A 144,179-nucleotide genomic window follows, 5' to 3' on the forward strand; every position below is an offset into this window, starting at 1 on the left:
GCAATAACTGTCAAGAACTGGTATCCACTCCCACTCATCTCGTCCTCTCATGAGGTATTGCAGGAGGCAACCATTTTCACTAAGTTGGATTTAAGGAACGCTTATCTTGTTCGCATCAGGGAAGGGTATGAGTGGAAGACGGCCTTCAATACTCCAAGTGGACATTATGAGTTTTTGGTCATGCCTTTAGTTCTTACTAATGCACCTGCTGTATTTCAATGTCTGGTTAATGATGTGTTGTGGGATTTTCTTAATGTCTGTATATTTGTGTATCTAGATGACATTCTCATTTTTTCCAAGTCCAGACAGGATCATGTTGTTCATGTACGGCAGGTATTGCAACGTCTGTTGGACAATCAGCTTTTCGTTTAGGCTGAAAAGTGCAAGTTCCATGTCTCTGAGGTCTCATTCCTGGGATTCATCATCGGCGTCGGGAAAATTTCCATGGACCTAGCCAAGACCTCAGCAGTTACTGCCTGGACCACTCTTGCTTCCCGGAAGGATCTACAATGGTTCCTAGGGTTTGCTAACTTTTATCGAAGATTCATTTGAAACTACAGTTTGGTAGCTGCCCCGCTTACAGCCCTCACCTCCCAGAAGGTCCTCTTCAGGTGGTCCCAAGCTGCAGAGGAGGCTTTTGGGGAGTTGGAGGCCAGATTTGCCTCTGCTCCTATTTTGAATCTTCCAGACACCACTCAGCAGTTCATTGTCGAGGTGGATGCCTCAGATTCCGGAGTGGGAGCGGTGCTTTCTCAGCGGTCAGCCGAGGATCACAAGATCCATCCCTGTGCCTTCTTCTCCGGCAAGATGTTGCCCGCAGAGAGAAATTATGATATCGGTAACCAGGAACTGCTTGCTGTAAAACTGGCACTCGGGGAGTGGAGGCACTGGTTGGAAGGGGCAGAACAGCCATTCATGGTTTGGACTGACCATAAGAATTTGGAGTACATTCAGTCTGCCAAGAGGCTTAAGTCTCGGCAGGCCAGGTGGGCTTTATTTTTCAACCGGTTTAACTTTTGTCTTTCCTACCGACCATGATCTAAGAACATTAAACCTGATGCTCTCTCCCACCAGTTCCAGTCGGAAAATTTCCCAGCCTCGCCCAAAGAAATTCTTCCTGCTACCTGTGTCATTGGTAACGTTACCTGGGAGGTGGAGGACCAGGTAAAGCGTTCCTTGAGGGAACACCCAGCTCCCAGTGCCTGTCCCGACGATCGTTTATTTGTTCCTGTCAGTCTCCGCCCTCAGGTCCTGCAGTGGGGACATGGTTCCAGACTGGCGTGCCACCCAGGAGTTAGGTGCACTATGGCCTTGTTATGGCAGCGGTTTTGGTGGGTGTCCATGGAAGATTATTTATTTAACCTTTATTTAACCAGGCAAGTAATTAAGAACAGGTTCTTATTTACAAATGCAGCCTGAACAAAGAGCAGTGGCTCTTAGAGGTGTGGGGGTGGGGAGGACGGCTAAAATAAACACAAAGATATACATTATACAGAAAATATAGGAAAAATAAATACAATACAAAAGAGAACGAGACCGAGAAAGAGAGAGAGAGAGAGAGACTCAACAAGTGCAGCTGTCAGCTACAATTTCAAACAGGTTATGTTTAAAAGCAGTGAGTGATATGGGGACAGTGAGTTTGAGGGCGTTTTGAAAAGTGTTCCAATCATTAGCTGCAGCAAATCGAAAGGCACTGCGACCAAAGACAGTACGGGCTTTATGGATGGAGAGTTGGATGAGCTTACTTGACCTAAGATTGCGGGCAGGATGGGAGTGGTGTAGAAGGGAGGAGAGGTAGGGAGGTGTTTTTCCAAGTATGGATTTGTAAATGAGGTGAAGCAAGTGGTGGAGCCGTCTGGTGTGGAGGGATGTCCAGTCTACCAGGTCGTACAGGTCACAGTGGTGAGTTCTGAATGGAGCGCCTGTGGCAAAATGGATGGCAGAGTGGTGGAGAGTGTCAAGTTTGCTAAGGCTAGATTGGGAAGCCATCCTATAGATGGTGTCACCATAATCAAATACGGGCAGGATGGTCATTTTCACAAGCATGCGTTTGGCTGTACGGGTGAAGGAGGCCTTGTTCCGGTTGAGGAAGCTCAGGCGAGCTTTGACTTTTGATTGCAGGTGCTTAATGTGGGTGGTGAAGGAGAGGGATGAGTCCAACCAGAGACCTAGGTATTTATAGCTGGTCACAAACTCCGGTTCAGAGCCATCGGCACAGAGGATTCTAGGGGCAGTGGTGGAATCATGTTTCCGGTCAAAAATAATGCATTTCATTTTCTTGGAGTTAAGTGAAAGATGAAGGTCATGAAAGTACTGCTCGACAGAAGTGAGACTGAGTTGGAGTGTGGATGCTGCAGAGTGGAGAGAAGGGCCCTCTGAGTATAAGATGGTATCATCAGCATATAGATGAATCTTGGAATTACCGGCATACTTGGCTACATTGTTGATGTAGATGGAGAACAGCGTTAGGCCCGGGATGGAACCTTGAGGCACCCCTTTCATGATGGGAAGAGGGTCAGACACGGCAGGATGGATATAGGTCTGTAACAGTTGGGATCAGAGCTAGAGCCACCTTTAAAGAGTGGAAAGACCAAAGCAGATTTCCAATCTGAAGGAAAAACATACAGGTCCAGAGACAAGTTGAATAGATACGAGATGGGGGTGGCAATGACAGGAGCAGCAACTTTTAAAAATAAGGGGTCGAGCCCATCAGAGCCAGCTGACTTGTTAGGGTCGAGTTTGGTGAGTTCCTCTAAAACCTCCGAGGTCAGGATGGGACTAAAAGAGAAGGTGCCTGAGCAGGAAGGTGTAGGTGAAAATGAGGGGACAGTAGTGGGAGACTTGGCAGAAGAGACATGGACTGAGTTTACAAAGTGTTGATTGAGAAGTGAAGCCATATGAGACTTATCAGTGACAACAGAGTCACCAAAGGTCATTGTACTAGGAAAATGGGGTGGGGCAAGCTTATTTTCCATGGACTTTACCGTTTTCCAAAATGTCTTGGAATCAGAACCACAGGATGCAAATTTGTCCACATAATGAGTGACTTTCTCTTTGCTGACAGCCTGAGTGCATTTGTTCCTACACTGCCTAAAGGAAAGCCAGTCGACAGGTGACTGGGAGGAACGGGCTTTCCGCCATAAGGTGTTCTTCTGGTGGATTAATGTGGCTAAGTCATGGGAAAACCAGGGGCTGAAGCGATCCTTGATTTGAGATTTTATTTATGAGAGGGGCGTGATTGCTGATGATCTGACTGAAGGTCAACTTAAAGTAGGACCGGGCAGCATCCATAGTTGAAAACGTATTAATTCTATCCCAGTTCACTGCAGCAATGTCATGGAGAAAGGCGTCTCGGTTAAACTTCTTCATGGAGCGTCTGGTTACAGTCACAGGTGGACGTTTAACTGAGGAACCAGAGCGTATGCAGGCAATAGCACAATGATCATTCAGATCTTGACTAAAGATGCCAGATTTATAATTAGAAGGGGCGTTTGTGAGGATCACATCTAACAGTAATGCAGAAGATGGAGATTTCAAATTATGTCTGGTGGGCTCTGAAATAATTTGGAAGAGGTTTAGGGCATCAAATTGTTGCATGACCATATCTGGGGGGTTAGACATGTCCCAATTTAGGTCACACAATAGAATAAACTCAGAGGAGATGTACGGGGCAAGAAGATCTCTGAGTACAACTAGAGAGCATAGTGGGGCAGAGGGTGGTCTATAACAGACAGCAACAGAAAGAGAAAAATTATTTGACAGATTGATTTTTAACACCAGCAGTTCGAGATACTTGGGAACATACTTTGACAATAAAATAGAGTATTGTAGATGCTCCTTCACAAAGAGAGCCACGCCCCCACCCTTGGTAGCTCTGTCCTGGCGAAAGACATTATAACCTGGAATTAATGTGTCAACATCCGCAATGGTCCTTCTAAGCCATGTTTCAGAAACCGCCAAAGCATCAGGATTTGCAGTGTGTACCCAGGATTTTAGCAAATCAAGTTTAGGTAAAAGACTACGGATATTGATGTGTAAAAAGCCCAGGGATTTCCGTTTACAAAAATCACCAAACGACAGTCTAGGAGCAATAGGACTAACATTAACTGTAGCAGGCCCTGGATTTGAATGAACATTGCCAGAAATGGCCAACATGAGAATGATTAGCAAATGACAAAAAGCAGTGCGAAAACATTGAGAGTTATTATCTTTCATTGGGGGCTTGGTTGAGATGAAAGAATTGGAACTACGTAGCTGTTGCAATAGCAGGATAGAATACAATGGAACAAGAGCTGTTACACACCGAGTAGGAAGACCAACAGACATTGCAGTCCAAAGGGATGAGACATCCCTAGGTGGAAAAGTGAAGTCCAATGTACCACGGCCATAGGATGACAATCGAGGTGATAATGTCTCTTGAACAGGAGATTGCCTAGGGGTAGTAAGGGTCCCAATATCCCGGGCATTTAGAAGGAAGAGTAAGATGATGAAAAGAGACATCTTTAAACACCCAGCAGTAAGTGTTGTGGAGCTTTCTGACCGCGGGGGGCTTCAGCCACACGGACCACTTCCCACTCTGTCGGCGCCAACATTTTCTCCTGACGGTTTGCGCGCAGGTCTCACACAAGAAGGACTTTTCGTTCACGGTGGAATCCGGGAAGGCCCTGAGAATGGTATCCGGCGTGGTGAAGGTGTGCACCGCCCTCCGATGTCAAAGAGTTCGTTGCTGCTTGTCCCACCTGTGCTCAGCAAAAGAACTCCCATCTTCCTCCCTCTGGACTTCTCCAGCCACTGCCTCTGCCTCGCCGTCTCTCATCTTTCCAGTGCTCGCAGGGCTTTCAACCTCCGCTTTTTCCAGAGCAGGAACGGGAGGTCGAATTCCATTCAGTCCAGATGTTTATTCGACGATGCCGCCGCACCTGGATGCAGGCCCTGGCCACCTTACTCCATTCATCAGATAGGTACAGGCGGTCCACCAACCGGAGAAGCACCACTGCTCCACTATACACACTGTGTCAATGGGTGTGGTTGTCTACGTGTTGAATCTAGGAAGCTGGCTCCTTGGTTCGTGGAGCCATTCTCTATCTCTAAAATCGTCAACCCAGTGGTCGTTGGTCTGCATCTGCCCTGTTCCATGAGGATACACCCCAAATTTCATGTGTCTAGGATCAAACCAGTGAGGGAGAGCCGATTGCAACCCCCCTTCAAACCCCTCCACCCCCTGGGCTCATCAATGGTGCCCCTGCCTACACGGTCCATTGCCTCCTCAGGTCTCGGCTTCGGGCGGGGGCGTCCAGTACTTGGTTGACTGGGAGGGTTACGCTCCAGAGGAACGTTCTTGGGTCCCGGCTCAGAGCATCCAGCCCTCATCAAGGAGTTCCATCAGGATCATCCCGACCAGCCTGGTGGGACGTCAAGGGATGTCCGTAGACGCGGTGGGGTGGGGGGGGGTTCTGTCACATCTCGGGTCTAATTTTTTTATTTCTGTTAACATCTCATATCATTCCAGATCCTGTCTCATCTTCAATCAGTTCATTCCTTGCACTTGCTGTTACTCTACACACTTGCAGCCACTCCCCAGTCTGTCTCCACACTACAAATGCCAGCTCAGTCTTCTGCTCTCTGCCAGATTGTTTAGTGTTCGCCCTGACTCTCCAGCCATTGATTCCTGCCTGTTGTTCCCATTCCTGTTACTGACCCAGCCTGTTTCCCGGACCCTGCCTTTCGTCGACCCCTCCTTGGATTTGTCTGCCTGGTTTCGGATTGCCTATCTTTGTACGACCTCGTCTGGTTTTTGGACTCTGCCTGTTCGTCTGTCGTTTGGATGTTGGACTGATTACCCGGTACCCCTGACCTCTGCCTGAAATATTAAACCTGTTCTAAGACTGCCCGCTACTCTGTCGTGCTTTTGGGTTCCCCTTGACAGTTGTGTTCAACCCCGTGACACAGTTGTTGATTGTACAAATCAACACCAGTGTTTATTTTCCGTCTGTCAAGGTTCGATCAGTAGGACGGAAACGCCGGACCCCGATATAGCAAAATACTGCATTTTATTCAATATTCTCGCAGTTACAGTGAAAAACATGCTATCTGAAGAGCTCCTATCTGAAGAGACATCTTCCTGACTCACCTCTCTGCTGGAGAGTTCTCTCACACCTGAGCCATACCTGCCAACTTACTACAGAAAATTAGTAAACCAGCTTAATATACTGTAGCTTAGACTTTATTGCAAAGGATGTAATGATAGAGAAACATTATCAACAGAAAAAGAGTGAGCATTATACATGAATTGATTGGCCAATCGAAGATCAAAATAAGCTACAGTAGTCCTTTAAATACACAAAACTAAGTCCCCAACTTATAAATCTAAATAACACAAAGAATACACCAACCATACAATTACTCCATAATGCAACATGATGTCAACATGATATAAAATATGGGCATATGTATGTTTGTGAGTGTGTCCTTGTGTGTATGTGAGAGTTACACTGACATGGCAGCAGGCCTGTGGTAAACTTCCATTACACCGTCCCATCCAAAGAAGAACAGAAGACACCGTGGTTGCATTTCATTTTTAATGGCAGTGTGCAGGCTACATTGCCTGCAAGTTTGTGTGTGCGAACCATTTCACTTTAGCTTGTTTAGCAATGAGGGTCAGTACAGAAGTGGCTCTGCCTCAAAACTGATCCTTATTATAGGATCACTCCTAACCATACTGGACCAAGCAACTGCACCCGGGTCACAGGTAAGTTTCACCACATTTATCTTTTCTGCAGTTGTCTGTTAGCATGAGTGATCAAGTTGTACTTGGCTAATTAGGTAGTACTGCTTTGTTTCGCGTTTGCGTATGCACGCTCCAACACGTGTATGCGTGCTAGACCTACAATATCTAGCTAAAATGCACAAAAGTTGGTCTCACATTTTCTTTAATGCTATTGTCTGTTAGCATGAATGAAGTCAAACTATGTTAGGCTAAGTAGGGAGTTTGTTTTGCGTTTGCGTATTGCGTGTATGTCCACTCGTGTTAGAGTCGATTGTTTGTTCGGCGTCATAGCAACAACTCACATAGGTCTGTCCTCCTTATCCAAAATCTGAACATTGATTTCCTGAAATTAGTGTCACTCTTACTTGGGATAAAGGATGACTGCTGACTCCTGTCCTGACGAACTGCCTCTTGAGCCATACATTTGTTGAGTGGCTACTTGGTTTCCTCTGTGTAGACATATGAGCATTCCTCACTACAACTATACAGCATTTTTTTCTCCAGGCCAGCACATCAAGTGCATCCATTCAGCCACCAGCATCAAGGGATGCGGCGTATCAAACTTACCCAGTGGACACTCATACTGTTGGTGCACAGCGGTCCTTCAGGACTCTTCAGTTCCACTATAGAAGTAAAGCAATGCACAAATCATATTCCATACAATATGTTTTAATAAAATTGGTAAAATAGACTTATTTTATAAATATTGTCTACAGGTGTTCAGGCAACTGTGTCCTGCAAAGATTTTGGTGTTCGAACATCCCTGGCAGACCCCTCCTTTCTTTTTTCATCAACATCTATAAAGAGACCCTCAAAGAGACCTCGTCTGGATCTTGAAGAGGAGCTGCAGGATGATCCATTAGAGGGCAGCTCTACAATGTCAGCTCCAGGTATTTGCATATGAAAGAATCAGTGAAATTTGTCCTGGATTTTGATATTTGATGACGTTTACAACAGTACTTGAATATGCGGCAAAATCAAAATGTATTTGATGTCTAATATGAGGAGTTGAACACATCTTTTTCAGGGCATTCAGCAAAATTTGGGAGTTACACAATGATGGATCTCAAAACAAAGTTTTGGACATCAAGTTGATTCAGGCGAGTGGTTTAAATTCAAATTGTAAAAAGGATCATCAGTGACATTATTTAAATGCACATTTGTTTATTGCTTATGTTGATTACACCTATTCTTTGCTTGTCTTTTTAATTTTTGTTTTACTTTGTGTTAGAGCAATGAGGTTTTTGTGAGTTACCACATGGAGAAAGAGGGTCTGAGTAGGAGTCCGGCATTACTGTAAAACCTTGGTATTAACCTTGACTACATTGTCACGGACTGTCATCTGCAAATTCAGAAGTTCCTCGGGGAGAAAATTATCACCCAGTATTACAATGTGTGGCTCTTTGCAAAAGATATTTGTCCTCATTATTATGTGCATTCACATAGTATGTTCTCCTGAAAGTGCCCAAAGCACTTTGTATTGCACATTACATAAGCGCTATGTTAGAAAATTTGTGTCCTTCCAGTAGCATTTTAAAGCTATGAGCCAGTTAGTGTCATATTTTGAAAAAGGTTATGAGATGCTGCAGTTGACTGATCATTGTATTTACTATCAATATTAACTGTAGGTATTGAAAAGAAATTAGACAAGATCAGTAAGAACAAAGAGTGTCAAAAAATGGATAAGAAGCATAAACCAGCACATATACTGGATTGCATCTACGTCATCCACCGGGCCAAAGAGACATGCCAAATGGGCTTCAATCTTCAAACACGTGCAGGGCAACCACACCCATGATGACCCTCTCTACGAGCACCTGTCTGGTGGTGCCTGCATGAGGACCACCAGACACCAAACAATACTAAATGTCTCAAAGATGGTATTGTACTAATAGACCAAACGCTACTTCATAATCTTCCCTCAGTGACCACAGCTGGTCTAAAAGACAACTGCACCTAGTGATGTGTTCAGAAAATTATCGCAAAAAATGTCAATTCTTTTTATTTTTTTATTTTACTCTTGCCAGGTTGTGTGGGTTGCTGGAGTCTATCCCAGCAGACCATGGCAGAGAGATGGAGGATAGAGTCCAGACATATATCATGGAGCCATACAAAAGAAATTACCAATAACACACATGCTGTATTTTGTATTTTTTTTTATTGTGTCTAGGTACTGTGACTTTCAAACTTTTACGAAGGGTTTTGCCCAATATTAGAACTTCTGTGTGGCAGAAGTGGCAAAACTTCCATGTGGCAAAACTGAGCCCTCACCATTTGGTTTGCACCTAAGAACGTTCTTTTCCCTTTTATTGGAATGCTTTCCAGGTACATTAAGCAAGAGTTACTCCATTAAGAGATGGAGCCTAGTGTTTTATTATGATTATCTGTTAATTTTTATGTACTGTGAACTCTCAGACTCTACCCTGCAACAATATACTTCAATAAAACCGCAGACAGACCACAAGCCAAGACCCAGGAAGGTGTACCCCTCTACAAGGTCCACTTTCCAAAGGCTTTGAAGGGACAATGCAGAGTCAAACCTCACAAGAAAGAGCCAACATTCTGTTAGTGTTACATTATATTAATATTTAAAACAAACATGTTTTGAAATTACACCGGTAATTGTTCACAACAAAACACAGTAAAAAGCAGTGATGTGAGGTGTGGTTCATTGCTGGTGAGGCACTGACTTCATCATAATTAGATTTACAAAAATATGAACCTACAGTGTACCTTATTCACCACCATGCCTCACCTGCCTCCCCTGACCGCACGTCACTGGTAAAAAGTAACCATACAAAATAAATAAATTAGTAGCAAGTACCAGGTTGTATTCTGAACACAATTTTCTAAACAAAGAAACCAATCAAACAATACATAAAAGTAAAGATATATCTTTGTGTTTCATTGAACAGGTTTTGTAGCTGACGTGATGGACCTCATATTTGACAAAGTCTTCGTGGACCCCATGCCATACACAAATGAGATGTTGGCCATTTATGTCCCAGAGAATCTGTCTGCCAAGTTTGAGCGTCTGGACAAGGACGAGGCCATTGCCAGCTATGTGACCAGGTTCAACCGAGGCTCACGCTAAATCCAGCGTAGTGGCCTTCATCATCAGGAAACTCCTGGCACATGAGAAGGACCACACAGGTTGTAATAACAACCCGTATGATGTGTCCTAAGCTCCAGCACCAGCCAACAAAGGTGCGATAGGCCAAATATCTGCAACATCTACAGAAAAAGGACACAAAATAATTTATTTCACAATGTTTTCAATCCTGAGTATTACAACTGTTGTTGATTTCCTGATAGGATGGCCCTGTGTTTTCATTACCGTATTGTTATTGTCTTACTGTTTTTTGGCGTGTTGTTTTATGTAAATAAATGCTTGTATGTTAACAGAAATGGATCGTGAATACCAAAAAAATTTCAACATGTCTATCAATAAGACAAAAATCAAGATGTAGCAAATACAATATAGTAGACTTTGTTGTACTTATATTTTTCATGTGTTACTTATGCCTGCTGAGGCAAAATTAGACATAACTATAGTTTTTATTCTAAGACGTTTTTCAAAGAATGACTTATTGGTGTATTCCTCTCAGACATAAAGGCTCATACTCAGCCCTCTGCACTTGACGGCAGAGGGCTGACTATTTCTAGGGTGTACACGTTGAGGCACAGTGGCTGGAATCCAGGATCAATCAATCAATCAAGTTTAATTTATATCAGAATCAGAGAATCAGAGTCTTTATCTGTCATGCTGACACACATTTTCACATAAGACAGTACGAAATAAGAAATAAGATAAGTTAAGAAAAACAAGAAAAAAAAGGGTTAAAAATGTAGGATAAATAAGAAAGAGAACAGAGAAAAATATAGCGCTTTAATCATGGCAACAGACATTTCAAAGCGCTTTAACAGACAGAAACCCAACTAAACTCTCAAGAGCAAGCATAAGTGACAGTGGCGGGGAAAAACTCCCTCGATGAGTAAGAAACTCTGGGCAGGACTCTTTTGGGCGGCCATCCGCCTTGACTGGTTGGGTGGAAAGGAAATAAAAGGAAGTTAAGAACAGGCTAAGAGAAAGAGAGACAGAGAGAGAGTGGCAGAAAGGTCTGTCAGTGTCAATATGGTTATAGTTAAATGATTGGGGTTGTTGCCTTCAATACATGTTTCCCATTAAGTAGTTGGTAAATGCAAGGCACAATTACAGCTGCGTGGATGACTGTATGGCGGCACGGAGGAAGAAAGGAAGCAGGACCCCAGCCGATGGAGAGATGAGGGGTGGTACTGGTGGGCTTGGAGGAGAAGGTCCACAGCACATGGATAGACAGGGGGTGATACTGGTGGGCTTGGAGGTGTAGGTCCACAGAGGATGTCCCACAGCGAATTGACGGATGAGGGGTGGAACAGTATGTTGACACGTAGGAAGAAAGACAGCAGGACCCCAGCCAATAGTTAGGTGATGGGTGTTACTGGTGGGATAGGAGGAGCAGGTCCACAGCAGATGGTCCACGGCAGATGGACAGATGAGGGGTGGAACAGTATGGTAGCACGGAGGGCTGGCATAGGGCGTGAGGCAGGGGACACTCAGGGCACGACGCCAGTGTACTGTGGAGCCACACACAAAGACATACACACAGGGAACCTGGGGAGAACCCACGCGGACACGGGGAGAGCATGCAAACTCCGCACAACCAGAACCACCATGTTGTGAGGTGACAGCGCTACCCACTGCGCAACTGTGCCACCTGCACAGTGATTATTTAATGATATAATTCAAGGAACATTGACTTTTGGATTCGTTTTTTTTCCAACAATCAATCCTACATCACATTTTTTGACCTTCCTTTCCTTTGCAAGTTCATCAACATTGTGTGGTGTATTCGCAAATACACATAATGGTTTAGCCTGCTCACCTCTCCTGTAGTAGATGGGATCGTCAAGGAGCGGGAACCTGACAGAGAGCTAGTACCAATGAATGGTGAGAGGTGTTCAATAAAGCCTACAGCAGTGCTTCTTAACCTGGGTTCGATCGAACCTTAGGGGCTCAGTGAGTCGGTTTCAAGGGTTCGGAGGTCAAGACAAAACACCCGACACGATGTGTCGGGATGTGTTGGGTGACACGATGTGTCGGATGTTTTTGCCGAACATACACGAATCACTGTGTACATTTGACACATCGTGTCAATTCGTGACGGCACGCCACCCTCAGCCATCACTGGCTGAAGGTGATCACACTACATCGAGTAGCCTACCTGTGCTACAGGGGATTTTGCGCACTCAGTTGATTTATGCCTGTCGTGATGGTACGTCATCTGATTGCTTTCTTTTTATTTTAATTCATAGTAACTACGTTGAGCAAAAAAAGAAAGTGGTCGGACGAATATGTACAACGGGCGGCGATGGCTCAGTGGTTGAGCGGGTCGTCCAGTGATTCATGATCGGCGGTTTGATTCCCGCTCCCGCCGAGTCATTTGTCGTTGTGTCCTTGGGCAAGACACTTTACCCTCCTTGCCTCCAGTGGGGCACTCGCTGGTGTGTCATTGTTCTGGTGTGTGTGATTGTTCCGCTAGCTGCCAATCTGCGTAGGTGCAGATTGGCAGCCACGCCTCTGTCAGTCTGCCCCAGGGCAGCTGTGACTACACACGTAGTCTACCATCACCAAGTATGAATGAGGAGTGAATCAATAATGGATCTAATGTAAAGCGTCTTTGAGTGTTCAGAAAAGCGCTATATAAATCTAATCCATTATTATTATTATTAACGTGAATTTACATGTACTGTATAATTGAACGTGATGGGAGTCAGTGTTTGATGGGAGTCAGTGTTTTCAAGTTGAGCAACTCTAGTCTGGCACTGGCGAAAATAAAGGAACACTTCCTTAAGCTGCGTGGAAAACAAAAGAAACAGACTATGCTGTGAACATTACATCAGAGTAGCACTTGCTAAGGTGAAGCCACACATATCTGAACTGGTCTCTCAATAACAACAGCAGAAGTCACACTGATTTGCAGGTAGGTCATTTCATGTGAGTTCATGCACGGTTTTGTTCTTTGAAAAAGGTGACATTAATGCACAATTCATTAAATACACCGGTAAAACATAGACTTACTGTATGTCTTAAATTAAAGAATTTTTATTTTTTTATTTTACTTAAGAAGGGTTCAGTGAGTGAGTGTATGAAACCAGCAGGGTTCGGTACCTTCAGCAAGGTTAAGAACCATTGGCCTACAGTGACAGTAACCTCATCGTAGCAGAGCCTGTGCTTACTAACATCAAACACATAACATGACACATTGTACTTGAATGCAATGGAATATGAAAATTGCATTAGATTATATCCGGTTTTATTCAGAAAATATATCCAATACAGGAAACGTCAAAGCACTGTTTTCTGGGGTCATCGGCCGATGTGTGGTTGCAGTACAGTCACCCTGCCAAGGAGGGCATCCACATTCTCAATGAATGGGGCGCCAAGTAATGAAAAAGTTTTTGGCACAATTGTCGCAAACCGTTCAAAGCCCCATTGGGCGCCATTCAGACATCATTAACGACGGGCAGGGTCCAAGAAACTGCCAGGTAGTGATGTCTGCTTTTTTCCGGCGATCCAATACACGCCCTGGACTCCGTGGGTGTTCCCATGTGAACCAATGCTCCAGAGCCTGCTTCAAACATGGAAAAACCACGTGACTGATGACGTTTGGCACACAAGTGAGCCGAAACACTAAGCGCCCCATTCACCAGGTGACACACTGTAGTGGTCCAGATCAATGAGTGATCTGCAACACCGGCCGGTCCAGATGTCTTAAAATGGATGAAAAAGCGCGGTGTGCTGCCAATTGTGTCAATATCCCTCTAATTGATCACATTAGCGTTCTGATTGATGACAGTTTGCATTGTTATTGGATGGATCCAACCAGAAAGAGATCTCAATTGTTGGAACATTTTGAACTGGTGCTGCCGAACAAGGTAGATTTTAATTTCCAAGAAACTTCTTTTCAGGCTCTGTTGCTCACACAGTAGAAAATAATTAACCACACACGTTATTTTTAATATGCAGGTGGAGTATCTGCTTTATTCCCAGCACCTGATGTACAGTAACAACATGTCATCATATGATGAGGCGTTACTGAGACAGACTGAGGCCGGTGGTGCTGCTGTAATGATGTCTCGGAATTCTGACTTTTCTCTCACAACAAAGACCTTGTTTTTTTCCAGTGACACCAATCATCCTATGTAACTTACGCACACAAACACATATGTTTATACTATGAAAGAGTTTTTGGCACAATTGTCACAAATGGTTCGAAGCCCCATGGGGCGCCATTCAGACATCACTACTAGCAGGGTCGAAGCAAGGTCAAAGGGTAAGGCAGGATATAATGGCTGGAAGGTCAGGACGAACATTAACAGTCTGGCAGCGTGGTGAGGGCTGAGCTGGGTATATGAAGATTGGTGGCTGATTAGGGCTGCAGGTGAGCGAAGGGAAGGCAGGTGCAGGGAATGAGCTGATTGTAAGTGGGACCGGATCTGGAATGACAGATATGTTAGTAAAGGTAAAACAAACAGGATAATAATTGTCAAGAGACGTGACACATTCATGCTTTTGTGTCAGATTCTTTACTTGTAAATGGATGTTCAAATGTGTAAAGCCAGTTTTACTCTTTCCTGTGAATAAGCCATGCAGCTTGTCCAGTGCATGGTTGGTGTAAATGACATACCGAGTATCATCTTAGGGATAAAGTCTGTAACTGTATTTGATAGAAACCTTAGGACATATCTTTATAGCCTAGCCCATATTTTATTTCTTCCAGTGTACAGTATTTTCCGCACTATAAGGCGCACTGGACTATAAGGCACACCCTCAATAATTTGTTTCTTTTATAATTTATTTCATATATAAGGCGCACACAGTAAAAAATAAAATTTATTTGATAAACTGCAGCGGCTGTAGTTGCGCAATCCGTCCACTAGATAGAGCCGCGTCATGATTGCATTTATGACTTCCTGACTACCTTTGAATGGCCCCTATTGTTATGTCAATAAGCCATTCTGAGCCTCATCAAGACAACCTGATCACTTGATCACTTTGCCCTCTTAGAACGAAGTCAACACGCATATTAAAAAACCTGACATTAAAAACTGGTTAAATTCATTACGAGTGCACTCAGTGTGAACAGAGCGGATTATTTCCTGATCTGAAGTTCGAAGCAGATATTTAAGCTCAGATGTTTGTCTTCATTTATTAATTAAATATTGTTTCGATCGATCGGTAGTCCATTCGGAGGTGAGGTACAGCTATTTGCTGCTGTGTGTCCTAAACAATTTCTTAACTAGTTTTTAATGTCAGGCTGCTAATTTACGACGCTATTTATGACGCTATTTTACTCCTAGAACTGACTTTAACGTTGGTGTCTCACCGCCGTGAATCTCACAGCACGTCACTGCAGACAGAATACACAAGCCTGAATGCGCCCCCCCAGAGCTGTCAACTACATTTGTAAATCAATTGCAGCACACCCGTTGGCACATTTGTCTAGCAGTGACTGCTCTTGAAATTTCAGAAAAGGCTGGAAGTTCAGCTTTGAAGGTCTTTCATTCATCTTTATGCCAGTTTCTCCGTGTGTTTCCGCAGACTAATAGAATGGACTGTCACTAGATTCCAGATGACAGCACAATGGCATTTTTAAGACCAATTAAGTTTCTTCTTTTCCTTTCGGCTTTTCCCTTCAGGGGTCGCCACAGCGAATCAATTTCCTCCATCTAGCCCTGTCCTTTGAATCCTCTTCTCTCACACCAACTACCTTCATGTCTTCCCTCATTACATCCATAAACCTCCTCTTTGGTCTTCCTCTAGGCCTCCTGCCTGGCAGTTCAAAACTCAGCATCCTTCTACCAATATATTCACTGTCTCTCCTCTGGACATGTCCAAACCATCTCAGTCTGGCCTCTCTGACTTTATCTCCAAAACCTCTGATGTACTCATTCCTGATCCTATCCTTCCTGGTCACTCCCAGAGAGAACCTCAGCATCTTCATCTCTGCTACCTCCAGCTCTGCCTCCTGTCTTTTCTTCAGTGACACTGTCTCTAGGCCAAACAACATTGCTGGTCTCACCACAGTTTTGTACACCTTTCCCTTCATTTTAGCTGAAACTCTTCTATCACACATCACACCTGACACTTTCCTCCACCCGTTCCATCCTGCCTGTACACGCTTCTTCACCTCTTTTCCACACTCTCCATTGCTCTGGACTGTTGACCCTAAGTACTTAAAATCCTCCACCTTCTTGATCTCTTCTCCCTCTAACCTCACTATTCCACTTGGGTCCCTCTCATTCACACACATGTACTCTGTCTTACTGCGGCTAACCTTCATTCCTCTCCTTTCCAGGACAAACCTCCACCTCTCTAGCTTCTCCTCCACTTCTTCCCTGCTCTCACTACAGATCACAATGTCATCTGCAAACATCATAGTCCATGGAGATTCCTGTCTAACCTCGTCTGTCAGCCTGTCCATCACCATAGCGAACAAGAAGGGGCTCAGAGCTGATCCCTGATGCAGTCCCACCTCCACCTTGAACTCCTCTGTCTCACCTACAGCACACCTAACCACTGTCTTACAGTCCTCATACATGTCCTGCACTGCTCTAACATACTTCTCTGCCACTCCAGACTTCCTCATACAATACCACAGTTCTTCTCTGGGCACCCTGTCATAAGCTTTCTCCAGATCTACAAAGACACAATGCAGCTCCCTTGGCCTTCTCTGTACTTCTCTGTCAACATCCTCAAAGCAAATACTGCATCTGTAGTACTGTTTTTTGGCATGAAACCATACTGCTGCTCACAAATGTTCACTTCTGCCCTTAGTCTAGCTTCCACTACTCTCTCCCATAACTTCATTGTATGGCTCATCAGTTTTATTCCTCTGTAGTTGCCACAACTCTGCACATCTCCCTTGTTCTTAAAATGGGCACCAGCACACTTTTCCTCCATTCCTCAGGCATCTTATCACTATCTAAGATCTTGTTGAACAACCCAGTCAGAAACTCTACTGCCACCTCTCCTAGACACTTCCAAACCTCTACAGGTATATCATCAGGGCCGACTGCCTTTCCACTCATCATCCTCTTCAATGCCCTCCTCACTTCATCCTGACTAATATTTGCTACTTCCTGGTCCACAACAGTCACCTCTTCTAGTCTTTGTTCTCTCTCATTTTTCACGTTCATCAGCTCTTCAAAGTACTCTTTCCATCTTCCCATCACACTACTGGCACCTGTCAATAGACTTCCATCCCTATCCTTAATCACCCTAACCTGCTGCACGTCCTTCCCATCTCTTTGTCTTGCCAACCTGTATAGATCAGTCTCTCCCTCCTTACTGTCCAACCTAGCATACAAGTCATCATAAGCTTCTTGTTTGGCCTTTGCTACCTCTACCTTCACCTTAAGCTGCATCTCCCTGTACTCCTGTCTACTCTCTTCAGTCCTCTCAGTGTCCCACTTCTTCTTAGCTAACCTCTTTCTCTGTATACACTCCTGTACCTCCTCATTCCACCACCAAGTCTCCTTATCTACTTTCCTTCCAGATGACACACCAAGTACTCTCTTACCTGTCTCCCTGATCACATTAGCTGTAGTTGTCCAGTCATCTGGAAGCACCTCCTGACCACCCAGAGCCTGTCTTAACTCCTTCCTAAAAGTCATGCAACACTCTTCCTTTTTCAGCTTCCACCATTTCGTCTTCTGCTCTGCCTCTGCCCTCTTGATCTTCCTCACCACCAGAGTCATCCTACACACCCACCACCATCCTATGCTGTTTGGCTACACTCTCACCTACCACTACTTTACAGTCACTGATCTCTTTCAGGTTACACCGTCTACACAAGATGTAGTCTACCTGTGTGCTCCTACCGCCACTCTTATAGGTCACTCTATGTTCCTGCCTCTTCTGGAAGAAAGTATTCACTACAGCCATTTCCATCCTTTTTGCAAAGTCAACTACCATCTGTCCTTCTGCATTCCTCTCCTGGATACCAAACCTGCCCATCACATCCTCATCACCTCTGTTTCCTGCACCAACATGTCCATTGAAGTCTGCTCCAATGACAACTCTCTCACTTCTAGGTATGCTCTGCATCACTTCATCAAAGTCCGACCAGAATTTCTCCTTCTCCTCCAGCTCACATCCTACCCGTGGAGCATACCCGCTAACAACATTGAACATCACACTTTCTATTTCTAGCTTCAGACTCATCACTCTATCCAACACTCTTTTTACCTCCAGGACATTCCTAACAAACTCCTCCTTCAAGATAACTCCTACTCCATTTCTCTTCCCATCTATACCATGATAGAACAACTTGAACCCTGTTCCTAAACTTCTAGCCTTGCTACCTTTCCACCTGGTCTCCTTTACACACAGTATGTCTACCTTCCTTCTCTGCATCATATCAACCAACTCTCTACCTTTTCCTGTCATAGTTCCAACATTCAACGTCCCTACTCTCAGTCCTATACTCTTGGTGTTCTTCTTCTCTTTCTTCAAGCGAACGCACTTTCCTCCTCTCCTTCTTCAACCAACAGTAATCCAATTTCCATCGGCGCCCTGTAGGTCAACAGCGCCGATGGCGGTCGTTGTTAACCCGGGCCTCGACCGATCCGGTATGGAAGTCATAGGTTTGATTCGCATCTTTGATTTAGCAAAAGTTTTACGCCGGATGCCCTTCCTGACGCAACCCTCTGTATTTATCCGGGCTTGGGACCGGCACAATAAGACACTGGCTTGTGTCCTCTTGTGGCTACATTATGCTCGCCTACGCCGATGTGCAGCACATATTTAGAGGCAAGAGCAACAGCACTGTGGCCGCAAAGGAGAGGGAGAAGGCATGGGAGGACATCGCTGCTCGAGTAAATGCGTAAGTTTAAATGTAACGCTGTGTAATTATGATAACATTACGATGGGGAACGGCGTGAATTATTGTTCATTAATTTATTTCATTCAGGTGCAGTCCCACGGGGGTGAAGCGCACATGGCAGCAGCTGAAGATGAAACACAAAAACATCCTTCACTGAGGTCAGAATCAGGTTTCCCCTCATTTTCATCATGTCTAATATTGTACAGCAGTGGCCCCTAACTTTTCATGCGCCACGGACCAGTTTCATTTAAGACAAGATTTTCACAGCCCAGCCTTCATTTGCTCGATAATCGTTAATGACGCCAGGACAGCTGTAGTCCAATAATAAATCCCCGCAGTGGTCGAATGTCAAATGCAGACATCAACAGAAAAAATAAACAACATTTCTGTCATAAATTAACTATCAACATATCTGTAAACGAAATTATTCATTTTAGAACAGAAGTCCTTGTTAATAACAAATTATTATATCAAAAACTCGACTCAAGACACTGCGCTGATGAGGTTCATCGGAAATACTGCGAATACTAATCAGTGTGTTCATTGTAGGAGAAATACTGATCGTTTCCACATAAAAAATGTGAACAAGTCAGTCAAATCAAAATAATAATGAAAATATGTGGGACCCCTCGCAGCGAGCCAATCCCATCTAGGCGTAACGGGAGACAAGCACAACTGAAGTGTGTTCCGTACGTCCGTAAACAGTACGGACGTATTTTTGTTCGCGGTCACTGCCGAAAATGTCGCTTCAGGAATTAGGGAGGTGGGACATCGAGGGAGGATGTTAAGTGCGTTTTGGTTGATCTCAGGATATTCTGCCGTGACTTTAGTCCAGAACACTGGCAGAACACTCATTTTTGCTTGGGGACTTAAATTATGGGCTCACGACTGGTAACCTGCCAGGTGACCGAGACCTGTCAAGAGACAGGAGCATTCGTCTGTGCTTCACTCTGCAGAGAAGTCACTTTTCAAGAGAAAAACCCTCTTACACTGATAACCAATAAAAAAGGAAAAGTTAAAACGTTCTGTACCGCACAGTATCTAATGGCCCGCGGTCCGGTACCGGGTCGCGACCCGGTGGTTGGGGTCTGCTGTTGGACAGTAAATATGAGGTGGCTGATTGACTCTGCAATAGTTCTATTGCCAACTTAATGCTGTTGTCACCCACATTAATGTGCCCTCGCCTTCATCGAATTCAGTGACATGAAACGTACTGTAAGTAACAGACTTTACTGCAGCCAATAGAAAGAAGGCGGATGCGAGAAGGACGGGTGGCAGTCCAGCACCCCCACCTCTAACGGAGGCAGAGGACCTGGCGTTGAGCCAAAATGTGGGAAGGCCAACTGCTGAGGGGATCCCCGGAGGGATGTCATCATGTGACCCCACCCTCCAAGACACAAGTAATGTCAGATGGCCCGGGACACATACAATCATGGGGAAGATAAAATTATTATATTTCTGTATAGAACAATATAATAACATAAATGGCTCATGAGAGAACCGTGATCCCGTGTAATTGTAATCTAGCATTACACACTTAACACTAGTCCTTCTCATGCATATACCAATGTTATGTAACGGCTGATATCTAGCCGTTTTCCATGGTTGCCACGATAAGCACCACAGTTGCATAAGTTCTTGCAGCAATAGCTGTAGCACTGTACTCCCCACAGCAGCTTCTAAGCAAGGTGCATCTTCCTTCTGGTTGTGTCACATGATACACGCAGTGTTCACATAAGGGATGAGCAACACAAATACGTATTATCAAGACATTGGATGGTCCAATTATGTAGTCTATGACTGTCACATTAATATTAGTTTGTCTTGCATATCCCCATCTCCTGTAGTCCTAACTGATGCTGCTAGTGCTATGTACCCGGAGGAGCCCCCTCACGCCACAGTGGAGTCCGCACCTGTAAGTATGCATGACTCCAAAAATATCACCAAATGGGATTCCAAACTCTACTGGAAAATATCGTTCATCCAGGATGAAGACGAGGAAACTATGTCTGCCGCCTTCACAAAGGGGGGTTCAGGAAGGCCTTTGGAGGTAACATGTTCTTTTACTCAGAGGCCTCTTCCCATTTTGCAAAGGTCTAGTGATATTTAGAGTGTGACATTTAGCTGCCACTGATGTATTAACATATTCTCTTTTTGAACAGAGAATGGCCGACGAACACCAGGAGGGTCCCTCGACATCCACCACAAGGATCGACACAGTTGAGAAAGATGCCCAGCAAACAGAAGCAGTTCATTCTGTAGAATTCATATGTAACTCCATCTTTTCATGTTCTGATCTATCCACAGCTACCGGTGAAGGAGCTGTACCGGATCTACCTTTTGAAAAAAAAAAAAAAAAAACAGATCTAGAAGCAGAAATCCTGCAACACCAGTTAGAGGTGGGTGATGGCCACTGGTGAATCATATTAACTATTGGCAAGACACAAGAAGTAACATTTGCACTTGTATTTGTAGGAAATAAAGAAGACCAAATGAAATGTGACTAGTGCTTTTATTTAGTACTATGGCGGTAGTGATGGTGATTTAATTAGAAAAATAATTCTCGCAAATGTAGGCGCGCACTGCTCTGCCCTCCTGGACAGCTGGCAGGTGGATTGGGTCATCATCGGGGTCATCAATTTGTGGGGCAGGGTGTTGTTCTCCTCTAATAGTGGCAATATTATGAAGAACAACACATGCCACAATTATATCACAGGCCCTCTCAGGGGTTGTCCTGAGGTGACGCAGGCACTGGAAACGTGCTTTCAGCAGGCCTATGGTCATCTCCACCCGTCCTGCAATGAGCCCGGTTGAAGTTCTGCCTGGGACCTGGTTCAGAGTCAGGATAAGGGGTCAGCAGCCGTGGTTGGCATGGGTATGCCCTGTCCCCCAGCAGGACGCCATCAAACTCTCCTGTAAAGTGGATTAATTACAGCGGATTAAAGGACAGACACAGGTCAAATATTGTGCAGATCTTCAGATTACCTACCACGCTGCATTCTGCCACTCAAGTCAGACTCACGGTATATCCGTGAGTCATGGACTGACCCAGGCCACTTCGCCACCACATTAGTGATGCGGTATTCCGCATCACATATGATCTTGACAGTGCATAAAATGACAGACATTAGTTGACCTATGATACATTGTATAACATTTTGACACTGTGGTGAATGTACACGTACCTGCACATTGATGCCGTGAACAGACTTCCTATTCACATAAGCTCCATCGTCCTGTGAGGGGGCCTTAATGGGAATGTGGGTTCCATCCATACAGCCAATAACATTAGGAAATCCTACAAACAGGTGGAAGTATTTTACCAGGCCTAATGTTGAAGCATGGTGTGATTGCGAAAATACAGTAATCCCTCACGTATTTGCGTGCCAAGATGAGCGGCTGCACCGATTGTTATTATGGTCACTTGATACCGCACACGCATGCTATTGGCCGACAGCCTCCGTGCGTGCGCCGCATTCCAAGACTCGCGGTTCGTCGTGCAAGTTTACTTAATACAAGTGCATTAAACAGTCAATAAGAGTTTGGGAGACTGTAATACAGATATAAGGTTAAATATCAGTATGGGGAGGGTTCATAAACGTTTAAAGTACAGTAAATAATAAATAGGTCGTCGCTATTTCGCGGAACGTCGTTCTTCACAGGTGGCAATTGTCCCTGACGTGAAACGGTACCTCTCGTAAAGGTACGTGTCAGGGAATGACATCACATCTACACGTGGTCTATAGATCCCCTCACGCCGGAGACGTAATTCCCTTCGCAGTAATGCAGCACCTTTGTGGACATGATCATCTTGGAAAGGACACACCATGATTGCGCAAGTTTCCTGTAATAACGCTTTGTCAAATTATATGCAAGGCAAGAGTCCAACCTAATCTGGGAATGAAACAGCGTGATCTTCATAAAGGGGGCGGAGTGGGAGGAGACCCCGCTTTTATGAAGAACACCTGGGGTCCATGTCACGAAGCATGGCTAACGAACCCTGAGTACAACCTGTGGCTCTGGGTTGCTTTACCCTGAACTTGGAAACCTAGGGTTTTCGGTTTCACAAGTGCTTCTCGGGGTTAGTTTTTGTAATCCAGGGTAACTTGACAGACGCGACGCCACTTAAAAAAGCCATCATCAATGGAGCCCAGATTTGATGAGTCACCATGACGACGGACGAGACGCGCTCCGCGTTACTTTACGCAGTTGAAGTGCAGATTGTAATCTACGTGTATGAAGACTTAGAGGACATGTTATGAAAAGAGGAACAGCGTTGCAGCTGTAAGGAAGAGAGATGACTTGAGACTGCTGCTCAGGTCGATGCGTACGTCTAAATGTAGTCCATTGGACTCACGGTACAATTATGGAGGTAAACGGCTTGAATAATAGTTTATTAATCTTAATTAATCTTATTAGGTGCAGTCCAGCAGGGGAGAAGCGCATATGTCAGCACCTGAGAATGAAGTTTAAAACCATCGTTCACACAGGTCAGACTTCTGCATCATCTCGTTAGGGATCCTCCTCTTCCTCATTATAACATAATGACATTGTACAGTGAATAATAAGGGGAATTTTGGCTTTTCAGTTGTTTTATCGCAAACAGAATGCTCCTGTCACACACATAAATGTGCTCTCATCTCTATCGGGTTCTGTTAAATGAAGAAAATGTTTTAAACATTTTCATGTTAGATAATTTAAATAGTAGATCGGTATATGCATGTTATAAAGACAGTTGACAAGAGGAATATTCATACCATATCATCGCGTATACCTATATTGTCTAAGTACTGACACGAAGACCGGACATGTACCGTAGTTCTTTTGGATGTGTTCCTTGACACGGTAATAGGTACAACTGTATCATTTCTCACATCAAAACCATTCACATTGTACTGCTTGTAACTGCTTTTAGGCATTCCAAGTTCAATTCTCTGTGTCTTTTAGTCAACTAATACATAACTGATAAAAAGAAAAAGACGTTAACAGGAAATTGAAGATGAGAAAGGTGGTCAAATATTTTCTGTTACCGATTGTTCCTATTGCTTAACATTCTGGTGCAGTACAGAGTGACATTTAGCCTCCACTGAAGGATCAACACTTTCCCATCTTTTTTTAACAGAGCAAGCTGGACAGTCCGTCACATCCAATGTACAGATAGATGCTCAGTGAACACCAGCGGTTCTTTCTGTGGCATTCATATGCAACTGTATGTTCTGATGTCCTCCTCATGTATTTCCAGCTGTTTGTTAGAGAAGTTTATCCAATTGGCTTTCTATGAAATACAGACAACAGATAAAAAATGGTTTCTTTGGACCTCCAGATTAGGAGGGCAGATCTGAACACACAAATACAAAGTTAGAGGTGGGTGTTGTTCACAAGGGAATCATGTTGAATATTAGAATGTTCACCACTAAAATGATTTAAGACATAACTTGGTATTTGTAAGTAATAAAGATGACCAAATGAAATGTATATTGTATGTTTTTATTGCCCGCTGTGGTGATGGTGAGTTACACAGACTCTGAAATGAGTCTGGCAGATGGAGTCACTGGTCTGTCACCCTGAATAGCTGGCAGGTGGACGGGGTCATCATCGGGGTGTTCAGTTTGTGGGGTAGGGTGCTGTTCTCCTCTGATAGCGGCAATACTACTATGAAGAACAGAACTGCGTCACAGGTCCTCTCAGGAATCATCCTGAGGTGTCATGGACACTGAAAACGGCCTTTCAGCAGAACTATGGTCATCTCCACCCGGGCTCTCGTCCGGCAGTGAACCCATTTGAAGGTCTGTTGGAGGCCTGGGTTAGTAAGGGGTCAGCAGCCTCGGTTGGGCATGGGTAACCCCTGTCCCCAAGAAAACAACCATCAAACTCCTGTGATGGAAAGTAGATTCATTAGAGTGGATTAAACGAGACAAGTGAATTATTGTGCTGATCTTTAGTTAATGCATTAGTCTGTTGCTCAGGTGAGACTCATCATACACCTGTGAGTCAGGAACCGATCAGGACCGCTCCGTCTCCACATCAGTATGCTATGCTTGCTCTGGAGGGTTCTGTTGGGTGTCTGTCTGTTTAAGCTCTTTGAAATGTCTGCTGAAGTGATTAGGCGCTATATAAAGGTGGAAAATGTAGTTTGCAGCATCACATGTGATCCGGACGGATGTTAGTTTATCTATGATGCAGTCTTTAACGTGTAGAAACAGTAGTCAATGTACTTGTACCTGCATATATTTGTTGTGAATGGACATCCTCTTCACATCATCACCTTCATTATGTGAGGGAGCCTTGATGGGAATGTGGGTACCATCCATGGCAGCAAATTACATTGGGACATCCGAACGAAATTAATGTCTGGGACTGCAGCACAATATCATTAAGAGAACAGACTTTCAAATTAATCAGATTTCTACATCATTCACCTGCAATCCTGTGGAACTCCTCCTTGATGATCCTGACGGGTTTCTCTCCAGGGTAATAGAAAAACTGGGGTAAAAGTTTAAAGGCGAGGTGCACTGAGCATCTCCCACATTATATAGGAAAATTACCGTTTGCAAATAAAAAATGACAAACTGAACAGAGCGCTGCTGCAGATGTGACGATGGATGTGTTTGTGTGTGTTTACCGATCAGTATGATCGGTACCGATCATAAAGAGAACTGTCTGGATATGACGGGACATCTGAACGCGATACAAACATATTTAATTCTCTGTGAATGAATGCGGAAAGTCCATCAAGGGGCTCCACGTCAAACGGACATGACATGTTCGCCTCAAAAATACCTCTAAAATATGGAGTTATTTATTAAACCTTACTTCGGTCAGACTCTCCGTCCGACAGAACCAGGAAATGAAGCCGCGCGAGCGGCGGTGAAAGGGCGCGGAGTCAAAAGAAACCCTGGGTTTGTGGAATAAAACCTGCTCCCGACCAGGTTATGTTCAGAGAGTCCTGTTACTGCGGTAACGAACCCAGAGGTTCACTTTACCTCGCTACGTGAAACAAGACAGGGTTACTGCTCTAACTGTGGGTTAAGTTACCCCCCTTTGTGAAACCAAGAACCGTGATTTCAGGGTTAATTTACTCTGGGTTACCACTGCACCTGCTTTGTGACACGGCCCCTCCTCCAGACCAGGCTAGCTTCAGAGTCTGTTACTGTGGTAACAAACCAAGAGGTTTACGTTCTGGCACAGGCTAGGTTTACTCCTCTGACTCTGGGTTAAGTTACCTCCCTTTGTGACACCGCAAGCCCTGGTTTTTAACTTACCCAGGTTTTCCAATAAACCGGCTTTGTGAAACGGACCCCTTGTCTGACTCCTCTTTCAAGGTAGAAGAATTCAGAACAGCAACCGTTAACTCTGATTCGGGATTTTGGTTTTTTGTATATCATATTTATGCAGTCTATAAAAGTTGAATGAAATCCAAACATTGTTAATGTACAATACAAAAAATTCCATTTTACTTGATCAGAAGCTTTTTGTGCGTCTAGGCTAAGTAACATATTGCAATTGGGACTGTTTTCAGTGCATGTTATTATGTTCAGGGTCCTCCTGATATTATTAGCACCTTGTCTTCCTGAAATAAAACCCGTCTGATCCGGTTTAATTAATGATGTCATAATTCCTTTCATTCTTTGTGCCAGTATATTTGTCAATATTTTAACATCATTACACAATAAACTAACAGGTCTACATGCTTCACAGAAAGTAGGATCTTTGTCCTCCTTATATGTTACTGACAGCTTCCGACCAGGTTTGAGGTGGATCTGCCGATACCAACGCATAATTAAAAACTTTTGTCAGAACTGGGATAATTTCTTTTGCTAAACATTTATAGTATTCCCCTGGAAACCCATCTGTGCCAGGAGATTAATTGTTTTTTAGAGTTTTAATAGCTTCAGATATTTCTTGGGATGAAATTGGTTGTATCAGTTCAGATGCCTCTTTTGTTGATAAAGATGGTAATTGTAATTTACGAAAAAAGTCTCGCCTCTTGCTTTCTAGTTGGTCAGTGTCTGTGTCTTCATGTAATCTTTTATAGTATTCTGCGAATTCTTCTGCTATCTCTGTAGGTTTTACCAGTAGTTGTTTAGACACTGGATGACTTATTTTGGATATAATCCGGTTTGATTGGGCCTTTCTAAGATGAAACGCTAGCAGGCGACTTGATCTATTTCCACTTTCATAGTATTTTTGATTTATAAAACGCAATGCACCCTCTGCTATATATGTCAGGATTTCATCCAATTGATGTCTATTTTTTTTTCAACTCAAGTAGAACAGAGTTGTTTGATGTTTGTTTGTGCTGTAATTCCAATTCTTTAATCTTACTTTCCAATATTTTTTGCTTTTCTAAGCGAGCTTTCTTCAATCTAGATGTTATTTCAATTATTTTCCCTCTCATAACTGCTTTCCCTGCCTCCCATAGAGTTGCTGGTGTGATCTCACCATTGTCATTTATTTAAAAATATTCCTTAATAGTCTCTTTTAATTCATTCACCACCTTTTCATCTGACAAAATCGACACATTAAGTCTCCAATATTTAAAGCAGGGCTCATTGTCTAGACTTAAGCTCAATGTGACCGGTGCATGGTCACTTATTGTTATACTGTCAATGTCGTAATACAGAACATTATGCATATGTTTTTTTGAAATACAGAAGAAGTCTATTCTAGAGTAACTACCATGTGGGTTTGAATAAAATGTAAAATCCTTTTCCTTAGGGTTATTGTATGGACCCTATTCCTTAATAACACTGTTTAGTACTCTAGATTTTTTTGTAGTGCCTTGTTCTGAAGGCAGTCTGTCACTGTGGTCTAGGCTCCTCTCTCCATCATCCTCTGTAGTTTGTCCATCTCGTCCTCTTTAATGGGAATCCCCATGTCCTTCAGCATGGGGGCAGCCTCAATTAGTGTAGAGAAAGTTTTAGCTCCTGAGTCAAGGAACACATTCAGCTGTGCGGGGTACAGGGATTGTGCCTTCACGTTTTTCTCTTTTAACTTTTTTATAACATCCCGCACCTGTTTCCATTTTCTTTGGATCTCGTTTGTGAAGTTTTGATTAAAGTAGACCGATTTTCCCTCGTAGGGGATCTTTTTCCTCCATGGCACGTATCCGAGTTGTGTTGGAAGTCCGTCGTGTAGAGGGTGAAGAGAAGGGGGGAGAGTACCGTTCCCTAGAACTCCTTCACTCCATAATCCAGAAACCTGACGATGATTGCTCGCGGTGGAGTGTTTCCCTCCTTCGGCTTAGTGACCAGTGAGCGGTGCGCACTCTCGATGCGGATGTCCATGTCTTCAGTGATGCCCACTGATGAATGGATGAATTCAGTCATGAAGCCGATGGTGTCCTTTTTCTCAGAACCCTCTGGGATGCCATGTATCCTGATGTTATTACGTCTTAGTCTGGATTCTAAGTCGTCACATTTGGCTATCAGCTTTGTATTTTGGTGGAGGATGTAAGTGACCGTGCGCTCCAGCCGCGCAGTCTGGTCCTCTGTTTCTCCTAGTCTCTCTTCCATCTGTCGCGTTTGTTGCTCCAGAGAAGCCGTTCTTTCCAGTATTTCCTTCATACTTGACTGTATTCTTGTCATGGCCTTTTTATTTTCCTTGGCAAATTCGTTATGTTCTTGCCGTAGCCAGCGTATCTCATTCAGTACTACCGAATCTCGTTTGTCGTTGGCCGGCGTCTTATCCGCCGTCGTATTGATAAATCCTTCGCCGGCATTTTCCTTTTTATTTTGCCTTCCTTTCCTTTCCATCTCATTTTCGTGTTTTCTTTAACAATCCCCTGTGCACTTTAGATGCTTTTTGTCATGAATTTAGTTTTCAATAGCTAGTTTTAATTGGTTTTTGTCAGAGCTCCCTTTCTCTGTGCCGTCCACCACATGGCGTCACCCAGAAGTCTTTTTAACACTTTTTACAAGAATTTTTTACAAAAGGTTTATGAATAAAGACTTTAATATTAAATGCAGTATCATTAAACTGGTCATGTTAAAAATGGCAGCTTGTCTTGCACTGCATCCAACTTGACCCCAGGGAGTCATTGACTACACAGAAGGCATTTGATGTATAACCCAGTCCTTTTTAACAAAGAACACCATTGCCTTTTTTCCATCATGTCTGGCGGAATCAGAATACTGTACTTCATTGACCAAAAGTCATTGCCACGTAGGATTAGATGGTCAAAGGACTTTGAAAACACATCACAAAAAAAAGGCAACTCTTTAAACAGAGAGTTGATAAGCTTGTTTGTAGAAAGTTTTCTGCAATTAATAATAATAAAAGCCCTTAAATCAAAGTCAATGAGTTTGCAACATTGTTAAGGTTAGTGTTATATGTAGCATATGAGTAGGCATCCTGTAGCTCAGTGTTACACCACATACATGCAGCATGCATGCTGCCTCAGGTTCAACTCCTGGCATCTGCAGTCCTACTGGGGCACATTATCAGTGTCAACAGTAGGCCGGTCCCAAGCCTGGTTACATGCAGAGGGTTATGAAAAGAACGGCATCTGGCTTAAAAAAAAAAAAAAGAAAACTTTTGCCAAACAAATATGAGTGTTCATCTAACATGAAAGAAGAATGTCATGCTGTCGTGGCCACTAATGGGACAAAAACAAAGGAAGTTTTATATGAGCAAGCATCCATTTCATAGGAATCCATTTTTTTTCTCTTTTAGACACCATGACTGTTGGATTGAAGCTGGGGATGTTGCTGTTGCTACTGCTGTCTTGTTGGCAACTGACATCTTCTAAAGAAGGAAAATCCACAAAGAAGGGCAAGAAAGGGAAGCAAGTTGTCTGTCCATCGTGAGTAAATATGAACTTTTTTTTCTTAAGATACACACTCTCTAAAGATTTTTTTATTGTAAGAATATTATCATCAGTGCTATCATCTTTACGTTAACCCATCATTATACAGATATTATGTGCAAGTGCTTGTACATTGCGCCCCTCGGCCTTTAGGGTCGTTGCGTTCCTGGAACCACATGGAATTGAGGAATCCGGGACCGATCTATTTATCTTATTATTTACAGTATCTGTGTAGGTTCTCAGTCATCCAGGTCATGGTTATCCAAAAGCTGTTTGAGTCGATCCACTGGACATTAAGAACGTTTTTGAAGACGTTTCGTCTCTCATCCAAGAGACCTCTTCAGTTCAGAGAGTGGCTGATCATGTCCCAGTTTATAAACCCTGTGGGGTGTGGTCAGTGCTTTTCACATTCCAACGACCGTTGTTAAAAGCTGTCTGTTTCCTCAACGATTGTAGGTGGGGGTGTCAAGGGGGGTTGTTGAGATGTGAGTTACACCTTTGTATGCTAATGAGGGTCATTAGCATGAGACACATCACCTGGGTCAATCTGCTGAGACAATCTTTTTGGGAGTTTCGAAAGGACATGATTATAAATGGGAGAAAGGTGATGTTGCAGACCACCCCCTCTATTCAGAGATGGCTTCTCCACTTTGACGTGGATGGCCTCTTTCACTCCTCTCTCAAACCATTTATCTTCCCTGTCCAAGATCTGAACATCTGTTGTGAGGCGACAGCGCTACCCACTGTGCCACCGTGGATACTAAATAAATGCATGGCTTTAGGTTAGGATATTAAACTGGTCATTTACTTCTTATCCTATTTTACAGTCAGTTGTCTCCAGAAGACTTGGCCCAAGTTCCAGCCAACTCCACCTCCAACATCTTGAACCGCCTCATGGTCAGTTATGACCCAAGAATAAGACCTAACTTTCAAGGTAATGCTATAAAAACTATAAATGAACTGAGAAATCTTTTGTACTTCTATCATCTTATTATAAATAAGAATACATTTTCCATTAACTGCTGTGAAGCTATCATTGTGTTGTTTAATTTGGGAGACCAAGGAAGACTTATTTTTGTACATGCAGGTTTATTATTAATGCATCTGGCTGGTAACATTTACAAAACCATTTTGGGTAAATGTTAGAATAACGTACATAAGTTATCCCATATTTACTCATTCCTTTATTCTTTGTACTGCATACCATGACCATATAAATGTGTATGTGTGTGTGTGTCTTGCTATGCACTGAGTTATGTTTAGGCAGAGGTCGGAAGGTTGAAGCTAGATCTAAACCTAGACATAGTCCTCCTCTCTAGGACAGTCTGTACAGAGTCTTCTGCATGTGGCACGTATCCGAGTTGTGTTGGAAGTCCGTCGTGTAGAGGGTGAAGAGAAGGGGGGAGAGTACCATGCCCTGCGGGGCCCCTGTGCTGCTGGTCACCACTGATGACAGACAGTTCCCCATACGGACGCACTGGGGTCTGTTAGATAGTCCGTGATCCAGCTCATGAGATAGGGGTCTACAGCCATGTCCTGCAGGAGCTGGGGCTGGATGGTGTTGTAGGTGCTCGAGAAGTCAAAAAAGAGCACCCTCACTGTACAGCTCCCGACATCCAACATCCAAGTAGGAGAGGGCCCGGTGGAGGAGGTACAGGACGGCGTTGTCAGCCCCAACTTGTGGCCGGTAGGTGAAGTGGAGAGGGTTCATTGTGCCCTGCACCTAGGGACTCATGAGCTCCAGGACCAGTTGCTCTAGGGTCTTCATCACGTTCTAGGTGAAAACAACTGGTCGATAGTCGTTGAGCTCTGTGGGGCGTCTCCGCTTGGGTACAGGGACAATGCAGGATGTCTTCCATAGGGACGGAACCCTCTTCAGCCGGAGACCTGGTGTAGGGGTTCACCCAGTTAGGCAGCACATGCCTTGAGGAGTCTTGGGGGGACCTGGTCTGGTCTGGCCGTCTTCCTTGGGCGAAGCCTCCTCAACGCAGACGTCAACTGTTCCACAGTGATGGCCATGTGTGGGGGCGTGGCACGTTGATCACTTTGGCCAGGGGTTCTGGCAGTTGAGGTGGGGAAAAGGTCTGGGTTTGGACTGAGGTAGATGGGTGAGGTGGACGGAGAGGGGGAGGCAGGTGAGCTTGACGGAGAGGGGGAGAAGGAGGCATGTGGAGTCAGGTCAGCTGGGCTGGGGGAACTCTGGGGACAGGGGCATGGAGTGGTGGGGGAGCTGAACCGATTAAAAAAGTTCATCAGCTCGCTCCACATTCCCCTCCACTGTACCGCAGCCCTCTCCATATCCGGTGATGGCCCTCGTGCCACTCCAGACTTCCCGCACCTGGTTGCGCCCAAGCTGGTTCTCCAGCTTCCTTCTATAGTTGTCCTTGCCCTCCCTCAGGCAGAGTCTCACTGCCTGCTGGGCCTCCCTCATCTCCTTCTCATTCCCACTCCTGAACGCCCGCTTCTTCCTGTTCAGGACAGCCTTCACTTCCTTGGTTACCCAGGGTTTGTTGTTTGCGTAACACTTGACTGTCCTGACAGGGACCACGGTGTCCACACAGAAGTTCATGTAATCCGTTAAACACTGGGCCGCCCCGTCGACATCCTCCCCATGTGAGCCCACGATGACATCCCAGTTGGTGGTCTGGAAGCAGTCCCTCAGCGTTTCCTCTGCTTCCGGGGACCACCTCCTGACCTGCAGTGTTGTTGCTGGCAGCCATTTCACCAGCAGGATGTAGGTGGGCTGGAGGCACACGAGGTTGTGGTCAGATTTACCTAGTGGGGGGAGTGGGGTGGCGGTGTATGCCTCCTTGGCATTCGTGCAAAACAGATCAATGGTTCTGTTCTTCCGTGTGGGGCGGTTCACATACTGGGTTAATGTGGGGCGAGATGAGTCCAAGGTGACGTGGTTAAAGTCCCTCGCGATGATGACAAGCGCCTCCGGGTGCCGGGTCCGAAGATCAGAGGTGGTCGTACAGATGGTCTCTCGTGCGGTCTCTGGGTCTGCACGTGGAGGGATGTAGACGGCAAGGACAATGACGTGTGAAAATTCATGCGCCAGGTAGTAGGGCCTGATGCTAACAGCTGTTAGCTCCAGATTCCGGTTGCACAGCGTAGTTTTCACAGTCACATGTCCTGGATGACACTATCTGTTGTTCGTGTAAACGATCAGACCACCTTCCTTCTTCTTGCCGGCGGTGTTCGTTTCCTGGTCTGTTTCGTACGGAGGAAAAGCCGGTCAGTCCGACGTTAGCATCATGAACGAAGTACATCAGCCATGTCTCAGAGAACACCAACAAGCTGATTTCCCTGTAGCGCTGCTCAGTCCTGCACAGCGCAGTCAGTTCGTCCACCTTGTTGAGCAGTGGGTTCACATTCCCCATGATGACCGAGGGAACCGAGGGTCTGACCCGCCGGCGGCTGTTAGCTCTAGCCGCTAGCCTAGCCTGCTTTTGTTTACCTCCCTGGCTCCCTCTGTAACGCCGCTGGATCTCGGTGGGGATGAGATCGCATATCACAGGTTCTCGTCTGACTTTCATGGACAGCATTTGCTCTCTGGAGTACATGAACACAGTACTATCCATTGTGGTTAAATAAATAAAAGTAAAGACTCAGATAAGACAAAGAAAAACGATAAAAAAGAAGACATACAACGGAGCAGACGAAAACCTGCGGCTAGCTCATGCATGCACAGTTCAGAAGTGATAGTTTCAACCCTTAGTCTAGATGCAACAACTCTAAAATCACCTTCAAACTTTTACGAGGAAGATTTGCCCTTTTTAATTCTTGGTCAAATTGCAGAAGGACATGGCGAGCATTATGTTAGTTTAAGTGGCTCAGTACAGTAAGCCATATCATTGAGTCGATTCAGGAGGAAAAAAATGAGAGATTGCCCTCCCATTGGAGGACTCAATGTGACCTTTCCAACCCTTCTAGTCTAAGTAATGCCAATGTGGTGGGGGTTTCGTTTTTCTTAAGGACAGGAGACAGTGTATTAAACACAAGATATTTATTTTGTCAATTCAAATCATGTATAGGTTGAGTAGCAGTACAATAATATCATCCACAGGTTGAGTATGAGTCCAATAATATCATCGATGATATTGACAGACAGACAGGTTCAACAAATATTTATCTAAGCATGATGAGAGCTCTGGAGACGATGAAAAAGTCCTCCGGTGTGTTGTTGCAGAACATTCTGGGTACAGGACAAAACGTCAAGTACCAACTAGAAAATGGATCACATATCTTTTTATACCCTAAAGGTGTGACTAGGGGGAGGTATTAACCTCGGCCCATCTGCTTTCAACCAGTTCTTTACGGGCTTTCAGTTGGTATGTCATGACCTCCAGACGTTACCAAAAATATCAAGTCGACAGTTTCACAAAACTATTTGATGACATAATATAATTAGTCACGCGAACCCTGTGAGGATCTGCTGCAGACATTCTTTGGATGTCCCTGTGCAGAAACATACATTCTAATTTCAGGTATAGCATATGAAATGATCTGGCTAGCTGCTTCTGTCAGTGTCTAACTTCTTCCAAGGATACCCACAGTCATGCAAGCATTTCCAAATATGGTCTAACAGGAATTATTTTCATGCAGCGTCTTCATGACCTCGAGAAATCCCGGGGGCACCTTCACAAGAGCTGAATAATATGACACACACAACACTCCAGATCTTTGGTTCAATTAAATGATATTATTTTGTTATATTATTGTATTACCCGCGACCTGCGTTTGCGGATTAAGCGGGTTAGAAGATGAATGAATGAAAAAATTATTTTATTATTTTATTATATTAAAAACTTTCCACCACATCAGCGATCTCCAAGAGGTCATATTCTCTAATCTTAGTGATCCTGAACTCTCCAAATCTAGTGAGGCTGAAAGGATTGATAGTACAGTGGCAGCATCTTCTAATCAGGGCAATGAAGACAACAGTGATGATGTTGACGCATGCTATTCTGATCATTTCGACATACCTCAAGAGAGAAGTCCCACACCTCCAGCAGAGATTTTGTCCATGATTATTGGGCACGCCCTAAACTAAGACATGTCCATGATTGGTGCTTTCAACAGAGTGTATCCTCTGTTCAGAGAATTAACTAGAAGACACCTTCCCAAGATATATATCAGGAATTCATTATGTGTCTTGGTATGGACACAAACTGTGACCAAGATATCAATGTCATGAAGCTGTATAAGACAGCAGGTCAAAACAGCGGTTTAGCACTAAGAATTAAGGAACTTTTCTCAAACAATAAACAGTGGATGAGAGCTTGGATGAGTCTTTCGCACCTCGCCTTTGGGCTTTACAAGGTGAAAGACTTTTTTTGGAAGTCACAGTGATTATTTACGTTGGATTGTTGCTACAGTTCAAAACTGTAATAACAGTTCCGTGTTTTAAACCATCTGTTTTAAACGTGATTGTTATGAAGTTATTGAAAGATAAGCCAATTGTTGGCTAGTTTGTTTTCAAGCTCAGGAGCTTTAAACTGAGAAGGTTCAAAAATGTTCTTTGTGTGTCAAAGATTAAAAGACATATACAGTATGTTTCTAAATACATGTTCCAATATGGAACACAGCTATCTTGCTCATAGACACACCGATGTATCTATGAGTATGTCAATCTATGAGTATGTCAATTTTTTCAGTATACTTTTTCAGTATACTTCAGTGTTATCGGCACCTCTGTGTTCTTACTTTCTTAGCTGATATCATTCATATTCCTATTCAAAATAAATCAATCATAATTAGAATTTTATCCAGATATTTCATTTACATTACTTAATTAGAATAAGTAATATCAAGTTTATACTGAAGCTTGTTATAGAGTTGCTATAGTAAATTATATCAATCAATCAATCAGTCAATTTTTATTTATTAAGGGCTTAAACCAGTGGTTCTTAATCTGGGTTTGATCGAACCCTAGGGATTCAGTGAGTCGGTCTCAGGGGTTCGGTGGAGACGGAGGTCAAGACAAAACACCCGACACGATGTGTTGGGTGTTTTTGCCGAACATACACAAATCATTGTATACGTCTGACACATCGTGTCAATTCGTGATGACACGTCCCCCTTAGCCATCACTGGCTGCAGATGATCATGCTTCATCGATTAGCCTACCTGTGCTACATGGGATTTTGGGCACTGAGTAGTCGATTTATGCCTGTCATGATGGTACGTCATCTGATTGCTTTCTTAATATTTTAATTCATAGTAACTATGTTGATCAAAAAAAATAAAGTGGTGGGACGAATATGTGCAACGTGAATTTACATGTACTGTATAACGGAATGTGATGGGAGTCAGCGTTCTGCATGATTTGCAATGTCAAGTTGAGCAACTCTAGTCTCGTACTGGCAATAATAAAAGAACACTTCCTTAAGCTGCATGGAAAACAAAAGAAACTTTCCTGTGAAAATGACATAAGTGTAGCACTTGCCAAGGTGAAGCCACACATATCTGGACTGGTTTCTCAATAACAACAGCAGAAGTCACACTGAATTGCAGGTAGGTCATTTCATGTGAGTTCATGCACCGTCTTGGTTTTGTTTTTTGAAAAAGGTGACATTAATGCACAATTCATTAAATACACCAGTAAAACATATACTTATGTCTTAAATTTTAATTTATTTATTTTTTATTAGAAGGGTTCTGTGAGTGAGCATATGAAACCGGCAGGATTTGGTACCTCCAACAAGGTTAAGAGCCACTGGCTTAAACACTTAGGGCTTAATAAACAGACATTTCAAAGCACTGATTTTGTATATAGCAGCAGTAATTATGCGCTTTTGCTCTGCTTGTATTTGTAATCAAACATCATTTAATCTGGAACTACTACGATGTGTAACTGGAACATTTGATCATTCTATAGAGGCAAGTATCCAAAGGATGACAATAAACAGGAAGAAAAGAAAGATGAATGAATATTCATGCATACATGACTTCCTAATTTATTACATTTGTGGGAAGTTATTACAATGTCAGGAAGTGAAGATTTTTACCATCCCACAAATGTAATAAATTCTCACAAACGTAATAATTATTATGTTTGTGGGAAATTAGGTATTACGTTTGTGATAGGTGATGGTATTATGTTTGTGGGAATGTTATTACATTTGTGGGATTATTACATTTAAAACTGCAATTTTTTATTATGTTTGTGGGGTTATTACATTTGTAGTTCTTACGTTTGTGGGTCTAACAAATACCGTAACAGAAAAAGGTTGTTACTCTGTGATATTATACCATATATGGTGTAATATCACCATATATATGTACTGTAAACAGGGACTGCCCAAACTGTCAGGACTCAAACACGACTGGCAAGGGGGACCCAAAAGCACGACAGAGTAGCAGGCGGGTAAAGTCTCAAAAAAGGGTTTAATTATACAGGCTGGGGTCAGGTTCCAAGGAATCAGTCCAGTAGGCAGAGGTATCCAATAAATGACAGGCAAAATGGGAGAGTCCAGAATCAGGCAGGGTCAGGCACGAAGCAATCATCAAACCAGGCAGACAAATCAGGTGAGGAGCAGGCAACAGGGTGGGTCAAGAGAGCAGACGGGATTCATACACGGTCATAAAACAGACAGGATACGTAGGCTGGAGAGTCAGGGTGGACACTAAACAATCTGGCAGAAAACAGAAGGCTGAGCTGGCATTTGAAGCGTAGAGGCAGATTGGGGAGTGGCTGCAGGTGTGTGGAGAGAGGACAAGTGAGTGGAATGAGCTGACTGCAAATGAGGGTAGAATCTGAAATGACAAGATATGTTAGCAAGAAAGAAAACAAAACTATTAGACCCGAGATGTGACACAAACGCAATAAAAATAGAAGGTTCGGCTGGGATGCTCAGAGCGGGGTAGAGATCTGTAACTGAGCCCATCTTAATCAATCAAACTTTATTTATAAAGTGCTTTTTATACAAAGTGAGTAGCCCAAAGTGCTTTACATAAAAACAATATAAAAACAGTTTACACAGGAAAAATCCCCCCCTCATCCCCAACACACACACAGCTAGACTAAAACGTTAAAAGTAGTACTTTAAAGAAAAAAGTAAATAAATAAAGAGAAAAATAAATTTTTAGTTAAAAGCCAAGTTAAAAAGGTGGGTCTTGAGTTTGCTTTTAAAAATTTCCACAGACTCTATTTTCCTCAGGTCCTCAGGCAAACTGTTCCACAAATGTGGGCCATAGTGGTAAAAGGAGGCCTCGCATATGTTTTGGTTAAAACTTTTGGTGTAATCAAAAGGGCAGTGCTTGAAGACCTGACAGATCTAGAGGGTGTGTATGTTAAAAGCAAATCAGATAAATAATTAGGACCAAGACCGTTAAGAGATTTAAAAACCATTAAAAGGATCTTAAAATCGATTCTGAAGCGTACACGTAACCAGTGCAGAGACTTTAAAATTGGTGTAATGTGAGCTCTCTTTCTGGTCCTCGTCAAGAACTCATGCAGCTGAGTTTTGGAGATGTTGTAATGGAGTAGTGCTTTTTTTGGAGAGACCAGAAAGAAGAGCGTTGCAGTAATCAATTTTACAAGTAATAAAAGCATGCATTAGCGTCTCTGTGTTGGTGCGAGATAAAAATGGTCTTACCCTGGCAATGTTCTTTAGATGATGAAATCTACTCTTAACCATACTTTTGATAAGAGCATTAAAATTCAATTTAGAATCTAGAATAACACCAAGGTTTTTTACCTGCTCAGATGACTTAAAAGCCAGGGCTTTGAGTTTTAAATTAAGTTTTACTCGGTGTGCTTCAGGACCAATGAAAAGTACTTCTGTTTTGTCCTGGTGGAGCTGTAAGAAGTTACCTGCCATCCATAACTTAATATTTAAAATGCATTTTAAAAGGGCATCTATTGGCTCAGTGTTATCAGGGGTCACAGCTATGTAAAGCTGTGTGTCATCAGCATAACTATGGAAATTAATGTCATGCCTCCTGATGACATCCCCCAACGGTAACATATAAAAATTAAAAAGAGTTGGACCTAAAATTGAGCCTTGGGGGACACCACACTTCAGTTCATAGCTCTTAGAGGAATAGTCGTCCATGCTTATAAAAAAATTATCTTCCAGTAAGATATGACGTGAAACAATTTAACAGTACCAGAGATGCCAATCAGGGTGTAAAGTCTGTCCATGAGAATTGCGTGGTCAACCGTGTCGAACGCTGCACTGAGGTCAAGCAAAACAGGAAAGTTTCTTTATGTCCATATTGCCCCTTAAATCATTGACAATTTTTGTTAATGCCGTCTCTGTATTGTGTTTGGCCCGAAAACCAGATTAGTATTTTTCAAAAATATTACGAGAGTTTAAAAAATCATTCAGCTGATTAAAAACAAGTTTTTCTAAAATCTTACTTAAAAAATGGCAGATTGGATACAGGTCTGTAATTACTGAGGACTGATGGATCTAAATTTTTCTCTTCGGAGTGGGTTTAACTATTGCAGTTTAGAGAGAGGATGGGAAAAAACCCCTCTGAAGCGAACAATTAATAATGTTGAGCAAATCATGGTCCAATAAGCCATAAACTGATTTAAAGAAGGATGTGGGGATGGGATCTAAAACGCAGGTTATGGGTTTAAGCTGAGAAATAACCTTTATCAACATCTCAGCATCAACCAAGACAAATTTCTCAAGTGTTTCCTCACTTGTAATGAGAGGTTCATTGGTATTACAATCCAAGGTTTGACAGTGGGAGAAGTTTGACCTTATGGTATCAATTTTAGTATTAAAATGGGCTGCATTTTCCTCACAGTAGGATGACATGGTATTTGTGTTATTAAAAACGGGATTGATTAAACAATCAATTGTTGAAAAAATAAGTTTTGGGTCGTCACAGTTGTCACTGATGAGTTTAGAAAAATGTGCTTGTCTTGATTGCTTTATTGTCTTATTATAGAAAATCATCTGTTCATGGTAAATTTGGTAGTCGTTGGTTAATTTGTTTTTCCTCCATCGTCTCTCAGCTATCCTACAGTTTCTCTTTTTTCTCTTCTCTTTTCTTTTTTGACTTCTCCATTTATCCAGGGAGGTGTTGGATTAGAATTTTTTTTTTTTTCAGTTTTAAAGGGGCAACTGAATCAAGAATGGACTTGAGTTTACTGTTAAAACTGTCAACCTAAAAATCACAAGAGGGGGGTAAAATAATCTGCCGGAATGTCTTGTAAAAGGTTGTCCGTTCTCCTCGCGAGTAAAAATAAAAACTGTTGTCTTCTCCTTTTTGTGAGTGTTTTGAATGTTCCAGTGTTTTAACCTTACAGTAAAGACAGTTTGGTTACAAATGACTGTATTCTGTTTTAACATTTATGCAGTGATCGAATTAAATTTATTGGAAGGGTTGTAAATAATGCAAAAACATTATTATAAATTTACAATTCCCAGAAGATGGACAGGCAATAGCAACAACAAAACAGTTGACCAGAAAAAAAGAAATGTTTCACAGATTTAAAATGTTCCAAAGCTCAAAGTAAAGTACCATAACTGTAATCCAGACAGAAAAGTCCCTCAATTCATAAATTTATTTGAATAGGGTTAAAATATACGATAAGATGAAGGGAAATTCTTCCGCTTTGGTATGTCTGCATCGGTGACGTGCGGTGAGGTTCATGGCTGGTGAGGCACCAGAGTCATCATGGTCATGTGATCAGATTTACAAAAATATCAACCTACAGTGTAGCTTATTCACCACTTAATTAGCAACAGTGAGTGGGTTATGTTAAAGTCTCATTGCAGAATTATTTACACATACAAACTGTAACACACAAATAAGCATATTTGATTAAAAAAATGTAACGTTGTTACCTACCTGTTAATATGTCAGGTTTACTTGAAAATGAAGTCCATGCACTGCTCCCTCTGAACAAACACATTAATAACCTGTTTGTAGAAATTGTCCGTATCTTCTTTCAGTTTGTAATATGTAATCCTCCATTTGAATAGGCGAGTGGGAAAAAAATTGCTGCACTTGACTTAATGTAGATCGTAGCCTGCATTCACTTATTCTTCGGATGAGGAGTCCCAAGACGCATCCCTGGGATCACCAGCGTCCCCTATCCATGAGGCCGGGTATTTTTGTAACTCACCAAGTGCCTTTTAACAGCGGTTTCAGGACCGCTCAACTCAAGTAGAACGTTACACACATTCAACTGTTGACAAAAAAACACTGGGCATTACATACATTAGCTAAATTACTGGAATTTAGTTTATAGAGCAAACGTGTTTGAACATTTTAATAGCAACATATAGAGAGGTAGTATTACGGTCTCACTGTATAGCGTGCCAGCCCAGCTATCTGAGCTATTGCGCAATCCATAGTGAGGCATGGCTGGCTGGTGCCTCACCGCAGGTTTCTACTCAGTATTTCAGTGGTAAATGTGAAAATTCATCGATATGGAGTAAAAATAACCTCAAATTGGTTACATTAAACGGAAAATAAGTTTATAATACACATCGCTGGATAAATATTAGTATTTTATTTAATTATTTCATTTTCCATTTTTTTCTTTCATGATGGCAGGTGAGGCAGGGCCTCACCTGCCTCCCCTGACCGCACGTTACTGGTCTGCATCATACTGTCATACAAGGCAGGCGCGGTCTACACTCCATCTCATCACATAGCTCTGCAGTGCTGCTTGCTGTACTACACAAACACACTGTCCCACTCACGGTTGTCACACATGCAGTCATTTTAACACCGATAACCCAAAGGTAAGACTTAAATATAAATTTAGATTAGAAGGTCAATGTCAAAGTAGTATCTTAAGCAGTTTGTCAGTAATGGATTGGTTGTGACTGTTACTACCATGTTTCGCTTCCTATTGTAGAAGAAGCTGCTCCTTTATCCTCTCAAGATTCTCCACTGTGTGCTTGTGTATTTCAGGCATCCCTGTTGAGTCCAGGGTGAACATCTTTATCAACAGCTTTGGGTCAATCCAAGAGACTACAATGGTGACACACACACACACACACACACACACACACACACACACACACACACACACACACACACACACACACACACACACACACACACACACACACACACACACACACACACACACACACAGAGTTTGACTTTAGATTAACACTTAATGTTAAATAACTTTGAATTTAGTACTTTTATAACTTATTATTATTACAGTGTGAAGTATGGATACATAGAATAAATAAGATAATAAATAATAATATAAATAATAATAAATAAGCATCGCATTCATGAATCATTATGAAATAAAACTTTTAAAAATGTAGGATATTTTGAGGTCATATCGCCCAGCCTTAGCCCTAAAGAATGTAAATTTTTACTGTTTTTATAATTTATCTGACAAGGCCTTTCATACTGCTCCTTATATAATTAAGGATGTCAGGAATTAAAGGATCAAACAAGTCTATCGTAGTGCTTGTTTCCACAGCCATGGATGCTGCAATGACTACTTTAACACAGTGTGGCAATGCACATGCTACACTGTCCAATTTAGATGAGGCATACGCTATTGGCTTCATTTTATCTCCATATTGTTGTACCAAAACTGAGGTCATAAAATGACTTTTACAATCTACCATCTGAATAAAAGGTTTACTGTAATCTGGCAAGGCTAGAGTCCAGTGCTAGATACCAGAGTTTGCTTTATTTTACAAAAGGCATCTTCAGCCTCTACTGTCCATTTTAGAGGTGCTATTTTAAGGTCTTCATCATACATCATTTTACTCAAAGTTGAGGTTATTTCCACATAGTTTGGCACCCAATTTCTGCAATAATTTATCAAGCCTAAAAATGACATCATCTGCTTATACTGTGTGGTTTACGCGATTGAAGAATTGTAGTTTTCCTGTCTTCTACAATGGTTCTTCCTCCTGCACTCAGATTATGTCCCAAGTATTTCACCTGTTGTTTACACATCTGTAATTTATTTTTACTCACTTTATGTCCCTCCTCTGCCAAATGTTTCAATAAGGCCACTATATCTCTTTTACATGTTTCTTCGTCTGGTGATGCTTGCAAAACATCATCCACATAAATCAGCATTTGGCTATTTCCTGGAGGTTGTAATTTTGCCATACTGGCACTCATTGTCTGAGAGTAAATGATTAAACTCTCTCAATACCCATGGGGCAGTTGAAATGCAAACCAAAGCTGACTGTTTATCAACAGGTATAGAGAAAAATGCATTACTGATGTCTACAACAGTGAACACTTTGGTATCTGTTCGGAGTGAATTTTAACAAAGTGTAAAGGTCTGGGACGCATGGTGCTCTGACAGCATTATTTACGGCCTGTAAATCTTGAACCATGCGCCATCCTACAGACACTACTTCCTTTTTTTTTTTTTTTTTTACTTGGAAAACTGGAGTATTGTATGGCGAATCATTACATTTCATTATCAAACCTGCAGCTGTTAAATTATTAATAACTGGTTTTATACCTTCATATGCATCCTGTGTCAATGACAGTAAGTCTCTGGTAATAACAACTTTACTGCTGCAGCTGTATTAGACTCTCCATCTGAATAGACATAAGTTACAGTGACTCTTGCTGGTGTGGCTTTAGTTAAACTCTTTTCATAATTCTCATCAGGGCCTGGTGTGACTTTGCACCAGAGTGTGATGTGTAGATCCTTCTCTGACATTTTGTCTTGTGGTTTTGATGCCATCTTTTCTCCCTCTGTCATCAGAGCTGTGGTTCTCATGAGGTTTTTTATTTGGAACATCAAGGAAGTAATAATAAGACAGTTCACCTGTTTCCTGGAGAACAGAAATGTCTCCTTTTTGCAGCTCTGCTTTTCTCTTTACTACAATGTTTCCCTCAAAACTTGGCACTAATGCTAATCCTAGCAATAGCAGACCATCACGGCCTAATAGATTTACTGGACAATCAGGAAACATTAATATGGACATCTGACAGGACTGTCCTTGGGGATCTCTCAACCAAACAGGTTCTAATTGTGGTACAGCGGACATTTTGCCATTAGCAGATCTCACTATCACGCTCTGGTTACTCTGTCTGGAGTCTGGAATAGACTCCTTACATATCATTCTTCGTGCACCAGTGTCACAGAACAAAGTCACAGGTTTTCCATTTACCATTAGCAATGTTTCTGGTTTTACTCCATCCATCAAAAACAAATCTTGTAAGTTTATAAGAACTTCTTTTGTCTCACATTCCACTTTAAAGTCTTCCTCTATTTTTTTTTTCAGTCCACGAATCACATTCTTTTAGTCAATCTTAAACTTCTCTTACCTTATCAGGACAATCTCTAACTATGTGTCCTTCCTTCCCACAACATCAACATCCTGACATGTTCTAGCTCCACCTCTTCCAACTCCTCCTGTTTCTTTTCTTTCACTATTTTCTCTTATCAACATGCTCAAACTTTCTAAATTATTTCTGTGCAATATTCCCAATTATGTAAACCCCTTTTTATGATATGGTGCCAAAATAAAACATTTATAACCACATTTTTACCCCATAATTTGAATTGACTCAATGGGTAATATAAATTTCATACTTATACTTTCAATGGGCTTATCGGTCACACAATGCACACTGACACTGATCTGCCCATACCCATATAATTGGATCTTATCAAACACACACTAAATTTGGGTGACCTTATTTCAGCCAGGTGGCTGGCATAACACTTTCATACTGAGAAGCTCTCCCCTATAGTATACAGAGAATATACTGTATACCAGACACTGAAAGACTCACCACAAAGTTTATATCAATTACTTATATAATTTATACATTCATATGCCCATTTTATTTCAATGGAATATATGTGCTAATTCTTTCCTTTTCTTACTTTGTCTTTATACTTTTTCTTTCGTTATTACTTTTATCTATTTTTCCCCAGTATTTTGTAGCTACCCTTTATTATTATTAATAATATTATTATTATTATTATTATTATTATTATTATTGCTTCATGAAGCGCTGCTATTTTTATGCGTTTAATTGACCTCCAATATATACTATCCTCTATTATCATCTGTCTTAAATTTTAAACCTTTTTAGGATCCTGTTTTTTGATAAGTTTCCAATCTTTACACTGCAGTGTATTTTGGGGTTTTATTTTACTTATTCTTTGCCCCATTTTTAGAACATTTAGTCCAGTCTGTCAACACCTAGGGTGCTCTAAAAACTGGTTTTCTGTCAGTAGGGCAGCAAAACAATTTTCTGTTGTGGTAATTCTCACTTCAACTCTTTCGAGTGGAGAATTCTTGCCTTTGCATCCACGCCAGTCTGCTGCTTACAATCCTACTGTTTTAGTATGAAATAAAATACCTAGTGGTATTTTATTTCCATTCACACTCTCACTCTCTCAAAACGTTTGTTTCACGGAATTTAAGCATCTATTTTGCAGGACTCTGCCATCCTCTATTTTATACGGAATTTGTCGGACTCCGCCGTCCCCCAATTCACATGGAATTTGTCGGACTAGTATTTTCAGGGTTTTTCTTTTCACTTCACAATGATCCTCAGTCATTCACTTATTCTTTAAAGAAACTTTAACTCACCACTGTTGTCTTCCCTCTCTCGAAATACCGTCAACCCGTGGATCCCAGCTGGTGATTTTGAGGCCAGTCCTGGAAAGGATCTAATAGGCAGCTCCTAGGCTAGCCTGCCGTGGCCACGGTCTTTCCGGTGTCCTCGTCACCCGCTGGAATCCTTAGGTATAATGGCATCCGCCTCGAAGGACCAAATTAATGTCAGGTTTAAACAACCTAGAACATTTAAAACACACTCACAAAAAGGAGAAGACAACAGTTTATATTTTTTACTCGCGAGTAGAATAGACAGAGATGTGCTCATTTATGGATCTCCAACCTGTTCTCGAAATGTCTCTGCCGAACTCTCTCCTTTTTCCGCTTGGGGAGTTCCCTGTTTACATTATATTTCTAAGGGATGGGGCAGAGAAACAACAGTAAAACAACACCTGTGAAATGATGCCATTAAAGAGTTAATAATTCTTCTTTTTATGACATCCTAGTGTTTTCGCAAAAATCCAAAAAAAAAATCTCCTTAAAAGAAAACAACCAGGCACATTCCTGACTAGCAGTTCAGAGGTCACGCCCTGCTCAAGGGACCTCTACTATCACTCCAGTGATCCCATTGCTATTGTTGTCTCCCTGAAAAAATAACTCAATACATAGCAAAACACTTACACACAGACATAAACATTTATATGGTCATGGGGTGTAATACAACGAATAAAGGAATATAAAAGAGTAAATATGAGATAACTTATATACATTATTCTAACAAAAGAAAGGTTTGATTTCCCAAGAGATATAAAAGGCTGGGAATGACAGTCGTAAAACAGCAGAATGTAGATGATATGCAGAATCACCGATAGACCTGGTTAATAAGACAATGCAGTGACGTGCTGTGAGTTCATGGCACTGACATCATCATGATCACGTGATCAGATTTACAAAAATATGAACCTAAGTTTATTCACCACTTAATTAGCAACAGGGAGTGGGTTATGTTAAAGTCTCATTGCAGAATTATTTACACATACAAACTGTAACATATAAATAAGCACATTTGATTAAAAAAACGTAATGTTGTTACCTACCTGTTAATATGTAAGGTTTACTTGTAAATGAGGTCCATGCGCCGCTCCCTCTAATCCTTCATTTGAATAGGCGAGCGGAAAAAGAAAAATGCTGCACTTGACTTAATGTAGATCGTAGCCTGCATTCACTTATTCTTCGGCTGAGGAGTCCCAAGACGCATCCCTGGGATCACCAGCGCCCCCTATCCACGAGGCCGGGAATTTTTGTGCCTCACCTAGTGCCTTTTAACAGCGGTTTCAGGACTGCTCAACTCAAGAAAGAAGTTACACACATGCAGCTGTTGCAAAAAAAACCACTACATTATATACATTAGCTAAATTACTGGAATTTAGTTTATAGAGCAAACATGTTTGAACATTTTAGTAGCGACATATAGAGAGATAGCATTACGGTCTCACTGTATAGCATACCAGCACAGCTATCTGAGCTATTGCACAATCCATGGTGAGCACGGCTGGCTGGTGCCTCACCGCAGGGCTCTGTTCCTTATTTCAGCGGTAAATGTGAAAATTCAGCGATTTTGAGTAAAAATAACCTAAAATTGGTGACGTTAAACGGAAAATAAGTTTATAATACACATCGCTGGATAAATATTAGTATTTAATTTATTTATTCCATTTTCCATTTTTTTTCTCCCCTGACCGCATGTCACTGAGACAATGTCTCTCTCTGCAGGATTACAGAGTGAACATATTTCTTCGTCAAAGATGGAATGACCCACGTCTGCGACTTCCTACTGACTTTAAGAGTGAGGCACTGACTGTTGACCCCAACATGTTTCAGTGCTTGTGGAAACCAGACCTTTTCTTTGCCAATGAGAAAAATGCAAACTTCCACGATGTCACACAGGACAACATTCTGCTCTTCATATTCAGAAATGGAGATGTCTTGATCAGTATGAGGTATGCACACCAACATCAATTAGCAAAACCTTAACGTGTGACTTAATTACCCAGCTGTGATCCAAAATGGGAGGTTGTTCTTATGCATATGCTTAGATAAATGTATTTGTCCTTGTTTGAATGAAACAAATTTCTTTCCAATGGTACCGTGTTCACCTTTTCAGGTTCTCAAATTAGGGATCATGTTTCCTGGTCTCTGTCTGATGGAGAACACAGTGATCACCTGTTCAAGACCTTTTTTGATCTTGAAGGATTCACTTTTGTTAGGCTTTTCTGTTTGCTGAATTTTATTTCAACATAAACACATAAAGTAAATAAATGTATACATGAAGTTTCTCTCTGGGTGCTTTCAGATAGTCATTGAGAATTATTCAGAAATATTTCCACCTGTTACGTAATTAATCCCAAACAATGAGTAGTTTTTATTGTTGTGTATTTTAGTCTCACAAGAAATTCAGTTCTTTATAATGGAAAGCAGTGGTCATAGACGGATGTTCATGGCCTGAGGCTGTGCGAGAACTTTGTCACCCGGCATAGCTTCACACCTATGTTTGAAGACGTACTGATTTGTCTCCCTATAAACATTCCTCCAGGCTCCTCCATAGGTGTTAAATTATATCATCTACTCTGAGAAGCTGAAGTTGCTGCAGACTCTGAAGTCCTGCTACTATTAGAGTCAGTGAGAGTGATCACAGGCTCTTCAATGTCCTGCTGCTATTACAAAAAGGGAACTAAACACAGCTGTTGAATGTCCCACTGCTTCTACAGACAGGGAATTAACAATGAAAAGCTATGTCCTTTTGCACTGAACATTGTGTTCATGGTTTTGAGGAAAAAGCATTGTAAAACAAATAAAGGAGAGAATCAATTATTGAGGCCTGGAAAAATATTATTTATTTCAAAGTTTTCAATGTAGGATACAGAGCGTGGGGGATTCAGATTGGGAAAATGAGTGGATGTAGATGGGTTACTCTTAAAGTCAGAACTCCGATTCAAATGGAGCACTGTATCCATGGATATCAGGACTCTTCTTTTTCCTGAAGACTTGTGACCAGAAGGTCTTCTTTTGCTCTTCATCCTTAACAACTCCTGAGAAGATAAAAGTTATAGAGACTAAATGTCTAATAGCATTGTCTAATAGAACAGGATGAGAGGTTACAGTTATGTTAAGCTCAGTACTGGTGTTTATGAAAGGAGAACAATAGAAGCTATATTCACGTCAGTTCAATTCAAAAAAACTTTATTTGACCCCAAGGGGTAATTGAAGGCATAGAACAGCAGTATTACAAGAGCAAGATTGGTGCAAAAAATACAAATGCAGAGTTCAAGAAGAGCAAAAGCATGCTATTTGACACACCTATCTGTGTCTATCGCTTGTGTGTATGTTTGTGTGTGTGTGTGTGTGTGTGTGTGTGAGTGTGTGTGTGTGTGTGTGTGTGTGTGTGTGTGTGTGTGTGTGTGTGTGTTTGAATTAGACACGAGATTGTGTATAGTTTGAAAAATCTTTATATACCCATTAATTTTATCGTTGTATCTGTGTTGCTCATGTCAAACCAGATAGCACATCTTATTGCATCTGATAAAATTATATGTTATTGCTGCATTTGACACAATTGGCCATCAGATTCTAATCAAATTAACTTGAATATTTAATTTACATGAAAAGAGTAAGGGGCAGCATGGTCGCAGAGTGGGTAGCGCTGTTGCTGCACAACAAGGCAGGTCTGGGTTCGAGTCCCATCTGTGCGGAGTTTGCATGTTCTCCCTGTGTCTGCGTGGGTTCTCTCTGGGATCTCCGGCTTCCTCGCACCTCCAAAAACATGCACCCCAGGTTAATTGGCCAGTTCCAAATTGCCCGTAGGAATGAACGTGTGTGTGCGTGTTTATGTGTCTATGTGTAGCGCCACGGTGCACCTAGTGTGGTGTGGAAAAACACACATCTATATATATGGTATATACTATACCTGGCACAACTCATTCAGAGGAAAAAAGACAACATGGAAGATTTTGTGTTCAGGAAAAAGACTTTGCAGCTGGATGGTGGCCGTATATTGGCCATAGAGTTTAGAAGTAGTGGGCTGATCCCCTTCGTTGATCTATACAGCTATGAAACAACGCCTGAAACCCTTCATCTGAGAATCTATGCAACTGAAAAACTGAAGACGTCTATTGAAGAATTTATCGATTACATGTGACTAGCCGACACCGATGGAAGTGTACTACTTGACTGTATGCCTGCGAGTATAGCCTTGAAATCAGATTCGTTGGCACAGCCTCTGGGGGGCACTTTCCTCATTGACTGTTCCATATCTCACTTCTGGTTGTTGGTGAGATATCGTGCCGAATACCATAACGGGGAAAGACCAAAGACTGTGGTGGAGAAAGAGCACTACTATCCAATTCAACTAGCGTTCAAGCTGCTAGACTTCCCCCATCTGCACAGTCTCTTACAGGAAATTGATCAGTTTTTCAGTGGGGAAAGACTGAAGTGAAAACGTCAGTTGTTGGAAAAGCATTTAACAGTCCGATCTGGAGCTGTTCTTAATGATATTTTGTACAAGCGACGTCTAACCCTGCAACCTGCTCTTGAATCAACGTCAACTCACTCAACTAGTCCCTCCTACCAGACCACACCCACAGCCGTAATATATATATATATATATATATATATACACACTGTATGTTTGTATACGTACAAGAACTTGTACGAGAGCGCTGTACTTATGGACTACGTTATGGCTGACTTTTCAGACAACGCTGCCGACCCTCCTAGGGGGCAGTATCACAATGAAGAACTTCCAGACCTTCTGCTGCTCGTTTCTCAAGACTCTTCAGGAGATAGCATCTTGTATAAGCCAATTTTCCATGGTTGTCGAGATGATGATTCCCTCCTTTGCACGGCTTGTGAAACGGAAGAATCGTAGACCTCGACCATCACCTCTGTAGGGTATATAAGTCCTACAGCCGAGGTATCCTGTTCTGGAGAGTCTCTCCACAACGCTGCTGACCTACCCTGTGGGCCTCCACCATACTGTTCATACTGGGGACAGCACGGGAACTTCAGAGACTCAAGCAACGGTAGAGTCTACATTGCAGCCACTCTCAACAACCTCCTGACACCTCCTGATTCACCACAGCCTCAGTCTCAGATGACAGCGAACGCCGTTTTCCTTGATATTGTGAAAGCTTGTGTCGCTAGCGCCGTGAAAGTTGTAGTGCTGAAGCATATTAAGAGAAATTGTTTCGGGTGTCAGACAGATCATCCGAGTCAACACCGGCATGCTTGTCTCTTTCCTACCCAGCCTGGATATTTTTCTGCTAACTTTGAAGAGTTAATGGTGGACTTGCTGACCTGGGAATTTCTTCCTGCTCTCAAGTATACATTGAAGAAAGCCAGGTTGGACATAGTAGAGGCTAGAGCGGAAGGAGCAGCAGAGGCCTTCCTACACGATCTGAAGGCCGAAGCACACATTTTAGAAAAAGTTGAAGAGATCACTGCGGGCTACACAGCTGGAGGAGATGAGGAGAGGAAGGATTTGCTGGTAGAATTCCTCGGCTTCTGGAACTCTTAAATCGGACATTAATCTGCAAGAGGGGTGGAAAATTAAAAAAAAATATGGGTGGTTATTTTTTCAAACCGTCTCCTAAAATAGTTGACAATGCAATTTTGAAGCAGGCGATTGCTAATTGTGTCAATGATGTTTCACTATATCAGACAGACGTGATTGTCAATAGAAAAGCCTTGATCTGTTTTGAACGTGTGTTGGCTGGTGTGAGAGAGATGGCTGTATTAGAGGATTGGAAAAAACTGGTGTATACCTGTTCAAACTTAAATACTGATAGTTTTGAAAACACAATGTGTAAAATTGTGGAATGTGTTTGTATCGGCATTTTTAATCATTCACATTTATATGTGTTGTATGCCTTTATAGTGGATGTTTTATCATTTAAACTGAAAAATTCACACATAGTAGATGTGAACCATGTACTCGACAAGACTTCATTGTTAAAGCTTTGAATGTGACATGATATGTTTTTGAAGTATGATGATACTTTATCGTAATCAATAAAACTTGTGAAAAACACAACGTTCTATTTTCATCCGTTCACTAGCAGACATGACTTCAAGAAAGACAGAGCGTGTATTCAAGAGAATATATTATGACCCACGAAAAGCGGGATCATATGGAGGGATAGAAAGGCTTCAAAAAGCTGTAAAAGAGCAGACTGGTGAAAAAGTTTCAAGTGTCCAAGTCGAGGATTGGCTGTCAAGTCAGGATGCTTACACCTTGCACAAAACAGCTCGAAAAAACTATGCTAGAAACCGTGTGTTTGCACCACACCCTCTGTATCAATTTCAAGCTGATCTTTGTGATATGAGTGCTCTTTCGAAAGACAATGACGGTTTTAAGTTTCTGCTGACTGTAATCGATGTTTTTTCAAAGAAGGCTTATGCGCAGGCCTTGAAAAACAAAACGGCTGGCGAAGTGGCATCGGCTTTTGCCTCAATATTAGATGAGAGCGGTATCCCGAGTAAAATCCAGACTGACGCTGGAAAAGAATTTTTTAATCGCGTCTTCAAAAAACTGATGAAGAAACACAACATCCGACACTTTGCAACCGCCAGTGAGCTCAAAGCATCAGTCGTCGAACGCTTCAACAAAACTTTGAAATCCAAAATGTGGAGGTATTTCACTGCGAAAAACACTCGTTGATACATAGATGTAATTAAGGACTTACTAGATGGATATAACAACTCTTATCACAGCAGTATAAAAATGCAACCGTCTGAAGTGACTCCTAACAAGACGTCATGTGTGTTTTAAAATTTGTATGGTACAGTCGACCTGTCTAAGCATACTGTGTTTAGATTCAAAGAGGGTGACGTTGTGAGGAAATCAAAGTCCCACGGCGTATTTGATAAAATGTATGAGCAATCATTCACCGATGAATATTTTATCGTGAATGAATGTATCCCTAGAGTACCCCCGGTGTACAAATTAAGGGACATAAAAGGTGAAATTTTGAATGGGACATTTTATGAGCCTGAACTGCAAAAAGTGAAAATCACATCCGACACACTATTTAGGATAGAAAAATTTTGGATAAGAAAATCAAAAATGTTCAGAAAGTGGTTTTAGTCCGATGGCGAGGGTGGCCTAGCCAGTTTGACTCGTGGCTGCCGGCTAAAAAGGTCGTAGAGCTTGGGAAGAAGACAAAGAAGAAAGAAACACGGATAAAATAGTGGCTGACTCTTTCTATGTGACACTACCCTCCAACGCCTGTCGTAACATTTTCCCGAACAACAACAGTTTGAATTTCACAATAACTTTATCCCAACCCATAGAATTACAAGGAACTTATGAGGTGGCGCTAGCGGATATAATGTACTGCAACACGTGGAATAATGCTGACACTTCAGAAAACGGTTTTGAGATTATTGACCATTCCGCCACGCACCAACCCCCGCTCTACCTTAAAATTCCTACAGGCCGTTATGAGTCTATTGAACTGATAGTGAAGGAGCTGAATGCTATCTTACAGACCACATCATATGGTCCAGTGGTTTATTACAATTCTATAAAGAAAATAATTTCTATATTAGGGACTGACAGGTTCTCTCTGAAATTTTCACCACGTTTGTCTTACATACTAGGGTTTGAGGAGGGCATATGGGTACGGATTGGTGGAAAAACAAGGGCTAAATATCCTTGTGATATTAATGGAGGACAGTATAATTTTTACGTCTACACGAATATCGTGGAAGCTCAACACACAGGGGACTATGCAGTCCCCCTCCTCAGAATCGTTAAAAAAGAAGGCTCGTACGGGGATGTTATCACATTCTTTCCTACACACCCTCATTACATCACGGTGAACAAACAGCGGATACAGGATATACAGATTGAATTGAAAACCGATTTGAACACTCGGATTTGATTCAGCTACGGCAAGACCATATGCAAGCTACACTTTAGACCTCTATCAAAGTCTTTCATCTGAATTAGAGATAATAAGTAAAAAAAACCCCAAAACAACAACAATGAATTCACAAAGATTTGTGAATTATTATGTGAACAAGACCGGCGCGGGGTCATTAGGCGGCTTTGTTGGAGCTCCAGTTGTTTATGGGAGGGGCCTCGGTGCAGTGCTCAGCAGAGCCTTCAGATTTGTCCTCCCCTTTCTTAAACAAGGAGTTAATATCATTAAACCACACTTGAAATCAGCGGGGATAGCAGCAGACGTGGTCAGGACAGTAACCAACCGTTTAATTAACCGCAATGCCCAGCCACAGGAAGGATCCGGACTCGCGCGAATAGCACGTAGAAAAGGAAAAAGACCTGTATGTGCATTATCAGTCACCATACCGAGAAAAAAGCGTAAAATGCAGGGGAAATTACAGAGAAAGGTTAAAAGTCAGTAGGTCGGGCGAAATATATTTTAAACATGTCTCTGACACACCGTCTCTCGACCGAGTGCACCAAGTCAGAGCTCGACCTCTTTGCTCCACCCATGACTCAGCTGTTCATCGAACAAAACAATTATGTTGAGATTTTCTCTCTCAATTCAATAGCCGATCAAGAAGTGTTGGATTTCCTGATACCTGGAAGTGGAAATTTTTATTTAGACCTCAATTCAACTCTTATCTACCTACAGCTCAAAATCAGCAAAGCAGATGGAACTAATCTAGATGCCGGCGACGTCTGTGGGATAATCCAATACCCACTAAATACTATTTTCTCACAGGTGGATGTGAGTCTGAATGATGTCCTCATCAGCTCGTCCTCAGCCACTCATCCTTACAGAGTGGTTATTGAAACGCTTCTTAATTTTTCACAAGAAACGCTGGAGAGCGAGTTTTCTGCAGGCCTCTGGTATAAAGACACTGGCGTCGACCTCGATTCCATCGGCATGACCGCTGACGCGCCTAACAGAGGGTTAGTCAAGCGTGTGAGCTTTGCCAGGGGATCAAGGACATTTGAGTTGATTGGGCCTTTGCATACCGATATTTTCTTTTCCGAGAGACTCCTGTTAAACAATGTGGATGTGCGATTAAAACTCGTGAAAGCGAAAAGTGCTTTTAAACTGATGTCTGCAGCGGGTGATGAGTTCAAGTTAAACATTTTAGGGGCAAGCCTTTTTGTGAAAACAGTTCAAGTCTCGCCAGATGTCATGCTAGGGCATTCTGCCGCTCTCATGAAATCAAATGCCATTTATCCTATAAGTCGGGTAGTGGTGAAGAATTATAGTATCCCTGCGCAGACTAGTGTATGCTCGCAGGATAATTTATACCTGGGTAGACTTCCAAAATACCTTGTGGTAGGGCTGGTGGACCATCGGGCCTATGTAGGGACAAGCGAGCTGAATCCTTTCAACTTCCAACACGCTGATCTTGAATACCTAGCTTTGAGCGTAAATTCCCGTTTTGTCCCATCTAAGCCCTACCAACTACGTTTTGATACACATCAGACTGTTCGCGAGTTTTACAATCTTTATCTAGGTAATAATAGACACATTAGAGACTCCCCATTATGTATAGACCGAGAGAATTTTGAAAACGGCTACAGTTTATTTCTTTTCAATCTGACAAGAGACGGGGAAATTGACAGTGAAGCTCTTTCATCCTCAGAACACAGCACGTGCCGTTTGGATTTACGCTTTCGAGTCGCCTTACCCGACTATGACTTTGATCGTCTACGCGTGTTATGACAGTGTTGTAGAAATAAACTCTAAGAGACAGGTTCTAATTGACTATTAAAACGGGAAAAAAAAAAGAACAACCTTCAAATAGAATCTATTCTGAGACCTATCCTGGGCGAGTCGTTCGGAGGTGTTTTCCCAAGCGATTTATTACCCTCTAAGATTGGTAAGCGACCATGCTACTTAGTGGCCAACGTGCACCCACAAAATCGGGAAGGTGAACACTAGATTGGGATCGCCGTCTTAAAGAATGGAATATCAAACTTCTTTGACAGCTATGGTCACGAACCAGACTTTCCATTTTATCCCGCAAGTTTTTCATCCTTCTTAAACAAGAATTCACTGGAGATACGGTACAACAAACTACAAGTCCAAGATGACTTTTCAGCAACATGTGGAGCACACGTGATATTCTTTCAATGTCAACGTTTCAAAGGACTTTCTTTCCAAGAAGTAATGAGACTCTATTCAGATCATTTAAAAAAGAACGATGCCTATGTCACAAAGTTTGTTCAGAAATGTGCCAAATGTATGTGTGATGTGAAGACTGCTAAAACGTCTAATCAGAAAGCGTGTATTTTAAAACAATTTAAAGGCTGTTATGAATGTTCAAAATGAATACTCTTTTTTTCACACACGTGTCAATAAAACATTTTATTGATGTAAAAAATACTGTTTTGCATACATTTATTTTTTATCAGACCAAAGTAATATTCAACGACTGAATTCTAACCATTTTGAGGGTATCGGAGTTGACAGTCGCCATTCAGATGCAGTTGGAGTATAAAATTATTTCACGTCGTTTGACAACTTAGAAGCAGGGGTGCTATAATCTATATCTAGAAGAAATGTTGACGTTGATTTTTTCCCACGCTTTCTTTTACTCCTACGTATTTGAGGATGCGACTCACTCAAGGCTCCAACAGGGTCTTCACCCGGGCCTTCAGCCACTCGAAGACGTAATTGTTCACGCGCATGCGTATTTGCAATTGTGGTTAAGGGTACATTTAACCGGAATATAGTTTTTAAGAATTCATCCCACCCACGAGGAATGGTCTGCGCGTGGAAGCGTCTGTTAGATAGAGTCTTCATTAAATCAAAAATATGGGATCCTTTAATGGTCTTATCTTGGACAATGATATCATCCAAAGGGTTCCATCTTAAAAGCTCTGATTTACGAAGCTTCTGAAGGATGTAGGTAGCATTCTTCCGATTGCGGGCTCCAATATTCTGTAAAATATCATTTTCAATGCTATCAGGAGATTTTTCCACCTCAACAACTCTTACGCCACCCTCATCGCGATTTTCACCCCCTCTCTCTGCAGGGTCAGTAGGCAGCTTCAAAACTATTTCGTGGTCTTGACTTGAGCCCTTTTTGAGTAGAGTAAGATATTTTTCAAGTAGCTCATTATAATGTAGACTTTTGCTGTACGCCGTCCCCGGTTGTTTCAAAACTCTTTCCATTTTCTCTTTTAAGTTATGCTCTGCCTTCTCTGCGATGTTTTCTGAACCTGTTTTTCTCCTCGTTAAACTCTCCAGTTGTTGTGGGGAAATCATGTACAATTTATGAAAGGATGACATGATGTGATATGACAATCTCCGTCAATCTCTGTCTATCTCCGACCGGCAATCAGACTGGTCAAGAATGGGACCGCAGCTCCTAATAATGGAAGAAGAAAACCTCCTCTCTGGTTCAGCACCTTGCGCTTACGCTTCACTCCTGTTTTGCTATTAGCAAAAAGCGTGATAAACTTTTTCTCTTTATTCAATCTACTGTATTGATCAGAGGTGAGCGGAACGTTGCCTTTCAACACATTAAGGGCTATTTCACAGAGTGCCAGTATGAGATCGTCTGATCCTTGACATAGAAAGGTTCTTCTCTCTGACGGTTTTTTGACTTTTAAAATAGGCAGATTTCTTTTAATCCGTTTAGACATTTCCCTCGAGTCACTTTTTATACTGGTAAACTACGGGCCACTGGTCAGGTAGTATTCCGCTTCTTAGCCTGTACTCTTCTGGGCAATCGGGTCTTAGATCAACTATTAAATATGAATATGCCGCTTTTTTAGCGTCGTTGAAACTCTGTAGAAAATATTCTCTCTGCCCCGGAAACATTTGCTGTGCTAAAATTCTTATTTGTAATTTATCACGCGGAGATTTGAAGAGGATGATATAATTTGCATTTATACTAATCGTTCGACTGTACTTCCCTTGGTGAAATAAGTTTTGAACTAGGAAAATGACTGATAATTTCCTATGATGTCTATAGGCTGTAAAGGCCCTCATGATTTCATCATGATTCAAACCGATATCCATACAATCATTGATCACGAGCAGGTTATGTTGATTTGATGGAAAAATATTTTCATCCGTCAAAGAATCCGGAATTCCTTCAATAAATTTAATCTTTACATTTTGAGCTAATTCCTCATACATAGGTTGATAAGAGGAGTACGACCAGATGATTCGATCGGGGGGTCTAGACATAGTATGTTCCATATTTTGAAGAAGCTGTTTGACAAAGAATGACTTACCACTCCCGCTTGCTCCTACCACGAGGGCCGTAAATGGGAGTTGGAAGCAAGGGTCAAAAACTATTTCTTCAAACATGCTCAGCGTTCAACGTTTCAGTAAACTAAATACTAAAGTCTTGTTGTAGGCTTTTTTTTTTATCTGTGCAGGTTACAGTAAAGAAAAAACACGAGGAGAACAAAGAAGAAATAGTAGGATTTATTAATATACAAATACATGTGAACCATGCATAATGCACAACATACAATACAAGGTAGAGTATATTACGCAATACATACAATACATATGACTTACTACAGTATAATGCAGAATATAGAATACAAAAAGAAAAAAAAAGAAAGAAAAAGAACTTTACAGAGTTTAGTACAACTCTCTACAGTTTTGTTTTCCCCCCCAGAGTCAGTACACAATCGGTATGTTTTAATATCCAAAAGGTAATGACTTTCCATCAGCAAACAGACGCATCTTGTCAAAAACTACAGCGAAATTGAAGACTTTGTCTTTATTCAAGAGTTCGAAAGATTTCATATCTCTGGTAATTTTTCTGTATCGTGAAGGGATTTTATGCTGTGTGTCAAGCTCTTTAAGATACGTTTCTACCAAATTGGTGAGAGTGTCAAAGTCAATTTTTTTACAATTTTCATAGTTCTGTGTAATCCCCTTAGCCCGTAAAGTTGCCTTACCGCGATCTGTCACGTACGCATAGGATTTGGGGCCGGCAGCACTCCACGATTTAATAAAGTCATCCGGATCTAATTCTGATGTCAAATCTCCTAAATAGTTTCCGAGCGGAGGGTCGTATGGATCGCTAGGAGTGGAAGTGTATACGATTGAATCTGTATCACAATACAAAACCATTTCCTGGAGTAAATCTAACTGCTTATACAATTCGAGTCTAGCGTAAGCAGTTGTGAACGCCGCGATGAAAACATTCACATCCCCAGGTGCTGAGAGACAGTTGGACTTATACCTCCACTGGACCAGAGCTACATTGTCGTTAATGAAATGAAACAGTGAAATTTCATACTTGCTGGAAAAGACGAATTCAAAAAAACGTTCAGGCGTGTTCACCAGACTTGTTGTAAGCTGATTAGATCTATACACACGCTTTCCCCATAGTGAATTTAATAATAATTTTAGCAATTTGTCTTTTAGCAGGGTTGCGCTCAATTTTCTTGGGATCGAGTTTAATTCCTTGGTTCTCTTCATACTCATTTATGTATGCGCGTTGACTTGTGACGTCATCAGCCTTCGGAGGATACCCAGAGGCTTCTTGTTTCTGTTTCAGGAAGGTGTAAATGTATTCTTTAAAGAGTTGGTCAGACTTTTCTTCAAAATGCCACACTTCATATATTTCTGCCAGAATGTAGCCTTTTCTCCGAGCCATCAATATTTCAGCCTACGTCCACACACCTGTTAACGATCTGTCGTCGTCATTGTGTTTACATTCAGAAGTCTGATTGTTCATGAGTCCGCACAAACGGCATAGCGTGAAAATAAGCTTCCCTTTATCGTTTCTGCTAGGAAGTACGGGGAAAAACAGTTTACGTGGAGGATAGACTTTAGCACGGATCAAACCAAAGTAATTTTCCACATCGTCAAAATTGTTTCTAATTATTTTCGGATGTCCAATTGGAAACTTACAGGTAGCCTGCACGTGCGGGTACAATGAGCAGAAGTCAGTATATAAAATCTTTTCACGTTCCCCTGCCACAAGACTCAGCCGAATAGCGGCTGTACGCCCTCCATATAGAGCGTCTCTGGGTTCTAAAGGAATCGACTGTTGAAACTGCTCTAAGAAAGATTTAACACGCTTGTCTGTTTTTTTCTTGAAATCCCAGTCATGTTCCCACATTACGACAACAGAATCAACCTTGTATTCCATTTTTAAACGATCGATTCTTTTCATGGTGTCCGAGTACGTCTCGCTAAAACTTTCGCCTGTGAGTGGAGATTTGTCATGCGGATTAAAACAGATATTGCAACCGTGAAAAAAGCAACCATTGAAGGAATAGACCGTCACCCGTCCATCTACCTGTGCATACCCGTCCACAAAATACCGGCCGATTTTAACCTCACCCCCGTTCAAGGCGTGTCGAATTGAAATCCCCTGTTCCTCAAACTCTAGCCATTGGATTGAAGCATGTGAGAAAGATTTGAATGATGCCCGATAATTATTAGGACACGGAATTGCCACGGAATTGGCTTGCAGGAATAAGGTTTGATAAACAGTCAGGGCTGCAAAAGCAATGGTTACGTTATCAAAGGGATCACATTTTGTTGTTTGGATAAATTCGTTGCGAAATGTCATGGCGCCCTCCGCGAGTATTTGTACATCATTTTCACAATACTCTACTAACTCACGATCGTAGTTAAACTCTTGATCTTTCACACTCTCGTACCATTGAAAGAAACTCTCTCTGTTTAGGATTCATTTCATCAGCCCCATACATCTCAGGGGGTGGGTACCTCCCCCTGTACCCGTTTCTTGAATGATCAGTGAATTTGTGTGGAAAGAAGCCTTTTTTAAGCTGTGTTTTACATCCTAGTGCTTTAGGAAAGTCTCTGAGCGGGATTGGGATGAAAGAAACTGAATCAATAAATTTCAGGTGAAACTCGTTGTCACTAATCAGAATTATTTTACTCCCTTGAGCTATGACGAATGGCGCTATACCCTGTTTAACATAAGTGTTTAAAATTATGTGATGGTCGAAACCTTTCCCATAATGCGAGATGAAGGTTGTGTTTTTGTATTTTTTCTTCCGGTAATGGAGGAGGAACAATAAAGCACAGTCAGGTCCTTTCCAGATGTGTCGCTTCCCATCTGATGTATGAGCCACAACAAGGACTGGAAGATGTGTGCCGGTGGTTTGAGCGGTTTCAAAATAAAAAAAATACCAGTTTTCTTTCATAAATTTTTCCTTTCGGTTTAACGGGTTTCACACGGATAAAACATTTATGATTTTCAAGCACATCTGCAACAGAATCAGAGTTGTGAATAGTCGAGACAACGTGCGATGTTGACTCTTTACCCTGAGGGGGCAGAGCAATTTTAGGCTGCTTACAGATTGGACACAGTCTAACGGCACATTTATGGACGCGTGGGATTTTAATAGAAATGTAGTAGATGATTTTACATCTCGGACATCTTTTAAAAGTTTCACAAATGGAGACTGCTTTTTCAAGTTTCGGATGCCAGCGCGGTTCGAGATGACTGTTGAAACAGTGGATATTTGTACAGTGTCTGTTACAAGCTGTACAGTAGGTTCTCTGAACTGAAGTATCTTTACAATTTGTGCCGCACACTTTACAGCTTCTGACGCATGAATGTCTGTGTCGGTTATCATAACCGGTGTAACAGTGTTTACAAAAGAATTTCACTCCTAGAAACCCTTTAACATTACATATCCCATAATAGTGATTATTGTGCAAGAGCATATAGTAAGTTTATTCACGTGGGGGGGGTTCCTGTTTTAAAGGTAGCCAGGTTTTTTCTAGGGTTATTCTCATTATCACTGGCTTGGTAAAATATAACGATTTTACAATCAAACATCTGCTCAAATTGATCGACATCGCTGAATGTGACATCAGTATGAAGAGTCAGACCGGCTCTGATGTGGATGTCACCCCCCGCGCTCAAGGCTTGTGCATACGTTAACTCGGGATTATTCAACCGGGCTAGATTTACATGTCTGATCAGCGTTCAGAACTACATATAAATGCTTAGCTTTTTTTTAAATAATCTCTGCGGCAAAACACGTGTTGACTCTCCTCCTCTTACCACTACCTCGTGGGGCCCTCACAAAATTAATGATTAATTCTATGGAGCCGTCATATAACACCGACATGTTGCTCTGCACTAATCTATCTAAAAGATCGCGGAATTCTGAAAGCTGACGGACTCCATAGTGCACGCTCAATGTCACGTCGTCCTGAAGACGGTCCGCCCGTAGATTAACTTGGATGAGATCGTGTGGGCGTGCCCCATGTGTCTGAACAATTTGTGAAATCCTGTCCTGGAGACCTTCGCTCACCTTTGTGTAAAACTCATGAAAATTAGGGACCGTAGACGGGGGAGGAAAGCGTAGGACGCTGCGAACCTCGATGTTGTTAAAGGCGGAGTCGGGTTAACACTCTCATCCGCTCTTTCAGCATTCAACTCTGAGATAAACTGAAGGAGATGTTGAGGAATTTCTAACAGATTGCTACTTTCTGATTGTTCCATTCTTTCAGCATTCAACTCTGAGATAAACTGAAGGAGATGTTGAGGAATTTCTAACAGATTGCTACTTTCTGATTGTTCCATTCTTTCAGCATTCAACTCTGAGATAAACTGAAGGAGATGTTGAGGAATTTCTAACAGATTGCTGCTTTCTGATTGTTCCATTTTTAAGAAAAAAAAAAAAGTTATTGCTATTCCAACACAATGTGATGTCAACGATGTGACGAGCGTCTTTGCTCACGGCTGATACGACGACTTGTAGTACTCAGGCGTAAATTGTTTGATTGGGGACAGGTAATATTCAGTCTAAGTTGAGTGAAGATGTTCTCTAGCATGCGTTGCTTTAACAGATGGATATCATTCATGTATTTTCCAAATGCACGTTCAATAACTAACACTGCATTGTTGTAGTACTCTCTTCGGATGTCTTCAACCGCCTGAATTATGTCTAGGTTAGACTCACGTCTATACAACGGTATATATTCACTTTGTTGTGTTTCACTGTTTTCCCCAGTCATATCCTCGTAAACAATGCCGTTATCATAATCACCATACACGCTCGCAGCAGGATCGTCTCCCAATTCAGATCCACTGTCTTCTATTTCATCCTGCTGCAGCCCCCGCTCTGATTCTCCTTCGTCAGACAAAGGTTCATTGTCCTCTATGGCCTTGTTTTCCAAGATCTCCTCTGGTCTTGTGGGGGGCACTGCTACAATTCCTAGAACACACATGCAGAGGTAATCCAGTTAATCATTTGTATTAAATACATTCAATTCATCAATTGGTAAAAAATAAAATAAATTTAAAAAATGAAAGAAACATACAAACATGCGAAAAAAACAAAAAAAACTTACACACTTCTGCTAGTCCAGGGTTGAGTCTGAGGTGATGTCAGGTCTATTATATCATCTAAAAAAAAAAGGGGGACAGATAATAAAGATACATTATATTTATTTTAAAGAGAAAACATGTGCTAGTGCTTACAAAAACACACAAAGAGAAGACTGTCTCAGAACTGTCCCATTTGAGTAATTTAAATATTTAAATATTTAATTTACTAACTATTTCATTGATTTCATATTAAAAACAGTCGTTCTTAGATTTCCTTCATCTTTATCATCTACTACATCACTCACTCAGAGAGGATTACACACACACACACACACACACACACACACACACACACACACACACACATACAGTACATTCTCACACACACCCAAACACCCCCCCCCCACACACACACACACGTACACACACGCACATACACCCATTCCCACTCCCCACAGTGTGACAATAAAGTACTTGTATAACACACACACACAACTAGCCCCAACCACTACCTAACTAATTTATCTTCGCGACGAACAATTACTTGGGAAAACCCCTTCATTCACTAACTTGACCACTTGATTGACTAACTTGACCCTCTCACCTCATGATCACCCCACGACTGACAAAACCTACAGTTTCAACGCAACTTTCTCATTGTACCCCATCATACGAAACGCCCTCCGGGAAAAACCCATTGCATCATTGGAACACCACATGATCAGCACATGATCATCGCATGATCACTACGTGATTGACAAAAGGGAGGGAGGGAGGGATATTCACCGGAAGGGGCGGGACATACACAGGAAGGGGCGGGATATTTTTTTCTGTATTTTAAATTTATGCCACGTCATCCAATAGGGAGGGATAGTCACTGGAAGGGGCAGGATATACACCGGAAGTGGGGGCGGGACATGAACCGGAAGTGGGGGCGGGACATTCGCTGGAAGGGGCGGGACTTGATAGGGTCAAAAGGTCAAAGTCATCAATCAAACGTTAATTTGACAGAAGGTGGGTCAGATATTCTCTCAAAACACTGCACCCATTTCCAATGTTTTGCCAACAGGTGAAACTGATCATTCACTTACTTCACACATGTCTTAAGGATATATAAAAACAAAACAAAACTGGATGACATCCAGTTTTCTGCTATTCAAGTCTGACACAACAGAGGCAATTGTGGTATGCTCTAAACACTACTGTAATGCGTAATTTTCAGGCTGTCCCAGTAAGCTTTCAGCTGATGCTGATACAGATATGACCGGGATTGAATTTAATGCCACTCTATCATATGTCAGGCACCAGCTGTCAGGTTCAAGCAACCTAGAACATTTAAGACGCACTCACAAAAAGGAGAAGACAACAGTTCATATGTTTTTTACTCGCGAGGAGAACGGACAGAGATGTGCTCAGTTACAGATCTCTAACGGGTTTTCAAAATGTCTCTGCTAAACCCTCTCCTTTATTCACTTGAGGCGTTCCCTGTTTACATTATTTTTCTAAGGGATAGAGTGCAGAGAAACAACAGTAAAACAACACCTGTGGAATGATGCCATTAAAGAGTTAATAATTCTTCTTTTTACGACATCCTCTCCTTAAAAGACAACAACCAGGCACGTTCCTAATTAAAAGTTCAGAGGTCACATCCTGCTCAAGGGACCTCTACAATAACTCCAGTGCTGCTGTTGTCTCCCTGAAAAGAAGAACTCAATACATAGCAAGGCACTTACACACAGATATAAACATTTATATGGTCATGGGGTGTAATACAAAGAATAAAGGAATATAAAAGAGTAAATATGAGAGAACTTATATACATTATTCTAAAACAAACACACCGTCAAGAACTCATCGTACACTGCTACCCATCTGAAACACTGCAGCTATACTGCTATAGGTATAGACTTTTGGGAGTGTGTAGTGCTTCTTAATGCACCGAGCTGTATCTTCTTGCCTACTTATTCATGTTTAATGAATACATGTTAATGTGACCTCTGAAATGAAATCATTATAATTTACTATTTTGCAGGTTAGAAGAAAAGATTGGTCTAGCGTATTTTCCATGACAAGGGTCTTCCAGTGAAATGCAGTGATATAGAAATCCCACACCCACAAATCTGCCACTCTCTTTCTCTGTCTCTCTCTCTTTGCCCAGCTTATTTCTTTTTCAAGGCGAGATGACTGCTCTCTCGAGTCTGGCTCCTGCCTGGAGTTTCTCCCTCAATGAGGAAGTTTTTCCCCAACACCATTGCTTATGCTTGCTCTGGAGGGTTCGGTAGGTCTTTGTCTGTTAAAGCGCTTTGAAATGTCTGCCAATGTGATTAAGCGCTATATAAATAAAAGTTGATTGATTGATTGATCAATCAATCAATCAACTTTTATTTATATAGCGCTTAATCATGACAGCAGACATTTCAAAGCGCTTTAACAGACAGAGAAACCCAACTGAACCCTCCAGAGCAAGCATAAGCGACAGTGGCGGGGAAAAACTCCCTCCATGAGGAAGAAACTCCGGGCAGGACCCAGACTCTTTTGGGCGGCCATCCGCCTCGACCGGTTGGGTGGAAAAGAAATCAAAGGAAGACAAGAACAGCATCAGAGAGAGAGAGACAGGGAGAGAGAGACAGAGAGAGAGTGACAGATAGGCCAGATAGAGGCAGTATCAATATGGTTAAGGTTGCTAAAGTCAAGGCACAATTACAGCTGTGTGGATGACTGTATGGCGGCACGGAGGAAGAAAGGAAGCAGGACCCCAGCCGATGGATAGTTGAGGGGTGGTACTGGTGGGCTTGGAGGATAAGGTGCACAGCACATGGAGAGATGGGGGTGATACTGGTGGGTTCGGAGGTGCAGGTCCACAGAGGAAGGTCCACGGCGGCTGGGCGGATGAGGGGTGGAAAAGTAAGATGACACCAAGGAAAAAGGAAGCCGGACCCCAGCCGATAATTAGGTTAGGGGTGGTACTGGTGGGATGGGAAGAGCAGGTCCATAGCAGATGGGTGGATGAGGGGTGAACCTGAGAAAAACCTGGAAGAACATAGAGCACAGAGACTCCAGGGAAGAAGTCAGGGCCATAAATTTTGGGACATCAACACTATTTTCATTTTTTTGGCCCTGTACACCACCACAATGGATGTGAAATGACAAAATACGTGCTTTAAGTGCAGACTTCCAGCTTTAATTTGAGAGTATTTGCATCCAAATCAGGTGAATGGTGTAGGAATTACAACAGTTTTTACATGTGCCTCCCACTTTTTAAGGGACCAACAATAATTGGACAATTGGCTGCTCCGCTGTTCCATGGCCAGGTGTGTTCCATGGCCATAGCTTAGGATGTGATTTTTCACTAGATGATGCATATATATATATATATATATATATATATATATATATATATATATATATATATATATATATATATATATATATATGTGTGTGTGTGTGTGTGTAATACCCAGTATATATGTATATATGTGTGTATATATATAGTGTATTAAAATTTTGCAAGTTGATTGAAATGATAATGAATGATAATGAGGGGCAGCACTTGTCCTCTCTGATAGCGCAGCATTAAATGATATGAAAAGTGCAGGTGTACCTGAATTTTGTGAATTGTTTTAAGAACAGCAGGACTCAAACCAGGTTCCCGGTCCGTGTGAACTTTTCACGTTCTCCCCATGTGTTGGCTCTCTCCGGGTGGCTTCCTCCCACCTGCAAAAACATGCACTTCAGGCAAACTGGCCAGCTCATTTGTCATTTGTCATTTGTCTATGTCTGGCTCTGCGGTGCACTGGTGTTGTGTCCCCCACCTCACGCTCCCAGTGAACTGGGATAAGCTCCAGCACCCTGCAACCTGCGATAGCAGATGAAGCAGGTGCAGAAGATGAATGAATGAATGATTTCGCTTAAGCTGCATGTTTAGGGAGGTGGTAGGAAGCCAGAGAACCTGGAAAGAGCCCACACAGATATATAGGGAGAACATATTAATTCTGCAGAAAAATAAATCTTTTTGCTGTGAGACAACAGCACCACCCACTGCATCACTGTGCTGCCCCGACCTGTATTCATACAAGAAAAATTCATACCATGCTGGAAAATTTCTGAAGAGTAAGAAATATTTAGATTATAAATAATAATATGACCGCAGTGCAATTTCATCACACTCAGCATGTCCCCTTCCTTTTGCCAGTAAGTCAGGCCCCGTCCACATGATAACGGATTTTTCTTAAAAACGCATTGAAAATGATTCGCGTCCACACGACAGCGTTTTTGAAAAAATCTCCGTCCACACGTAAACGCACCAGTGTGTTTTCGAAGACGGCTATAAGCATGCCAAACCATGTGGTGGCAGTATTGAGTCAAATTTTATCCAATAGGAATCCTTCGTGTTTTGTTATCACAACACACGGGCCCATAAATATGATGTCACAGCGGTTTTCGTCGCAGGCAAGATGTCAGCGTTTTTAAGAAGTCCCGGGGATACGCTGTCCACACAACAACGCAGACCCAGCGTTTTTTTAAAAATCCACCTCGGCCAGCGTTTCTAAAAAGTTATGTTTTCGTTCTGGATATCTGCGTTGTCGTGTGGACGGAAGGCATAAACGCAACAAAAAAATTGTGTTTTTAAAAAATCCGTTATTGTGTGGACGGGGCCTCTGATGGGATAGAGACCAGCAACCCCTTTGACCTGCAAAAACAGAAGAAGCAAATGAATGAATGAATGAATGAATGAATGATTGAATTATATTATGTGGAATTTCTAAAACTGTAAAGTAAAATTGTTATAGTATTGTTTTCAAATGACTGAGTTTCGCCTTTTTTTGTCTGTGTGTATTTTTATGTTTAGATTGTCAGTAACATTGTCTTGTCCGCTGGATCTTACGCTCTTCCCAATGGATACACAGCTATGTAAGATGCAGCTGGAGAGTTGTGAGTACACACTAATGCACACACAAGCAGACACAGACACAAACACACACACACACACACACACACACACACACACACACACACACACACACACACACACACACACACACACACACACACACACTTACACACACACACACACACACATACACATGTGCACACACACGTGCAAAAAAGGATTATCATGAGTAGCAAGCAATTGTTGACTGCAAATGAACCATTAAAGAAAACTTGTTAACATTGTCAATTTCGCCTATCTGCTTGTTTCACACAAGGTGTCTCACAGGTAGATATTAGTTATAAATTAAAAGGGACTATAAATTTAGATTATATGCACATGCTCATGTGCACAGAATACATATTTCCTCCATCTGTCCATCCATCCATCCTTCCTCCTTGGAAGACGCAGTACTGGGATTGAGGAGAGGCTCAAAATATTCTTTTGACAAGCCCGAAAATTACCCTCTGTCAAGGTTAGCAGCTCCCCGCCTTCATTCTATACAGTGTTGGTGGTGTATCGCTTTTCCCTCTTGAGGCGCTGGATACTTTGCCAAAATTTTTTTGAAGCCGATCGATATTCATCCTCCATGGCCTCACTGAACTCCTGCCAGACCCGGGTTTTTGCCTCCATGACCACTCAGGCTGCTGTACGTCTCACCTGCCTGTACCTGTCAGCTGCCTCTGGAGTCCCATGATCCAACAAAACTCAATAAGACTCCTTCTTCAACTTGACGGCATCCCTTATTTCTGGCGTCCACCACCACTGCAAGGGGCAACGGAGACCTTGCGACAACAGCTCTTAGCAACCACTTCGACATTGGAGGTGGAGAGCATGGTTTGCTTTGACTCAGTGTCCCAACCTCCTTCTGGTAGAAGCTCTCCCAGAGGTGGGAGTTAGGGACCTCATTGACAGAGGGTTGCACAAGATGTTCCCAACAGAGCCTCAAGACACGTTTCGGCCTGCCGCCTCTGTTTGGGCTTCTGTTCTGCCAGTGGATACAGCTCATCACCAGGTGGTAATTCGTTGACATTTCTACCCCTCTCCTCACCCATGTTTCCAATACACATTGTTGGAAGTCGGATGTCCAATAGCAGAATGCCACTCGTGTTCAGATTGGGGAAGCCATTCATCTCAGTCACCCTTTTCCAGGTCTCACTGTCAATGCTCACATGAGCGTTTAAGTCCCCTCTCAAGGGACTCCAAGAAGACCAAGTATGCCGTACAGTTGTTCGACCCATAGACCAAATTAACAGTTAGGTACCTGTTAGGTGTTAAAATCAGAAGATAGTATTTTCATTTAGCCTCCACGGATTGCATGGTATACATTTCACAAACATTTGTATGAAAAGAACAATTGAGGGCAATTCTAGCTACTCTATTCTGAGCAATTTTAACAGCACTTTTCCGATCAGCTGGCAGAGCACAAGTTGTGATCTACATAAATTATAATAGAAAATTAAAATCATGGAGCATAGAAATGAATTTTCCTCCATCAGTGAGCCAAACATGTAAAATAATGTGTAGTTAATATGAATGTTGTATGTTTCTTTATGCGAGTCTTTCTTTGGGTTGTGTCAACCACTGATCAGTCTTATAAGCTAATGAAGTGCCAGGTGAACATTCTGGTCTATAAGCATGCTGAGGATTAGTAGCTGTTCAAAATGGATGGTATATTCCTATTAAGGTTAAATTGTATTATTTTACTAAGCAAATAGTATACAGTACGTATATCATGATTGTCACCCATATGCAGCAATGAGGGAAAACAGAAAATTGCAGGCACAAAATAATAATAAAAATGTAAAATAATAAAAATAATACACAGTTAATGCAATATTTAATATAATTTTTTTATGTTTTAGTTGGCTATACCACCAGTGATCTTGTGTTCATGTGGCAGTCTGACCCAGTCCAGATGGATGAGATTGCTCTTCCTCAGTTTGACATCAAACAAGAAGACATCAAATATGGAAACTGCACAAAGTACTACCAGGGAACAGGTTAGTAGTCATTGGTAATAACAGTGAATGTATAAATGCAAAACTGCTCAAAAGACTTATGGAACACATACATGTCCAATCATGATGAACAATCTTTTCAAATTGGAAATCTGTACTGATTATAATTGTTTGACAACAAAATGATGTTCACTGGAAACCAAACAACTGAGGACTATATTAAAAATCACACGGATATCTCTTTCAGACCTGGGTCGAGGCAGTACTGAGCTCTTTCACAGTTTGTGGCAGTAGTTAACAGAATCAGTATCAGATGCACATAAACTGTACATAAGGACCCATAGGTGCTCAATTGTATTTAGGTCAGGGGAATGTGAAGGCCAGTCAGCGGCATCAGTTCATCCTCATCTTGGGACGATCTACGCATGTGGCCGAACATGAACCAGGATGAGCCTCGGGCCAAGGAGATGGAGGCTCTTTGCACTCTAGCTCGGCTTTAATGTCAAGCAGCATTACCAGGTCCATAAGATCAAGAAAGCAGCAAAATCTTGGATGTCTTAATTACTCTTCCTAAAACTGAGCAGCAAGTCTTGACATGTCCCCCACATCCTATGCATTTACTGCTCTCCACTGTTTTCAGCTTTTATGTTTACATTACATTAGAGACTATTTTGTGGGGGCTACTCTGTCAATGTCTTTCACAACAACTATGATGCAGTTTCACAGTCATATTTATACTGTGGAATGAATTACTTTCGAGTGTAGAGATTTCTAAGTGCACAGAAGTCCTTTTTCTTTGTCTTTACTTTTTTGTCTGCATGTATTCTCGCAGTTTAGCCCCATAAAAGGAGGTCAACTTTAATGAGATCAATGATTATTTTAGTCTTGCAGCAAAATCTTTTATATATTTTGATGGGTGCAAGTGACCATCACCAGTCCTCTCTGGGAACTAACTTGTCAGTCTTTATTAGAATTTCTTATTGTGAGCCAGAGAGGGAAGTGCTGCACCTTTGTGTGTTAAGGGGGGAAGCAAAAGGAGACAGGGACAGAAAACACAAACAAGGTAATGGATAGACAGGCAGTGCTGTTGGAGTGAAAAAGGTTTGGGCTGTTTTGTTATATCTTAGAAGTGATACCTTAATACCAATGTTATAAAACACCAGATTAGTGGAGGTGCTGACAGTATAGAATAGGCCACCAGAAGAAAACAGTGTAGGAGGAAGATAGAGGGCATAAGATTGTGATGTCTGAAGTGAGACTCATTACGTTCTGACGGGACCCAATGGTTCTCAATAATTGGACTCGACAGGAGCTGGTAAGCCCTGAACCAACATACATGTGTGATGGAAACCAACGCCCAGAAAGGCTACTAGAACCCAACAGGGCCACGCTAGCTGAGAACCCCCAACCCTGTCAGCCAGTAGCATCCAGAAGCCATCACCCGCAGAGCCACCGGGGGCACTGAGAACCACGCAGACCACGACACCCAGAGGAGGCAGCGGCTGCCACCACCATGGCGCACAGGTTCCGTGGGAGAGAAGCCAAGCCGCCCAGCAAGGGTCCTGCCCCTAAATACAGCGATGACTCCGCACCATCCAATCCCCCCCGCACTCCCGAGCCAACCCCCGGGCCAGGCCAGACGGCCCACACATCGCCAAACCCCCACAGCAGCGCCGCAGTGCCACAACCCCGGTCACCATCGGCCCGCGGGAAATCAATGACCAGGACCGACAACCAGCGATCCCCAACCGGCAGCCATCGATAACCATCCATCACCACAAAATACCCACAACCAAGCCGAGCTGCAGGCCCAGGTCAAGCTGTGCGTCCCCAACCATAGGCCCCAGAGGGATGAGCCCCACCAGAAGTGCCATTTCATGTGGAGTCATCACTACCCTCCTTGTTAATATGGTTCTCCGATCCCGACGAGGAAGCATTCTTCCGACCCTTTGCTACTGTGCTAACTTGTGAGGAATGTGATACATTAAAAGTCTTGAGGGAAGCCCAGTGCTGTCCAGACTTCTCCAAACATCGCAGGGCCCCCTCCAAAGTGTGTGTGTGTGTGTGTGTGTGTGTGTCTATGTTGCATTAAAATTGGAGGATGGGGAGACAAGTGAGATGTATATGGGGAGGATTCAGCGCCCTAGAGCACTGCAATCCGCCCCACACCCAAGCCCACTGCCCTCGCCTCCATCCATTCCTAAGGCCTAACTGTGCCCAATATGTGCCCAGAAGTTATTACATATTGTGCAGAGTGAGATATGTGAAGTGAACATTAGGAGGCAATCTGGTGTGGGCCCAGCCCACATAAACAGGGCCGTAACGGGGACCGGCATCACAACTGGCCAACCAGCCTGAGCCCACAACCTGGCCCGGCCATGACCATTTGGGCCCCGGCATGGCCACAGGCATCAGGCGATCATCAAAGCCATTGATGACCACCAATCATGACAAACCGGCAACCGGCCCAAGCCGCCAACCCGCCCCATGACAACAACAACAACCCAGAGATGCACCACCACGGCGGGGAAGGAAGGCAATGCATGTCCCGCCCCACCAGACCCGGCTGCCGGGCCACAGAGGGCCAGCCCCACAGAACTGAGTCCAGCCAGTAGCCCAAAGCCACCACACCACTCAGGGGAAGCAGCCGCGGAACACCTCTCACTCCAAACCCTACTCCTCCTCACCAACCCTCCCCCCCCCGCCCCCCTCCCACGACCAACCACCAAACCAACCCATGGGGCCACACCGCCCACCAGCCAGCCACCCACACCAGGCCGGGCACCCCTGCACCGCATCACATGCCCACCAACCACCGTTAACCGGACATCGCCGGTCAACAGCCAGCAGCCTGTCCACCCCCGACGCACCATTGGTCCACCAGCCAAACCAAAGGCCAAGCGTAGGCCCAACAAAACAGCCCCATGGGTCGACAAATGACAGCAGGCCACCAACAGAGCCCTACCTCCAGCCAGCCGCACCAGCCAGCAGCGTGACAACCCCAGCAGCATCCAGCAGACCACCCAATGGCAACACGGAGAATGAAAGAGTCATAGTCTAAATATATAGTTAAATCTTTTTCCCATTTTGCGGTTGGTAGATGTATCTAGCCAGTTTTTGAGAGTGAACTATATATCTTTGAGAGATTTTCCTTAAGTTTTGGGGACAGCTTTATAATGTACAGTGGTACCTCTACTTACGAAATGAATTGGTTCCGGAAGAAATTACTTATGTAGAAAATTTCGTAAGTAGAGACATTTTTTACATGCAAATGCCCTAATCCGTTCCAAGACCCCAACAATTCTGACATAAATGTTTTATAAAGCATAAAAATGCATCAAAACATGTAACAAATACAATTAGATTATTACACAATAAATGAGAGTTGTGCATAACGTAAAAAACAAAGAATAGAGTAAAGAATAAAAAGGATATCTTCTTTGTTTGGCTTTACAGAAGTTGAATATAAGTTATGGTAATATCTATAGAAGATGTCATTAATTTCTAGAGGTGATTGGGAATACTTAACAGAGGGATTCTGGATTGTTGTTATGAAAGATTTTTCTCTGTTGCTTTGGAGTTGGTTCGCAAGAAATTTGCCTGATTTATTGTTATGCTCAATTGTTATATCTCAGTTGTTTTAAGAATTCTGTTTTCTTTGACAGGATTTTATCAAGATTTAGTTTTGCATTTTGTAGTTCAGACCTTAATTTTTCATTTGTATTTATAGCATAATCCTCAGTTAGATGCTTGAGTTTTTCTTCAATTTCTGTTCGCATTTGTTGTTTTGTTTTTTTTGTATGAAAAGTGTGATATTATTTTACCCCTGATTGCAGCCTTCCCAGTTTCCCAAAGTAAAGAAGGAGAGGAATCAGGAAATTCTTTATATTTTAAAAATTCTACCCATTCTTGCTTTATTATTTTATCAAATTCTGGATCTTTAAGCAGAGAAATGTTGAAGCGCCAAGTCTGTGGAGGTTTATGGTAGTTAACTGTAGCCTGAGGGATATCAGTGCATGGTCACTAACAATGATTGGATGAATTCTAATAGAAGTTTTATGTCCAATAGAATTGTGATGAAAAAGGTCAATTCTTGAAAATGATTGATGCACCACGGAGAAGAAAGTGTATTCCTTTTGGGGGGGGGGGGGGGGGTTAAGTCTCCAAAATGTCGTCTAATCCAAAATCTTTCATATTAATCCTGCAAAACTTTAACTGATTGTAGTCATTTTGCTTGTACTATTGAAATATTAGATCGATCCACTGAGGGATTCAGAACTATGTTGAAGTCCCCCCCAATAATAGCTGTTGAGTTAGCTGATAAATCAGCTAAATGAGAGAAGAATATGACAAAAGGCTGGCTCATCATTATTGGGTGCATATAGATTACCAATTGTGTACAGTTTATCAAAGATTGCTGCCTGAATAATAATGTATCTGCCCTCAGGGTCTGTAACTGTCCTGTTTAAAGTGAAAGGAACTCTTTTACAGATTAGAATAGAGACTCCTCTTTGTTGTTATAACAAGATGAGAAGATGATGTTACAGTTTAGACTGGTGGGAAATTTTTCTTCTGATTGTAGTAAATATTTTCCTGTAGAAGGAAAATATCTGCTTTTAGTTTGGAGACATAGTCCAGGATTTTAATTATTTTTGTCTGTGAGCGAAGGCTGTGTACATTCCAGGATACTAAATTTAACTTAGACAAGAATAGATGTTCTGTCTTCAGATTAATGATGTTAATAACATAATTTCAGTGTGTGTCTGTGTTTTCTGAGCTATGGACATCATGATGTTGAGGTGTCAGGTGTTGAATCCAAGATATGTGTAGAAGATAAACATATACAGCTGATCGAAATGTATATATACATTGAAACAAAGCACAGCACTGCACTTAACTAAGAGTTAAGACATTAAAAAGCATATCATCATAAATAAAAGAGGTGCAAAAGAGGGTGAGAGGGATGAGTGTGTAAGAGGGGGAGGGATGGAGATACATATAGATAGAGACAAATAAAAGGAGAGCGGGGGGTACCTAGAGGTGGGAGAAGTTTGGGGAAGTGCAACATTTATATTTATACCATAATTATTATTGTTATATTAACATATCAGAGCCGTTTATGAATACTTATCTGACTCATCAGGAAAGCCAGGGGGTGGTGGAGGGCTCACGGAACAGCTGGCCATAGATATAGAGTTTATCCACGACCATAGCAGTCCGTTTGCCTTTCTGTCCGTGCTTCTTCATGATGGGATAAAGTACTTTTCGCCTCTCATTAATCTCCTTGGGAAACTGGTCGTTAATTCAAACGGTGTGCCCTTCAGCTCACGACCTTTGCTTTTAACGAGCACTTTCTGCTGAAAGTGCTCGAATTTTGCGATGATGGTGGCGATCTCCTCTCCGGGGTCCGAGCCGATGGACACGGTGGAAAGGGATGATGTTTACAGTTTCCTCTTGGATTTTGAGGTTGTGCTGTGGGGACTATGGGATGCCTGAAAAGATGACATTGTCCCGCATGCTTCTCGTCTGCATGTCCAGGACGGTCTCTTTCAGGGACTTGTTCTCTTTCTGTAAAATACCTCGGTGGACACAGTCGTCAGCATCGAGCGAAGCAGGTTGGCAATCTGCTGGTGGGTAAACTCCAGCCTGGCTCTGAGTTCTTTGATGTCCTCATGGAGGATCCCGAGGGCGTCGAGCTACTTTTAATTAATTCCAGGACGCTGAGCTGGATGCCAAGGTGTCCAAGTTCTGGGTGTCAGTGGAGGAATCCTTCTTTTTCCTCTTGTTGGGATTCTCATGGGAGGTAGCGACACTTGGGCTATTCATGGCGCACCGGTAAAAATAATAGTCGATAAACTTTTCTAAGTCCGCCATTGTGAGTAATTCTACATACAGATTGCTACTTAGATATTAGTTTTACTATCTGAAAGCTGAAAATTCTCTATATAAAACGGCTATTTTTGATAATATTATTCTAGCAGCTGGGGGCCACCATGTTAAATCTTGCTTCGGCGTGATGTCGTTCAGGGTGTCATCACACAATCCTGTGTCTCCTGTCCACTTTCGAATGACAATATCACAGAAGTCTTATTGACATGCGTTGGATCCCCATTACCTTCCTTCCCTTCTGTATTTTAATTTTTTATCTTTACTATCTTAATTTTATTTTGCACTCTGTGATGAATAAAATGAAAAAAGAGACATCACCCTAATATATTCATTCATTCATTCATCGTCTAACCCGCTTAATCCGCAAACGCAGGTCGCGGGGGAGCCGGCGCCTATCCCGGCAGTCTCAGGGCATGAGGCGGGGGACACTCCGGGCACGACGCCAGTGCACCGCAGAGCCACATAGAAACAAACAATCATTCACACACACATACTCACTCCTACGGTCAATTATATGTAAAATATAAAATTGAATAGGTAAAAAATTGTCAAATTTTGTCTCAAAGGCAGAAATGTAACATCTCCAAACAAAGCAAAGACACAAAGTGGAGGAAGACTCTACAATTGACAGTACTTGGGACAATGGTTGGTTCATTGGCTGTAAATGTTCTAATTCCCCATTTCACATTTTCTGTCTTTTCCTAGGACACTATACCTGTGTGGAAGTTATTTTCACTTTGCGCCGGCAGGTTGGTTTCTACATGATGGGAGTTTATGCGCCAACTCTATTAATTGTTGTGTTGTCTTGGCTATCTTTCTGGATCAACCCCGATGCTTCAGCTGCACGGGTACCACTGGGTAAGTACAATGAAAGATTTAATACTTGAGAAACATCTAAACAGTACTTTTTGCACCCATTTTTCACAATGTGAAGCTAAAGATTTAAGACTTTTTACAAACTCAATTTCTCAGACTTAAAGCAGAATCTTGTGAAAAGAGTTATCAAAACTAATGGGAAACCAGAAATTCAAATTGCTTTTAAAACTTGGTGACAGGAAGGAACCCACGACGAGAGCAAAACCATTGAGCAATGCACATCGTATAAAGGGTAATCACGATTCTCTGTGATGGTTTTTTTGTGCTTTGGCTGAGTGCTTTAGCATATTGATACATTTCAAAGACAGTCATGCAATCTTTGTAGAGCTGAAAGTTCTGTAGGCCTCTTCTGATCAAGAAAAGTAGACACTTGTCAAGAAGGTACCGCACAATGAATTCCAGCCAACTGAGGGCAATGATAGTGCAGCAGAAGCACAACACAGCCTTGCTAATTCTGCATTTGGCTGGCTGGAAAAGTAAGAAACACTACTGGAGTCATGCAGGTATCCTGATGGCCCTATGTCTGACAAATACAAAAAATTTGATCACCTGTCACTTTGTGACAAGCACTACATGACGTTTTAATTGAAACAAATCTATTTTCTAATTCTAATATAAAAAGTCATTAGCCAAAATAAGTTGAGATGTCATAAAAAATAATTCTGTTCCCAGTACTCATTTTATCATTCATTTCTTTATTTAAATATTATGCACACATTTGCTTTGATTCTCCCTAGAAGTACAAATAGATTATTAATAGCTTAAACTATAGTACTTACTTATAGTAATTGTCATTATTCACTGATAATTGTGATTGAATTTATTTATTTATTTATTTATTTATTTATTTGGATTGTTTAACATCATTAGATTAAGTCTGTCATGATGAGCTCTTAGAATAATATGTCCTCCTGACAGGTGTGGCATATCCAGTGTTGAATTGATCAACATGAAAAGGACAAAAGTGTGATTTGGACTGGTCAAAGCAAAAGACGTGGGAGTTTATCCAGGGGAAAAAATATTGTTATTATTATTATTATTATTATTATTATTATTATTATATTACAGCTTTTGATGAGTTAAAGTACAGGCATAAAAAAGGGCCTCGAAACTTGTGTTTCTGATTGTGGGCGGGCACACAGGGGTCAACTAACTTATCACTAAGTGACTGGACTGAGCTCAGTCCACTAAGTCTTGGGCTGGGGACCAAGTAGCTGGTTAAATATACAAGTCGGGCAAAAACTTTCATATTCCAAATCACCTCCCGTGCACTGCTGAGGTACCCTTGAGCAAGTCGCCACCCCCTTTATAAGTTGCTCATTGGGGCATCCCACAAGGGAGCTGCCTGCCAGCTACCTCTCACCATCATTTGAATGTCGTACAGGCTACACGCAGCGCTGCTGCAGATGTGAGGATGGATCAGGTCGTGTGTGTGTGCATGCATTAGCGTGTGTGTGCACGTTTTGGGCATGTACAATATCTATACAGCATATATACACACACGTGTGTAATGACTGACAGGAATCGAAAAATAATTTCTCCGACAGCGGACCAATGGATCTTAATTCTTTAATCAACCACCCAACCACACAAGCATTCATTTGCACAGTGAAGTCAATATATTATTTCAAACTGCAATCAGTTACCTGAGATTGTTTTAACGTTAAATTTACACTCAATTTAATTTTAATCAACTGTCGATCCCCGTAGGGAAATTATTAGTCCACTCTAGCACTCACTAGTTATCAGTTGCATATATATATATATATATATATATATATATATATATATATATATATATATATATATATATATATACACACACACAATATATATATATATATATATGTATATTGTCCCTCACTTCATTATATTGTGAAGTGAGGGCCACTGTCAAGGATGAAACATCCAGAATCCAAGAGTGTATCAGAAAGATGGCCCCAAAAGATGAACTGCTCAGTTAATACCTCAGACAGCAGAAATCTGACCAGAGACAGGAGGAAGCGGCGGAGGAGACAACATGGAGGGACAAGCCCCAACACGGTATGTACCACGGTCAGATAGAGGAAGTGGCTGGTATCAAGAAGGCCTACCAAGGGCTGGACAAAACTGGGCTCACAGACAGCACAGAGGCACTGATCGTGGAAGCACAAGAACAGGCCCTAAGTACAAGAGCAATAGAGGCCAATATCTACCACAGTAGGTCTGACCCAGGGTGCAGGCTCTGTAAAGAAGCCACAGAAACAGTACAGCATGTTGTACCAGGGTGTAAGATGCTAGCCGGGTCAGCATACATGGAGAGGTACAACCAAGTAGCTGCGATAGCGTACAGGAACATCTGTACCCAGTATGACTAGAAGTACCCAAATCCAAATGGGACATATCACCAAAGGTGGTTGAGAACAACAAGGCTAACATCCTGTGGGACTTCAGTCTCCAGACTGACAAACAGCTTCTGGCTAACCAACCAGACATAGTGGTGGTGGACAAAGAGCAGAAGACAGCAGTGTCGATAGATGTGGCATTTCCAGCTGACGCAAACATCAGGAAGAAGGAACACGAAAAGTATCAGGGTCAAAAGAACAGCTGGAACAGATGTGGCAGGTCAAGGCTAACATGGTTCCTGTGGTAGTTGGGGCACTCGGGGCAGTGACCCCCAAAGTGGAAGAGTGGCTCCAGCAGTTTCCTGGAACAACATCTGAAGTCTCAGTCCAGAAGAGCGCAGTCCTAGCAACAGCTAAGATACTGCGCAGAACCCTCAGACTCCTAGGCCTCTGGTACAGGACCCGAGCTCAGGGATGACACACAGATACCACACATACACACAAACATATCTATATATATATACTGTATAATAGGGCTGTCACTTTAATTATATTAATTAGAGTAATTAATTACTCTGCAAATTAACGCGCTATAAAAATTAATGCAATTAATGGTGAGTGGCAAGTCAATGCGCAAGCATTTTAAATTTGGCCAATTGAGTGACCCGTAGGCTGCAGTGGTACGTCACTTCATCCCTGCACCACTAGTCAAAAGCAGGGCGACTGACAACAGAGATGGATGCGACACAGGCGAGCGAGGCAAGCCCACTCGAACCTTTGGGAAGAAAGTTTATTTATAAAAAGAACAAAGACGGGACCATCAACAAAAACACAGTGATTCTGCGCTGCCAACCTGCGCTGCAGACGCCTCCGTCAGTCTGCCCCAGGGCAGCTGTGGCTACACACATAGCTTACCATCACCAAGTATGAATGAGGAGTGAATGAATAATGGATCCGATGTAAAGCGTCTTTGATTGTCCAGAAAAGCGCGATATAAATCTAATCCATTATTCTAATTATTATTATTTGTACCTTTTGTAAAAGAGAACTTTCATATCACCGAAGCAGCTCCAAAACATGTCAAGGACAGAGTTGAACGTTAGCTTACCCTTTTAAAGGAAAAGCCTGTTGGCATCTTGCTATTGATGTTGCCTTATTTAGAGGCATGTTATACTATTCATTTTGAATTGCTGTATTGAGTCAGCTTTAGTATTCATTTGATTGAGAGTCTGCTTATATGCCTATTTGAGACTCTGCCTTATTTTATTTCTGAAATTTATTTAATTTAATTGTAATTGGATTGCATTTTTGAGAAAAGCACCTGGCCTAATTGGTTTTCTGATGTCCTTGGCCTTTTTTCTTTTGAATGTCATTTATAAAGCACACTTAACCAATAAAAATGTGGATTTCAAATCTTCTCTTCTTGGTGCATTCTATTGATTAGTCATGCACTACAATTTTGTAATGTCCTTAAATTCAAATTCTTTATTTGGGGGCCTTTAGCAGGTATTAGATCAAAATGTGATTAATTAGATTAGTTAATTACAAATCCTGTAGTTAATTAGATTATTTTTTTAATTACCTGACAGCAATATATATATATATATATATATATATATATATATATATATATATACTGTATATACTGTGTGTGTATATATATATATATATATATATATATATATATATACTGTATATACTGTGTGTATATATATATATATATATATATATATATATATATATATATATATATATATATCCATCCATCCAGCTGTTTTCTTCCACTTAATCTGCTGCAGCGGGTCAAGGGAAACTTGAGCCTATCCCAGCTGGCATAGGGTGTGATTTGGACTGCTAACATTCATCTACATCTTCGCAATGCCCACCCAGCGCAATCCACGATTTACCAACACCATGTTGATTTACTTCACCATGTTGATTCTGGACTACTTTGGGTGCGCTTGGATTATAATACCATGAAGTCTGATATTATTGCCTTATCGTGGAATTTATATATATATATATATATATATATATATATATATATATATATATATATATATATATATATATATATATATATAAATTGGGTACAGGCATGTAACACACACACACACACACAAGGGGCCTGTGGTGCGTCCCCAATGAGCAAATTATAAAGGGTACAGTGTTTTGCTCAAGGGCGCCTTGGCAGTGCTCAGGGGGTGAACTGACACCTCCCATTGTCAGCTCACACTCCGAAATGTTTTTTAGTGGACTGAGATAATGTTGCCCCAGTACCAGAAATTGAACTACTGCCCAATTTTACAGAATCTATCCAGCTGTGTAATAAACATTGCACTAGTTGTCTTGGTGGCTGGACTCTGATGACCATGCATTTGGACATGGAGGCTGGAGTGGAATTAAGCAGGCATTGTTACACATGGTTGGTGATTTTGTTGGGATTTACTGCAACATTTTCTTCATCGAATTTGGAGAGTGTTTCTTATTGTGAAATACATTCCAGTCTCCATTAATATTATTTACTTTGAAAAGGATTACAGTCTTTAACACTTAGAGCCCAACAAGAAATTCACTGTTAGGGGAAACAGTCTAATGCACATGTGTCAAACTTGAGGCCCGGGGGGGCCAAATGTGGCCTGCTACATAATTTTATGTGGCCCACGAGAGCATAAAAGGTTGGTGTCTAAAATAAATAGGTCAAAAGTGTGATTTGACTGAAACTACATTTCCCACAATGCAGTAATTAAGCGCATTTTAACTCTTAACAACAACGTTTTGAAAAAAGTTAATGTCATAACTTGTGTTCAATGTTAGTTTGATGATATATTTCTTAATTTGCTTTGATAGTTTTTGATCCTTGGTTGATGGAGTTGTGGGTTTCATAACCTGACAAATATAACAGACCAACAAACAACCATATATTTTTTGCAACTGTTATGTTTGTAACTTCAATAAGCAATAAAATCAGTTATTTAAAATTAAGGAGTAGTTACATTATCAGTCTCTGTAACTGATAATGTAATGTAAAATACTTGTATTTTACATTATGTTGTAAAATAAATGTAACCACTAATAAATGTACATTTAGTTACATTTAGAAGTTACATCTGGCCCTTTGAGGACAGCTGATGTGGCCCTCGGTGAAAAAGTTTGACATCTCTCTTCTAATGAATCAGGGCCTCTGAGATCAAGGAAATTCCTCCCTGAAAACCTAGTTGTGGTGAGGAGTTGAGGTTGATTTTGAGATTAATTTGCTAAGAGGGCATCTGATAGGGAGAAACAGATCATTCAACAATGACAGCTGGATGAGAGAGAAAGAGAGAGAGAGAGAGAGAGAGAGAGAGAGAGAGAGAGAGAGAGAGAGAGAGAGAGAGAGAGAGAGAGAGAGAGAGAGAGTGTACATTTACACTTTGATAGCCTGCAATTGACTGGCTATTAGGAGAGTGTGACAGGTTAGGTAAATGGATTATGAAGTCCATCCATCAATCAATGTTCTTGTAGTCAAGATGATTGGAATCATCTCGTTCCACTTTGGGGTCAAAGGTGTTGCTGGAGCCTATCCCTGGATAACAAAGTAAGCATAACAAAATGGGAACGTGCTTGTAATATAAAGAGCAGACACATACATACAGTCACATACAGTCTTATTTGGACGATCATTAAGCTTCACTTCTGGTGCAATTTGGCACCAGCATGGAATGTAAGGAAATGTAAATTTCAGCATAATTTGTTTTTGGCTGCATGCAATGTGTTCATTCTTTAGCCAGATTCATTTCTTAATCTCCTGCCATGAGTGCAATATAAATATATTTATCTGCTTTGGCTACAATTTAAACACAATTTCACACATTATTGAACAAATTTACTGTTTTATTAAATCGATTTAAATTTAGACATTCACTTTGTTAAGTCAAGTCAGTTTTATATGTGCACCAGCCGTTCTAAGTTGACCCATTATTCAAAAGACATCCATCACTTCCCCAATTGGCACCAACAATGAGACAGTTATAAAGATAAACTATTTTTAAAAAGACAGGCAGATATAGATTGGTGCAGATGCTAAATGAAGGCATGTTGGCCTCTGCTTTGACCAGATGGAGTGAGAGGATTAGAAAAGTGATGATAGGTTGGTGGAGACAGACTTGGGGAGAAATGAGGAAGATACATAAAGACGAGGGGGATAGATTGGAAAGGGATAAGGAGAGAAAGAGAAATATGAAGAGAGACAACAGCTAACAGCAGCTATTCTAATAATGGAAAGATTACAATTTTTGGTATTTATAACCACTACTACAATAACAACACTGAAAATGATAATGATGATAATGATGATGATGAAGATGATAATGGTTAATATGTTAACATCTGTTTGTTTCTAGGTATTTTATCAGTACTTTCTTTGTCCAGTGAGAGTATGTCCTTGGCATCAGAGCTACCAAAGGTTTCCTACGTAAAGGCCATTGATATTTGGCTCATTGCCTGTTTGCTTTTTGGATTTTCATCATTAGTGGAATACGCTGTGGTGCAGGTCAGTTGTCACAGTTTAACATTCTGTGTACATCTTACATTTTGTGTGTCTACCTTGGGCAAAGAGTCCAATATCACAATGAAAATGATGTCAAGCATTGCTTGTTGAATGAGGAAATCGAGCCTAGTTGTTATTTATAATAATAATAATAATAATTATTATTATTAATATTATTATATTAGTAATGATAATAATTGTAAAATAATAATAATAATTCATTCATCTTCCAGCCACTTTTATTTGTTGTAGCGGGTCGCGGGGAGGTGGAGCCTATCCCAACTTAGCATGGGGCGAGAGGTGAGGGAAAGTCTGGGCACAACGCCAGTACACTGCAGAGCTACACAGAGACAGCCAACCACTCAAGCACACACTCATACCTACGGACACTTTGAAGCAGGGCAATTAAAATGAAGCACATGTTTTTGGAGGTAGGAGGAAGCCGGAGAACCCGGAATCAAAGCCACAAAGACAAGGGGAGAGCATGCAAATTCTGCACAGAGCAGGAAGTGAACCCAGAACCACCTTGCTGTGCGGGGACAACGCTACCAACTGCGCCACCGTGCCACCCATAATAATAATTGTAATAATAATAATTTTACTCGTAAACAAGTACAGTACAGCATGCATTAAAGGTCAGTCAGTCAGTCATTTTGAGATTACCACCTATGTATCCACCGCAGCAGGTCACGGGGAGCCGGAGCCTATCTCGGCGGCATAGGGCGTGAGGCGGGGGACACTCCGGACACGACCCAGTGCACCGCGGAGCCACACAAAGACATACAACCATGCGCACACACACTCATTCCTACGGGCAATTTGGACCGGCCAATCAACCTGAAGTGCATGCTTTTGGAGGTGGGAGGAAGAGAACCCACACAGATACGGGGAGAGCATGCGAACTCCGCACAGAGCGGGACTCGAACCTGGGTCTGCCGTGTTGTGAGGCGGCAGCGCTAACCACAGCTAAATGGTGAAAAGGCGGTGGGACTAAGGCCACAACAAGCAGTGAAACTTTTTCAAATAGCATAGGCAGGTCATTACAGGTCAATAAATGAAATGACAGCAATCACAATATGAATAAGCACTATATTTCTGGTATTGAGGTAATAGGAAACTATATCTGTGAAAAAACAGCATAATGTAATGTACCAATCACAATCGTTGAATCACTAAATTTGGTTTTCCACAATTTTCTAATGAGACAAATATGATACTTTCATTTTCACTCCTCTGAGAGCTGCTACCTTATCATGGTGGGGGAGTTTGAGTGCCTGAATGATCTCAGGAGCTATGTTGTCAGGGGCTTTATGCTCCTGCTTGGGTCTTCCGTGGCAAACAGGTCCTGGGTGATGGGCCAGATGAAGAGCAGTAAAAAAACACCTATGAGGAAAAAAATATGAAGGACTGTGACGTTGCCCAGTATGGCGCAACCCGGGCCCCATCCTGGAGCTAGGCCTGGGATTGGGGCTCGTATGCATGTACAGCATGGGCCCAACCTCCAGTAGACTCACCGCCCGCTGAGAAAACCGTAGGGGGTGGGCGCAGTATCGATTCGGTGGCAGTCATCAGCATGGGGCTTGACGACCCAATCCCCAGACAAAGAATCTACCTCCAGAGACATGGAATGTCACCTCACTGGGGGGAAAGGAGCCAGACCTTGTGAGGGAGGTTTAGAGGTACCGACTACATATAATTGGGCTCACCTCCACCCAGAGCTTTGGCTCTGGAACCCAAACCCTTGAGATGGGCTGGACTCTCCACTTTTCTGGTGTTGCCCAAGGTGAGAGGCGGTGGGCTGGTGTGGAATTGCTTGTAGCCCCACAGCTCAGCCGCCATATGTTTGAGTTCACCCTGGTGAACGAGAAGGTTGGGGACAGGTGTGTCTTCGGGTTGGGGACAGGTGTCTCACTGTCGTTTCGGCCTATGGGCCAAAGGCACTGCAGAATACCCGGCCTTCTTGGAGTCCCTGGGAGGGATACTGAATAGTGCTCCGACTGGGGACGCCATTGTCCTGATTGGGGACTTCAACGCTCACATGTGCAATGACAGTGACAACTGGAAACGGGTGATTGGGATAAACGGCCTCCCCGATCTGAAAATGAGTGGTGTTCTGTTATTGGACTTCTGTGCTCGTCGCAGTTTGTCCATAATGAACACCTTGTTCAACCACAGGGATGTCCTTAAGTGCACATGGCACCAAGACACCCTTGGCTGGAGGTCGATGATCGACTTTGTTGTCGTATCATCCGACCTCCCACCGCAAGTGTTGGACACTCAGGTGAAGAGAGGGGCAGAGCTGTCAACCGATCACCACCTGGTGGTGAGCTGGATCTGCTGGCAGAGCAGAGGGCTCAGCAGGCCCAAACGTGTTATGAGAATCTGTTGGGAACCTCTGGCAGAACCCACTGTCAGTGAGGTCTTCATCTCCCACCTCCCAGAGAGATTCTTCCAGATCCCGCAGGAGAATGGGGACATTGATTCAGAGTGGACCATGTTCTCCACCTCCATTGTCGAACCAGCTGCTTGGAGCTGTGATCACAATGTCTCTGGTGCCTGTCGCGGCAGTAACCCCCAAACCCGGTGGTGGACATTGGAAGTAAGGGATGCCGTCAAGCTGAAGAAGGAGTCTTATCAAATCTTGTTGAATTGCAGGACTCTAGAGGCAGCTGACAGGTACAGGCAGGCCAGGGGTAGTGAAGCTCGAGTAGTCGCAGAGGCAAAAACTTGGGTCTGGGAGGAGTTCGGTGAGGCCATGGAGGAAGACTATCTGTCAGCCTCGAAGACAATCTGGCAAACCATTCGGCACCTCAGGAGGGGAAAGCGGTGCACAGCCAACACTGTTTACAGTAGAGGTGGAGAGCTACTGACCTCGACTGTGGATATTGTTGGGCAGTGGAAAGAATACACAGAGGAAGCAGAGGCCAAGGTCTCAGAGGTGGACTCGTCGAAGCTGAAGTCACTGAGTTGGTTGCCAAAAGCCTCGGTGGCAAAGCACCGGTGATGGATGAGATTCGCCCTGAGTACCTCAAGTCTCTGGATGTGCAGGGACTGTCATGGTTGACACGTCTCTGTAACATCTCATGGCAGTCGGGGACAGTACTTTTGGATTGGCAGACCGGAGCGCTGGTCCCTCTTTTCAATAAGGAGGACAAGGAGGGTGTGTTCCAACTATAGGGGGGTCACACTCCTCAGCATCTCGGGGAAAGTCTATTCCAGGGTACTGGAGAGGAGGATTTGACCTACAGTCGAACCGCGGATTCAGGAGGAACAATACGGTTTTTGTCCTGGTCGTGGAAGACTGGACCAGCTCTACACTCTCCATTGTGGGCTCGATGGTTCATGGGAGTTTGCCCAACCAGTCCACATGTGTTTGGTGGATCTGGAAAAGGCATTTGATGGTTTCGTCCGTGGTATCTTGTGGGGAGTGCCTCAGGAGTATGGGGATCGGCGCCCTTTGCTGAGGGCTGTCGAATCCCTGTATGACTGAAGCCAGAGCTTGGTTCGCATTGCCGGCAGTAAGTCAGACCTTTTCCAGGTGCATGTTGGACTCTGGCAGGGCTGCCCTCTATCACCGGTTCTGTTCATAATATTAATCATAATCCATTCATAATGGACAGAATTTCTAGGTGCAGCCAGGCTTCGGACGGAGTCTGGTTTGGGAACCAAAGGATTTCATCTCTGCTTTTTGCAGACCATGTTGTCCTGTTGGCCTCATTAAACCTGGACCTTCAGTGCACTGGGATGGTTTGCAGCTGAGTGTGACACGGGTGGGATGAGGGTCAGCACCTGTAAATCCGAGGCCATGGTTCTCTACCGGAAAAGGGTGGTGTGCCCTCTTCAGGTCAGTGGAGAGTTTAAGTATCTTGGGGTCTTGTTCACAAGTGAGGGAAGGATGGAACGTGAGATTGAAAGACGGATCGGTGCAACTCGCAGTGATGCGGTTGCTGCATAGGTCTGTCGTGGTGACGAAGGAGCTGAATCACAAGACAAAGCTCTCAATTTACCAGTCAATCTACTCTCCTACTCTCAACTATGGTCATGAGCTTTGTGTCATGACCGAAAGGACAAGATCCCGGATACAAGCGGCTGAAATGGGTCTCTAAGGGTGGCTGGGCGCACCCTTGGAGATAGGGTGAGGAGCTCAGTCACCAGGGAGGGACTCAAAGTACAGTCGCTGCTCCTCCACCTCGAGTGGAGCCAACTGAGGTAGCTTGGGCATCTGTTCCGGATGCCTCTTAGACACCTCCTAGGGAGTTGTTCCAGGCTTGTCCCACTGGGAGGAGACCTCGAGGAAGACCTAGGACATGCTGGAGGAACTATGTCTCTCGGCTGGCCTGGGAACGCCTCAGGCTCCCCCTGGAGGAGCTAGAGGAGGTGTCTGCCGAGAGAGAAGTATGGGCATCCCTGCTGAGACTGTTGCCCCCGTGACCCGGCCCCGGATAAGCGGTTGAAGATGGATGGATGGATGGATGGAAGAATGACTTTCATTACATCATGTTTACAACTACAGCTGATTAAATTGCCAGTATAACCTGGCAAAACTTTAACTGCATCAAAATAATGCAGCGAGATTACCTGTGAAATTTGGTAGAAGATTAACATTACTCCTATTAAAGCATTTCTACACTGGGGATCCTTCATTTTACCTCAAGAAAGTAGTGCCTCCCCAGGATGTACTTCAAGAAATATTTGTTGCCTGAAAAACGTTGTCTGGTGTGCTGGGGGTTTCATTTCTCTCAAGGACAGGAGCCAGTGTGTAAAATACAAAGTATTTATTTGCCAATTCAACAGTAATATCATCAGTAGGTTGAGTATAAGTCCAATAATATCATCCATAGGTTGAGTATGAGTCCAATAATATTATCGATGATACTGACAAACAGACAGGTTCAACAAACAGACAAGTTCAACAAAATACTTATCTAATTATGATGAGAGCTCTGGAGACGATGAACAGTTGAAGTGTTGTTACAGAATATTCTGGGTACAAGAAAAACTCTACAGACGAGAGCTGCAGCGGAGTTCCAGGTACAAAATATGAAAAGAATCACACATCATTTATACTCTAAAGGCATGACTAGAGGGAGGTATTAACCTCGGCTCATCTGCTTTCAACCAGTTCTTTACGGGCTTTCAGTTGGTATGTCATGACCTCCAGACTTTACCAAAAATATCGAGTCGACAGTTTCACAAAACTATTTGATGACATAATATAATCAGTCACGCGAACCCCTTGAGGACATATCTGCTGCAGACATTCTTTGGATGACCCTGTGCAGAAACATACAAAAATATTCTAATTTCAAGTACAGTATATGAAATGATCTGGCCAGCTGCTTCTGTTAGTGTCTAACTTCCTCCAAGGATACCGACAGTCATGCAAGCATTTCCAAATATGGTCAAACAGTAATTATATATTCATGCAGAGTCTTCATGACCTCGAGACATCCTGGGGCCACCTTCACGAGCGCTGACTAATTTGACACACACAACAATCCAGATCTTTGGTTCTTTGAAATGATAGTCATTCATTCATTAATTTTCATGTACCGCTGCTATATCCATCGTAGCGGGTCACGGGGAGCTGGAGCCTATCCCAGCTGGCATAGGGCGTGAGGCGGGGGACACTCCGGGCACGACACCAGTGCACCGCGGAGCCACATACAAAGACATACAAACACGCACACACACACTCACTCCTACGGGCAATTTGGGACCGGCCAATCAACCTGAAGCGCATGCTTTTGGAGGTGGGCGGAAGCCGGAGAGAACCCACGCGGACACGGGGAGAGCATGCGAACTCCGCACAGAGCAGGACTCGAACCCAGACCCACCGTGTTGTGAGGCGACAGCGCTAACCACTGCGCCACTGTGCCGCCTGAAATGATATTATTTTATCATATTATTTTATTGTATTCAAAACTTTCCACCACACTGGCGATCGTGCATCCCTGTCAAAATATGGGCGTGAAAGACGCAAGGATGCCCGCAAACGAGAACACTGATATATTGTAGCCATTATCAGTAAATAATTAAGTGTTGATACACATATACATATGTGTATATGTGAAATAACGCAACCCAATAATTTATTTTGAGCTGCTCAGAAACATTGAAATGTGATTTGGCAAGCTAATCTGATTGTGTAGAATATCTGTGTAGAATATGAGTTCAGGTTCTAGAACATGACCATCCTTACTCCACCCAGGACTTGAGAATCACCAATGTTTTTTATGCGAGCCTCTGCTGCAAATGGACTGTAGGGCCGAGGCGAGATTTCTACACATGGACACTGTTATTCCACTGCCTGAACAGATTAGTTGAATGGATTACATCAACCCCCAGCCACAGGGGACATATGACCTGAGTGGATGCAATTTTAATTTTGATGGAAATATCTCAGTTACAGTCAGCTCACTAAAAACGAGTGAGTACACTTTGTCAGTCAACACAACACAGGACTGGTCAACTAAAGTTTTCTAACAGAGGGATCAATTGTAACAGTCTGTAGTGAAGGTCTAGAAAAGTAATTGTACAAGTAAAATATTATATGATGTGTTTGTTTGAACATTATTCCAATAGATAATAGAAATGAATGTTTGTAAAATAAACTTAACACCAAAATCTCTAATTGTGAGAGGGTGTGTCTCCAGAGCCTTTTTAATGTATTGATTAAGATGTAAAGAAGAAGTAAAGTGATTTGACTGGCATGAATCATGCAGGCAACTTCTTGGCAGATAACATAAACACGTTACCCCAAGTAATAATTCCTCTCTCCTCCTCCACTTCCTTCTTACAAAAAGGAGGCTAAATTCTACATGCTACTGATCAGTCAGGTGTCTTCTTATTATTATCCTCAAGGATGAAATTGAAGGGAACAAAAGTTTAATGTAAACCAATCTGAATTCAAAATGATCATTTGAATTACAAGTGATGATTAACGGTAGTTACTGGAACTATGCGTACATATTTTCATATGATTATGTGTTTATTCTTATTTATTGAACAGTAACATGATATTATATGCTCTTAGCAGTTTTCCAGTGATTTTAGTAGGACAATATTTGTGGCTGACAGACTTTGGGCCTGTTTCATAAAGCAGATTTAGTGGAAACCTGGCTAAGTTAATCCTGAAATCAGGGAAAACCAGGGTTTTCGGTTTCACTAAGGGAGGTAACTTAACCCCGAGTAAGAGGAGTAACCCTGACCGGTTTCATGAAGCGAGGTAAACTGTACCTCTGGATTTGTTACCGCTAAAACAGACTCTCTGAAGATAACCTGGTCATGAGAAGGTTTTATTCTACAAACTCTGCTTGTGCGGCTTAATTTCGTGGTTCTGTCATACGGAGAGTTTGACTGAAGGCCGGTTTCGATAAAAACTCTGTAACTTAGAAGTAGTTTAGGGGCAAACATGGCATCTCTGTTAAACAAGGAGCCCCTTGATGGAGTTTCAGCATTAATTCACAGCAAATATAAATATTAAATATTTCGTATTGCTGTCCGTCATGTATTGATGTCCGTCATATCCAGACAGTTATCTTTATGATCCATACCAGTTCACGTCCCAATCCATCACACACACACACAAATGCACGCACGCGCACACACACACACACACACACACACTAATGTTCTAGTGAACCATTTCTGTTTTCGGTATTTTTTTAAAAAGTGAATTCTATAAAATTCATGAGGAGGATATTAAAATATTGTTCCATGGGAATTCCACAGAATGAACTGCTGGTGTTCACTGAGCGTCAATTTCACTGTGATAATCTCTGCAGTCGGGGCCCATCTGGACTGTCCAGCCATGCTCTGTTAAAAAAGGAGGCTCCATTCCACTCTGTATTGCACCAGAATGTTAAGCAATGGGAAGAAAACAATCAGTAACATAAAATATTAGACCAGCTTTGTTTCCTTCAATTTCTGAGTGATTTATTTTGTTTATCAATTAGTAACTCCTGTGTGTATCATGTGACTAAAACAGAGTGCAGTTATAAGCAGCACGATTCCACAGCTATTGATGTGAGAACTAACTTAGTTTTGGCTATTACTGTATTAACAAAACCATACAAAGGAGCTAGATGCCAGCTCTTGATTTCAGTAATTATATAATGTAGGTATATGCGATGGCATGAATATTCTTCTCAACTGGTTTTGTAACGTGTATATGCCGATTTACTGTTTTATTTACATAACATTAAAACATTTGAATAGATTTCCTTATTTAACAGATGTTGATATAGATGAAAACACATTTATGTGTGTATAGCGTTATATGTGTGATTAAACAACTGAAATGTCGAACGTCCACTATATTTACTGTAAAATATCAAACATAATATTGATGAGGAGGATCCCTAATGCAGAAGTCTGACCTGTGTGAAGATGTTTTTAAACTTCATTCTCAGCTGCTGAAATGTGCACTTCTCCCCAGCTGGACTACACCTACATTAAATAAATTCATAGACTATTACTATTATTCAAGCCGTTTACCAACGTTATTTTGCAGTAATTGCAAGGGGCTACGTTTAAACTTACTCAAGCAGCAGTTTCTTCCCATGTCATCTCCCTCTTGTTTGCAGCTGCAACGCTATTGCTCTTTCTTTGGAAACTGTCCTCAAAGCCTTCTTGTTTTCCTTTCAGCTTTTCCCTTCAGGGGTCGCCACAGCGAATCAATTGTCTCCATCTAACCCCTTTCTTCTGCATCCTCTTCTCACACCATCTACCTTCATGTCCTCTTTCACTACATCCATAAACCTCTTTGGTCTTCCTCTAGGCCTCCTGCCTGGCAGTTCAAAACTCAGCGTCCTTCTACCAATACATTCACTATCTCTCCTCTGGATATGTCCAAACCATCTCAGTCTAGCCTCTCTGACTTTATTTCAAAAACCTCTAACATGTGCTGTCCATCTGATGTACTCATTCCTGATCCTATCCTTCCTGGTCACTCCCAAAGACAACCTCAGCATCTTCATCTCTGCGGCCTCCAGCTCTGCCTCCTGTCTTTTTCTCAGTGACACTGTCTCTAGACCAAATAACATTGCTGGTCTCACCACAGTTTTGTACACCTTTCCTTTCATTTTAGCTGAAACTCTTCTATCACACATCACACCTAACACTTTTCTCCACCCATTCCATCCTGCATATACACACTTCTTCCTCTCTTTTCCACATTCTTCATTGCTCTGGACTGTTGACCCTCCACCTTCTTGAATTTTTCTCCCTGGAACCTCACTCTTCCACTTGGGTCCCTATCATTCACACACATGTACTCTGTCTTACTGTGGTTAACCTTCATTACTCTCCTTTCCAGGACAAACCTCCACCTCTCTAGCTTCTCCTCCACCTGTTCCCTACTCTCACTGCAGATCATAATGTCTTCTGAAATCATTATGGAGTCCATGGAGATTCCTGTCTAACCTAATCTCTCAGCCTGTCCATCACGATAGCGAACAAGACGGGGCTCAGAGCTGATCCCTGACGCAATCCCACCTCCACCTTGAACTCCTCTGTCACACCTACAGCACACCTCACCACTGTTTTACAGTCCTCATGCATGTCATGCACCGCTCTCACATACTTCTCTGCCACTCCAGAGTCCCTCATACAATAACACAGTTCCTCTCTGGGCACCCTGTCATAAGCTTTCTCCAGATCTACAAAAACACAATGCAGCTCCCTTTTCTGTACTTCTATTTCAACATCCTCAAAGAAAACACTACATCTGGAGAAACTATTTTTTGGCATGAAACCATACCGCTGCTCACAAATGCTCACTTCTGCCCTTAGTCTAGCTTCTACTACTCTTTCCCATAACTTCATTGTGTGGCTCCTCCACTTTATTCCTCTGTAGTTGCCACAACTATGCACATCTCCCTTGTTCTTAAAAATGGGCACCAGCACACTTCTCCTCTATTCCTTAAGCATCTTCTCGTGCCTTTCAAGTCTTCATCCTCTTCAATGCTTTCCTCACTTTATCCCGACTAATCTTTCCTATGTCCTGGTCCACAACAGCTACCTCTTCTAGTGTTTTTTTCTCTCATTTTCCTTGTTCATCAACTCTTCAAAGTACTCTTTCCATCTTCCCATCACATTACTGGCACCTGTCAGTACACTTCCATCCCTATCCTTAATCACCCTGACCTGCTGCACGTCCTTCCCATCTCTGTCTCTCTGTCTTAACAACCTGTAAGATCAGTCATACAAGTCATCATAAGCCCCTTGTTTGACCTATGTTATCACTACTTTCCTCTTACGCTGAATCTCCCTGTACTCCTGTCTACTCTCCTAAGTCCTCTCAGTGTCCCACTTCTTCTTAGCTAACCTCTTTCTTTGTATACACTCCTGTACCTCCTCATCCCACCACCAAGTCTCCTTATCTACTTTCCTTCCAGATTACACACTAAGTATTCTCCTACCTGTCTCCCTCATCACATTAGCTGTAGTTGTCCAGTCATCTGGAAGCATCTCCTGACCCCCCAGAGCCTGTCTTATCTCCTTCCTGAAAGTCATGCAACACTCTTCATTTGTTAGCTTCCACCATTTCATCCTCTGCTCTGCCTTTGCCCTCTTGATCTTCCTCACCACCAGAGTCATCCTACACATGCTGTTTGGCTACACTCTCGCCTACCACTACTTTTCAGTTACTGATCTCCTTTAGATTACATCGTCTACACAAGATTTAGTCTACCCATGTGCTCCTACCTCCAATCTTATAGGTCACCCTATGTTCCTGTCTCTTCTGGAAGAAAGTATTCATTATAGCCAATTCCATCCTTTTTGCAAAGTCAACCACCACTTGTCCTTCTGCATTCCTCTCCTGGATACCAAACCTGTCCATCACCTCCTCATCACCTGTTTCCTGCACCAACATGTCCATTGAAGCATACCTAAAAGTGACAACTCTCACTTTTAGGTATGCTCTGCATCACTTCATCAAAGTCCAAACAGAATTTCTCCTACTCTTCTAGCTCACATCCTACCTCTGGAGCGTACTACAACATTTAACATCACACCTTCCATTTCTAGCTTCAGACTTGAAACTCCTCCTTCAAGATAACTCTTACTTCATTTATCTTCCTATCTACACCATGATAGAACAACTTGTAACCTGCTCCTAAACTTTTGACCTTGCTACCTTTCCACCTGGTCTCCTGGACAAGCAGTATGTCTACCATCTTCTGCATCATGTCAAACAACTTTCTACCTTTTCCTGTCATAGTTCCAACATTCAATGTACCTACTCTCAGTCCTATACTCTTGGCGTTCCTCTTTTCTCTCTTTCTATACGAACACACTTTCCTTCTCTCCTTCTTCAACCAACAGTAGTCCATTTTCTATCAGCAACCTGTAGGTGAAAAGCACCAATGGCGGTCATTGTTTGCCCAGGCCTCGACCGATCTGGTATGGAAGTCATGGATTCGATTTGCATATTGATTTGGCAAAAGTTTTACGTCGAATGCCTTTCCTGACACAACCCTCTGTATTTATATTGGGACCAGCACAATAAGATACTGGCATGTGCCCTCTTATTGAGGCAAATCAGAAATCAAGGAAACACAAGACTCAAAAATTCCAAAAAACTAGAGACAGGGGCATCAGTACAAAACAACCTGGCACAGAATTAAAAGATAACCCAGTTTAAGAAGCCTCAGTCAAGCTAATCAGCCTGATCAAGGACAGGTGTTGGGAGGAACAACAGGTGTGGAGACGAGGCTCCGCCCACGAGTTCGGCCTCTCTTTCTGCCACACCCCAGCACAGCAGAGCAACAGGGCGCCATCACCAAACCGTGACATGTAGGCCTTATTCAGACTAGAATCAGAATCAGAATCAGAAAAGGTTTTATTGCCAAGTACAGTAAAAATTACTGTCGAGGAACTTGACGTGGTGTCGGTGCATTGAAAGGCGGAAGAGAATATTAGTGAATGAGGAATAGGAATAGGAATACAAAAACTATTTACAATTCACATTACGGTGAGTTTAGATACTGTATAAAGATGGTGATTGCAGGCGAAGAAAATAAGTCCAAACAGTAAACTGTATTTGCAGAGTGGTGAGGGGCAGATGGTTACCTTGGGGGGGGGGGGCATTGTTCATGAGGCTGACTGCAGTGGGGAAGAAGCTCTTTTTATGGCGTGAGGTCCTGGTCCGGATGGACCGTAGCCTCTTGCCAGAGGGGAGGGTCTGGAAGAGGTTGTGGCCGGGATGAGAGGGGTCAGCAGCAATCCTGGCTGCACGACTGCAGGTCCTTGTATCGGACAGTTCCTGGAGATGTGGGAGGCTGCAACCGATCACCTTCTCCGCAGAATGGATGACACGCTGCAGCTTGGCCTTGTCCCTGGCCGTGGCTGCAGCAAACCACACTGACATGGAGGATGTGAGAATGGACTGAATGGTGGCAGTGTAGAAATTCACCAGCATCTTCACAGGGAGGTCGAACTTCTTCAGCTCAATTCTGTAGGCCGACTCATCCCAATTAGTGATGAGGCCGATGAGGGTGGTGTCGTCAGCAAACTTCAGGAGTTTGACAGACTGGTGACCAGATGTGCAGCAGTTAGTGTGCAGGGAGAAGAGCAGAGGGGAAAGAATGCAGCCTTGAGGGGATCCAGTGCTGATAGTCCGGGTGTGGGAGACATGCTTCCCCAGCCTCACAAACTGCTGTCTGTCTGTCAGGAAGTCCGTGATCCACCTGCACATGGAGTCGGGCAAGTTCAGCTGGGAGAGCTTGTCATGGAGCAGAGCTGGGACAATCGTATTGAAAGCAGAGCTGAAGTCCACAAACAGAATCCTGGCGTAGGATCCTGGGGAGTCCAGGTGCTGGAGGACAAAGTGTAGCGCCATGTTTACAGCATCGTCTACAGAACTGTTGGCTCTGTAGGCGAACTGTAGAGGGTCCAGGAGGTTGCCAGTGATGTCTTTGAGGTGGGTCAGGACAAGGCGCTGAAAGGACTTCATGACCACAGATGTCAGAGCGACGGGTCTGTAGTCGTCAAGTCCTATGATCCTTGCCTTCTTTGGGACTGGGACAATGGCTGAAGTCTTGAAGCACGCTGGTACGTGACAGGTCTCCAGTGAGGTGTTGAAGATCTGAGTGAACACCGGAGTCAGCTGGTTGGTGCAATGCTTCAAGGTGGAGGGAGAGATGGAGTCTGGGCCTGCAGCTTTGCGGTGGTTGAGTCGTTGGAAGAGACTCCTCACCTCTCCTTCTTTGATAAGGAGAGGTGTGGGGAGGGGGGGTGGCGCTGAGGTGTGGGGCTGTGAAGGACCCAATGAGACAGTGGGGGAGGGGATGGGGCTGCTGTCCAGTGGCTGGTCGTAGATAATGATTGGGGGGTCAGGTCTGTCCCATTGTCTTTCAAAACAACAGTAATAGTCGTTAAGGCTGTTGGCCAGACATAGGTCGTTAACAGAGGGGGGGGCTCTAGGCTTGTAATTGGTGATAGCTTTGAGCCCTTTCCAGACAGAAGCAGAGTTGTTAGCTGAGAATTGTTCTTCCATTCTATTACCATATGCAGATTTGGCTCTTTTCACCTCCTTACCAAATCTGTACTTGGCCTCCTTGTATCTGTCTCTGTCCCCAATTCTGAATGCAGCCTCCTTCTCTGACCTGAGCCTTCTGAGTGTGGTTGTGAACCAGGGTTTGTCGTTGTTGTAGCTAACCCTGGTGCGTGTTGGGATGACGCTGTCCTCACAGAAGGTGATGTAGGACGTCACAGTGTCCGTGATAGATAGATAGATAGATAGATAGATAGATAGATAGATAGATAGATAGATAGATAGATAGATAGATAGATAGATAGATATAGTTACTTTAGAAAAATAGATAGTTACTTTATTAAGTAGAAATTGTATATATCCACTACTCAGGCATTACATAACAAATAATACTGGATAAACACCAGGAGAAAAAGAAACACTGACATCACAGGACATACCGCAAGACATACACTACACTAACAGACACATGCAGCACTAACAGGACTTATATACTAAACTATAACTAAAATATAAACACTATAAAATTAAAAAATAAACAGTATAAAATTTAAAAAATATAACAGTATAAAATTAAAATATAAACAGTATAAAATTAAATTAAAATATAAAACAGTATAAAATTAAAAAAATATAAACAGTATAAAATTAAAAAATAAACAGCATAAAATTAAAAAAATATAACGGTATTGAATTAAAATATAAACAGTATAAAATTAAATTAAAATATAAAACAGTAAAAAATTTAAAAAATATAAACAGTATAAAATTAAATTAAATTAAATCCATTCAACCCCGTACTGAACTCGCCACCTCCCCCCCGCTCCTCCTGAGAGAGTCATTGTACCCCCTGATGGCACGGGGCACGAAGGAGGACCTCAGCCTCTCGGTGGAGGCGCTGTGTGACAGCAGTCTGCCGCTGAGGTCCTTCTCTGCTGGGAGAAGGTGGCTGGTGTTGTTCATGATAGACTTAACTTTAGACATGTTCCTGCTCTCCAGAAGCGTATCCACAGAGTCCAGGCTCAGCCCAACCACTGAGCCCGCTCTGCAGATCAGTCTGTTCAGACGGTCCATATCTCTTTTCCTGACCCCCCCACCCCAACACACAATGGCGTATGACAGCACACTGGAGACTACGGACTGATAGAACATGAGAAGGAGCTTAGGACAGATGCTGAAGGAAGCCAGCCTCCTCAGGAAGTACATCCTGCTCTGCCCCTTCTTGTACACACAGTTTGAGTTGAGTGACCAGTCCAGTCTGCTGTCTAGCTGCAGTCCCAGATACTTATAGTTTTCTACCACCTCCACCTCACTGCCCTTGATGATCACTGGCTGTGGAGAGGCAGGTGCCCGCCGGAAATCCAGTACCATCTCCTTTGTCTTGGAGACGTTGAGCTGTAGCTGGTTCTGTTGGCACCACTCCACGAAGTCCGCCACCAATGCCCTGTACCCCCCCTCATCACCCCCCCGGATACATGCCACTATCGCGGTGTCATCGGTGTACTTCTGTATGTGGCATTTATCCGAGTTGTGCTTGAAGTCTGATGTGTAGAGGGTAAAGAGAATAGGGGAGAGAACGGTCCCCTGTGGCGCCCCCGTGCTGCTGGTCACCATAGAAGACAGTCACCCATATGGACGTACTGGGGTCTGTCTGTTAGGTAGTCCGTAATCCAGCTCACGAGGTAGGGGTCAACAGCCATGGAGGTCAGTTTATCCTGCAGGAGCAGGGGCTGGATGGTGTTGAAGGCATTTGAAAAGTCAAAGAAGAGCACTCTGACGGCACAGCCCCCGGCATCCAGGTAGGAGAGTATGCAGTGGAGGAGGTACAAGACAGCGTCGTCAACCCCAACCTTGGCCTGATAGGCGAACTGGAGAGGGTCCATAGCACCTTGCACCTGTGGACGCATGAGCTCCAGGACCAGTCCTCTAGGGTCTTCATTACATGGGAGGTAAGAGCTACCAGTCGGTGGTCGTTGAGCTCAGTAGGGCGTCCTTTCTTGGGTACAGGGACAATGCAGGAGGTCTTCCATAGTGACGGGACCCTCCCCAGCCGCAGACTGAGGTTGAACAATCGTTGCAGGGGGTCCCCTAGTTCCGATAAGGTGTCTTGGGGACACCTTATCTGGTCCAGCCGCCTTATAGGGTCGGAGCCTCCTCAGCGTTGTCGTCACCAGGTCTGCAGTGATGACAGTCTCCGTCGTGGTGGGAGCAGCGGGTTGTGGCGAGGTTGGAAGTCCAGTGGTTGAGGTGGGGCTGTTGAGCTTCGCAGTTCTTGGAGTGGGCTCGGGAGAAGTGGCAGGGGTGGAAGGAGAGGAAGCACAGGAGGAGGGAGCATAAGTGGAGCGGTTTGCAGGACCGAAAGAGGCCTGGGACGAGGAGCAGGGAGTGGTAGGGGAGCTGAACCGATTGAAAAAGCTGTTTAGTTCATTCGCTCGTTCAATATTCCCCTCCACAGTGCTGCGGCCTTTCACGTGTCCAGTGATGGTTCTCATCCCATTCCAGCCCCCCCTGCACCTGGTTGCGCCCCAGCTACTTCTCCAGCTTCCTCCTGAACGCCCGCTTCTGCCTGTTCAGGACAGCCTTGACTTCCTTGGTTACCCATGGTTTGTTGTTGGGGTAACACCTGATTGCTGCAGTCGCGCAGCCAGGATTGCCGCTGACCCCTCTCATCCCGGCCACAACCTCTTCCAGAACCTCCCCTCCAGTAAGAGGCTACGCTCCATCCGGACCAGGACCTCACGCCATAAAAACAGCTTCTTCCCCACTGCAGTCAGCCTCATGAACAATGCCCCCCCCCCCCCCAGGTAACCATCCGCCCCTCACCACTCTGCAAAGACAGTTTACTGTTTTGACTTATTTTCTTCACCCGCAATCACCATCCTTATACAGTATATTAACACACCCTAATGTGAATTGTAAATTGTTTTTGTATTCTTATCCTATTCCTCACTCACTACTGTTCTCTTCCGCCTTTCTATGCACTGACACCGCGTCAAGTTCCTCGACAGTAATTTTTACTGTACTTGGCAATAAAACCTTTTCCGGGTGCCGGGTCCGAAGAGCGGAGGTGGTCCCACAGATGGTCTCTCGTGCAGTCTCAGGGTCCGCCCGTGGAGGGATGTAGACGGCGAGGACAATGACGTGTGGAAATTCACGCGCCAGGTAGTAGGGTCTGATGCTAACAGCTGTTAGCTCCAGATCGCGGTTACACAGTGTTGATTTCACCGTCACATGTCCCGGATGGCACCATCTATCGTTGGTATAAATGATTAATCCACCTTCTTTCTTCTTACCGGCAGTGTTCGTGTCCCGGTCCGCTCGTACGGAGGAGAAGCCGGTTAGTCCACCGTTAGTGTTTGGCACGTCGCCAGTTAGCCACGTCTCAGAGAACACAAACAAGCTGGTCTCCCGGTAGCGCTGTTCAGTCCTGCACAGCGCCGTCAGTTCGTCCAACTTGTTCGGTAGCGAGTTCACGTTTCCCATGATGACGGAGGGGACAGAGGGCCTGACTCGCCTCCGGTTAGCGGCTCTAGCCGTTAGTCTAGCCCTTTCAACGCGACCCGCTCGGCATCCGCGATATCTCCGTCGGAGCTTAGCGGGGATGAGATCGCGTGTTGCTGGGTCTCCTTTGACCCTCATAGACATCAACTCCTCCCTGGAGTACACTAGCATATTACTATACATTATCTAAATTTATGTTTAAAAAAATACACGCAGAAACATAGAAAAAAATGCAAAATTATGCATAACAAACTCGCTCTGAGCAATATCATGATATCATGATATCATGATATCGCAAATATGCTAAGGTAACAAAACTTTATGTTCAGCGTCGTTGTTGTTGTTGCCGTAGTTGCAATTATATGACCTCATTCATTGCACGCACTGAATGACAACTTTGCCCCGACGTTGTTGCTATGGCAACCTGTCAGATCGACTGATAATGTGGCCCAGTCTGAACAGAGCCAGAACGCATTTGGACACTTGCTAAAAACAGTGTGAACAGTCATCCCTAAAAATCAGATATGGAAGGAAAACCGATATGCCTACAGTCTGAACGGCGCCATAGAAGTCAAAGAAGGATTGTGGAGGTGAGGTAACTGTTTGAGGATGTGTCCAAGCAAGGCAGGTGAAATTGCATTCCTGCAGTCTGCCCATTAATGGACAAAGGCTGCATCTCGTGGGATTTAAAACAATGTATCACGTAGGTTCATATGGATATAATGTTTGCAGGCAAAATTGGTAGTGAAAAGGTGTTACAAAATGAGATGAAGTGAGAAGATGCAGATACATATATCTTTGATGTTGTTTTAATGTAGCGGGTGGCTGAGAAGAATGTGAACTGCTCAGATTATGTACATAGCAAAACACATATCAGATCTGTTGCATTCTCTTTAAAGAATGCAGATTTAATGACGTTAGATGACATTTAGTTGATTCTATCTGATTACAATTACTAAACTTAAATGAAAAACAAAATAATACTGAAAAAAACAACTTGAAACTTAAGGGATTTAGAAGGGGGCTGACTGATAGGATCTCAGGAAAGCGATAAAGAATATGATCTGAGTTTGGTGGCTGTGAACTAGAAACATTTTTAAAAAAATAGTATCATGCAATGAAGAAGAAATAATATAAAAAAATAAAATAGTTTAAAACACTGACTACATGTGTATTACTGATAACTCATCTCATATTTTATCGTCAGTTGGTCTAGTATCTATCCAAAAAAACAACCCATTTTCCTCCAGGATTAATTAAGTATAACATATTATCCATCCAATAAATTAATTTATGCTGCTACAGAAGGAATACCTACATAGCTTTTACAAAAAGCTTAATCGTACCAAATACATTTTGACAGGAGATAATAGATATGTTATTTGTTAATTAAATTACATTGCCATGCTTTCTCCTTCCATTTTGTTTAATATGTTTTCCTCTCTCCTACTCTGTAGGTGATTCTTAACAGTCCAACACTGATTGAAGAGGAGAAAGCCAAAATGGCCACAAAAGAAAACATTTTAAAAGAGAAAGAAGAAAAGAAGTCATCAAGTAAAACTAATAATACAGTGAATGGGACAGGTGGAACACCTTTGCATATCAACACTCTACAGGTAAACATAAGTTGGACAAATGGACCTGCACTTCTGTCCCTCCAGCAGTGTTGTCTATGTTGAATGTACATGTCAGAGATGCTATTCTAACCATCTGTGTAATTTTGTGTCAATCCCTCTTTCATGTAGTGCAAACAGCTCTCACTTATTGTTTTGATGTTGACCATTGAAGGTTTATTGTGGTATCTGGCATCAAGAAATTTGCGGCAGATCCTTATATATTATAAATTACTAGGTGGGGCCCACATTAATGAGACATTTTTCCCAGTACATCACAGTTCCTGAATTGAATAGAAATCTGGGGGATATGGAGATATCCATAATACCTTCAACTCATGGTTCCACAAACCATTCCTGAAACAATCTTGCGGTGTTTGAATCTTATCAACGTCAGCAGATAAAAGAGTAAAATCTTGAATATTAAATTGTTATTAAAGGAACTGAAATATGCTGGTTTAAGTTATTTTTAATTAGATCAGTCCCAACTTGTAGATGTTATGATGAATCCCTCAAAATCTTTGATCCTGGAATCTTCCTCATTTTATGTGTGAATGAAAACAAACAACAGAGAACCAATGTACACAACATTAACTCCTTCCTTTTATGAAATTTAATTTAATCAGCAAACCAGAAAAATGTAAAATAATCTTTTGTCAGTGACGACCAACAGTTCATAATACAAAAATCATCAATATTCAATAGGCATTAATAAAGTAATCAATTAAAATGAGCTGTACCTCATATCTCATGATATTGATAGAGCCAGAGATCAATTTGAATTTGAGTGATCAATTCAAAATGTCCTCTTTTCAGAGATGAATCTGAAGCCCCACAGTTTTCCTAATCCTTACAAAATAGCAGGCCATGATCAGTCCATTACAGAAGAATCTATTCTTGCTGTTGAACAATTGCTCTGTGAGCCCAGAATCTCACAAACTCTGACTAAAAACATTCTATTAGAAAATCTTCTTCTTCTCGAGTCACTACGTATCATCAAATGATTCCAGTCCATTGTTGGATGCATTGTCTGGCACTTGGGGTTAGATCAGCTAGGTCCTCTTGGGTGCAAGAAGTCAGAAGGAGTGGGCAGACAAGAAGATGTTGCATGGTCTGATCCTCTCCACATAGACAAGAGATGTCGCCATTATCATTAAACCCCCACTTTGTCAAGTTTGTTTTGCATCGGCCGACAGCAGTTCTCGGGCGGTTACCGCAGGACCAGAGTGGCCATGCTTCACTGGCGCCAGATGGAAGAGATTCGCATGGCCTGGTAGAAGATACTGTGTGTGGGGCTTGGGTAAGGTGTTCTGTCCACAGAGTGACACTCTTCCTTTTTTAGCTTCCACCATTTCGTCCTCTGCTCTGTCTTTTGCCCTCTTCATCTTCCTCACCACCAGAGTCATCCTACACATGCTTTTTGGATTTCTGTCCAGAGCCTCTACAGAGTGCAGGAAGCTTTGCCTTGACTTTAGCCTTTTTGCTGTTGGCTCATGATAGTAGAGTTGGTGGCGATGGTCAGTTTCTTGTTTCAGCTTTTCTTTCTGGGATGCAACTGTCCTCCGAATGCTTGGTGGAGCGAGCCCGCTCAGTAGGTATAGGTCATCAACCTTTGTAGGCTTCAAGCAGCCAGTGACAGTACGGCAAGCTGAGTTTAGCACAGTATCAGCCCTGGTGGCATGGGCTGATCTACACCAGACCGGTGATGCATACTCCGCTGCAGAGAAGCATAGAGCCAATGCTGTTGTACGTACTGTCTTGGCATCAGCACCCCACTTTGTGTTGGTAAGCCTCCTGAGAAAGCTGTTCCTTGATGCCACTTTAGCTTTGGTCTTTGTGATGTGTTCCTTGTAGGTGAGAGACCTGTCAAGTGTTACCCCTAGGTAAACTGGATTTGAGATGTGCTGTAGCCTCTTCCCGTACCATCTGATCTGTAGCTTGCGATTGGCTTCCCTGTTTTTCAGATGAAATGCACAAATTTGTGTTTTGTCCGGGTTGGCCCTTAGGTGGTTGATGGAATAGTAAGGGATGAGCAGGTCCAGTGCATTCGAAAGGGATACTTCAACTGCTTCAAAGGTACTCTTCTGGGAGGCAATACACAAATCATCAGCATAGAGGAAACGTCTTGTGTCTGGTTGGGTTGTTTGATCATTAGTGTAGATGTTGAACAACAGGGGGGCGAGCACACTACCTTGAGGCAGTCCGTTCTTCTGTGTCCTCCATCTACTCCGACTACCATTGAGGTCTACAAAAAATCTGTGATTTGATAGCATATTGCAGATCAGCTGGGTGAGCCTGACATCTGACGTCATCTCATGCAGTTTCCTGGTTAGTATGCGGTGGTTGACTGTGTCATACGCTGCAGATAGATAAAAGAATGCAGCACCTGTGATTTTCTTCTTCTCAAAACCATCCTCAGTGAACTGGGTTAGATTCAGCAATTGGCCTGTGCATGACTGCCCAGGTCTGAAGCCTGCTTGCTCTGGGATAAGTAAGTCATCAACAAAGGGAGCTATGTGATTCATGAGGAGGCATTCAAACAGCTTGTACATGTGGCAGAACAACGATATTGGTCTGTAGCTCTTTGGGATGGCAGGATTTTTGCCAGGTTTCAGTAGGGCAATGACTCTTGATTTTCTCCACATCTTTGGGATCTTGTTGGATGCGACACATTCATTTATCAGACTGAGAAACCATCTGCATGCACCTGATCCGAAGTGCTTGATCTGTTCCACAAGGATAACATCAAGACCCGCAGCTTTGTTGTTCTTCATGGACTTCATTGCAGATTCTAGTTCACCCATGGTGAAAGGCCTTGTGAAGCCTGTAGAGTCTTCTTAAGGCGAATCAGACACTTGAGGAAGTTTGGCCCTATGTGTACGTTGTTGAGGATTACCCCGACTATTGAGCAGGAGTTGGTGGGCAACCTGGTCAGCGGTGACTTGTGGCCTTGGTTGCGACTTGGTGTAGTCGTTTCCCAGGATACGGATATTAGAAAATAAAACTGCGCAATCTGGCCGCTTGTAGCAGATTATTTCCCAAAAAAATGTTTAATAGAACTGACACCCATTTTTCCACTCTTCTCTGCTGCTATGGATATAAGAAAAAATGTACGGCCAAATAGCTTCATTTCATAACAGCCCCGAACATTAAGTCATCTCTGGCGTGAGTAATTGACCTATCCTGAGACATATTTAATTGTCCACCCAGATAAGGGCGTGGTCATCCCCGTGATGGAGTTGGTTCAGGCTATGGTAGCAGTGTATGGTAATGACCTGGCTCAGAGCTACACTTTGAAAGTTCACAAACTGTTGAAGTCAGCTGACATTTGGCTAGTTAGCTCCACTTCAGTCGTGTGTGTGTGTGTGTGTGTGTGTGTGTGTGTGTGTGTGTGTGTGTGTGTGTGTATGTGTGTGTGTGTGTGTGTGTGTGTGTGTGTGTGTGTGTCAGCATAAAGCAGTGTCATAGCAACCACATAACCACTTTCATAGCAGATGAGGCCACTACTAAAATCAGAACTGTTGCCTGTTCTTTTATTAATAAAAGTAGCTTTAGCCCTTACGTGATTTGAGAGCTGCATCTATCCAAAGCGACTACACAGCTCATTAACAAACAGCGTCAGCCTTTATTTACAGCCTAATATATATTCACTGTCACCAGTCAAGGGTTACTTTCAAATGACCTAAACCCTGCATCTGAAACAATCCAAGCAGAAATATAGATGTGAATTTATCACTCCAAAGGGTGGAGGCGGATACAAGCGCCCACATGCATGCGCACACACACACACACACACACACACACACACACACACGCACACACACAGATGTAGAGAGATTTTGATTTTGATTCGTAAAACCATGTTTATTCATAAATGCTAAAATTTGCAAGATAATCGTGTTGACACAAGGTGTGTTGCTGTAGGTGTGACAGAGGAGTTCAAGGTGGAGGTGGGACTGCATCAGGGATCAGCTCTGAGCCCCTTCTTGTTCGCTATGGTGATGGACAGGCTGACAGACGAGGTTAGACAGGAATCTCCATGGACTATGATGTTTGCAGATGACATTGTGATCTGTAGTGAGAGCAGGGAACAGGTGGAGGAGAAGCTAGAGAGGTGGAGGTTTGTCCTGGAAAGGAGAGGAATGAAGGTCAGACTGAAATGGTTTGGACATGTCCAGAGGAGAGATAGTGAATATATTGGTAGAAGGATGCTGAGTTTTGAACTGCCAGGCAGGAGGCCTAGAGGAAGACCAAAGAGGAGGTTTATGGATGTAATGAGGGAAGACATGAAGGTAGTTGGTGTGAGAGAAGAGGATTCAAAGGACAGGGCTAGATGGAGGAAATTGATTCGCTGTGGCGAACCCTGAAGGGAAAAGCCAAAAGGAAAAGAAGAATCGTGTTGACACAAAATCCAAAAGAAATTCACATAAAGAGGATTTTCAATAGTACTTTGCATTTCCTGAACAAAGAAACACATCTAACCTTTTAAAATTTATCAAACTAAAAAAAAGTTTTTATTTTAAAAAAAGACAAAATTTAAAAAACAACTATCCGTTCTCCACAATCATCCCTTTTACAATCATCCTTTTTACTTTTGTCTTTAGTTTCTCCAATCTATAAACCTCTTTGTCTGTAAAAACTGGTTGGTCACTTCTTTCTTGATTCTTTAAATAAAAGCTGACGCTAACCAGAAACATGTTGAGGTCAGGAAAGAAATGTTATACTTTGGCCCTCGAACCTTTTGTGTCTTACAGGAATTTAGAGAAAGATTGATTTGATTTTTAAAATCTCACTTATTCATAAAAGTCAAAATACAAGAGTCCCGTTGATACAAAATCCAAAAGTGTCACAGGGAGCAGGAATAGGACCCAAATGCAGGACACTACTGGAGAGATTATCTTCCATCTCTTAATCAAAATTACATCAAGGTACACAAGAAAAGCAGAGGATCAAAAACAACCTGGCAAAAACAAAAAGAATAAACCGGCTTATAAAGCCCCAGGCTAATCTGCCCAGTCAGGTCCAGGTGTGGAGACAAGCAACAGGTGTGGAGACAAGGCTCCGCCCACAAGTTTGGGCTCTCCTTCTGCCACACACCAGCACAGCAACATCGAACTATGACAAAAAGAGATTCACGCAAACAGGAACTCACATTTCCAAAACAAATTACATGAAATGAATCAGGGTCTTTATTTGTCATGCTGACACACGTTTACATATGACAGTACGAAATATGTCCGAAATATGAAATGAAGGAACATAAGCAAAATATGTGTGAATTAAACCAACCACTGTCTGAACACAAGTTCTTCACTTAATACGGAACATGACACCTTAAACACACCATAGCTTCGTGAAAGTGTCTAAATCATTCATAGTTCTGAAATAGCTAAAACTGATTCTGATTCCTGCTTAACACAAAATCCTCCATTGGAGATCCCCAACCTTTTTTGTTAACGGTGACTTATAGAAAGACTCCCATGAAAGGCTCACATCCACCACCAGACCAAGGTGAACCCTTCATGGTTTGTCAGCCCGATCATTTAAGTTTATCATTATTTAAAATCTTTACCATTAATTTATACACATTTTTCCCATTAGTGCCACTGAGGCTGATTCTGATTCTTCCTTAACACAAAATCCTCCATTGGAGATCCCCAACCTTTTTTGTTAACGGTGACTTATAGAAAGACTCCCATGAAAGGCTCACATCCGCCACCAGACCAAGGTGAACCCTTCATGGTGTGTCAGCCCGATCATTTAAGTTTATCATTATTTAAAATCTTTACCATTAATTTATACACATTTTTCCCATTAGTGCCACTGAGGCTGATTGGGTCTGACACAAAGTCGTTGGAGCAAAGAGACAAATTCTCTACAGGGAAAGGATCAGTATGATTCCAGTTTAGGCCTGTACAATAAAAATCTATCAAAGTCAGTTGCTGTGGGGTGAGTCGGCCCTTCCAGCCCTTAAACAGGCTTCTGATGAGCCTCACTGAGGTCACACCCACATTACAGAATAGAACTCATCAAATTTTTGAGTTTGTTGACAATACTACAGATTCTCTGCAAAAAACCTTAAATTTAATTGCTCCACTAAAAATACGACTATAAAACAAGGGATGCAAGCTCCCTAGTTTAATTCTCATACCCACCAATTAAAGCAGCATTCCCGAAAACTTGGAATGATGCTATACTAAACTAGGTGAACACCGCTCTGCATGGCAATCTGTTTTATGTCAAGGCTTGAACAGGACCGGTGGTCAGAACCCAAAAGCACAACAGTGAAACAGGCGAGTCAAGTCTCAAAACAGGTTTAATTGGACAGGCAGGGTTCTGGTACCAGGGAATCAGTCCAAACAGCAGACAAATCAGACAGACGGCAGGCAAACAGGCAGAGTCCAATAATCAGACGGGTCATACACTAAACGTAATCCAAAAAACCAGGCAGACAAATCTGAGGAGGGGTAGACAGCAGGCAGGATCCAGGAAAACAGGCAGAGTCAAACACTCAATCAGAATAAACGCTGCAAGGTCAGGACGAACACTAACAATCAGCCAAGGTGTGGCCCAGCTGTGTCAGGTGGACATGAGTGGCAGACCAAGTTCTTCCATGTCACGTGGTTAGGAGTACTAATTACGTGATGTGGTGCTGTATCTCATTTTGATCAAAAACTGCTTTGAAGAGTGGCATCAGTGACATAAACCTTATGTAGTTATGTTACAAGCCTATGGCAACCTTTTTTGAGTTCAAAACCAGATCCATGGGTATGTTTTTGTTTTTTATATGTGCAATAAAATACAACTATTCCATTTTTAAATTTGGCTGTGTGTCTAATTTGGCCCAACAAAGTCATTTGAAGAGTGGCACAAGTGACACAAACTGTATATAGTTTTGTAAAAAGCCAATAGCAACTTTTTTTGTGTTCAAAACCAGATCCATGAGCATGTTTTTGTTTTTTTCTGTGCAATAAAATACAATTTTTCTATTTTCGAACAAACAAACTTCCTTAAAGAGTGGCACAAGTGACAGAAACTGTATATAGTTATGTTAGAAGCCTATGGCAACCTTTTTAGAGTTCAAAATCAATTACAGGAGCATGTTTTTGGTTTTTGGTGCAATAAAATACAAATTTTCCATTTTCAAATTTGACTGTACATGACTATTTTGGCCCAATATGTCAACGTAGTACGTTAAACTAAAATAATAACTATCTCTTCATATAGCTGAAGTTGTGCTGATGATAACAATACCAAGTATGGGTACATTAAATCATTTTTAATTTGGTGTATAGAGACAAATATCAAAGATACCAAAAAACGGCCTTTTTCTGTCTCCAAAACATTGCTAAAATCAGGCATATTTTATAACAGAATGAGGAAGAGAAATTAATCCATGCTTTCATCACTTCTAGACTAGACTACTGTAACTCACTTTTTTCAGGCTGCCCCAAAAAGTCACTGACGACATTTCAACTAATCCAGAATACTGACCAGGACTGACCAGGACCAGTACCCGAGACCATATTTCTCCTGTGTTGGCTTCTCTGCACTGGCTTCCTGTTAGAGCTAGGATAGATTTTAAAATACTCCTTGTTTTGTGAAAAACTTTAATAAATAGGTTCGTAGGAGGTGGGTACACAGAAAACTCACTCACACAATGAATCAAACCACTCCTCTAGGGCTATAATGAATGTGTGATTTATTACACGCAGAGAATAGAAATACTAAGACAAACAAACAAACAATAAGTCAAAAGACCTCTATGATGCTAGACTAAATGTGTCGTTTAGTCCCCGCAGCGCATAGCAATGCAAACAAACAATTCTATGAGGCTAGAATAAACTTGTAGTTTAATTCCCCACAGAGCACAGAAACAATTCTATGATGCTAGAATAAACTTGTAGTTTAATTCCCCACAGAGCACAGAAACAATTCTATGATGCTAGAATAAACTGGTAGTTTCATTCCCCACAGAGCATAGTAATAAACAAACAAATATTTGGTTGAGCTAAGGCAATATATGGTGGCATTCCAAATATGCTTCGCCTCTTACCTTGACACAGGGAAGGAGAGCCCACAACCCAGGCAGAGTAGCTTCAACCGGCTGGGCGTCCGTAGGTAACCCGCAGCTGACTCTCTCTGGACTATGAAACTCCTCATCTTTTATACCCTTGAAGAAGAAAGGCCTGCATGCGAGCAGGAATGGCCAGTTCCAGCTCTCAGGCAGCCTTCCCTTTGGTGGTACCCCCCGCTGAGGAATAAACATCACCACCCTCGAGAATGCAGTGTAGGAGGCTTTCACGCACTCGTAAACCATCTTTATCAGGAGACCTTACACCTTTGGAATGCACCAAACCTATCACACCAAAACTAAGAAACCTAAGAAATCTTTATTACACCTTGGAATGCAATTTAGAGGCTTTCATGCACCCATAAAACATCTTACAACTTGACTGAAAACAGGTCTCCATCTCCTCTCCATGGTTCTACTTTGAGACAGGTACTGGGTCTGCTGCATCTGGTTTAATGGGCTGTGACCTGCTGTGACCTCTTTGTCCAAACAAACTAAGATGTGACTTAGCCCAGCAGTTGCATGGAGAGGTTTTGAAGCAAGTTCTCAGTAATGACATGATAAGAGTCAAATCAGGACACACACAATACAAATTTCCATTACAATCCTCCTCACCTACAAAGTCCTTCACGGCCAGGCACCGACCTATCTGAAGGAACTTTGAGTTCCATATAATCCATCTAGAGCATTATGCTCTCAACATACTAGCCTACTGGTGGTTCCTCGAATCTACAAAAGTAGGACGGGGGCTAGAGCCTTTAGCTATAAAGCCCCTCCATCGTGGAAACACATCCCTTCCTCAGTTCAGGAGGCAGACACCCTCTCATTATTGAAGAATACACTTAACATATTTCTTTTTCAAAAATTTTACAATTAAGGCAGCTTAGGTTGCTAAGTTATTTTTCTTATAGTCTACACTGCTGGAGACGCAACATGAAGACTCACTGAGCTCCTCTCTCCTTCTTCTTTTCACTGATCCTGTCTGTTACTCCTCCTCCTCCTCTCCGACCTCTGTCTCAGTCTCCAATCACACCCTACCAACTCAACTTCTTCCCTGGAGTCTCTGTGCTCTATGTCCTTACAGGTTTTCTGAGGTTCGCCTGTCCGCTGTGGACCTTCTCCTCCCATCCCACCAGTATCACCCCTCATCTATCCATCGGCTGGGGCCCTGCTGTCTTTCTCCCTCCGTGCCACCATACAGTCATTCATACAGCTGTAATTGTACCTTGAATTAACCAACTACATGATGGGGAACATGCATTCAAGGCAACAACCCAGGAGTCAGTGAATGCAGCCTGACTTTCCCATCCCCACTTCAGCACCTGCATCAAATCGTGTCACTATAACCTTAATGACACTGACTCCATCTGGCCTACCAGCCACTCTCTCTCTCTTTCTCTTACCCTGTCCTTATCTTCATTTTATTTCTTTACTACTCAACCGGTCAAGGCGGATGGCCGCCCAAAAGAGTTTGGGTCCCTCAATGAGGGAGTTTTTCCCCACCACTGTCTGGGGGGTTCAGTTGGGGTTTTCTATTTGTTAAAGCGCTTTCACATGTCTGCTGCCATGATCAATCAATCAATCAAGGTTGGTTGATTGATTGCTCGTGGTTTCCCTGAGCACGGTCAGCAGGTCCCCACCAATCACCTGCCAGAATTCTTTGTAGAACTCTAGGCCTAGAGACCTACCAGGTTTCACCCCCAGCAGGGCTTCAGACAGCTTTTGCAGGGTGATGTCAGTATCTAGGTGGTGGTTTTGTTACACTGATACCTTGGGCAGACCAGATAGAAAGGATGATAATATTTAGAGAGACAAAGAGAGAGCATGTTTTTATCTTATGTACAGTTACTTATGAGTATGAGTAAAGTGCTATGTTGATATATTCATCCTCCTCATCACTGCAACGTAGTTTAGTGGACGGCTAGAAAGTAGGGACCTGCCAGCAGTTCAATATACTTCACAAATACAATATGTTTTGTTTTACCTTTTTTAGCAAGCAATGTCTTATTGTCTGTGACGATCGTTAGGGACCATAGCGTTTATTATATCCTGTCCTGAATCATCTCTCATCTCCACTGATTTCCCATGCGCTAACACTGTGTGTTTTTCTCCAAAGGGGGGGGGGGGCAGTGGCTCAGTGGTAGAGCGTGTGGTAGAGCGGGTCGTCCAATGTTCTGAGATTGGCAGTTTGATTCCCGCTCCCGCCCAAAAAACACCCAGAGTTGAGCTGACAGTGGGAGGTGTCAGCTCACCTCCTGAGCACTGCCAAGGCGCCCTTGAGCGATGTGCCCTTGAATAAGGCGCCGTCCACCTTACAGGTTGCTCATCTGGGGCGCACCAGGAAGGAGCTGCCCACCACCCTACCTCCCCCTGCATGCATACAGGCCCTCTGTATGTGTTTGTTTGTTGTTCAGGGCCTGTACATACTAACATGTGCATGTGATTGGATTTGATTTGACTAACTAGAGTGTGCTCTTAATTTCCCTTCAGGGATTACAATAATTTATTAAAATCTTAAAAAATCTTGAAAAAAAATCCTCCATGATCGCCGCTGGTCTCACTGTAATTACACAATGAGCCACAAGTTACGTTCAGCAGACTGAGAAAGCAGCTCCATGCTTAGTGCCGAAAAAAAAGTTACATCATAGAAAACAAGAGGGAGAAACAGGAAAAATAAGAGCAAAATACATTGTAATGAAGTTACTGAAATTTAAAAAAGTTCCAGACTGTGGTGATCAGTCAGACACGCATGCGTTCACGTGGTGCATGTAAACAAAACGCCGTGATCCTGAAGGGGGGTGCTGTTGATAGAGACAGAGGCACCACCTTTAACACGTGGTTCTAATTTATTTTAACCATATTCCATCAAAAATGTTGAAGACTCCGGATCAGTTTGGGGCAAGACGTTCCAAATACAGTGTAGTTCGATATCTGGCAGCTGAATGACATGATGAATTAAAAAAGCACAATATGGGACCTTTAAAGAGCTTTTACTATCAGACCACCCATTGGGCAGGAGGTGGCCGATGCTCTGGAAAACCGATTTATCATAGGGGCACATGAAAGACTAACAACCACAAACACATTTAAGATTTTGAGCTATTTTTAAATAGCGTCACACTCATCTGCAAACCATCCTCGTGCATGCTGACGGTCCAGGTTTGATGAGGCCAACAGGACAACATAATCTGCAAAAAGCAGAGATTAAATCCTTTGGTCCCCAAACCAGACTCCCTCCGGATCCTGGCTGCACCTAGAAATTTTGTACATAAAGATAATGAACAGAACCGGTGATAGAGGGCAGTCCTGCCAGAGTCCAACATGCACCTGAAACAGGTCTGACTTACTGCTGGCAATGCAAACCAAGCTCTGGCTTCGGTCATATAGGGACCAGACAGCCCTCAGCAAAGAGCTCAAATCCCATACTCCCGAAACACTCCCCACAAGATACCATGAAAGAAACAATCGAATGCCTTCTCCAGTGTTCCTCGACCGGGACAAAAACCATATTGTTTCTCCTGAATTTGCGGTTCCACTATAAGCCACTCCTCCTCTCCATTACCCTGGAATAGACTTTCCCCGGGAGGTTGAGGAGTGTGATCCCCTTATAGTTGGAACACACCCTCCGGTCCTCCTTTTTGAAAAGAGGGACCACCACAACAGTCTGCCAATCCAAAAGTACTGTCCCCGACTGCCATGAGATGTTACAGAGACGTGTCAACCATGACAGTCCCTGCACATCCAGAGATTTGAGGTACCCAGGGCGAGTCTCATCCACCCTTTGTCACTGAGGGGTTTGGCAACCACCTCGGTGACTTCAGCTTGTGTGATAGACGAGTCCATCTCTGAGGCCTCAGCCTCTGCTTCATCAGTGTAAGACATGGTAGTGTGATTGAGGAGATCCTCGTAGTATTCTTTCCACTGCCCGACAATATCCACAGTTGAGGTCAGCAGTTCTCCACCTCTACTGTAAACAGTTTTGACTTTGCACTGCTTTCCCCTCCTGAGGTGACGAATGGTTTGCCAGAATTTCTTTCAGGCATTTTTGCTGCCGCGACAGTACGAGCTGCAGTACGCCTGGCCTGCCTGTACCTCTAAGCTGCCTCCTTCTTCTTCTTCTTCTTTTCCTTTCGGCTTTTCCCTTCAGGGGTCGCCACAGCGAATCAATTTCCTCCATCTAGCCCTGTCCTTTGAATCCTCTTCTCTGCCTCCGGAGTCCTACAATTCAACAAAATTTGATAGGACTCCTTTAGCTTGACGGCATCCCTTACTTCCAATGTCCCCCACTGAGTTCGGGGGGTTAGCGCCGCAACAGGCACCAGAGACTTTGCGACCAGAGCCGCTTCGAAAATGAAGGTGGAGAACATGGTCCACTCTGACTGAATGTCCCCAGCCTCCTGAGAGATCTGGGAGAAGCTCTCCCAGAGGGTTCTGCCAGATATTCCCAACAAACTCTCAAAACAAGTTTGGGCCTTCCAAGTCCAGCCCTCTGCTCTGCCAGCAGATCCAGCTCACCACCGGGTGGTGATCGGTTGACAACTCTGCCCCTTTCTTCACCCAAGTGTCCAACACATGCGGTCAGATGTCTGATGATACGACAACAAAGTCGATCATCAACCTCCGGCCTAGGGTGTCCTGGTGCCATGTGCACTTATGGACATCCTTGTGGTTGAACAAGGTGTTTGTTATGGACATACTGTGACTAGTACAGAAGTCCAATAACAGAACATCACTCGTGTTCAGATCGGGGAGGCCGTTGATCCCAATCACCCTTTCCAGGTCTCACTGTCATTGTCCACGTGAGCGTTGAGGTCCCCAAGGAGAGCAATGTAGTCCCCAGTCGCAGCACTATTCAGTACCCCTACCAGGGATTCCAAGAAGGCCGGGTATTCCACACTGCCGTTGGCCCGCAGGCCAAAACGACAGTGAGGCACCTGTCCCCAACCTGAAGACATGACCCTCTCATTCACCGGGGTGAACTCCAACATATGACGGCTGAGCTGTGGGGCTACAAGCAAGCCCACACCAGCCCGGCGCCTCTCACCTTGGGCAACACCAGAAAAGTGAAGAGTCCAGCCCCTCTCAAGGGTTTGGGTTCCAGAGCCCAAGCTGTGGAGGTGAGCCCGACTATATCGACTCGGTAACTCTCAACCTCCCTCACAAGGTCTGGCTCCTTTCCCCCCAGCGAGGTGACATTCCATGTCTCTAGAGCTAGACCCTTTTTCTGGGGATTGGGTCATCGAGCCCCATGCTGACGATTGCCACCCAATCCACACTGCACCTGTCCCCTACTGTTTCCTCGGCGGTTGGTGAGTCCACCGGAGGTTGGGCCCACGTCGTCCTTTTGGGCTGAACCTTTCGGGCTGCCCCGTGAGCAGAGGCCCGGCTACCAAGCGCTCGCATACGAGCCCCCAACCCTGGGCCTTGCTCCTGGGTGGCGCACCGGTTGCGCCATACCAGGCGACGTCACAGTCCCTGATATTTTTTTCATCATAGGGGGTTTTTGTACTGCTCTACGTCTGGCCGTCACCCAGGACCTGTTTGCCAAGGAAAACCCTAGCAGGAGCATAAAGCCCCTGACAACATAGCTCCTGGGATCATTCGGTCACTTAAACTCTCCCACCATGATAAGGTGGCAGCTTTTGGAGGAGACAAATAAAACTCAAAAGTGGAAAATCTAGATGGAATTGAATCCCTTCTTTAGTGAGGCAACATCATTATCCAATGCAAGACTACGCTGTTTATCCCTAGAGTCCCATATTGTAGAAATTAGAATGGGAGCAGTAAGTTAACTGGATCTTCTCCTCTAGCTTCATTTAAGGCTAGCTTCTTTAATCATGTGGCTATTGAATAGCTCCTCTTCTCTCCCTTGTCTTCTTTCACATTCATGTCACATTACTTCAGTAACCGGACTGCTTCCTTGGAGTCTTTCTGCCTTCTCATCCCGCAGGTTTCCATAGATTGATCAACTGCTGGGGTGATGGTTGACACCCACCGATGACGACATCATCATCATCATCATTGTCATCGTCGTCGTCGTCGTCGTCATTATCATCATCATCATCACTATTGACAGTACTACTACTACGATTATTATCACATCCATTATTATTCCCCAAAATATTGTTGCTGTTATCACAATGCAAAAATGACAGTTTTTCCTTATAATTGTTACTCTTAATGTGGTTGTAAATCTCTTCATTCATGTTCCTCACACCTCACTCTCTCAGCCAATCTTTCACTCCATCTCTCTCTCTCTTTCTGTCTTTTTTTGATCCAGCAAAATGAAGTGAATGGCAATATTAACCTTAATTCAGTCTCTGTTCTTTTTACCAGGTGGTAGAAACTCGTAAGAAAGTTTGCACATCCAAGTCAGACCTCCGTTCCAGTGACTTCAGCATTGTGGGATCTTTACCTCGAGACTTTGAACTTTCCAACTTTGACTGTTACGGTAAACCTATTGAAGTGACAGGGGGCCACAAGTATCAAAACAAAGCCAACAACAAACCCCCACCACCCAAACCTGTAATACCTGCGGCTGCCAAGCGCATTGACCTTTATGCAAGGGCCCTCTTCCCATTCTCCTTCTTCTTCTTTAATGTTGTCTACTGGTCTGTGTATCTGTGAGAAGCAAAGGAGGAGAATAGGTAAAAAATAATTTGCTTTTCATCTTGTCATGTGTCAACATTCACCAAATTCAAGTGCTTATGTATGTACTGGTAAAAGCAAGGACTTCCAGCATTGCAGAGCAATGTTTGCTAAACTGCAGATACTGCTGGAATATTGGGAAATAGCATTTGTACAACTACAAAACCCCTTTATGTCCAGGCAATGCATGTGTGGCTGTCTATTCAGAATGTTTTATTTTATGGTCTTACTGTAAACTAAACCTTGCTTGTATAGTAGAACTACTATGCTGTCCATTAGAAATCAATGTTTTTACTGGAATGACTGGTAACAGTTTCATTTAAATGTATTAAACTCAAAAATTAATTATAATAACTAAATAAAAAAAAATAAAAATTACAAACACACAATATGTGCATAAAATGAATGCAATGTAGAACAAGTCAATAAAACAATACAAATTCAAATTTTTCCTTTCATCGTTCTTGTGTTAAAATTACTTTCTTATTGAAGGAGAAAAGGATTTATTATGAAACAAAAAATATAGAAATATAGTTTTTTGTAATATCCTAATGTTGTATGCTCTCATAATGAAAATAGTTTGATTGGAGTTGAATAAAAAAAGGTTGATCCATTGCAATGGTAAAGGAAGCTTTCAAAGCTCCACATTCAATTGACCAATCTGGCCAAAGCATCACACTGAATGTCATATGGGGCGGCAGTGGCTCAGTGGTAGAGCGCACAGTAGAGCGCTCTACCAATGTTTCAAGGTCGGCGATTCGATTACCGCTCCCGCCTAAAACAACACCTGGAGATGAGCTGAAAGTGGGAGGTGTCAGCTCACCTCCGAAGCACTGCCGAGGCGCCCGTGAGCAGGGCGCCGTCCCCCTTACAAGTTGCTCAGTTGGGGCACATCACGAAGGAGCTGCCCGCCACTTTACCTCCTCTGCATGCATTCACACACACACACACACACCCCGTGCATGTGTGTGTGTGTGTTCAGGGCCTGTACACACATATATATGCATGATTCAAAACTAACTAGAGTATGCCACTAATTTCCCCGCAGGGATTATAATCACTATATTTTAAAAAAAGTATGTTGAAAGAGAAGAGACTCATTTACAAAACATTCACTGCACATCGGCTGGACAGTAAACATCAACTTATTGCACAACAGAAACTTTTTAAATATGTAATTTTGAAAAACTTAGAACAACATTCTAATAATACATACTAAGTAGTTAAATGGTCTTTAGAATGAAAATAATTTCCTTAATAGAATTCATGGTTAGATGTATAAATACATGTTGATGCAGTTTTGACAATCAAAATCTGACATGATAGATAGACAGATGACAGACAGGCAGGCAGGCAGACAGACAGACATCCAATCTCCTCCCCTCCATTCAACTGCGTGCTGACCTCGCCACCCCCTCCCCCGCTCCTCTATCTATACTTGATGATATGATGGTATGATGATGTACAGTATTTCATTTTTACTTTATGTACTCGAATGATCTCCTTGTGGAAATTAGTGGCACACTGTAGTGTTAGTACTTTTACACATGCATATACTGTATTTATACAGTATTGGTCCGAATATAAGACGACCCTGATTATAAGACGACCCCCTCTTTTTCAAGACTCAAGTTTGAAAAAAGACTTTTTGAACACCAAATTTAATTTTTATACAGAAAATAACTACAGTACATCTGAAACAAATGATTATAACAATATATTTGAGAGAAAAAGCATGTTATTTTTCCTCATTAAAATCATGAAAAAACTGTCTATCACATCATAATATCTGAACATTTAAATATGTAAACTAAAGTGCAATCACATTTGTAAATGAATGGTGAATGGCACCAACCTTGATACCATTCGAGAACCGACCCACTTTTCTCCACATTGTCGCTACGTTTCTCCATTTTCTGTTACCTCTTCTCTTATTTTCTTCTCTTTTCTTTCTTACCGCTATTTTTTATTTTTCTTCTTCGTGCTACCGCTATTTTTATTTTTCTTCTTCGTGACAGCGGTTCGCTTTGGCTTGGGGAATTATGTTCAGCATTCGCTTTAAAGATATGTGGCGCCATCTACCGTTGTGAATGAGTATAATGTCTAGACCCCGAATGTAACACGACCCTCACTTTTTCAGTCTTATTTCAATGCAAAAAACACCGTCTTATATTCGGGCCAACACGGTATATACACAGTGCCTTGCGAAAGTATTGGCCCCCAAAGAACCTTTTGACATTTAGCCACATTTCAGGCTTCAAACTGAAAATATTTTTTCTAGAATCAACAACATGTGAGACACAATCGTGAAGTGGAACCAAATTTATTCAGCATTTCATATTGTGTTTACAAATAAAAAACTGAAAAGTAGGATGTGCTAAAGTATTGGCCCCCTGAGAACAGGGGGCCAATACTCAGGTAACTCCAGAAGTTCCCTGGTGACTTTTGAGTGATCCAGTGTTGACCTAAATAACTAACAATGACAAACAGAGTTCACCTGTGTGTCATTTGGTCTCAGTTTAAATGCACTTGCTCTGTGATGGTCTCAGAGGTCTGTGAAATGAACACTGGAGAACAAACAGCATCTTGAAAACCAAAGAACACACCAGGCAGGTCCGGGATAAAGTTGTGGGGAAGTTCAAAGCAGGAATGGGATACAAGACGATCTCACAATATTTAAACGTCTCCTGGAGCACTGTGTGAGCAATAATATAAAAATGGAGAGAGCATAAAACCACTGCAAACCTACCAAGACCTGACCATCTCTATAAACATTCAGCCCAAACAAGAAGGAATTCAGCAGGGACTGGGAAGATCGTTAAGAGTTGATGGTAAGATGGATGGAGCCAAATACAGGGTGATTCTGGTAGAAAATCTGTTGGAGTCTGCAAAAGACCGGAGGATGGGGCGGTTCACCTTCCAACAAGACAAGGATCCTAAACATAAAGCCAAATCTAGAATGGAATGGTTTAAAACTAACCATATAAAGGTGTTACAATGGCCAAGCCAAAGTCCAGACCTCAATCCAATAGAGTATCTGTGGAAAGATCTGAACATTGCTGTGCACAAACGATCTCCAACAAACCTTAAGGAACTTGAGCTGTTTTGTAAGAAGGATTGGGCAAATATTTCTGTCTCAAGATGTGCAAAACTTATAGAGACACACCTAAAAAGACTTGCGGCTGTGATTGCAGAGAAAGGAGGTTGTGCAAAGTATTAACTTGAAGGGGGCCAATACTTTTGCATGTCCTACTTTTCAGTTTTATATTTATTCATTCATTCATTTTCCAACCCGCTTAATCCGCTAATGCAGGTCGCGGGGTAGCCAGTGCCTATCCTGGCAGTCTCAGGGCGTGAGGCGGGGGACACTCCGGGCACGACGCCAGTGTACCGCGGAGCCACACAGAAACAAACAAGCATTCACACACACACTCACTCCTATGGTCAATTTGGGACTGGCCAATTAACCTGAAGCGCATGCTTTTGGAGGTGGGAGGAAGCCGGAGAACCCGGAGAGAACCCACGCAGATACGGGGAGAGCATGCGAACTCCGCACAGAGCGGGACTCGAACCCGGGTCCGCCGTGATGTGAGGCAGCAGCGCTAACCACTGCGCCACCGTGCCGCCCTTTATATTTATTTTTTAATATAAAATGTTGAATAAATTTGGTTCCACTTCACGATTGTGTCTCACGTGTTAATTCTTGAAAAATATTTCCAGTTTGTTATCTTTAAGTTTGAAGCCTGAAATGTGGCAAAATGTCAAAAATTTCTTGGGGAGCCAATACTTTTGCAAGGCACTGTATATGTTAGTGCACAAGCCCTGAACACACACAAGCACACACAAAGGGCCTGTATGCCTGGAAGAAGAGTGTCGGGCAGCTCCTGCTTGGTGCTCCCAAATTAGCAACTTGTAGGGGGGATGGCGCCTTGCTCAAGGGTGCCTCAGCAGTGCTCAGGAGGTGAGCTGACACCTCCACTGTCAGCTCACACTCCTGGTGATTTTGGGTGGGAGCAGGAATTGAACCAACCATCTTACTGAACACTGGACAACCCACTCTACTGCCTGCTCTACCACTGAGCCACTGCCGTGTGTTACATCCTGCTTCAAAGTGGTGATGTATTGTATTTGTCAGTGTTCGTGTGTCCGTCCGTTTGTTCGTTCGTCTGTTAGTATGTCCACCAAATATCTTTGCAACCGTTGCAGATATCCAGAGCTATTATCCGACGATGATGGTCTGCGACATCACCTTTCGCCCATTTGGTTTGATAGAGGAGTGAAAAAAGCCATCCATGTCAAAGTGGAGAAGCTATCTCTGAACAGGTGGGGTGGTCTGCGACATCACGTTTCGCCCATTTACAATCATGTCCTTTCGAAACTCCCGAAAAGATTGTCTCAGCAGATTAACCCAGGTGATGTGTGTCATACTAATGACCCTCATTAGTATACAAAGGTGAAACTCGCATTTCAACGACCCCCTTTGACACCCCCACCAACAATCATTGAGGAGCCAGATGGGTTTCAAGGAGGGTCATTGGAATGTGAATAGCACTTACCACACCCCTCAGGGTTAATAAGCTGGGACAAGACCAGCCACCTTCGGAACTGAAGAAGTCTCTTGGATGAGAGATGAAATGTCTTAAAGAACTTTCTATAAGTACAGTGGATTGACTTAAACAGCTTTGGATAACCATGATCACTCGGGCGGCAAAGGGGATGAAAATGAGATGATAACCTTGACCTTGAGAAAATGACGTCAAGGTCAGTTTTCAACTTTTGTATGCTCAGGAACCGGATAAGATAGAAAGACGAGGGAGAAGGCAATGTCAGTAAGACCATAGATTAAAGTGCTTTGATCTACTTATGCACTAGCTTTGATCTACAGGTCAGGGTAAGTCACAGGATGTTGCAGTCTCTGACTGCCTTGGTTCTTGTTCACCTTGTTAAGGTTAAAATGCAACAAGGGGGTTAGGGTGCTAACCACTAGTTGTACTACTAGTACTAATACTACTCATTGTGAGTCAACTATATTTTGGAATTTATGGATAGAACTGGAAAAAACCCTAATATTTCTGATGGAAACTGCGATTTAGAGCCGGTTACAATTTTAAACTGGGTTTTATTGTCCATCCCAAGTCATCACAGGGACAGCTGCGGATTAGACGGTGGGAGTAGTCTCCACTCATCAAGAGGTCAGTGGGTTAAGCTCCAGCCCTCCACTTTACATACTGATGTATCCTTGAACGAGACACTTTCTCCCACTCACTCATAAGGGAGTCATAAGGGAAACTCACTTTTCACAGATTTACTTGTGGGCAAAAGGCAATGCTACATTTTATACTCATGTAATCAACTATTTGCCACAGTGACCAGAAAAATAAAATCAGAAAACCTTGATGAAACATCGGTGTCTCTCTAATTGCATCACTTCACCAGCTGGCAAATGTAAAAATTGACACTTTATCCTGACTTGACCAGAGCGGGCTCAGTGGTTGGGCTGAGCCTGGACTCTGGATACGCTTCTGGAGAGCAGGACCATGTCTAAAGTTAAGGCTATCATGAACAACACCTGCTACCCCCTACACACCACCTTCTCCCAGCAGAGAAGCACCTTCAGCGGCAGACTGCTGTCACACAGCGCCTCCACAGAGAGGCTGAGGTCCTCCTTCGTGCCCCATGCCATCAGGGGGTACAATGACTCTCTCAGGAGGAGCGGGGGGAATGTGGCGAGGTCAACACGGGGTTGAATGGATTTAATTGAATTTTATTTTACAATGTTAATATTTTTTTAATTTTATACTGTTTTATATTTTAATTTAATTTTATACTGTTTATATTTAAATTTTATAATGTTTATATTTTATTTTAATACTGTTATATTTTTTAATTTTATACCGTTTATTTTTTAATTTTATAGTGTTTATATTTTTGTTATAGTTTAGTATATAAGTCCTGTTAGTGCTGCATGTGTCTGTTACTGTAGTGTATGTCTTGCGGTATGTCCTGTGATGTCAGTGTTTCTTTTTCTCCTGGTGTTTATTCAGTATTATTCGTTATGTAATGCCTGAGCAGTGGATATATACAATTTCCTCCGGGATTAATAAAGTATCTATCTATCTATCTATCTATCTATCTATCTATCTATCTATCTATCTATCTATCTATCTATCTGACTGATTCATCCTGGTCAGTCAGGATGAAGTGAGGAAGGCATTGAAGCGGATGAAGAGTAGAAAGGCAGTCAGCCCTGATGATATACCTATACAGGTTTGGAAGTGTCTAGGAGAGGTGGCAGTTTAGTTTCTGACTGGATTGTTTAACAGGATCTTAGATAGTGAGAAGATGCCTGAGGCATGGAGAATAAGTGTGCCGGTGCCCATTTTTAAGAACAGGGGAGACGTGCAGAGTTGTGGCAGCTACAGAGGATTAAAGCTAATGAGCCATACAATGAAGTTGTGGGAAAGAGTAGTTGAAGCTAGACTAAGGGCAGAAGTGAGCATTTGTGAGCAGCAGTATGGTTTCGTGCCAAAAAAGAGTACTACATATGCAGTATTTGCTTTGATGATGTTGATAGAGAAGTACACAGAAGGCCAGAGGGAGCTGCATTTTGTTTTTGTCGATCAGAATCAGAATCAGTTTTAATTGCCATTGTGTGTTAAAAAACAGACAAGGAATTTGTTTCCGGCAGGTGGTGTCTCAATCTGTACATTCGTACATTAAATTTAACTATGCTAAATACTATCTTCTCTTCTTCTTTTCCTTTCGGCTTTTCCCTTCAGGGGTCGCCACAGCGAATCAATTTCCTCCATCTAGCCCTGTCCTTTGAATCCTCTTCTCTCACACCAACTACCTTCATGTCTTCCCTCATTACATCCATAAACCTCCTCTTTGGTCTTCCTCTAGGCCTCCTGCCTGGCAGTTCAAAAGTCAGCATCCTTCTACCAATATATTCACTATCTCTCCTCTGGACATGTCCAAACCATTTCAGTCTGGCCTCTCTGACTTTATCTCCAAAACCTCTAACATGTGCTGTCCCTCTGATGTACTCATTCCTGATCCTATCCTTCCTGGTCACTCCCAGAGAGAACCTCAGCATCTTCATCTCTGCTACCTATAACTCTGTCTCCTGTCTTTTCTTCAGTGACACTGTCTCTAGGCCAAACAACATCGCTGGTCTCACCACAGTTTTGTACACCTTTCCTTTCATTTTAGCTGAAACTCTTCTATCACACATCACACCTGACACTTTCCTCCACCTGTTCCATCCTGCCTGTTCACGCTTCTTCACCTCTTTTCCACACTCTCCATTGCTCTGGACTGTTGAGCCTAAGTACTTAAAATCCTCCACCTTCTTGATCTCTTCTACCTGTAACCTCACTCTTCCACTTGGGTCCCTCTCATTCACACACATGTACTCTGTCTTACTGTGGCTAACCTTCATCCCTCTCCTTTCCAGGACAAACCTCCACCCCTCTAGCTTCTCCTCCACCTGTTCCCTGCTATCACTACAGATCACAATGTCATCTGCAAACATCATCAACTATGCTAAATACTATAAATACTATAAATAACTATACTAATTACAAAAAACACAAAACGCAGTAGGTGGGGGGACACAATGTGCAAGTGCACAGTGCATGTATAAACAGAGTGCAAGGACTAGAAGACAAGATAATATAACATTTGCTGTTCAAGTGTGTTATGGCTTGGGCAAAGAAACTGTTCTTTAACCTGGTGGTTTTTGAGAGGGCTCTGTAGCACCTCCCAGAGGGTAGACTTTTAAACAGTCTGTGTCCAGGGTGTGATGGGTCTAACATGATCTTCCCTGCCCGATTCCTAACTCTTGAGGAGTACAACTTTTGGAGGGAGGGCAGGGAGGTCCCAGTGATCTTCTCAGCAGACCTGATTGTCCTTTGCAGTCTTGTCCTGTCCCTCTGGGTGGCAGCACCGAACCAGACTGTGATAGAGGAACACAGGACTGATTCAATGACTGCCGTGTAAAACAGGACCAACAGCTCCTGTGGCAGACCCTGCTTCCTCAGCTGCATGAGAAAGTACATCCTCTGCTGGGCCTTCTTGAGGATGCAGCTGATGTGGAGAATCCACTTTAGGTCCCGGGAAACAGTAATCCCCAGGAACCTGAAGCTCTCCACAGAGTCCACAGAGCTGTCGGCGATGGTGAAGGGGAGCAGAGGAGAGGAAAACTTCCTAACGTCCACTGTCATCTCCACAGTCTTGAGTGTGTTCAGCTCCAGATTGTTACGACTACACTAGTTCACCAGCTGTCTCACCTCCTGTCGGTATGCAGACTCATCACCGTCCTGGATGAGTCCAATCACAGTTGTGTTGTCTGCAAACTTCAGGAGTTTGACAGCTGGGTGCAAAGATGTGCAGTCGTTGGTGTAGAGGGAGAAGAGCAGCGGAGAGAGGACACAACCCTGAGGGGTGCCGGTGCTGACTGTCTGAGTGTCTGAGGTGATCGCCCCCAGCCTCACCTGCTGTGTCCTGTCTGTTAGGAAGCTGGTGATCCACTGACACATGACAGAGGGGACTGTGAGCTGGTGAAGTTTGGAGGAGAGGAGCTCAGGGATGACGGTGTTGAACGCCGAGCTGAAGTCTATGAACAGGATCCGTGCATATGTTCCTGGGTGGTCGAGATGATCCAGGATGAAATGCAGTCCCATGTTGACTGGATCATCCACTGACCTGTTTGCCCAATCAGCAAACTGCAAGGGGTCCAGCAAGGGTCCTGTGATGTCCTTAAGGTGGGTCAACACGAGGCGTTCAAAGGACTTTATGACCACTGATGTCAGAGCGACAGGCCGGAAGTCATTTAGTCCTGTGGTGGAGGGTTTCTTGGGATCCGGGATGATGGTGGAGCGCTTGAAGCAGGAGGGTACCTCACACAGCTGGAGGGATCTGTTGAAGATCTGTGTGAAGACTGGACCCAGCTGATCCGCACAGACCTTGAGGCAGGAGGAGGAGACACCATCAGGGCCTGGCGCCTTCCTGATCTTCTGTCTGTGGAACTGCCGGCTCACCTCCTGGATGGTAACACTGAGGGGGGTTGGGGGTGGGGCGGGCAGGGGGTGTGAAGGGGATGGGGTGCAGACAGTCTTTGATGAGTGGGGTGGGGGTGTGAATGGTGGTGTGATCTGGGCTGCAGGTAGTGGAATGGGGGTGGTGGGTGTGAAGTCTTTTTCAAACCTACAGGAGAATCTGTTGAGGTCGTCAGCCAGGTTCTTGTTGGCCTCAGCGGGGGAGGATGGGCGTCTGTGGCTGGTGATATCCTCATACCTGTCAACCAGTACGTTTTTGCCGTACAAAGTATGGTTTTTATTCATTTTAAGACACGTACGGCGTAGAAGAAAATCTGTAAGGAAAAACGCAAATTTGCCAATTATGGATACCATCCAGTATGCACTGAATATCAAAAAACGACTAATCAAACGAGTTCGCCACGGTAGCCTCCATTCGGTATAATTTTTTTCGTCGCAAACGAAACGAGCGGTTTGATACAACTATGCGCATGCGTGTGCTGCCTGTGTATTTCCCATTGCATAATTGCAATCACGTGTGAACAGAGCAAAAGCACAGTACAACGTAGTTTTAAACTTTTTTTGGATACAATCATCGAGCCACAATGTCCGAACCTGAATTAAACGCCGTAAGTTAAATGGAAGAAGTAAATATCACAAAGAGTGGGAGTGGGACGATACGAGGGATTGATACAAGCTTCGAAGAAAGGTGTGGAATATTCGTATTGTGTTACTTGCAAAAAAGACCTGAAAATAGCTGCCTCCGGTTTCTATGATTTAAAGACGCATTTTGATACAAAGAGCCACGCCAAAAACGTAGACGTCTCGAAAACCTATCAATCAATGGATATTCATTTTGCTCATAAAAAAGAACCAGAAGATTCCTCAACAGCTGCAGAAGTGATGTTTTGCCATTTCATCGCAGAGCACAATGTACCTCCAACAGTTACCGATCACTTCACATTGAAGAGCATGAAAAACATGTTTCCCAATCACAAGGATGCAAAGGTTGGTATTTTTCGGTCCCTGTTTGAAATTTAAATTACAAGCATCATTGATTGATTTTAAGTTTGGTTTACAAAAATAAAAATGCTAACGATTTTTTTCCCAAAATATCTGTTCTTATTTAAAAATTTTAAATACAAGTATTATTAATGAATATTTTAGTTAAATAAAATTGTTCCAGAAGTTTTTTTCTTTGAAATAACTTTGTACAGTACAATGAGCTTGGTAAAAATAGTCTAATATAAAAAATTTTTTTAAATATGTTTCAGGAATTTGCCTGTAAGAGAATCAAGACCACCGTGATAGTCAAAGGCTGCCTGGTTGGAGCTGAAAGTTGGTGTGCAGTCGTGGGTCAACAGAGTGAAGAGGAGGGGGCTCAGAACACATCCTTGGGGGGCTCCCGTGTTCAGTGTGATGGTGCTGGAGGTGTTGTTACCAACTCGAACTGCCTGTGGTCTCCCTGTCAGGAAGTCCAGCAGTCAGTTGCATATGGTGGTGTTGAGTCCAAGCTGGTCCAGTTTATAGATGAGCTGCTGGGGTATGATTGTGTTGAATGCTGAGCTGAAGTCGATGAACAGCATTCTGGCGTATGAGACTTTGATCTCCAGGTGGGTAAGGGTTGAGTGTAGTGCAATGGAGATGGCGTCATCAGTTGAGCGGCTGGACCAGTAAGCAAACTGAAAAGGGTCCAGGGTTGAAGGGAGGGCAGACTTGATGTGCTGCATGACTAGCCGCTCGAAGCACTTCATGAGGAAGGGAGTGAGTGCAACTGGGCGGTAGTCGTTGAAGCCGGATGGGGACGACTTCTTTGGGACTGGGATGATGGTGGTGGCTTTGAGACAGGTAGGGACAACAGCCTGGCTCAGGGAGATGTTGAAGATGTCTGTGAAGACATCTGTGAGCTCATCAGCACAGTCTCTCAGGACACGACCAGGAATGTTGTCAGGACCTGGGGCTTTCCGTGCGTTGGTCCTTCTGAGGACTTGCCTCACGCTGTCCGGAGAAAGCGTCAACGCCTGGTCGCCAGGAGGGGGTGGAGCCTTCTGTGCCGGGATGCCGTTGTCTGCCTCAAAGCGCGCAAATAAGTCATTCAGCTGATTCAGCAGAGTGGTAGAGCTGTCGCAGGAGTGAGGAAGGGGCTTGTAGTCCATAATGGACTGAATCCCCCGCCACAGGTTCCTGGTGTCTCTGCTGTCGCTGCAGTGGGTGACGATCCTCCTGGAGTACTGTCTCTTGGCCACTCGGATGCCTCGTGACAGGTTGGCCCGAGCTGTCCTTAGGCCTTTCTCGTTCCCAGCTCTGAAGGCCACGTTACGCACCTTCAGGAGCCTGTGGACTTCACCTGTCAGCCAAGGCTTCTGGTTGGCTCGAACGGAGATTGTTCTGGTGACCGTGAAATCATCCATACATTTCCTCATGTATGCGGTGACGGTCTCCGTATACTCTTGGAGGTCTGTGGTGTTGTTGTGGGTGGTTGCGTCTTTGAATACGCTCCAGTCTGTGGTTGAAAAGCGTTCCTGGAGTTGGACGACCCATCAGGCCACACCTGTATTTGCCTTTTCACAGGTTTAACGACTCTAACGAGCGGTCTGTATGCCGGCATTAGCATAACAGTGGTGTGGTCTGACGCCCCAAGGTGGGGGAGGGCACGGCCCCTCCCCCACGGGTCCTTTGAGGTGGACGACTTGTTGGTAGACATTTCTTATTTTTTCCATCGCAGTTCTAAACAAATTGAGGAATTCAAGGAATTTCAACAATTTGCAGAGGTTGATGTGGAAAAAATTCTAAAACATTGTCCTACTAGATGGCTCGCCCTTGAAAAAGTGGTTGCCTGGACTATAAACCAACTGCCTGCCCTGAAAATCTACTTTTCCAGGCACAAAGATGTTGAGAAAGCAGGCAAAGTAAAGACCATCAATGAGAGGCTGCAAGACCCAATGACAGATTTGGTGCTGCACTTCCTGTCCTTTGTCCTTCCCCAAATGAACAAATTCAATGTAATTTTCCAGGCAGACAAATGTGTGATAGGAGACTTAATGACAGAAATGGACAGACGTCCTCCGTGTTTTCTTGGTCAAGTTTGTGCAAATGCCCCACATCAAGGGCTGCACAAAGTTGACAGATGTGGACTTCACAAATAGAGATATACAGCATTCAGATGACAGGCTTGCACTGGGAATGGCTCTCAAGTTCCTCCTAGCTGACTGTGAAGAGCATGACATCACACCTGCTACACCAAGAAATTATTCAATTGTGTAAGAGAATTCTATAAAGCAACAGTTGGAAAAATGCTTGCAAAATTTCCATTTGAAGATAAAGTGCTACAGGATTTAGTAGTGCTGGATCCAAAAAAGACTGATTCATTGGATTATACTCATATTATTAGGCTGGCAGAAAACTTTGAAAGTAATTTTGAACAATTGAAAGAGGAATAGGATGATCTGCAGCTTATGCCCAAATCAAATACCCTGGAAGGCATGCAAACTGACAGCTACTGGAGAGGAATTCTAAAGCAGACCACATCACTGGGAGTGCAGAGATTTCCTGAAATGTGGAAACTCTTTTCCATTTTGCTGTGCCTCCCACATAGCAATGCAGTTAGTGAGAGGGTGTTCAACACAGAGTACAGAAAGAGCATGTACAGAAAGGTACAGAAAGGCGGAAGATACACTTGTTGCATATTTGCAAGTAAAGATGAACTATACTGGCAAATGCTGTGACCTTGCCCCATCAAAAGATATGCTAGTTTCAGCAAAGAAAGCAACAGTATCATACAACAAAGAGCACAGTAGTAGTTAAAGCAACACTTGTTTACATAATTTATGAAACATCTACTTTGTGTGTATAGAAGAATATAACGAAACAAGTGTAAAATATCAAATGTTAAACTGTATCATAATTAATAATGTCCAACTATGTACATAAATAAACGCATTTGAAAAAATATATATGGTGTAAGATTATTTTGTAAGGAAAAATACAACGGTTTGTAAGGACATGGAGCCTTGGAGGTTGACAGGTATGTGTCCTGCAGACCTCTCCACAAGGACGAGGGGTTGTTGGCTGAAAAGTGTTTTTTTTCAGTCTTTCAGAGTAATTCCTCTTAGCTACTCTGATCTCCTTTGTCAGTGTGTTCCTGGTCTGCCGGTACAGAGCCCTGATCTGTAGGCCTCCTCCTTAGCCAAGCTCAGTTGTCACAGCTTGGCTGTGAACCATGGCTTGTTGTTGCTGTATGTGCGGAAGGTCCTGGTTGGCTAACACAGGTCCTCACAGAAGCTAATGTAGGCTGTCACAGTGTCCGTGTAATCATCCAGGTTGTCCGTAGCAGCTTCAAAAACACTCGCAATTGGTGCAATCAAAACATTTGCCTCGTTGGTCCATTTCTTCATCGTTTTCAGCACAGGCCGAAATGTTCTCAGTCTCTGCCTGTAGGCTGGGATGAGATGGACGAGGCAGTGTTCAGAGTGTCCCAAAGCCGAGCGGGGTACCGAACAATAAGCGTCCTTAATTACAGTCTAACAGTGATCCAACGTGTTATTGTCCCTCGTCGGACAGGTGACATGCTGTCTGTATTGAGGGAGCTCGTTGTTTAATTTTGCTCTGTTGAAGTCCCCCAGGATGATTAAAAATGAGTCTGTTTGGAGTGCGACATCCACATTAGCTTGCGGTGGAATGTATACACCGACGAACACGAAGGAGAACTCCCGCGGAGTATAAAAAGGCTTGCAGTTGATAAAGAATGTCTCAATGTTCGGTCCACAGAATCTGCTGAGCACTGTGACATCTTTACACCAACATTCATTAATGTAGACGCATATTCCTCCACCCTTGGTTGTCCCCGACAGCTCCTTGACGCGGTCCGCTCTGTGAAGTTGAATGTCCGGCAGATGCAGAGCGCCGTCGGGGATCGATTCACTGAGCCAAGTTTCAGTGAAACACAGGGCAGCGGAACGTGCAAAGTCCATATTTTTCCCGCAGAGGAGGTGCAGCTCGTCCAGTTTGTTGGGCAATGAGCGGAGATTAGCCAGATGTATTGATGGCAGCAGGGTCCTGAATCCCTGCTGGTGGAGTCTCACCAGCACGTCAGGTCTCTTAACCCGACGTCTGCGTGGCCGCAGCCCGTATAGGGCCGCAGCTCCGCCGATCAAGATATCTGCAAAACTGCTCATATCTGACCCAAACTGCGGAATAAAATGATCTGGTAAGAACTGTCTGATGGCCAGCAGTTCTTCTGAGGAGTAGGTGATAGGGTAGCACTCAGAAACAGACCCGAAGGTCAACAAAAAACACAAAATAAAGTTAAACGAGAGAGCTCTGTGCCGAGGCGTCCATCTGCGGCGCCATCGATTCTACATTGTTTTTGGAGAAAAAGATGTAGAAAGCTTATGACAGGGTGCCCAGAGATGAACTGTGGTATTGTATGAGGAAGTCTGGAGTGGCAGAGAAGTATGTCAGAGCGGTGCAGGACATGTAAGACAATGGTGAGGTGCGCTGTAGGTGTGCTGTAGGTGTGACAGAGGAGTTCAAGGTGGAGGTGGCACTGCACCAGGGATCAGCTCTGAGCCCCTTCTTGTTCGCTATGGTGATGGACAGGCTGAAAGACGAGGTTAGACAAGAATCTCCATGGACTATAATTTTTAAAGATGACATTGTGATCTGTAGTGAAAGCAGGGAACAGGTGGAGGAGAAGCTAGAGAGGTGGAGGTTTGTCCTGGAAAGGAGAGGAATGAAGGTTAGCCACAGTAAGACAGAGTACATGAGTGAATGAGAGGGACCCAAGTGAAAGAGTTAGGTCACAGGGAGAAGAGAAGGTGGAGGATTTTAAGTACTTAGGGTCAACAGTCCAGAGCAATGGAGAGTGTAGAAAAGAGGTGAAGAAACACGTGTGATGTGTGATAGAAAAGTTTCAGCTAAAATGAAAGCAAGGGTGTACAAAACTGTGGTGAGACCAGCGATGTTGTTCGGTCTAGCGACAGTGTCACTGAGGAGAAGACAAGAGACAGAGCTGGAGGTAACAGAGATGAAGATGCTGAGGTTCTCTTTGGGGGTGACCAGGAAGGAAAGGATCAGGAATGAGTACATCAGAAGGACAGCACATGTTAGAGGTTTTGGAGATAAAGTCAGAGAGGCCGGACTGAGATGGTTTGGACAAGTCCAAAGGAGAGATAGTGAACATATTGGTAGAAGAATGCTGAGTATTGAACTGCCTGGCACGAGGCCTAGAGGAAGACCAAAGAGGAGGTTTATGGATGTAGTGAAAGAGGACATGAAGGTAGTTGATTTGAGAAGAGGATGCAGAAGACAGGGTTAGATGGAGGCAACTGATTCATTGTGGCAACCCCTGAAGGAAAAAGCCAAAAGGAAAAGAAGAAGAAGAAGAACATGCTTTAGACTGATTTGCTCATTTTTGTTCAGTACAAGCTACTTTTCTTAAAGAATCCCATGTTCCCCACAAGTTTGACAAAAGGACATTTTAGACATCCCTTCAATGCTAATTCAAATGACAAATCTTGATCGTAACCTGAAGAACTATCAAAAGCTTTCACTATGCTCAATTATTCTCTGATGGACTAAAATATACTTTTGGTAACTGAAGCTGGTGGGTATGAAGATGTTCTGTTTCTACCTGACAGGTCTCGAACTTAATATATATTGCTCTTCACACTTCTTATTGTGACTGTGGATTCTTTGTATACTGTCAAACAAACGCACTGAAAAATACGACAGTGTCTCTATGCCCTGCATATATATTCTTGAGCTTAACTATTTCACAATTAAATGTTAACAGTGGACAGGACCTTGCCATTAACTGTTACCCGAATAATTTTTCAGAACTTTTGTCAATATTTTGAAATAAATACCAGCCTTCTCCTGTAAACTTGGTAACTTTATATGCTGAGAAATATTATCTGGGAATAACATTATCAGTGTTGGCAGAATACAAGCCTCCTTCACAACTTAAAACACATTTCAGAACTACTTTGGCATGCACATTGTAAAATATCTAAACTTACACGTTATGTTTGCATCGTAGCAACTTAAACGTTTACTATTCACTTCAACTTCACTCACCTGAAATCTGAGATTTTGAATGGGGACCTTCGTAATCATGCAGATTGCCACAAAGCAAGGGATACAACAAATTAGAACACTGGTTCAGAGGTCGGCCAGTAAATAAGGTTACGTTAGTCTGGCCATATGTTTAACGCCATTGAAAGCAGCAAGCCGGTATAAATTATCATTAGAAATTACCGCTACTTCTCCAGCTCAATTTATGCAGGGATATTAAGTTATTAACAGTAGCTTTACTTCACCGACAGCGAGCACATGGCAGACAACCTAACTCTGCCAGCCGAAACGCAGTTTGGAGCAAAAAATTTAAAAGTCAATTTTGCTCGACTTAGCGCTTGAAACTCTGGCTTAACGTTATCCCATCGTATCAAAAACTGAAATTAAAGCATCATTGATGTTATCCACATTGGGCGTGTCTGGGCATGGCAGCTAGCTTACCGAGCAACTACAACGGCGGACACTCGTTAATGATACGACGTTTCATAAAGTCTCAAGAATGTAAAAATATATGACAACAGAAGCACATTTTAATGCAAATTACCAATAACATGGCAAACTTTAGTTGCGTGATACTCACCAATCTTACCTTCTCATACTTCATGTGAGAGAAAGTAAATGGCGGCCGCCAAATTCCTCTCGAAGCGTACCTGCCCAAATGCCTGGATGTTGAAAACACTGGCAGGTGTTGAATACTATTAACTCTGAACTGTTACACCCACCCATGCACTTCTCCGCTTCCCCCGCTGGATTGCACCAAAATAAAATAAATTAACAGACTATTATTCAAGCCATTTACCTCCATAATTTTACCGTGATTGCAACGGATTAGGTTTAAATTTATACATTGACTCTAACAGCGATTTCCTCCCACAACATCTCCTTCTTCTGTGCAATCGCAACACTATTTCTTGGAAAATGTCGCCAAAGTCTTTGTGTGCATAGATTAAAATCTGTACTTTACTGCCGTAAAGCACTGTGGGGCACTTTTTGTCTATCGTCATGGTGACTCATCAACTCTGGGCTCTATTGAGCAGACAATAAGGTCACTGATAAATCTCTGGATGCACAGATTGGACTTCAAATGGAAGCACTACTAGTTCTGAAGGAGGTCGGTGCATGACATGGTAACCCTATGTCTCCTATTAGATATCAAAATACCCCAGGTTTTTCCAGTCAGGGTCTTACTTCTCTTAAACTTCATGTACAGTGGTATGAAAAAGTTTTGGCACCCCTGATAATTTTCCAGATTTTCCATAACAAATCACGGGTGGTTTGGATCAACCACCTCTTCTGCTGTTGCAGATCGCGAGGTTGCTGAAGCCTATCCCAGCAGAATAGGACGAGAGGCAGGGTACACTCCGGGTGTGACACCAGTGCATCACAGAGCCACAAAAAGAATAACAAACACACACACCAAGATGATTTGAGACCAGCCAAATCAAACAAAGTGTCTGTTTCTGGAGAGAACTCGCGCAGACACAGGGAGAACATCCAAACTCCCCACAGAAAGGAACTCAAACTCGGAACCGTCTAACTGTGCAGGAAGGCGCTACCCACTGCGCCCCTGTGAGGCATAGTTCACCCCCAAAAACACAAACTCCAGCAATTCGTTTTTGATGTCGGAAATGTAAAAGTAGTCACTCTGTGTTGCCACGGTTTGTTGTTGACTGTTGCTATGGAGACAGAGTCTAGACCGTCGAGCGCTGCCTTCACATGCTCGTAATTGACTTGGAGATACTCTGAAATATGGGACTCAACTCAAGAAGAAACAGAAATATGACCAAAGACCACAATCCCAACTGATGACAAGAAGTCTAACAAATACACCATAGGCCAGGAGAGCAGCACATTTTTAGGATTTATCTTTGAGCAAAAACCATCTTTTGAAACAAAATTACAAGTCTTAGGGATGAGATCCACCACATATTGCCAAACGTTAATCACATAGCAGAGGTTAAAACTAGCACTATTCTGGAGTGCTTTAAGCAAATGGATTTGCTTAAAGCAATTTAAATCCCCTAATTTCCTCTGCTAAACCCACCACCAGTCTGCTTGACAAAATTCTGACTACGCTTCTTAAATAGGTATTACCATCAATAACAAATCACGTACTGTCAATAATTAATAAGTTAGTCCTTAAAAATAGGTAATGGGTCACAATCTTTTAAAGTGGCTGTGATCAAGGCCCTCCCTATGAAGCCAAGTCTAAATGTAAGCCTCTTATCTAGTATCTTAGATAGGAACCAGCCATTCCTATCTAAGATCCTAGAGAACTTGGTGGCCAAACAGCTAAATGAGTACTTGCTAGAGGACTTTCAGTCAGGTTTTATAACTACAGTACGGAGACTGCATTGCTAAGAGTTACAAATGACCTTTTAATGGGGTCAGATAGTCTTCTACAGTATTTGTTTTAGTTTGACCCACGACTGCACACCAACTTTCAGCTCCAACCTATTTGTCAAGTTTGCAGACGACACAACTGTAGTGGGTCTCAGCAACAACAACAATGAGACAGACTACAGGAATGAGGTGGGCCTCCTGGCTATGTGGTGCAAGGACAAAAATCTCCATCTGAATGTGGAGAAGACGAAGGAGATTGTTGTGGACTTCAGGAGAGCACGCAGCCAGCATGCTCCATTAACCATCAACGGTGCTGCAGTGGAAAGGGTCAGCAGCACCAAGTTCCTGGGTGTGCACATCTCCGAGGACCTGTCCTGGGATCGCAACACCGCATCGCTGGCCAAAAAAGCCCAACAATGCCTCTACTTCCTCCGCAAACTGAGGAGAGAAAGAGCCCATCCCCCATCATACTGTCTTTCTACAGACCATCGAGAGCATCTTAACCAGCTACATCACAGGGTGGTACGGCGCCTGCACCGTTGCCTGCCGCAAGATCCTGCAGCGCATCGTGAGAGCATAGCCTTGAACTCTACCCTCACACTGCCCTGCCCTCCCCCCAGCACCTGACAATCTATCTCTCCCTCCCCCCGTCAACTCAGGGACTGCGCACATGTCACGTCCCCTATGAGATTAGAGTGTATAGAGATGTTAATCATCCCTTGTGTTTCGTCTTATACTTCGTGCTGTACTGTCTGATGTACTGTCTGTGTTGTACTGCTTGTTGCACTGCCTGTGTTGTCCTGCCTGTGTTGTACTGCATGTGTTGTACTGCTTGTTGCACTGCCTGTGTTGTACTGCCTGTGTTGTCTTGCCTATGTGGTTCTGCCTGTGTGTCCTGCCTGTGTTGTACTACCTGTGTTGTCCCGTGCTGTACTACCTGTGTTGTTTTGCCTGTTATACTGTCTGTGTTGTACTGCCTGTTGTACTGTCTACCGTGGGTCAGAGAGGACTGCAATTTCATGACAATAAAGCTGACTTTGATTTTGACTTTTGATAATGTAGAAATCTGATAAATGAATTGCAAATGATATTGTCTTAATGGCATTGTGCTGCAACCTCAAAATTGGATTATTAACTTCAATTTCTTTGAAGATTTCCCAATGTAATTGGCTGCACAGATGGTACCACATCCCCTTCAAGGTACTTGTAGACTGAACATTGTTTCAACATGTTCAGGACTGCATTATAGATAAACATCTGTCCAGATCATGTGATGCTGCAGACTACATTTCTGATGTGGAGCTCTTGGATATATGGTCTTACCCGAGCAGCAGACTGTATTGTGGTCAGTAACCTAAAGATTTGCACGATAATTCACTTGTCTTCATTGTGTAATCCAGTCTAATGAATCCACTATACATTACAGGAGAGAGCCTGCGACACTTCAGGATGATTCCTGCTATACAGGACGGCAGAGCAGTGACTCCATCTGCCAGAATCATTTCAGAGTCACCATCACCACCATCACAGCGGGCAATAAAAACATACAATACACATTTCCTGTGGGCATATTTATTTCTGAAAAATACAAAGTAATTTTTGTATCGTTACAATACTTAACATTCTAATAGTTAACATGATTCACCTGTGACCATCACCCACCTCTAACTTGTGCTCCAGTATTTCTGTCCAGATCTATCCTCCTAATCTGGAGGTCCTAGTAAACCATTTCTATTTTTTGGAATTTTTTGGAAATTAATTTCTATAAACTTCTTCAGCAGATTGATGGGAATTCATGAGTAGGACATTAAAACATAGTTGCATATGCATTCTACAGAATGAACCGCTGGTGGTCACTGAGTGTCTATTTCACTGTGATAGTCTGCCGTTGGGACCCTTCTCTACTGTCTATTCATGATCTGTTAAAAAAAGGATGAGAATTTGTTCATACTTCAGTAGAGGATAAATGTCACTCTGTATTCCACCAGAATGTGAAGCAATGGGAAGAGAACAAGCAGTAACATAAAATATTAGACCACCTATGTTTTCCTCTATTTCTTGTTAATTTATTTTTGTTTTTATTGATTGTTAACTCCTGTGTGTATCATTTTACTAAAACAGACATAAAATAAAATTTGGAATACCTTAAAGCGGTTCTAAGCAGTACAATGCCACAGCCACTGATGTAAGAACTAAAGCAGTTTTGGCTATTACTGTATCAAACGAGCTACATGTCAGCTCTTGATTTCAGTTCTTAGATAATATAGGTGTACACAATGGTGTGAATATCCTTATCAACTGTTTTTGTAACGTGAATATGTCGATTTACCATTTTATTTACACAACAATAAAATGTTTAAATATACAGTATTTCCTTATTGAACAGAACCTGATATACAGTAGATGAGAGCGCATTTATGTGCGTGAAAAGAGTGCTATGTTGGCGATAAAACAATTGAATAGTCAGACGTCCACTTAATACTTACTGTACAATATCAAACACAATGAGGATGAGGAGGATCCCTAATGAGATGATGCAGAAATCTGACCTGTGTGAACAATGTTTTTATACTTCATATACTTAATATTTCAGCTGCTGATGTGCGCTTCTCCCCCCACTGGATCGCACCTAAATTAAATAAATCAATAAACTATTATTGAAGCCGTTTACTTACATATTTTTACCGTGAGTGCAACGGACTATGTTTAAACTTACGCATCGACTTGAGCAGCAATTCACTCCCACAACATGTCGCTCTTTTTGCAGCTGCAACACTGTTCTCTTTCTTCTAAAAATGTCCTAAAAGTCTTCATATTCATAAATTAAAATCTGTACTCCGACTGCTGTAAAGCGCTGCGGAGTGCATCTCGTCCGTCGTCATGGTGAATCGTCGACTCGGGGCTCCATTGATGATGGCTTTTTTTTCGAGTTGACGTGTCTGTTAAACTGCAGGTCAAATTACTCTGGGTAAGAAAACTAACCCTGAAACCCGTTAGTGAAACCGAAATCCGTTTTTTTCCAAGTTCAGGGTAAAGAAACCCAGAACCACAGGTTTACCTCGGGGTAGGCTAACGCTGCCTTCGTGTAACAAGCCCCTTGAGATTACTGGATTAGGCTCAACAAAGCAGTTGAATTTACAGAACAATGCCTCGTCAGTAAAGGTGAACCTACTACGACTCTGAGTCGTCATGTAGCCAACATGTTTGTTCGCAACTGTCCTGACAGAGAATTGGCTCTGATTTTTAAAACCAAGCCCCCTCGTGAGTGGTCCGCTAAGGAAGTGCAGGAACACCTGGATAATAACAGAAAGGTTCAGACATTTTGCAGGGCCCAGAGCTCTGAACAGACAGAGATGGAGGCTAAGTCGAGTCAGGGTGGGACAGTTTGTGATGCTCAGGTGGGTGGGTACTTCGCACCTGATGTTAGAGTCACATTAGCTCAGCCCAGCTCCAGTGATGAGGGTCATACTTTGAATAGAGTTCTGAGTTTACTGGAACAGACCCTTTCTAGTGATGTTCAGCTAGGTTGCAGTACTCCTGGGAGCTGTGTTAAGAGTAAGACCCGTGACTCTTAACACTGTGGCAGCACTGACCACAGCACTAGAGCACACTGCCAGATGGACAAGTTATGTTTCAAATGTTACTCACCCGGTCACATTGGTGCAAACTGTAAGAAACCAGCATCTTTCCAGTCACCTCATGTGCCTCGGGTTTCACATAATTTGGGAAACTAGCTAGCTCCAACTTGGTGGAGGGCAATGTGGAGTGTTTTGTGAAACATTTTACAGGTCCGCGGAGGTAGGTACACAGAAAACTCACACAATAAATCAAACCACTCCTATGATGCCAAAATAAATGTATAGTTTATTTCCCGCAGAGCATAGAGCAGACAAACAAACAAACATGTCTGTGTTGTTAGAATAAAAGTGTTTCATCCTCACTCAGAGCACAGAACCCATAATCACTTCTATGATGCTGTAGTTTGTTCCCCGCAGAGCATAGCACACTTCTATGATACTAGAATAAACTTGTAGTTTCATTCCCCACAGAGCACAGATACAAGGCTATGATGCTAGAATAAATGTGTCGTTTATTCCCCATAGCAATAAACAAACAAGCAAATATTTGGTTGAGCTAAGGCAATATATGGTGGCATTCCAAATATGTTTCGCCTCTTAGCTTGACACAGAGAAGGAGAGCCCACAACCCAGGCAGAGTAGCATCAACCAGGCTGAGTGTCCGTACGTGACTGCAGCTGACTGACTGGAGCAGGAAACTCTCCAACTTTATACCTTTTGGAGGAGGAAGGCCTGCATGCGAGCAAGAATGGCCAGGTCCAGCTCGGACGCACACATCGCTTCGGTGGTACCCCCAAGCTGAGGAAAAACATCCTTATCTTTTCGTTACCCCTGGGAATGCAGTGTAGGAGGCTTTCACGCACCCTTAAAACATCTTTATTAGGCGACCTTACACATTGGAATGCACCAAAACTAAAATATCTTTATTACACCAAAACTAAGACATCTTTATTACACATTGGAATGCACCAAAACAACGAGTTGACTGAAAACAGGTCTCCATCTTCTCTCCATCTCCTCTCCTTAGAGAGAGGTACTGGGTCTGCAGCATCTCATCTCCCTATATGGTTTAATGGGCTGTGACCTGCTGTGACCTCTCTGTGTCCGAACAAACTAAGATGTGATGTAGCCAAGCAGTTGCATGGAGAGGTTTTGAAGGATGTTCTCAGTAGTGACATGATGAGAGTGTGGTGGGGTTTCGTTTTTCTTAAGGACAGGAGACAGTTGTTGGAAAAGCGTTTAACAGTCCGATCTGGAGCAGTTCTTAATGATATTTTGTACAAGCGACGTCTAACCCTGCAACCTGCTCTCGAATCCGATGGTGTGTTTGGGGAGTGTGAAACGGAGGACGAATCTGTCATACAGGCCGATTCAGTCCACTAAACTCTTCACACCTGGACGACCACGCCTCCCACCATTCCCTCCACTACTACTCACTCAACTAGTCCCTCCTACCAGACCACGCCCACAGCCGTAATATATATAAATACTGTATGTTTGTATACGTACAAGAACTTTGGGAGAGAGCGCTGTAATTATGGACAATGCGCTGTACTTATGGCTGACTTTTCAGACAAAGCTGCAGACTCTCCTAGGGGGCAGTATCACAATGAAGAACTTCCAGACCTTCTGCCGCTTGTTTCTCAAGACTCTTCAGGAGATAGTATCTTGTATAAGCCAATTTTCCATGGCTGTCGAGATGATGATTCCCTCCTTTGCACGGCTTGTGAAACGGAAGAATCGCAGACCTCGACCATCACCTCTGTAGGGTATATAAGTCCTACAGCCGAGACATCCTGTTCTGGAGAGTCTCTCCACAACGCTGCAACTGCCGCTGACGTACCCTGTGTGCCTCCACCGTACTGTTCATACTGGGGACAGCACGGGAACTTCAGAGACTCAAGCAACGGTAGAGTCTACATCGCAGCCACTCTCAAAAACCTCCTGACACCTCCTGATTCACCACAGCCTCAGTCTCAGATGACAGCGAACGCCGTTTTCCTTGAGTCAACGCCGGCACGCTTGTCTCTCCTACCCAGCCTGGATATTTTTCTGCTAACTTTGAAGAGTTAATGGTAGACTTGCTGACCTGGGAATTTCTTCCTGCTCTCAAGTATACATTAGAGAAAGCCGGGTTGGACATAGTAGAGGCTAGAGCGGAAGGAGTAGCAGAGGCCTTCCTACACGATCTGAAGGCCGAAGCACACATTTTAGAAAAAGTTGAAGAGATCACTGTGGGCTACACAGCTGGAGGAGATGAGGAGAGGAAGGATTTGCTGGTAGAATTCCTCGGCTTCTGGAACTCTTAAATCGGACATTAATCTGCAAGAGAGGGTGGAAAATTTTTAAAAAATATGGGTGGTTATTTTTTCAAACCGTCTCCTAAAATAGTTGACAATGCAATTTTGAAGCAGGCGATTGCTGATTGTGTCAATGATGTTTCACTATATCAGACAGACGTGATTGTCAATAGAAAAGCCTTGATCTGTTTTGAACGTGTGTTGGCTGGTGTGAGAGAGATGGCTGTATTAGAGGATTGGAAAAAAGTGGTGTATAGCTGTTCAAACTTAAATACTGATAGTTTTGAAAACACAAAGTGTAAAATTGTGGAATGTGTTTGTATCGGCGTTTTTAATCATTCATATTTATATGTGTTGTATGCCTTTATAGTGGCTGTATTATCATTTAAACTGAAAAATTCACACGTAGTAGATGTGAACCATGTACTCGATATAACTCAAGACTTCATTGTTAAAGCTTTGAATGTGAGATGATATGTTTTTGAAGTATGATGATACTTTATCGTAATCAATAAAACTTGTGAAAAACACAACGTTCTATTTTCATCCGTTCACTGGCAGACATGACTTCAAGAAAGACAGAACGTGTATTCAAGAGAATATATTATGACCCACGAAAAGCTGGATCATACGGAGGGATAGAAAGGCTTCAAAAAGCTGTAAAAGAGCAGACTGGTGAAAAAGTTTCAAGTGTTCAAGTCGAGGATTGGCTGTCCGGTCAGGATGCTTACACCTTGCACAAAACAGGTGTAAGGTGTAAGCATCCTTACACCTTACACACGGTTTCTATGCTAGAAACCGTGTGTTTGCACCACGCCCTCTTTATCAATTTCAAGCTGATCTTTGTGATATGAGTGCTCTTTCGAAAGACAATGACGGGTTTAAGTTTCTGCTGACTGTAATCGATGTTTTTTCAAAGAAGGCTTATGTGCGGGCCTTGAAAAACAAAACGGCTGGCGAAGTGGCATCGGCTTTTGCCTCAATATTAGATGAGAGCGGTATCCCGAGTAAAATCCAGACTGACGCTGGAAAATAATTTTTTAATCGCGTCTTCAAAAAACACAACATCCGACACTTTGCAACCGTGAGTGAGCTCAAAGCATCAGTCGTCAAACGCTTCAACAAAACTTTGAAATCCAAAATGTGGAGGTATTTCACTGCGAAAAACACTCGTCGATACATAGATGTAATTAAGGACTTACTAGATGGATATAACAACTCTTATCACAGCAGTATAAAAATGAAACCGTCTGAAGTAACTCCTAACAAGACGTCAAGTGTGTTTGAAAATTTGTATGGTACAGTCGACCTGTCTAAGCATACTGTGTTTAGATTCAAAGAGGGTGACGTTGTGAGGATATCAAAGTCCCGCGGCGTATTTGATAAAATGTATGAGCAATCATTCACCGATGAATATTTTATCGTGAATGAATGTATCCCTAGAGTACCCCCGGTGTACAAATTAAGGGACATAAAAGGAGAAATTTTGAATGGGACATTTTATGAGCCTGAACTGCAAAAAGTGAAAATCACATCCGACACACTATTTAGGATAGAAAAAATTCTGGATAAGAAAATCAAAAATGGTCAGAAAGTGGTTTTAGTCCGATGGCGAGTGTAGGAGCCATGAATGAATGTACAGGTATTTTGTATTATGAGATGATATGATGATGGTTTGAATATTGTATTTGTTGTTATTTGTGATGTTGTTGTTTTTTGTGATCTCATTGAAGGAATAAGTGGGTTAAATGGATGTGGGCGTGAACGTCAATATAGGTTAAATAGGGTATCTTCTCACCTGTGTGGAGGAGAGAGAGAGAGGGTGAGCGGGGTTGCCGTATTTTTTGTTGACCGCCGCAAACACGCAACACGCAACACATCACGCAACGTTTTTATTGATACGTCTTTGTGAGTCGCTTATATGAGTTTGTGAACAGTTTTTTATGAGTTGATTTTTTTTTTTCTTTCGTTAATAAAGTATTAAACGTATTTTTATGTATCGTGGTGATTTTTGCCTGGAAGCGCGTCTGACAAAGGAAGGCCCCGTCGTCAGCCTCTCAGCGACTTAATGGTTTGGAAGTCGCTACATTTTTGTCAACAAAAAAGGCAAGCATTGAAAGGAAACATCATCTGACAGCGCAACGGATCAAACGATCAAGAGGGAAAAAAGGAGGAAGTGGATCAAATTTTTAAAAAAAAACATCTTCGGAGATAGACTACGGAGGTAGGAGCTGGTTGTTGAACAGATTTGGAGCCGCTGGCAAAGTGAACTACAGCCAGGTGAGCCACACCTGTAGATGCACGCATGAGGCTGAATATTGATGGAAGGAATGCGGCTTCCATATTGACTGCCGTTTGTTCATTGGGAACGATGGCGTGTTGGTGACTTGATGTTTCATCACATCAGTGTTATTGTCGTTGTTCATTCTGATGCCAAACTTATCTCCATGCAATGAATGCATGAACCTCCGTTCTGTCGCTCTGACGTTGCTGCTGCGCTGCTGCTGTGTGGGATGATGATTACTGCATGAACCCCTTTTTTCGTCTGTGAATGTGGTTTAAATGCGCAAAAAATATATTGAATAAAATAAAATAAATATAAATCGAAAAGGTACAAACTGAAAAAAAAAAAAAAAGGTCAAAGTGAAACTTATGAAAATGAGTAAAACGAATGCTGGTGTTGAAATGGAGTGTGGCAAAAGAGAAACTAAACTCACAGCCAAAGCCTGGGCAAATAAAATTGAAAAACTTCAGCATGAACGCAAAATCACCGTGAATAAAATAAAAGGGCTCATACCTGAAATGAAAGCACTTATGAAAAGCAGGGAAAATGTTTCACATGTTCAACCTCATCTTGAGAATTTAATTCAACTTTGTGAAAATGCTATCACATCACATAATGTGTTGATTCCTCTGCTGCCTGAGGATGAACGAAGCAAACAAAACGAATGGTTTGCCAGCATCATGGAATACAGTAACACATTTGAAGAAGAGGTTAAAAAGTGGCTAAGTGAATCTAAAGAACCACAACAAAATATCAACTTTGGACATTCGGATCCTGCTGTAATTAGAGAAGGAGTGTTTCCTTATCCAACAGAGGATGAACATCTAACACCAACTCAGGCTGTGTCCATATTCATGACAGAGGACATTCAAGACAACGTACAACCAAGTGACAGTATATCAAATGTGGGAAGCAAAAACTCCTCTACTAGAAGAAAGTCAACTGTTTCTTCTGCTTCTTCTACACGTCTTAAGGCTGAGGCTGACTTGGCAGCTTTAATGGCAAGACAGAAACTTCTTAAGAACAAACAGGAGCTGGAAGAACAAGAGGAACGTCTGAGGAGAAAGAAAGAGCAGCTTAAATTGGATGAAGATATTGCAGCACACATGGCTAAGTTAAACGTTTTACAATCTCAGAGCATTCGAAGTGGAAAGAGTTCCTTATCGAAGCATTCTGATGGAATGAACTCTTACCTGGAAAAGGGAAAATCAAACCAAAAGGGTCTCAATGCTAATGCAAATTCTTTTATTCCACAAATGTCACTGAACCAAAAGGAAATTAAACATGATTATGTGGACCAAGGAGCAAAGCCTAAGGAGAAAACTGCACCTCACTTCATCCATTCTGAGCCTGTGTCACTTAACCAACCAAAACAATATTCAGTGAATTACAGTGCTAATGAGAACACCCAAACTCAAAATGGAGATGTAT

General features: G+C 42.8%; 1 protein-coding gene and 1 pseudogene across 1 annotated transcript; one reads left to right on the forward strand and one right to left on the reverse strand.

The window, feature by feature from the left end:
- Positions 1–21,240: 21,240 nt before the first annotated feature.
- LOC137599941 (putative nuclease HARBI1) lies at positions 21,241–22,525 on the reverse strand (annotated as a pseudogene).
- A 6,850-nt stretch (positions 22,526–29,375) lies between these two features.
- LOC137600387 (glycine receptor subunit beta-like) lies at positions 29,376–116,347 on the forward strand. Its single transcript, XM_068321993.1, has 10 exons — positions 29,376–29,500; positions 30,331–30,437; positions 41,396–41,463; positions 46,774–47,000; positions 67,136–67,218; positions 69,082–69,219; positions 75,772–75,924; positions 82,649–82,797; positions 101,254–101,412; positions 115,820–116,347. The coding sequence occupies exons 1-10, from the start codon at positions 29,376–29,378 to the stop codon at positions 116,108–116,110; spliced, it is 1,500 nt and encodes a 499-aa protein (XP_068178094.1). The 3' UTR covers positions 116,111–116,347.
- The last annotated feature ends 27,832 nt before the right edge of the window (positions 116,348–144,179 follow it).

The sequence above is a fragment of the Antennarius striatus genome, chromosome 8, assembly GCF_040054535.1.
Source record: "Antennarius striatus isolate MH-2024 chromosome 8, ASM4005453v1, whole genome shotgun sequence".
NCBI lineage: Eukaryota > Metazoa > Chordata > Actinopteri > Lophiiformes > Antennariidae > Antennarius > Antennarius striatus.

Bases quoted from the DNA above. Each gene is read 5' to 3' on its own strand.
- LOC137600387 (XM_068321993.1), top strand. From the start codon at position 29,376: ATGACTGTTGGATTGAAGCTGGGGATGTTGCTGTTGCTACTGCTGTCT. The intron at 67,219-69,081 runs GTGAGTACACAC...TTTATGTTTTAG, and splicing joins TAAGATGCAGCTGGAGAGTT to TTGGCTATACCACCAGTGAT. The intron at 75,925-82,648 runs GTAAGTACAATG...GTTTGTTTCTAG, and splicing joins AGCTGCACGGGTACCACTGG to GTATTTTATCAGTACTTTCT.